Source organism: Artibeus jamaicensis, unplaced genomic scaffold (genome assembly GCF_021234435.1).
Source record: "Artibeus jamaicensis isolate MK-2021 breed Jamaican fruit bat unplaced genomic scaffold, CSHL_Jam_final contig_467, whole genome shotgun sequence".
Taxonomy (NCBI): Eukaryota; Metazoa; Chordata; class Mammalia; order Chiroptera; family Phyllostomidae; genus Artibeus; species Artibeus jamaicensis.
This window is the reverse complement of record NW_026521845.1, coordinates 1,595,756-1,717,651: the sequence shown is the minus strand read 5'-3', so window position 1 is coordinate 1,717,651 and position 121,896 is coordinate 1,595,756. Positions and strand designations below refer to the sequence as shown.

At 49.0% G+C, this 121,896-nt stretch overlaps 3 protein-coding genes and 1 long non-coding RNA gene across 18 annotated transcripts; 2 read left to right on the top strand and 2 right to left on the bottom strand.

Annotated features, from left to right (window-relative positions):
* Positions 1-2,592: 2,592 nt before the first annotated feature.
* Positions 2,593-63,664, bottom strand: TTC13 (tetratricopeptide repeat domain 13). Of its 6 annotated transcripts, none has more exons than XM_037136732.2 (23): positions 63,357-63,664; positions 49,569-49,663; positions 46,304-46,379; positions 43,090-43,160; positions 34,774-34,839; positions 33,180-33,272; positions 30,516-30,632; positions 29,452-29,562; positions 23,908-23,990; positions 22,340-22,481; positions 21,924-22,098; positions 20,402-20,558; positions 16,087-16,217; positions 14,825-14,957; positions 14,211-14,303; positions 11,843-11,926; positions 10,992-11,076; positions 8,721-8,830; positions 8,159-8,294; positions 7,195-7,274; positions 5,212-5,290; positions 4,981-5,060; positions 2,593-3,491 (listed from the first exon to the last, which is right to left on the bottom strand). In XM_037136732.2, the coding sequence occupies exons 1-23, from the start codon at positions 63,634-63,636 to the stop codon at positions 3,377-3,379; spliced, it is 2,592 nt and encodes an 863-aa protein (XP_036992627.1). In that variant the 5' UTR covers positions 63,637-63,664; the 3' UTR covers positions 2,593-3,376. The 6 variants fall into 6 exon arrangements, with proteins under 6 accessions (XP_036992627.1, XP_036992628.1, XP_036992629.1 ...); XM_037136733.2 differs by having other exon boundaries at positions 8,721-8,827; XM_037136734.2 differs by lacking the exon at positions 33,180-33,272.
* Positions 63,665-63,885: 221 nt separating this feature from the next.
* On the top strand, positions 63,886-77,963 carry ARV1 (ARV1 homolog, fatty acid homeostasis modulator). 7 transcript variants are annotated; one of them, XM_037136766.2, is made up of 6 exons: positions 63,886-64,112; positions 65,553-65,672; positions 69,169-69,322; positions 70,701-70,925; positions 71,692-71,874; positions 77,590-77,963. In XM_037136766.2, the coding sequence occupies exons 1-5, from the start codon at positions 63,900-63,902 to the stop codon at positions 71,832-71,834; spliced, it is 855 nt and encodes a 284-aa protein (XP_036992661.2). In that variant the 5' UTR covers positions 63,886-63,899; the 3' UTR covers positions 71,835-71,874; positions 77,590-77,963. The 7 variants fall into 7 exon arrangements, with proteins under 7 accessions (XP_036992661.2, XP_053523275.1, XP_053523274.1 ...); XM_053667300.1 differs by lacking the exon at positions 77,590-77,963 and adding an exon at positions 73,172-74,209; XM_053667299.1 differs by lacking the exon at positions 77,590-77,963 and adding an exon at positions 73,118-74,209.
* Positions 77,964-81,836: 3,873 nt separating this feature from the next.
* Positions 81,837-98,302, bottom strand: FAM89A (family with sequence similarity 89 member A). Of its 2 annotated transcripts, none has more exons than XM_053667303.1 (2): positions 97,949-98,302; positions 81,837-82,933 (listed from the first exon to the last, which is right to left on the bottom strand). In XM_053667303.1, exons 1-2 carry the CDS (start codon positions 98,300-98,302, stop codon positions 82,670-82,672), a joined length of 618 nt encoding a protein of 205 aa, XP_053523278.1. In that variant the 3' UTR covers positions 81,837-82,669. The 2 variants fall into 2 exon arrangements, with proteins under 2 accessions (XP_053523278.1, XP_036992649.1); XM_037136754.2 differs by lacking the exon at positions 97,949-98,302 and adding an exon at positions 97,427-97,770.
* Positions 96,764-104,435, top strand: LOC119042932 (uncharacterized). 3 transcript variants are annotated; one of them, XR_008392062.1, is made up of 5 exons: positions 98,385-99,125; positions 99,254-99,491; positions 99,646-100,370; positions 103,550-103,670; positions 103,757-104,435. It is a non-coding gene; the product is annotated as an uncharacterized LOC119042932 (long non-coding RNA). The 3 variants fall into 3 exon arrangements; XR_008392063.1 differs by lacking the exons at positions 103,550-103,670; positions 103,757-104,435 and adding an exon at positions 96,764-96,943 and having other exon boundaries at positions 98,950-99,125; positions 99,646-100,647; XR_005081327.2 differs by lacking the exons at positions 103,550-103,670; positions 103,757-104,435 and having other exon boundaries at positions 99,646-100,647.
* Positions 104,436-121,896: the final 17,461 nt, after the last annotated feature.

The following is a 121,896-nucleotide window of genomic DNA, read 5'->3' as shown; positions in this document are numbered from 1 at the left end:
AGAGAAATGCCAACAAGTGTTCAAAATCTGTTTGCTCCAAAAGGGCAGCGCTCCCCGGGAAGGATGGCGGCAGGCCTGGCAGAGAGGAGCAGGGGTGTCTGGCGGGCAGCCATGGGCCCTGGAGCACAGAGGGCCCAGTGGGCAGGAAAGGGCCAGCAGCATGGGCAGTGTGCGTGCTGTCGAGCAGCGCCCCCACCAGGAGAGGAGCCTGGCTGCTACTGGTACATGCAGCAAGGATAGCAACCCGGGCACCGTAGGGGGTAGCGACCAGCACCCAGGGCTGCAGGAAGCTGAGAGACCGGGCTCAGGGCATCAGGCCGTCCCCTACAGGCGAAGGGGGCCTGTGTGACCAGGGAGTGAAGGCTGTTCAAAACTGGAAATGCCTGGATCATGGTGACCTGGCACAGGAAATATTCTCTTACCAGTAGAAATTGGAGCTTGTAAACTGAGTCGTATTCAATCACAGCAATATTGTTCACTTCAGATACATGTGCCTACCCGACTTACATGGACCATCATAACTCATAACCCAGATGTCTCCCCTGGGCCGCCCTCCAAAACCTGGACTCTGCCTTTAGACCCCAGGACTCCCACTGTGACTTCTGTCCGATATGGAGGTGCGTGGGGGCTGTCTGTGTGCAGCTCCGCCCCACAGCACATCCTGCCCTGGTGGGAAGGCTCCGTATCTGCCGTCAGCGGGGAGGCCACCGGGCACAGGTGGGCACCTAGAACATGGCAAGTGGCCCCCAAAACAAGCATTTGTTTGTTTTTTTGCACTCAAGTTTAACTAATTTACATTTAAATACCTTGGGATGGGGGTTGACAGCAATGGTGGGGAGACATGAGCCCACCTGGGGCCCTGTAGAGGCAGTGCGGACCCCATCTCACGAGGAACTGGGTGGGAGCGGTCTGGAGACTAGGGGAGTGCAGACTCGAACCCGACCCGGGGCGCTGGCCCGAGCTGCTGGGCAGAGGGTGCCGTTTCTGAGATGGGGAAGAGGTGGGGACGCACGGACCCTGGGGCAAGGAAATAGCAGCAGGAAAATAGCAGCTCCGCTGTGGACACCTGCGGGCACGTCGCGCCTACGGCCCCCTTTCCTGGTCCGCACGCCCTGGGTTTCTCCAGGTGAGTCCGCTGGTCTCTGTTCTGGCCCGTCCGAATCTTACTTCCAAATGTTGGGAGGTAAGCTTCCTTGAGTTGGAGGCTGGTTTCCTGCCCTTCACACACTTTCCACATAACAAGTTCCTACTTTACTAGCAAGTTTTATGCTAGAGGGTCCTAGCATAAACTTAGCTGCTCTGACAAGCCCGTAACATGAAGTTCGTGATACTAATGAGCAGCAGAACATGATTTGGGATCATTTCCATGGAAACACTTACTCCAAAGCCTACTCAGGAACTCTCCAGGCTGTGCTGTCCCCTATAATAGCCGCTAACTTCAAGTGGCTGTCTACATTTAATGAATTCAAACTAAATCAAAAACTCAGTTCCCCACTCACACTAGCCCTGTTTCCAGTGGTCAGGAGCCACCTGTGGCAGGTGGTGGCTACCACACTGGAAAGGTGGACATAGCACAGTCCCGTCACCACAGAAAGTTGTAGTAGGTGCCGCCAAGTTGGCTGTACGGTTCCCATGGGAAGTTGAGAGTATGGAGGAGGAGCGTGTGGCCAGGGAATGTACATGAGAGGAAGGTGGTGGGAGGGGAGGCTGGAGAAGCCGAGGCCACGTCGGGTGGGCAGTGAGAGGCCGTGGGGGTTTGAGCAGAGCAGCTGCCTTCAGACAAGTTAGGGACAACGGTGGCCGTGGTCCCGGGGAGGTGACAGCGGACTTGGGGTGGGGACATCGGGGGAGCGGAGGAAAGAGAAGTGACGGTGGGGCTTTGCAGGAGGGAAGGGAAGAGCTGGCTGATGGCACCCAGCCTGTCTTGCGTGTCATCCTGAGGAGCACGTGGGACGCAGCCCCCTGCATGTCGGGGTCTCCAGGTGGACGGACCAGTTGGGTCAGGACTTCAGAGTGCAGAGAAATGCAGCAGACACAGGGAGGCCCGCGTGGCACAGGCTACTTTTTCTAAGTCTGGAGAAGATCCTGAGAATGGAATCTTTGGTCCCTCCAAACTATGGGGGTCAGGGCAGGCCCCGGGGTCCGAGAGGACCAGCTGGAACCCTAGCATCAGGCTTCAACAGTGGGTGACCCTGGAGAGTCATGAACTTCCCAGAGCCTGGGCGCCCTCGCCTACAGCGCTCGTCTCGGACAACACTGACCGTGGACGGAGTCTGTGAGATGAGGCATGCTGGATGGCGTAATCATTCTCCCCTCGCCTTCACTGGCTGTCAGCAGAGAGTGGAGCACGAGCCACATCTCCAGGGCTGTCGGGAAGCCCAGGCCAGTGCCCAGAGCGACATCTGTCCGAATGGCGAGTCCCACCTGATCAATCGCCACGCAACCCACTAACACCTCCAGGCATTAACTCCCGGAGCAGACACCCTGAGGTATCATCACGCATCTCTGTGCGAGACTCCACCACACAAACTAAATATCAGAGAGCAGTGAATAGTTCGACTGTTAAAAAAAAAAAATCAAAGAAAAACGAAACCGGTTTGAAAATGGCAGTAGTTTAATGACCCCACTTCACTCACGGTCATTTACCCTGTCTGACAGGAACAGTCAGTCTTCCTCTGAATGTTCTCAGACGTGACAGTGAACTTGTTCACAAAACGAAAACATCCGTAATCCAGTGTCAAAACCTGGTGATTTAGAGACATCACCCGTTTACTTTTCCCAACAAAAAGAAAAAAAAACCATGGTTCAGTAACTCAGTGTCTGGGTCACCGGCAAACACCGTCTGCACCACTGGCCATGGTGCCCCTGGCGGTGAGCCCCACAGCCCGCGTGGACGGCGCACGGGCCTTCCACGGGTCGAAGACGGCGCAGAACCCACACACGGAGGTCGTGCGAGTTGAAAACCAGACGTCCGGCACCGTGTGCATGAAACAAAAATCTTGGGGAAAAATGCAGATCTTGAATGAAAATACTGCTGTTGTTGGTTTTGTCCCTTTTAATGAGTAATTTTTGGTTTCTGAAGTCAACCTGTTTGCTGTAAGGAAGGAGCTGTATGACTTTGAAAGTGGAAACCAACAGGCCACGGACTAATGAACACGTCTTTGCTCCCAGACGTTGCAGCCTTTGCCCCAAAACCCTCTTTCATGATCGCTGTTGTGGTTCAGAAAGTAAAGACAATGATTTCAAGTATTCAGTTCCTATCAAAAGTTGGTATCAAAAGTAATAAAGGACCTAGTATCTTTGTAATTCCATGTTTTAAAAATAACTTAAGAAGCAAGAGGTCTGGCCGTTTCCCTGTATAAATACCGCCGCGTGACTAGAGTTTCTTAAGACAGCGTGGCGAGGAGTGGGTGTTCAGCACCTCGATCATGGACCGGAGTGTCGGGAACGTCTCCGAGACTGACGGGAGGGTCTTGTACGAAGGCGAGATACTGAAAGAGAAAAATACGAAGACAGGGTGTGAACGGTAATGCAACTCGACAAAAAGGGCAAAGCTCATGTTAGATTGATTCCTATTACAATATTCACTTTCCAACACCCCGTAAATGATGTCAGACAATTATTACAAAGAGGAGGGAGGACCTGTGAATGGAACAGATCCTTCTGCGCCACGGACTGAGGCATCAGAAGGCTCACGTGTGAGCTGCTTGGAACCTCAACCAGAGTCTCCAGGGGAAAAATTAAGCTCTGATCTCCACGTGACTGTTACGCACACATGTCGTGGTGGCGTGCTCGCTGCACCGGAATCAGGAGACACGGGTTTCAGGGCATTTCACGCTCCTCACTAGCTGCAGTCATTTCCCTGTGGTCGCTCCCTCCCTGACCTGGGGCAGGGACAGTGCCAGCGCACAGAGTAGCTGCGACTATGGGCCGAGACAACGCAGTTGAAGGGCGAGGGAAAGTGGTCACTGCACAAGGTCAGTTGCTGATGTTACTCTTTCCTTTAAAAACTGTTGAAAGACTAACACTGTAAAATGGGGTAAGAAACAGAGGGTGAGCTTGGACCTCAGGGTCATTCTACTAAACCTCACGTAGAGTAGAAACCCTGAAACAAGAATATACTGGGAAAAAACGTAACCGTTAGGAATTTTTATTACAATGCTAATGGAATGTTACATATTGAAGAGGAGTGTCCCACAGACATGAACTTCTCTGTTTTAAACAGCACAAATTGCCCAGCAATTTTTACGGTGGCTGCTGCACCAGTCGGACCGATAGGGAAGGCCACATTGGTGGTGGTTACAAAGGAGAAACCATGGAGAAGGAGCAGGCTCAACCAGGCAGAACAGTGAGACGTGCTTCTCCTTTGTCAGCTTCTGAAGCGTCTGTGCGCTTCTTCCCTCCGCCTCTTCCCAGGTGCTTCCAGGCGGCTGAGCCAGGGAGACCAGAGTCGCCGGCCATGTGGCTGGCCCGGCAGTGTCGGGGTAATTTCTGGTTCGGATTCCCTGACTCACACGCACCCATCTCCTGAATCAGAATAAAGTGCCACCTTCTCCGACTTGAGACGGCAGTGAAGGTGCAGCTGGAAAGGCAGGGCACCGCCCCTGGGAGGGAAGAGCCTGGGAGGGCTCAGCCCCGTTTTCAGGTCCACTGGTCAATGCCGACCCTCAGCCTTCGGGACACAGGGTGAGCCAGCCAGGAGAGACAAGTGTCTGACCACAGCTCTAAGTCACCTGTGACTTTCTGTCGTCAACTAAAGAGTGTCTGTTTTTTATTCATTATTCATTTTCCTCTACACACTCACCCTTTGGGGGATCACACACGACGGCCAAACCTTTTCACCTTTAAATTCACTGTATACTAGGAACTCATGGAAAAGAGCACTGTCCCGGTTTCCACCGTGGCCCCCAAAGTAACAGGGGGTCCCTTTTCTCCCTCTCAGTTGCAGTATCTTTTTGTAGACCCTCATCAAATGCTGACCTTTTCAAGTTCATCCAGCTTTTGGCTATTTTGCTGAAGGCCTCTGAACCAGGGGCTGTCATAGCTTCAAAGTCAACTAACTGAAAAAGAGAGACATTGAGGAGCGTGAGCAAATGGGGAGGAGAAAGGCTCCCGCTGGCATCTGTTCAACTCTCGGATCTTCGCATGAAACCCACAGACTGGGGTTTACACACAGCCGGGCACCCCCCACCCCCTGCCCGGCCAACCTACCTTCCCTTTAGGAATTTTCCCCGCCACTTCTTTTCCACTTGCCATCAACGCTCCCACGATCACCGAATAGGCTATCACACTGCCAACACAGAAGGGTCACCCGTCAGGTGCCTACAAAGGGCTGCTGAGCCCGCCGCGGATTTCCCCTCATAGCAGGAAATTTTCTTTCTCTTAAGAATCTTTGGACATTAAACATAACACTACTTTCATTTGGTTTAAAAAGTATTTACTATCTTACTACTAAATATATATATGCATGTATACACACTTATATAAACATGCTTATTTAAGAATAAATGTGACCAAATGTATCCTTTTTATAAGGGAAAAAAGTGCTTATTTTAATTAGAACATTTCTTTCCATTCAGTGTTTAAATTCTTGTGAAATAACGCATTAGAAAATGTGTTTATATTTTTAACAATTCTTGAAGCTTGCTTGGTTTTAAAATGCATACCCACAGTATACTTCGTAAATACAGATTAATCTTATCATTTAAGCCTTAAAACCCTCTGGCCCTCGAAGCTGCAGAGCGCACAGGCTCCCCCAGGCACCGACAGACGGCCTGAAAGCCGATCTGCGGTGTCGGTCTCCCTCCTGGCACGGACAGACCTGCTCCGATTGTGACAGCTGCACCACACACCCGGCAGAGGCCCTGGGCAAGGCGCCCCAGGACCAGGTACCCAGGACGAGGCTCCGCCTCCGACAGGGAAGGACCGCCCACGGAGGCTGGGGCAGGGCAAAGGAGGCAGAGGAGCAGGTGGGCCGCAGGCTGGCACGGAGGGAAAAGCAGAGTGGGGACATGAACACGCGAGGAAAGGCAGGGAGGGATGCTGGGGAGAGGACCTCAGGAGTTCTACGGGGCAGGGAAGGGAGGGAGGGATGGAGCCAGCGTGAACGAGGGCCCAGGCGTGATGCCACCGTGTTTGCACTGGGGCCGACAGGCGTGCAGAACGGGGGGCACAGAGCGGGGAAGCAGCGAGACGAGTGAGCAAGGCTGTGTCGGGAGATAACAAGGGTCTGCATTGTGGCTGTGGCTGTGGGAATAAGGGAGAGAGAACTGGGGGTCCGGAGGCAGAACCAGCAGCATTTGGGGACTGAACATAAGTGGGGACAGATGGTGACTAGAGCTCCACTTCCTTCACACGTGGTCACACAGGAGGCCCCAGGTGCCGAGGACAGGGACCGCTGCTGGGTGTGTGCACAGGGCAGGCCTGGAGGTGGCGCTGCAGACTCATGGGCAGCTCTGCTCAGAGGACCCTGCCAGTCACAGTTGGCTGATACTGCAATATTTACGCTCCTATTTTCTTTCGATGCCTCTCCAATATTATAATGAAATTTACTACCACATTTAGAAGAGCTTTAAAGTATTAATAAAGATGGGCAAGTAATTACTGTAGCGAAAACATTTTAAATTTAAGTGTGTGCTAGCAACAGCCGCTGAAGTGACTTGCTGCGCACGGCGTTGGGTGAAGAACAGAAAGCCCTGCAGACGCCTGCCCCGTGTTAACAGCATCCGACCCACTCCAGGCGGGTTCGTAAGAAGCCAGAATTTATTCGCAGTAGTAAAAACACCATAGGGTGGTTGGTGATGCAAAAGTGTACAACAGTAGGGCTGAAAGCCAATGAATGACCAGACCCTGTGGGGGGGGGGAGACGGCAGGGTGACAGCCGGGGGGGGGGGGGAAGCACCGACACTGAGGCGCAGGGAGCACGGCGCCCACGCACAGCAGCCTTCAGTGATCTTAGTGGGATGAGTGAGCCCGCCCCCGTGGAACTCGGGCACGCAGCACAGGAACCCTTTCGTTCTCCTTCTCCTGGTCTGCTAGGTCGGGGAAGTAGGTTGGGGTGGAGTTTGGAAAAAACCAAAGGGGGCTTCTTGTCACTGCTTGGGGCACATTTGCACACGCACCCACAGCAGGAAGTGTGAGCAAAGAAGAACACGTTTCTCCATGTAACCTTTTGAGTTATAGGACATCACTCACCTGGATCCTCGTGAGAGTGGCATTAAATTATAAAAGTAATAAACTAAGGATAAGATTAAGTTGCAAACAGCATCAGCCTCCTAGAAAAAGAAGACACATGCTCGTGAGCTGAAAACAGACTACAAACCCCCCCAGGTGTTTATCAGGGGGCAGGACACGGAGCTGCCAGTTCGCGAGGAATGAAGAGGATTATTCCACTCCTCCCCCACTGCTGACTGCCCGATACTCTTTTGCAGTTTTGCTAGTAAAAGGGCACATGCGGTACAGTTCAGAGCCGTAGCCTCTCAGCTGTTCCTAAAACTGCAGACTTTTCTGATAAACACAGACATCTCGGTCTCCTTCAGTGTTACTTGCGATGTCAAAACATATATGGAGATTAAAATAAAACAAAGTACTTATTGATACCAGTTATACAAGCATCCCTACCTCAAGAGTCTGGTATGTGTTCCTCTGCACACAGACTTAGGTGATGAATATGCTTAATTCTGTATAAAAACTTAGGTGCTTAATTATATTAATTAACTGATTAAATGCAAGAGATTGAAGGTGCCTTCCTGGGGCTATGGACACCTATTCCAGAATGTGGATGCAGTCACAGACTTTGGGCACAGTGACGGCTGCAGCCACAAAGGTGACATGTCAGATCTGCCACCAAGGAGGCCCCCCTTGAGTTGGGCAATACAGGCCAGGAAAGGTCATTTCCATTATGGACCAATTTTTTCATTTAAGTTATGACAAAGCCCACATTTATGATAATACAGTAAGTAATAGATTTATTTCTCCCTCCCCAATTGCTGTAGCTACTAAATATGGGAACCGTTGCAGTAAGAATAACAAAAAGTATTTACAGGTCCATTAAAGCTGATTCCGAACTTAAAGTGTATAATCTCAATGAGAGGGTAGAGGCTTTACGAAGTTCACCAGCACTCACAGGACGCAAGGTGACAGAAAAACACACACCTACCCCAAATTCTGACGAAAGGATGAGAACTTTTCCCTTTGCTGTGAGGTCTTTGTAGAGTGCATCTATCTCGGCGTGGTACAACTGTGTCCTTTCTTCTGTGGTTTGAGTCTCCACAGAAAAGAGTATGTTGCCAATCCTAAAAGGACAGGTATACTCTAAGTTTTCTACGCTAAGACTGCACTACTCTTGAAATAATTAAAACCTGCATTTAAAAACGAAGAAGTTGGCCTTGAACCTGCCCGTTTCTCATGTGTTTTGGCTTTATTAGTAAAAGCCTTCCCCGAATGAACTCCAAGAACCCAGAAGAATGTTTTCCAGCAGCCCCATCAGAAGTCACACCGAGAGCCTAGAAAGCGGACAGATTCAGCACTGGCAGGAGAGGCTGACCACCAGTGTAATGCTGTAGATGTGACGGGAAGAAGTGGTAATAGCTACACTCGGGGCCTTGGCTTCATTTCAGCAGAAAGCGAAAGCCGCGTGGGCGGACCGGCCCTGCCAGTCAGCGCATGCGCACTTCCCGACCCCCACCCGCCTGCCCTCCGCACTCAGACCACGTACGTACTTGTCGCCGGTAATTGTGACTGTGAACCCATCATACTCCTTCCCTTGATCTTTGAGGCTGGGGACTTTCGTGTTCACCGTGAACCCATCCTTCGTTTTAGTATTAAACTGCTTTCAGGGAAAAAGAAAATTCACGTTACTAGTGTGAAATTCATCGTACACCCCCAACTGCCACTGTGCGGTGCTGAGTCAGATTTCCATGTTTTCAGGGAGGGTCGCAGAGGTTCCTCATGCAAGAGACCCAGTGAGCAGTGACGGAGGAGGCCGCCTCTGCCGGGCCCCAGGCCCCAGCGCCGACTCTCCGCCCAGCCCACACCCTGCTCAGGGCCCCTGCTGAGGCTGCAGGGAACCTTGGCACAGCAGGCTCAGGGCCCCTTCTGGAACCCCGCTCTGGGGTTCTTCTCGCCCTCAGTCTTGATCAGCAGCAACCCTGACTCTTAGCAGGGGCTGCACCCAACCTCCTGCAACTCAAGGAAATTCTGCTGTGCTCCTTCCTAGCAGAGTCCGAGGTCTCTGACGAGTGCTCAGAATTATTTTGATTTGCCAGCTGGGAATTTCAGAGACACTCTGACTCTGCAGACACAGACAGGCAAGCGACAGGAATCACACCAAGCTAAGAGCGCCCCTCCAGGTGACAGTGTGAAGGCAGCTTCAGGTGTGCGACCTCTCCGCTGCACTGGTAACTGTAGCCCCTCGCAGGTTCCTTTTAAACAGAGACGCGTGAAAAATACCCAAATCTCCCTAAATGATTGTGTGTTGGGCCCAATTTAGTACATTTAAATGCCTAAAATGCCCACAGGAAAGCTGAAGATGAAAAACTGCGACGCCTGCCCCAGCAGCCCTCCCTGAGTCCCCTCTGCCCCCTGGGGGTCATCGGGGAACTCGAGGGAGAGTCTGGCCGGTGGGAGCCACGAGTACTGCACGCCCCTCCCTGCGGGCTTCCCATGCCCCTCAGACTTTCACGTAGACGAAGAACCTGTCTGCAACTTAATTACCTGGGCCTGCAACTCCTGTTACACTCAGACACTAAACATGTGTCACAGTTTTAATGCACAGGGAATTTTCCAGGAATGCACGTGGCGTGTAAATGGAGAAAAGAGTGTATGATGTCCTGCTGGGAACTTCACTGAGTGTGGTTTACCACTTCAGGATGCTGTCTCACCAGTGACATCGTAGCTTATGACACCCGAGTCACCAAACAACACGCAGGTATGGGGCTGCACTTGCAGCCAACTGTCACCAGGAGTTGACACACAGGTGCAGGCAACCGGCTGCCTCTCAGGGAGACGTGCCCGAACCCGACACGCTGCACTGCACGCCAGTCCAATACACGCTCCTTACATTTCAGAACTCCTTCACGGCTCTGTGCTCACCTCGAAGACCTTCTGAGTAAGTGGGGTGTATTGTGGAGTCCATCTTACTGCACCTGCCCATGTTTGCCGAGTTAACACGGGGGCTGAGAAGACAGAGGACCACTCCTCGGTCCATCAGATGGGGGGTGAGAACACCCAAGGTGGGCCCACAGAGTCGCCATTCCTCAGCAGCCGGGGCCTCGCACCCAGCCCAGACACAGGCTCGCCCACACCTGGCGAGGCAGCATGGGCCTGTATATGGCCTGAGGCCTCCTGGTTACTCCTTAGAGGTGGACGAGCTTTGGTCATTCACAGAAATTCCTTAACTTCTATTTGCTATAAATCAGCCTTATCTACTATAGCTGCAAGGAGGACACTTATCCTGCCGAGTTCATCCACTTCAGCAGATGCAACCCCAGCCTCCGCCTCCTCAGCTCCATGAGATGCTGCTTGGGCTGCAGGCACCTGCCCAGTGGTCTGGTGAATAACCCCGGCAGAGAGCTGGGGTGCGCATGCGCTCACCCCACATGCTCCCCTTCTCTCAAGAATCTCTGTCTTGTGACCGTCTAAGACCTGAAAGCAGCTGCCCTGTGTTTTGTCCAGTTGCATACTCGTCACAGTGTGGAAGGGCGGCCGCGTGCCAGTTACTCCGTCGGGACCAGAAACAGAATTCAGCTGTCTGTATTCTTATTTCCTCTCTTTCCTGTACCTACTCCTTCCTCACAAGTTTGCTTTTATCTTTGAGTCCAATGTCTGTGTTCTATTTTATTTTGGTTACTATTCAGTGCGATTATGGCATTGTTTTCAGGTAGCATGTGCTTCATAAACTTTAAATCATTTATGGTATAAAATTCACTCAAAAAAGTGCTACGGTTTAACTTTTTTCCTAAAACGTACAGCGGTTTTGATAGTAGACTTACCTTCATGATGGGAAGTAGGTCTTCTACTTTGTGCACCTTTTCCAGAGCTTCCCTAACTTCCAACAAGCCTTTAGGGTTATTAGCGCTTAAAAAGAGAAAAAGTTGGGACTAAAATTAATACAGAAATGTAACAATTATGCCATTACCTCTAATTTAAATACATCACCCTCAATTACGATAACTCAGTATTCAAAATGGTGGGCGGCTACTGAAGTTTCTAAATAATGGGGTGGTTTGATCTAGTGAATTCTGGGCTACAGGTGAGAATCCGGGACACAGGCAGCAGCCCCGCTAGAAGGCGGAACAGGGAAAAGCAGAAGGGACAGGCCCGCTGTTGGTCGGGAGAGCTGAGTCCCCTCTGCGGACTCTGAAATCAGATACGACTGTTTCTTTTCTCTGAAGCTGCTCACACGGACGTGCCCTGCGAGGTGTTCACGTCGATGTGACGTTTACTTGGTGATAACTCACCACTCGGAATTCTTTCATTCTCCAGGGTTCTGTTCACTGGTGTATCTATACCTTTCTATGTCCCTGTGTTTCAGGCGAGGAAGAATGAGTATCCAGGGGGCAACCCCTTATAAAAAATGTCAGAGAAACATCCTGCCTTTTAAATGAAAGACTGGCAAAGTCACAACATTGCATGTAAGATTAAACGTGTTTAGTTGAGTCCGTGCATTTGAAGTTATTAAAAAGAAGGCCGATAAGTCACTCTAAGAGGTTGTGATTCTAAACACAATGTGAAAATTTGAAACAGTTTATTTAGTCTGTCAATGGGCTTAGTTTTCAAGTTTCATAACTATGAGAAATACATAAAGTCAATCCATTATTATGAAAAGAATTTAAAGGATTACCCATGATAAATAAGAATTCTATCTTTAATAAAATGAAGAATTTTCTCAAAATATTCCAGGTATCTCATGTTAATCACCTGACCCCTGTAAGAAAAAAATTAAGCATTTTTAGAAAGGAATATATTTCAAACACCATCTAATTGCTAAGTTAATTCAAAAGAACAACACAGAACTATGAGACTAATGTAGCAAAACAGATGGGGAAATTCACTTATTTGCAACTGATGAATGGAAAAGCAAAGAACTATCTTAGCAAGCCTGGTCATCAGCTCGTGGGGTTTATTCTGGTGAGAAAGGCGCCAAACTCAGCCCCGGAGAGGCCAAAATGGGGAGAAAAACCCTCCTGTACTCAGTGACGCTCAGACTCTTACGCCAGTTTCTTCCCGCGGATCCGTTCAGTTTCTCGGCAGCGCAAGCCTTCTCTCCCTGGGCTCCCCCGACCACAGTACCTGCTGGGGCTCCTACCTGTCATCTGGAGGAAACTAGTAGTTTCTCCACAGCCCCCCTGAGTCAGACTTTCCTCACGTTTCTATGCCCACCCCCCTTTTAAAACTCCTTCAGAACTCCTTGTACAGTCAACATGCTGATGTACACGTGTGCAACATAATGTACACACCCGACTGATGTGCACACGCACAAGAAAATGCACAGCTTACTTGTGTACAACATGTACACGTCTGCCTGCTCCCCAGACACCCCCCGAACCTCAAGTTCATTAGACTCAAGCGGGAATCCCCTCTTCCACACTCTCCCAGATCTACCAGCCCAAACTCGTTGGCCTGCTTTCCGCCCTGCTGCTGCCTGGCCGACTGGGACGCCCAGGAACCTGAGCCAGAGAGGAGACCCCCTGTGGTCCCACACCGTCCTGTGTCAGACCTGCTGCCAGTGCTCGGGCCCCTGTTTCAACGCCGTCCTTCCAGTTCTCTTCCACGCGGCCCTCCGGACCTCGGCACTTGTCAGTCACGCTGCCACACGACTCTCTACCCACTCCTGTGTCCCCCAGGTCACTGTGTCTCTAACCTATTCTGCCACCTGCAGCTGAAGTGATCACCTGATTGGCCAAATATGCTCACGCCACTTCTCTGCTTACAACCTCCGAATAGCTCGGCATCATTTTCGGGGAGAAAACACCTTCCGTGGAGCAGAAAGTTGTTTACACTTTGGGGGAAAGTTTTTTGCGTTTTGGCCTCTGCCTGTCTCTCAGGCCTTTGATGGCTGGTCCTCCCTCCGTGGCGAACTAGCCCCTGCCCCCGCCACAACGAGTCAGCGTCCCTTCCTGGCCCTGCCCCAGCCTCTCTGGGCCCAGGCCTGCCCCCCTCGCTGCTTTCCCTCGTTCCAAACAGCCGGGAGGCTAGTCTCAGTGCCCTGCTCTGGGTCCCCTGGCGTCCTGCACGCGTGACCACCACAGCGTGACACTGCGTGCAGCTGTTTGCGTCCGCCGTCTGTGCTCAGCTCGGAGCTTTCTGAAGGCGGGACCCGTCGCACCTCCTCATCGCCACCACGCAGCACCGCATGCTGACGGTGGAAAGTGTGGTAACGTCAGTTGACTTTAGTCTACAAATGCCACTAACTAGTCCATGAGAAACAGAAACCCAGGTGTCACCAGGGAAAAGTTATTTTTTAGAAATTAGAGACAAATAAATGTCTAAATGACATTTCCGTTAAACTTAATGTCAAAGGTGTACAGAGTATTATTTTCTTGACTCAAACTTCTGGAACTAGAAGCATTTTAGATGGGACATAACTACCGTATTTACTTGCAAATTCTATCTACAATTAAATTCAGCAGATCCCTTCAAAGCTGCTACTCTTTACAATTTGCTCATCATTTGTTGGGAAGGTGGCAAAGGACATGAAGGGAGAGGCGAGGAGCCCGGCACTTCACCTGAGTCCCTAACTTGCTGAGCTCTGGGCACAGAAAAGCCCTCCCAGGCAGGTGGCTCAGCCAGCAGATGGCGTTATTGCTCCAAACCCTTTGTGTGTTGGTGGCGGGAGGGGGAGCCTTTCCCACAACAGCCACACCGTGTTATCAGGGTATTATGATAAATGCGATGTCCTCCACCTAAATGCTTTCTGTCGTGGTTTAGGACAGGAAGATGGACATCCCAGGAGAGAGCCTGGCAGCCTACTCTGCCTGGAGTTCTGCCTCAGACACGGAGCCTGAGGCAGGCCCAGGGCAGGCGCTGCCTTTCCTTCTGCAGCCGGACCAGCTGATGGGACGCAGGCGGGACTCCGCAGGGGCGGAGCAAGTCTGCGCTGGCCCCTGTCAAGGTCACCAGGAAGGGAGCAGTGGGTCCCTCATGGCCTCCAGACCCACCTGCTCAGAATAAACCCCTGTGAAAACGAAAGAGGCACAGAAGGGCCGTACCTGATTAAATTGATGTGGTTGTTAAAACCTCTGCTGAGACTGCGGGCTGGCATTTGATCCAACCACAGCACTGGCTGGTCTGGGTCAGCAATCCTACGAAACAGAACTTGTTAGAGATGAAGACCTTTCCCAACCTAGAAAGGTTCAAAGGCACTAGAAATAAAACATCAGAGTCTTTGCAAAGGAGCGGAGGAAGCGACCGCTCAGACCCTTACATCTACAAACTCGGAACACAAACTGGCAAGTTCCAAAAAGATGCCCGACCGGCAGAGCGAGAAGTCAGTACCAGCTTCTACTAGAGCCGCCTTTTCTCATGCAAATGAGATCGTCCTGACACACACCTCAACGCAGACGGAAGGAAGTGCACAGCAGTCGACTCCACGGTACCACAGGTAAGGAAACTGCTTTCACAGAGGCTTTTTCTAAAATACTCCTTTTAAAAACATGCTTGGAGACATGATAATCCCTATTCTGTGCCTGTTCCTTGAGTGTATTTCCAAGAACGATGATGCCGGCAATTTCTGACAAACCTCAGGAGCACGGAACGTGCAAGGCCTATTGTCGGTCAGTAAACAGCCCGCCAGGCCCCACGCCTCCGGGGGGGCCACACGTACCGTCTCCACCTGACGGCGACGTCGAACATGTCCCTCCACTGCATTGGCCGCGTCTTCCCATTCATCCGGACCTTGGAGTTCATCCACGTGCGCTGCACGGCCTGCATGACTTCCAGCGCCGCCAAACCCATGGCTGCGGGAGAGAAATGCGGAGCGTCCGGGGCCTGTCGGCACGCGGCCCGGGCCCGATCTTCCCCGGGCCTCAGGGGCAGCTCCTGAGTTGTCACACGGGGCCCTCGGACAACATGCAACTCAGGGGCCCGGGCAGCCCGTGCAGGCGGAAATCTACGTACAGCTCTGGTCCCCCCAGATTAACTGCCAATTGCCTGCTGACTGAAGGCCTTACTGGTTGCATAAGTAATCCATTACAGGTAATTTTGTATGTGATGTGTACTATGTCCTGTGTTCTCAGAGTGGAGTAAGCTTGAGAAGTTGAAACCGTGCGGAAGAGTAAGTACCTTCACAGTTCTGTGCTGTGTTTCTCAGTGCCATAAGTTTACCTCATCAGTTTATCAGACAAATTGTCAGCACCTACAATAATATTGTCTTACGTGGTTTACTGTAGATGGTCTATGTGTTCCTAACACTAGACACCAAAAATGAAAAGCTCATGTGAAAAATAACTGTATTTAGTTGCAGGTGTAACGATTCAGGTGCTGAGAAGGAGGGGCCAGCATGGGACTGCTTTGTGGTAGCCTGTGTGACCCATGCGACTGCTGCACAGCACAAAGGAAATCTCTGTGACATTGCCTAGTATATTTACTGGGAAACACCCACGCATGCGGGGCCCATGCTGTTCAGACCCGTGTTGTTTGAGGGTCACTGCAGGAAGTCACGAGTACTGGCAACTTCACAGGACTGGCACACATCACAATCATGACAGCCCTACTAAAGCTATCGGAGAAAACCAGAGACACCCCCAAAGTTGTCCCCTCCCAGCTCTGCTCCCTCCTGAGGCTCCTGGAGGTCCGCAGGTTGCACCAGGCTGACAGCAAGGACGTGGCGTCCGTGGGTGGCCTCCGACCTGCAGCGAAGTGTCCAGGCCAGCAGCCTGTGCTTGTGTCTACGCGGCACAGCCCGCAGCCAAGGCAGGACGCAGCCTTCTCCCGGGGCTCCGACGAACGGAGCCCGTTTCCGTCATGATCGAGTGCGGATTTCGCATGGGCACAACACGTGATCTTTTGAAAATCACAGCGTGGTTGAGCAATCCTTGCTCTTTTGTCAGAAGTGTTTCCACTTTCGGAGAGTTAGTTGCAACATACCTCTGTGTATCCTCTTGTTGGGCAGGAAGCCGGGCGTCTCATATTGCATCAGCGACCCCAAACGATCGGCCACGCAGATCAGCTCTTGTACTTCAGGCTTGTAACTCTCAAAATTCTGATGTAACACGTCTCTGGAAGAAACATGACAGATACGATAAGGACTTTTACAACAGACATTGGGTAATCAGATTTCACCCGAAGAGCAGTCACTTCTGCCCCTGGAAAACTAACTAAGAAACCTAGGACCACATAGTTTTTACTCCACCCACTGCTTTGCACCCAAGCGTACACAAAGCGACAGAAAGAATCCCCAGGAGTACGTACAGAATGACTCTGACATGCTTGTCAGCAACATTGGAGGCTGGTTTGCAATTCAGACCATTACTTGCTTTGTAAACTGCTCTAGAGACAACTGCATGGAGGGCCTTCGGCCACAGGGACCAGCCCCATGCTCTGTCCACCGCCCTCCTCGGGACGGCAGCAGGTACACTTGGGACGGTATATGTGACCACTGCTGTGTAGCTGTCGGCCTGCTAGAAGCTTTCGTAACAAACATTGCAGTTCTAAGCATAAGTTGTGCTGAGGTCCCCAAGGCCACCCTGAGGTCCAGCTGTCCACTGGGAGGACTGATAGGACTCAGTGCCATCATGTATCACAGCACAGGACATAAGCACAGACATCAAAGGGGAAAGGCGCACTGGGCCAAGTCTGGAGGTGATCGGGCCAAGCTTCTGAGGGTCTTCTCCCAGGGGACACACAGGACGAATTCCCCGAGGGCAGTGCTGCCCACCAGGGAAGCTCATCAGACACTCAGGGCCCAGGGTTTCTACTGGGGGCGGTCATGTCAGCCACCCAGCTTGATCAGGAGGGAAAGCAGGTGTTCAGTGTAAACCGCAGGTACTGCCTGTGCAGACAGTCTGGGCCCAGGGAGCCACTGCCTTCCGTTCTGGGCATGGTGGACACCCTGAAGTCCAAGTTCCCAGACGTCAGCCAAGGGCCAACCTTGTGAGCAGGCCTTTCCCAGGACAGCGGCTCAGGCCTGCCAGGTTAACCCCTTCCTGCACAGAGGTATTTCCCCAAAAAGGGATGGCAGGAAACACAGATAACCTCTTTAAGCTGCCTATTTCCTTTTTATATTTTTGGCTATGTAATAATTGACACGTACAAAACCATACCCCCTCAGTACCCGACCTAAGAACTGGAACAACTCTGTAGCTGTATCCGCTTGTCTGCTTCTTTCGCAGCCCATCCTCCTGGCCCTCGGCAAAAGGCAATTTGTCTTCAATTTTGTGTCTGTGACTCCCTTACCTTTTTCCTTTTAAAAAACAGGTGCATTATGCATACCCCTCAACAACACAGTCTATAGTTTTCCTTATGAGCTTCATGGGAAAGCTTTGTGCCCCAGCAGGCTCCCGCCTTGCTGTTTTCACTGGGCGTGGCACCGGAAGTCTAACCCACGCCGTCACACGGGCCGCTGAACCACATCCCCACGTGTGATGGGCTGCATTTGCCCACTCTTCCATTCATGGACCCCTGGGAGGCTTCCCCGGTTTTGGTGAGAACAAACACCCGTGCAGGGTTCCCCTCTGAGCGCACACAGCAGCGTGGCCAGGCTGCAGGGCGTGTGAGCGGTCAGCTCTACGAGACACAGACGAACTGCAGGCCAGCGTGGCTGCAGCGATTTAAACTCTCTGATCCCCACTTGCTGGTCACTATTACTAGTATCAGGCATTGTAGGATTTGCTCATCTAGTTTAGGTTCATTTTTTCACTCTTCATAGTGTCTTTTACTGAACAGAAATTCTTAGTTTCAACGTAGTCTGATTCATCAGTCCTTTTGTCTAAGGTCTATACTGTGTGTCATTGCACTGAAAATTCTTGTCTACCTGAAAATCATACAAGCCTTCGCTTACATTTTCTCTGAAAGTTTAAAAAATGCTGCTGCTCACACTTAAGATTTTATTCATCTAAAACCAGATCTCTGTCTACGCCATCTCAAAAGCCAGTTCTACATTATTCACGTAACAACCTAATTGCGACCCTGCCACTTACTGGTCAGTCCCACCCTCACCCGCAGCGCCATTCCTCGTGGCTCTCTGATGGAGGGTCTCTGATGGAGGGTCTCTGTGATGGAGGCTCCTCTGGCCCGCCCGTCTGTCCGGGCCCCAGTGCCTTGGACTCCGCTCCCGAGTTACGTTTGCTATCTGGCAGGATGAGAACCTTCTCCGCTGAGCTTGGCCACCACCTTCTTCACCTTGATGACTCTTGGTTCTTTGCTTTTCCCCACAATTTCCAGGATTAGCTCATTGAATTTCTCAAAAAGCTTTGCTTCAGGTTTTGAATGGCATTTAATCGCATTTATAATGAATTTGCAGAGAAGCGAAGTACTGACCTCATTGAACTCATGAACTATTTACGAACACAGTATTTCTCTCCCTGTATCTCTTTTCTCATAATAACTTTCAATCAAGTTTTATAATGAATTCCATATAGATTCTGTTTATCTTTTCTAAGATATATTCTTTTTTTTTAATTTATTTATTTTTCGAGAGAGGGGAAGGGAAGGAGAAAGAGTCGGAGAGAAATATCAATGTATGGTTGCCTCTTATGCATCCCCTGCTGGGAACTGGCCTGCAACCCAGGCACGTGCCCTGACTGGGAATCGAACCATGATCCTTTGGTTCACAGAGCTCAGTGCTCAATCCACTGAGCTACACCAGTGAGGGCTTTTCCTAAGAGATATTTTTATGTACTTATTGCTATTATAAATGGTATTTTTGTTTCTTGCTGGTATATAGAAGTGCAAATGATTCTTGTATATTGATTATAAATGACCACCTTGCTAACTCTTAGCGGTTCTTGTAATTTGTAAGTTTTCTGGGTTTTTAAATTTTTTATTTATTTACTTTCAGAGAGAGGGGGAGGGAAGGAGAAAGAAAGGGAGAGACACATCGTTGTGAGAGAGAACCATCGATTGGCTGCCTCTCACACACACCCCCACTGGAACGACATGACTTTCTATTTTTAAGATTTTCCTCCTTATCTTAGGTTTTCTCCAGTGTCTTTTCATTTACCCTTCTTAAAAAAAAATCTGTGGATTTATGTGTTTCCTCACTTCTGGGAAATTCTTAGCCATCGTGTTTTTTAAGTTGCCTCTCTCCTGTTTTCTCCCGAGATTTCAACCACACGCGCTGCACCTCCTCACGCCCTCCGCGTCTTCTGCCTCCTCCCGGTTTTCTGTCCCCGGGGCTCTCTGCACCACGCTCCGGATGCTCCCAGTGCTCTCTCTTCCAGCTCTGCCCCTTTCTCTCCGCTATGGCTCACCTGCTGTCTGGCCTCACCTGTAATGAGTGCTTATGATATTTTCTATTTCCAAAGCTCCCAATTATTTTTTTCAATCTGCCCAGTCATCTTTCATAATCTCCTCATTCATGTTCCTGATTTCTTCATAATTTCTTTAAGTACTTAATTGGGAGCTCTTTCAGAGGCTGCATTCAATAATTCCAAGATCTGAAGTCCTCGAGGGTCAGTCTGCGGTTCATGGTCTCAGTTGATTCTCACGGTAACAGTCTTACTCTGTGGGCAAACCTGGGGCCCGCATTCGCGTGGATTCCTTCCTGGGATGAATTTGCATTTGCTTCTGTTGAGACCCTGGGAAGGCGTCCAACGTGGCACCACTTTAGCCCTTTCAAGTTCAGCAGCCCCTGCCTGTGGCTCTGGGTATTTACCTCCGTGGCCGTCAGATGCACTCACTACCCCCACGCCCCAGGACACCTTCTTCCTTTTAAATGTGCTTCCTGTGCATCACCTGAGTTTGACTCCCCTCTTCTTTCTTTTTAGAGAGTGAAAGGGTTCATCTGGAAGGAGCCAGATCAGCCTCTTCATTTTGAAGGCACTGCAGACTCCCAGGAATCAATATCTATTGTAGGTCTGTTTTGTAATGGGACAGCCCTTCAGTGTCTGCTTTGCCATACACAGCAGGAGCTGGCCAATAGTGTAACTTCCAGTATGTTCAGTAATTTGTTCTTAAAGCAACAAAGCACAGAATAATGAATATCAAAGACTGCCAGTAGGTACAAGTACATCCGCAGTTTGACGTTGCCCAAAATTAGCAGGGAGGAACAGGCTAGAAGGAATGATATCCAGAGGTAAGTTTCGTGGCGCTTTAGAAACTGAAAAAAATATTTGCAGACATGTCGAATCACAAAATAAATCGATCAGAAACATGAAGAGACGGCCACGCATGGATGGAAAGAAAGCGTGACGGGCTCAGGGTTCAGTGTTGCAAAGGAAAAGGGACCGCGGAGCGCACTCACTTGATGTGGGGCTGCAGCCCCGGCTGCTCCTCGTAGTCCTCGATGAGAAAGGGCAGGCTCTTCGCCCAGTGGTCCTTGAAGCTGCCCGGCAGGTCCGCGTCCACGCTGTACTCCGTGAGGGGCGTGTCCAGGTGTGCGTGCAGGTACCGAGAATACTCTGCACACAGGGAACGAGACCTGACACACCCACACACTGCTGAAGAGGCGCTTTTGGTAGCTGCTGCCATGCGAATACTTTCTCAGAGAGTGTTATGTAGTTATAAGAATTCTAAATGGAGAGTCCAAATTTTATGAAGTCACAAGTATTATATGACAGCTAGAGTGACCTGCCACTGACTGCGTCACCAGAGTGCACACCAGCCACTCGGGGAACCTTTCCAGGAAACACACCAAAGATCTTACTTTTTAATTCCAGAGTCACACCAGAAAAAAGAGGGGGCTGTGATTCAGAGTCCAGAGCTACGCCGCCAGGCAGGGAGGCCCCGGCCGCCCAGCTCCTGAGCACTGAAAGTGTGGTCAGAGTGACCAAAAAAGCACACCTTACAATTTTATTTCATTTGAATTAATTTAAACTTAAAAACATACTCAACTTGATTATTAGAATACTTCAGTATGCGTGGAACAACTTGCATATACAAATCTACTTTTTCAACTTTACATTTTATGATGTCCACATTCAGATCAAATATTTCCCATGACAACTGAGATGCATCACACGTGTACGCTGTACAGCAGATTTTGGAGACTCAGGACAAAAAAGGTAAAATATTGAGGGAACAGTGTTTTCACTAATATTGTGGATAAACTGAATTCAATAAAATGCATCGTTAAAATTCATCCCAGCTCTTTGCTTCCAGTTTTTTAATGTGGCCACTAGAGATTTGAAACGACACATGCAGTCCACATTTTTTTTGGGGCAGACAGCACTGGTATAGGAGGCTGCTGGTAACAAAGGAAAGAGAGGAGATGGAAGCAGAGGTCTGGGGTTTCTACAAAAACAAAACTACCTTTATGCACGGCGGCGAAAAGGAGAGCAAGGCCATGACCGACAGAACGGGAACTCAAAGACTTGCTTTCTTCCTCATCCCCATTAAATTTCTCCAACCTGTGTGAGGATTCTGACGTGGATGGACTCTGATCAAGGACAGCACCTTTGCATTTAACAGTAAAGCCCCACGAAAGGTCACTTTCCTGTCATTCCTACATCTTTGGATAAGGTGCAATGAGACGTGAACATGCAGGTGACCATCACGGTGAGTTCAAACTATGTTTTCCTGACTTAGGTAAACTTTTTTTAACTTTAGAAAGAATATACATAGGAGGCAGCAGAAAAAGCACTGCACTGGTCTCCAGAAGGCACGGACTCCACCTCGTCCAGCTCCCACCACCAACCGAGGGTGGCTGTGGGCAGGTGACCTCGCACCTCTGACACTCAGCTGCCTCTGGTTCGTAAGAGCGACATGTGGTTCGATTTCCACAGCTTTGCACTGAACTTCGATGATTCTGCGATGTTCTGACTTACCTCGGAGATATTTCACTTTGAGGTACTCTGGGCTGGCCTTCTGGCCGGGCAGAGGGTCATTCAGCATGACTTTGGTCTGCGCCTTTATCCCTTCATAAAACTGCCCCATGGCGACGTGGCTGAGCCCCTTCATGTACTGGCACACCTCGTTGTACGGCTCCAGCTGCAGGCACCGCTGTTGGGGGAGGGGGGTGACACCCTGTTCGTATCAATACAGTTTAGGGAAACACTCAAGTGCTTTATTGTTTAATCTGAAATCCGAAGAGTGTTCCCTTTGCGTTGAGTCAGGCTAAGTACACGCTTGCGAGTTAGTCTACAGGGCAAGGCGGGGGGGGTTTCTTTCTTTTTCTTGAGGTCTAAACACTATTCTTGAGACCCCACCCATTCTTGACTAAGTCTCACCGAGGGAGGCTCACCTTGAAGTTCTTCAGGGCCTCCTGCAGGCTGCCGTGGTGGTACAGCATCATGCCCCGGAGCTGGAGGGTCTGCACGTGGTTCTGGTTGAGCAGCAGGGCCTTCTGGAAGCTCTCGGTGGCCGCTTCAAAATTGCCCAGTTCTCTAGGGATGGCGCGGTCATTAGGAATACCACGGTGCGGACACTTGGGCACATTCCGCTCAAAGTCTGGTCCACGGACCCCCCAATACCGTGGCGGCACAGGTGCGCCCATTGCAGTCTCACTGCTCACAGCCGCGCAGCCTCTTGCACACCTCACACCTCATTTACTTCTCCTGCATCTTACCAGGTCATAGAATAACCACAGGGCTCTTGAAACTCTTTGGGGAAAGTTAACTTGTAGCTTATTCAAATCCCTTTCCTTAATTCATGATGACCTCCCACCCTTACAAAATTGTGTATAAATTCTAGTGTTTGGGTAGAAACATATGTTTCTCCTTCAAACAAAAAAAAACAGGTGTGTAGGTTATAATCATATAAAGGTTTAGCAATCTGACTTGAATTCATAGGTTTAAAAATGGTTTATTTTTCTGTCACTAAAGTTACTTTACTTCGAGTCTAGTATATTGCTATGCAATTTAAAATTCTGAAAAAAGAAGTATAGCTTAGCATTGTGATCATTTCAGAGTGGAAATGTTTATTACTGACCAACCTTCTTTTATCTATTAAAATGGTTACAAATAATACTTTCAAAATATCCCATATGTCAATTTTCGATAAATAGGGAATATGTTAAAAATGCAACGGCTTACATTTACTCGGCACTTTACTGTTCTTAAGGTGCTTCCAATCTATTTTTAATTTATGTTCCCCCCACAGGACAGAAGAGTAAGAATCGTTCCTTAAATCCAAACAAGTCACTTTCTTCAACTCAGGATGCGACAGTTTCTCCAACCATCGCAGCGGATAAATAAGCTCCTGAATGTAATCTTTCCTGAGTACAGTATCCAGCAGAGTTTTGAAGGGGCTTTCTGTAACTGTCTTCCTTTCCTATCTTTTCTAGTACCTTTAATAAAGTCAGAGTGTACATTTTTTCAAAGCCGAGGTGGAATCGCTCCACCCCTCAGGGCCACGCGTGGAGCCAGGAACCCCGGGTCCGGACGCAGCCCCTCGTCCCCTGTCAGGGTGGCAGCTTCCCCTCCCGGGTCCCAGCAACCCTCAGACCCGTCACAGTGGCGTGGGCCCCGGCTTCAGCTGTGGCCTGAGCAGCAGCGGCATCGGAAACTCAACAGCCCATCGTGCCTGTACTCCAAACAACAGCCCGGGGGAGACCTGCATCTCCTAGACCAATATAAGTACAAACTGAAGTTGTTTAAAGAGATTAACTGGATGCACCACGCTATCCTCTGATACACGAGTTTTTCTATATTCCAGAGACGATCTCAAAAAGTACATAAAAGCCTATGCAATTTAGAATGACCATTTCTTTGGGTTAGGAAACGCGGCTTCGCTTTGATAGCTGTTGTGTGAGGTTCTCGTGCCTCCCACTCTGCACCCTCCCTCCGACCCCACTGTGATCACTGCACTTACCGGTAGGCCTGCCCCAGACTTTTATACGCATCAATGAAATCAACTTTCTGCTTCAACGCGTCCTTGAAGGATTCAATAGCTTCCTGTGAAAGTACATAGGAAGTTACTTCATTTGCCTGACTGCTAAAACTGAGTTTCACTTAAGCCACAAAAGGACTTACACATTGTACATGGCCCCTCAGTGACTGTGCATAATAGGGGGACTTTGAAAAGGGAGAGGCAGAAAGGACAGTGAACTGGGACTCTGGAGGGTGCAATCTCGGTCATAAACAAACGATTCACTATGAACACAGCAGAGCCTGAGGTCTGTCTTTCAAAACGGGAAAACAACTTCTCTCTCTTTTCCATCAGCATTTTCAGGCCAGGAACATCACCTTCTTATTGAGATCATTTCCTTCATTATTCAAAGCCCCGTGGAACAAACAAAAGCCTCCTAAGTCTGTGAAAAACTCAAAATGACCGTCACTCACGGCAATAAAATCGAGCCAACAAAACAGGGAGGGAAAGCAAGCCCAGGCTGCAGCTGTTTATAAAACAAGCAAAAAGGCCCCCAGACTGGCCACCTGAGAGAGTCACAGGATCTAAAAGGGAAAGAAACAGTCAAGCAAAATAAAATAGAAACCTTAGAGTTGGGCGTGTGAGGCCTGGCGCCTGCTGGGAGGCCCCCCAGGCACGTGCCGCGTGGGGGGAGGGGCCCTGAGAGACCCACGGCTCGGCTGCTGTGGGACTCTCACTACAAAAACCGTCAATAAAATTGTGCCATCTGGTTCAGAACCAATGTCCTAGGCTTATGTGTCTTCCATTATGACTTGATTATTTATTGTAATAAAAAATCATGAAGACAGCTCACACATTTCCCCAGGAAAAGACGTATCTCACTTATGTTAGTGGCTACGGAGTTTCATGGTCTCTAATACCCTTAGCGAGAAAGGCTTCCCAACTTCTGCGATAATCATGTCACACCCGACTGGGGAGTTCAGAGCAGAAAACTACTGAAGATGTCGCACGCCTTGCACATGGTAGGCACTCGATACATATTTAATGATTTGCTCGGCACACAAAATCACCGTGCAAAAGCAGTCAATCCCAATTGTTTCCAAGAAGTTATTCGCTCCCTGCTTCCTGGCTTTCCTGGAGGTGGGGAGGGGCAGCAGGGCAAGAGAGGCGGCTTTTTCAAACTCTTCGAAGGCAGCGCTGGGACAACCACCTGCTCTTCCAGGAATCCAACTGAACACTGCTTGGCAGAGAGACGAGAACGGGTACGTTTGGATAGTTAAGAAATGGTAAAGACCACTGTTAATCAGGCTTCCTGTCCCGGCATCTTGATTTCAAATTCGTTTCAACTATATTTTTAGCTCAGCAAACATGTACTGAGCGCCTACTATGTGCCGGGGTGGCGTGAGGCACAGGGGAGCCCAAGGGGAGCGATCACTATTGCTGTCCTCTACAACTCACAGCGCAGTTAGAAAGCTAATACCGAACCAGGGGGTTAGGACACGCACTAAGAGCTACAACAGAGGCATGGGGGAGAAGGACTCTGGGAGCAGAGAGTGAGACGAGCTGAGCCTGGGAATACAGAGCTGGCTTCACAGAGAAAGGGTCAGCTGAGCTGGGTCTCGCAGAAAGAGAAGGAACTCCGTAAAGACAGAGGCCTCGTGGGTGGGGCAGGCACGGGGTGCTCAGAATGGGGGCTGTGGGTGGGCAGGACTGCAGGGTGCACGGGGGGAGTGGTGGGGACGGAGGGGATGGGACCGGGCCAGTGTGCTCAGCCGGGGCCACGAAGGGAAGGGCCTCCGCCGGGCTCCGCAGTCTGGCCCGTCCCAGCAAACGAGGACAGGGTGGGAAGGGATGCGGGCAGGTGTGCAGCCGCAGAAAACGACCTCCCTCGGAGAGGATTACCGCTCTACCAACAGAGGAGACAGGCTGGGGAGGGGAGGGAGGGGAGGAGCCCCAGGAGGAGGCGGCTTTGGTGTCTGGGCAAGAGAAAATGAAAGCTCCAGTGGAGAGAGTGTCTCCGGGGAGAAAAGAAGGGTCCGATTCAGGAGACATGGGTGAAGGCAAACTCAGAGAACTGGGTGGCTGTGTGGGGGGACAGGGGGAGGGAGGGCAGGGAGCATTTTAGCAGAAGAGCCCGGGTGGGGTGGAGGGTGTTAACCACCGTGAGGAGGGGCCGGAGGGGGGAGGGAGGGGTCGTGAGTGCAGCTGGGGCGCGTCGAGTCTGCGTGTTTGTGGGCGTCTGGTGGAGATGCCCGGACATATGCTGCCCACTGCACTTACGGCATGCTCGGACGCCACAGTTCTTCAAAGTCTGATTTCTCTTCAGCTTTTAAGAGGCTTTGGTTTCGGGGATCCTGTCTAATCACTGCTCAGCTCTCTACCTCATTCTGCCAAAGAGGGGACATAGCAGAATCAAGATTTTAAGCCATTGGGAACAAAGCAACTTCGTTCGAATGCATCAATCTCTACGCACAGGAACTGGCTCTGAGCAGCCCGCCTGTGTGGCGGGCAGGACCGCTGCCGCCTGTGGGCTGTCCTCCTCCCTGGGGGCGGGCGGCCGTCACTCCGAGGCTGTTCTCTGTCGCCGAGAGAACAATCTCGGGCCACTCTCAGAGTGAAGCCTGATGGAAATATGTGCCAGAACATACACTTTTTGAAATATCCTTGAAACGCAGATAAAACAGGGAGAGTTCAATAGAAAAATGTTTGCTGTTTTTCCCCTAGGAAAACCCAAAATGTCCAATATGTCTACTGAATTGAATTGCTGTGAAGTCTGTCATGTAATGTCGCCTAATACATTTCTAATACCTATTACATTATAAGGTAAACATGGAATCACCCACTGAATTAAGTTCTAAATTGCTGCTGACCTGCAGAGACCCCTTCAGGATGTAAAGAGAGCTCTGACTCCTTGACCCATTCAGTCCCTACAGGCACCGAGGGAAAAGGCGTCTACACTAAGTTCATTAATTCAAGAAAGGCGTTTCACCGCTGGCTCAGGGTTCCAATCTGTGCGATTGGGGCGCCCTCTGCTCCTTCTGTACTTCGTGGGGGTGCCACTGGGGTGCATGAGACAATATGTAAGCGCTCTGACCTCCTCGGACGGCAGATCTATGAAAATGCAAAGAGAAAGGTCCCGACTAGTACACACGTCGATGCTGTACTTGCGAGCGCGGTGGTGGCAAGGGGAAGGACCATGCAAACCGCTTTGGTGCGGCTGGTTTACCCGGGGTGGGGGGGTGGGGGTCCCCCACCACTCAGAGTGAAGGCACTGTTTCTATGTTCTCGTCGTGGAGATTCAGAATAAAGCGAACTGAATTTCAGTCCTCTTCCAATCTGTAATTAGTGTCTCTGTTACAGCTCGTTTCTGAAACAGTCTCATTTCAAAATCCCACACAGGGCCCTGGCCACTTGGCTTTAGAGTTAAAAGTGAAATCCTTTGTTTGCATTTGTTTACTTTAAAAAATAACTTTCACTTCTTATACTAGTCGTTGGTATTTTCTTATACTCAAATCTTCTTCTCCTCCATGAGCTATATTTCAGAGATAGACTTTGACTACAGCATAGTAATTCTGAATTTTTTATTTACAGCGACTGAGGGAGAGGAAGGGAATAGAGGGCAGATACAAAATAACTGGAGAAGTCCACTGGCAGCTGCTGAAAGTGCAAGGGAAGTAACTGCTCTCAAAGCTGCAGCTGCCGGCCTGGCTCCTGAGGGGCGAGGGGACCCTTGCTAGGACCACCCTCCACGTACCTGCAAAAAGCGTCTGGGGTGCAGGAAATAGAGTTCGCAAGATTCTTTTTGGTTTGGTTTTTAGTGAATAGGAGTTCTTACTCTTTTTTTTTAGTCTGTGAAACATGGATCAAATTAAATTTTCACATGTAAAATAATCCACTAGAATGAATGCCTGATTCATGTTTACAGCTTATAAAGTACTTCTCACACATTATTTTATTTAATTCTCACAGTCACTTCAAGGGGCAGAGAATAGAACCGTCTCTACTTGACAGGTGTGGAAAGAGAGGCTGAAGGAGTTTAAGGACCTTGTCCTGTGGTGCAGTTAAAAAAGATTCAGAGCAAGAACTCCAACCAAGGCCTTCCCACTCCAAACTCAATGCTCTGCCCCTGAACTTCATTTATTCCACTAATACTTATTGAGCACTTACTATGTGACAGGCACTGTCTGGCCTTCTTAAGGCAAACCCTCTCCCCACACTGCAAATGTGTGTGCGTGTGTTTGTGTGTGCGCATGTGTGTGTGTGTGTGATCCTGAGGACTCTCTCCAGTAACAAAGTCGAGTTCTTTCTGCCTGAGCGCCCTGCCCGGCCACAGGCTACCGAAGTCATTCACAGCTTTCACCCTTCTTTGGGAAGCCTCTCTTCACCTCATGGTCAGAATGAAGCGTCTTGCACCTGCCCAGCCTGCCTGTGTTCAATCGCGTAGATCTGCTGTGTCCTGCACTAGAGCGCCCTCCTGTGCACCAGGCCCTGGGAGCTCTGCTCCCAGCTCCCAGCTCCCGGCCGTGTTCCCAGCCTGCTGGCTCCTGGCGTGGAGCCCGCTGCACACAGGTCCCCAGCTGGTGCCCTGATCATGCAGGCTCAAGGGCAGGGAGAAGGGATGGGCTGGAGGTGGCCTTTCTACCCCATACTTCCAGTCGGCTGAGCTGGCACCTTTGCAATTTCTCTCAGTGCCACCTCCCGGGAGCAGTCCTCAAAGACGGTGGTGGGACCTGTGAATCGCAGAGGCGCCCCAGCCTGCTCCTGGAGGGCTCCATCTCAGCACCTCCAACCTGGAATGCTGGCAATGTCTCAGTGCGAGTCCCTCTGTCCCCACCCTGTTGGGCCACTGTAGTGTCAGAATCCACTTCCTAGATGACAGATTTGGGCTCAGCTATAAGTTTTCCCCCAGATCTGGTTGCACACCTCCTCTGAGCCTACAGATTAAAGCCAAAATGTTTAGCATAGTGCTTGGACGCTCCCACCCCATCTCCCTTGCACACACCAACCGTCTGCCGCTGCACAGACTGGCTGTGTCCCCACCTGTCAGGTGGCCCTGTCACCCTCAGCTCTCCTCTCTGCCGGAAGAGCCCGTCTTCCTCCACCTACTCCAACTCCACCTTCAAAGTCCAGGACAAGGTCCACTTGTTCTCGGGAACTTCCTCTAACTCTAACTCTGGTTTCAACGACTCATTCTTAGCTCTGTGCGCAGAGCACCCTGTTTATATTCCTTTCTGTGGTGTATTCGCCACACGGTCAAGCATATGCGGGGAGGAACTTGGCGAGCCGTCTCCGTCACAGGTGTAAAGCATTACCTCTCCCCCGTACTAGCCTTTCCGCCCCCTACCCTTCTGTGTCCTCCTCCGAGGACCTACCAAATAGGAGGAGCTCAATAAATACGTTTACGCAAGCTGCCTCCTGAAACAAACCGGCCAGATACTAGCTGGCACACGCTTTCACAGCCTGCCAAACCCAACTCTGCCAACTTCTCCCCGCCCGCAGAATCGAGGCAGACCCACCGGACCGTGCACGCGGCGCACACACGTTCACCTTCAGAAGTCCTCGGTGAAAGAAAGTCAGCCCTTTGTACAGCATGGCCACGGGCTGGTTCCTGTTCAGCTCCAGGGACTGCTGGAAGTCCTCGTGGGCTGTGGCGTAGTCCTGTGGGGGCGGGCGGGGGGGGGGACGAGTGAGGCCGCACTCGCTAGGTACTCAGACGTTTCCTACTTTCCACCGGTGGAGGGAAAATGTCCCCATGTATCCTGTGCCCTTTTCAAATGCTTTAAAGAAAATATTTCATGACCACAAATTCTATAAGCTGAATTCTTATACTGCGTGTTGAAATCATTGATTTTCCTAGGGAACTCGTGGGAGAAACTCATAATGGTTTAACTTAAGCATCCTGTTTCAACCACAAAAAGAACATTATTTTAAATAATATTAAAGTCATAACCTGTTAGAGGAACTTTAAAAGTTATTTCCTGGTACTAATATTTTATTATACTGACTACTTCTGAAATTAAATAATCATGCTATAAATCAACCTGCAAATGTGTTATGCTGAGATTTTTTAAATACATTTTCTTTTGCATTAGAGAAGTAGTATAAAAATTACGTAAACCCAACAAGGGGACTGTGGCAACTGCAAACACCCCCGTGAAGAGAAAGGGTAATCCCGCCACGTCTGCGTCACCCGCACAGAGAAGATGCCACCTGGGGAGACTCACTAGCTCAGGTCATGGTTCTCGGGCTGCATGACCCGCAGGAATGCAATTGCTCCTCTAAATGTAAGACTCCCACTGATGGCAGGCATACCTGCTCCCCTACGCTGGCAATCACAAGACAGGTTGAAGTATTTCATCTATGAACCACATTTCTCTTCTGTTTTTCTCTTTTTCTTTTCCCCCCTAGTCCAGCATTAGTTACTGCTGACGGTTCAAGCAGGAAAATGTGCTCTCGGTACTTAGTATTTCTCTGCGGGTTCGACTGTCTTATGTCACCAACATAACGTTATACAGCCCAAAGCCCGAACCCGCAGCAGCTTTCTGAAGCAAACGGGGAAGTGAAATCCTTACTGTCACAAAAGGAAACGTTTCAAGGCACAAATCGCTCACCTCTGATATGAAGTGCAGGGTCCCCCGATGTCGGTACAAGCGTGCGGAGGGCTGGAGCTGGATAGCCTTAGTGAGATCGCTCACTGCCTCGTTAATTCGTCCCAGAGGGGACAGGATCTACAAACCCAAATGGGCGGTCAGGAAAGAAGACTCCCAAGCACCACCCCTGAAGCTGCCAATGGTTTTGACGTTTCAGTTACATGTGGGTAAACTCCGCTCTCAGCACTACTCTCTCCACAGACTAGGAGCCTTGATGCCACGTTCAGAGCAGTGAGGGTCAAGGCCAACAAGCTGAGAAGCCGCCCGTCTGTCCGGTCAAGGGGAGGCTGAAGAACTACGCAGCAACTGCCTTGTCGCTGTTTCACATTCTGGGTTATCACTGATGTTGCTTTTCCGGAAATGGGGCCATTTTTTCCCTTAACCTATCATTTCTCTTTCAGATCAAAATTCGGCAGGTCAAACTCAATCTGAAAGAAAACGTGGAACCACTAAGAGACAGACAGAGCCCTCCACGGTCCTTAGCTAAGCCCTCTGAGGTACTGGGGGCTACGCGACAACTTTTAAGATTCCGGGTGATTTCTAAGCCCTGCCGTGTTCATTATTAACGCATCAGTCCCGATGTGCAAAGCAAGGTGCGGGGGGGGGGGGGGGGGGGGAGTCTGACAGCCTGTCCGGGAAGCCGCTGTGGTCCAGCAACCAGCTGGGTTCCAGCAGCAGGACAACACAGAGCAGTTCAGGAGGCAAAAGCACCCCAAAAAGACACACGAAAACCCAGCGTGGGGAGTCAGTGTTCATGCGTCAAGCCTGAGCATTGGCTCCTGAACAAACGTTCTTAGATTAGGGTTGCTTTTCTTCTCACAGGTCATTTCAACCAAGTTTTACTAACTCGTGTCTTGTTCTGCAGGAACCTGGAACCAGCGAAAGGGGGAGGGATCAGGCAGGCACGTCGCCATGGGGAGGAGGATAGCTCAGGAAGAGGAAAGACACAAAATGTGTGCCTGAGAGTTCAAGAAGCACAGCGGTCGGGGGCTGCGGTTTGGCAGGGGAAACGGCCCTGCCTAGTGCGTTAACCCCAGGAACCTGAGTGAATCACCACAGGCCAGCACGACCAGCAGCAGGCAGAACGATGATCTGAGTGACTGAAACTGTTTAACTACATTCACCAAATCCAGACTATTTCAGAAAGCCAAAGGTTACTCACGAGTAATTTCTGATCTAGACAAATGACATGCTATAACTTAGCTGGAAAAATCACTGTGTAGTGACATCAGTGCCCAGTGACGCTGGGAAAAGGGGGATAGTACCATGTATTTTTAAGATCATTGAAAATTACTTTTCTAATTACCGGTATCAGTTTTGGATACACAATTAGCTTTTTATTAGACATATAAAATTTTTAAATCTGCTAAGTAAGTCCTTTTTCTTCTAAGGAAGCGCAGAAACTAAATTCATGCTTTGTTCATAGTGTTTTAACGCAACGCCAGAGTCAGGGACGGAGAGGCCAGCACCGCTCCCTGGGGCAGAGGGTCACAAATTCACCACCAAACCCCCACCCTAAACACCAGGGGCTCCCGGGCAGTAAGGAACCTCAGGGTCACAACCCAATACAGACCAGAGATAACAAACCATAGTGCCATTAACTGATAAAGGATTTTATTCAGAAAGCCAACTCCCCAATAAAACATAAAAGTCTCTTTAAGAAACTGAACTATAGTTTATGACACTATAATTTTAAGAACAAATAGTTTTATCACAAATAGTTTTAAGAACTATCACAAATAGTTTTCAATTATGAAAACAGGTAGTGTTTCCTTGCTAAGTTTTCTCTCCCCAAAGAGGAAAAAGAAGTATTTTTTTTTCCTTTAGTCCAACTACAGAATGCCACCTGGCCAAATGACTAAAAGTTAGGTCCTATCCAGGTTAAACACATTAAAATACACTCAGAAGCCTGGCTGACTGTGCAGGTGAGTAAATACAACACAAAACCCGGCCAGTTCAGGACACCCTCTCCCTCTTGGTCCCCAGGAAGTGTGTGGGCTCTGATTGGTCTCCAACCGCCTCCTCCTCAGTGAGGCCTCGTTTCATCTGTGACAGCCCCGCCCCTTGCCAACCTCAGGGAGAAATCAGAAATCGGGTGGGCCACAGGCCACACCTCCTCTCAGCCTCTGCTCTCACTGGGGTTGCCGGGAATTTCCACCATGTTACCTCCCTGTCTCCACCCCAAGTACCCCTTCAAAGTCTGGCTGTGGTCAGCCTCCCTGTGCATAGGTCTAGCCCGTAAGCACTATAGGGGAGCATTCACCTTCACACACACACACACACACACACACACACACACACACACACACTTCTAAACGCTGTTTCATTTCCACCACACTGTCATATTAAGCTTTGCTAAAATATGTCATATACACAATAAATATCCAGTGTAATATATACTTCCCAATGAACACTGACAGTTGCACAAAAGGGCATATTTCAATACTAAATATTACTATTACATGTTACATCAGGAGCATCACTCAGCCCATAGTTTCCCAGCAATTTCAACCATGTTCAAAGGCATTAAGTACGTAGGAGGGAGTAAGTAAGAAAACAATAAATAAAAAGTCTGAGATTCAACTAATCCCATAAGGACAGAAGGAAAAAGAAAACCACACTCACTTCTGCTCGCTGCTCAAATACCTCTGGGCGATCTGGTTCCAAGGAAACTACTCGGCTCAGTTCGAACAGAGCAAGCTCAGCGTTCTTAATGTCCTTGAAAAGGCATTAGCTTAGTATGAGATACACTGTTACTCAACACCAGGGGCAACAGATTTTCTGAAATAATATTTTAGTAGCCATGTAACTACTTATTTATAAGTAAGTATCAATTCTCTCCTGAGGATGTATCTGCCAAGTTAAGTAAGTTACATTACCATTATTTAACTCCCTCATGTCTACCTATTCATCAACAGCACCCTGGACCTGACCACCTATCACAAGTTCCACAGATGGCAGAATAGTAAACTGAACCCATTTAAACACTGACTCAGTGAATTTCAGGGGATGACGATGTGGCTGCCAGGCATAATGAGACCTCTGACCGGCAGCGATGCAGGAACAGAAGGGACCAAGCCAGCATCCATCAAATCCGTCAAACCCATCAAACCATCTGCACCATAAGAAATTAAGGAAAGTTCTCTAAAATTTGTGTGTTACTTTTGCAATAAAAATACATGGGCATATTACTTTTATATTAAAAGTGTGTTGACGATATGAGCAAACTTCATGTCAAGGTGTAACATGAAGAGATGAGAATTAGGGAGAAACAGCTTATGTCTGGCTTCACTAGAGAAACTCCACAGTCACTTACTGATGCTCTGAATGGAACACTGTCACCTTCCCAAACATGTGTCATTCCAAAATCTGCCTTCATTCTCTGTATCTCAGAGGTATGCAAATATCATATACAATGTACCCAATAGGCTGGCACCCAATTTGTACAACTTGTTTTATTTGGCAAAGATGCAAAAGTGACCTTTCTCCCTGAAAGCGTAATTTCATTTCAATTTATTTCATATAAAATAAGACAAAAAAGTGTACATATAATGCCCTAGACTGAAAATGTAGATCTGAATCTTGGATGATGTCATAATTTCTTATAATAATCTCAGGAAAGGCTTCATTTTTATACCATGATGCTCATGTTAAGCAAAATATACTTATTATGACCTCCTTTCTCCATTCCTCAGAGACGTGAGGGGGGTCAGGGTACAGAAAGACACCTGTCTGGGGAAGTATAATACGTGATAACACACAAATTTTACAGAAAAACTTGTGTTCTTTTAGTCAGCCTTTAAAAGTGGTGAAAGGAACTCAAATTCCGTGTACACTCCTGATGCCCAGTCTCTGCTTTTCCCAATGAGTGTTTCTTAGGAATTCGGCTAAGATCTCATGCTTCTCTTGGTCTGTGTCCAGTTCATCACAAAACAAAGTTTAGGCTGGCAAAGACCACCTAAAGTTTTTCTACCCCATTTCTTTTGGGGTAGGAAATATGGCAAAATTGACCTCAGAAGACCTGGGTGGAAATTCCCAGGTCGCCGCTTCCCGGCCACTTGATCTCAAGTGACTCCTCCACTGCCACTTTCTCATTGGTGACCTGGCACGGCAACTGCGTGTCCCCCCGGGGCTCGGCGAACAGGGAGCGGTTCTCTGCAACCCCGGCCCAAAGCGGGTCACGCGGGCACTAGGCAAGCGGCAGCTATTCCATACTCACATGCAGGCCCTTCTTTCCATAGGCTATCCCTCGGCCATAAATGGCACTAACCAGATCAGGCTCCTCCTAGTCAGACCAAAACAGAAACACGTGAAAAACTATAAACAAAAGGAAATGAAACAAAAGTCAGTTTCTGCTTAGAGCACGTTAATGTCACAAGTGACAGCTGTACTTGACACTGCCACACTCGGAAGTCCGCACGCAGCCCCCAACCAGGATCGTCTGTATGCTTGAAGCTCTCACACGCATGAGACGCACAATAAGAGTTTTGCATTAAAAAAAAAAACTGAAATAAAGACAGTCAACAATGCTGAGCTCTGTGCTAGTGTCTTTTGCTGTCATCTCATTAAAATGTGATCCTCTGGAGAACTCCAAGACCGGCAGCGCCAACAAACATGTCTTATGGAGAAATGGAGGCTCGGGTTAGCAGATACAAGTGAAGGACTGGGTAACGCCCCCTCCTAGTTTGTCTGCTCTGGTGCAGTCACAGAATAATCTGGGAGGGAAGGACCCTCAGTGCTAACCCAGTGAGGAATAAGACACGAGTCAGCTCCCCAGCATGTGGGGGACGAACACAGTCCTTCACACTGACGGTCAGTTCCTTTCTGCAACTTGCTCTCAGACGGACCGAATGGAACACCCCGCAGGCCCAAGGACAGAGCGTCTGCCGGCCAGGCCCTCGAGCCCCTACACACAGGCAGCAGGGTGACGGCCCCACGTGCTGCGTGCGGTGCCTCCACACACCTGCAGCCTCTGCTGTTTTGACCCCACCCCTGAACCCTGCCCTATAATTTGAGAAAGAAGAGTGATCAGCCCGTGCCTACACGGTCCTGGGGGAAACTGGACCCTGCTAAAGAATTTAACAGAACACTACTGGCACCTTACTGGCTAATCCACTGCTCGGGTCCAATCTGAGAAAGGGTGGGTCTGCCAGTACTGCAGAAAAAGGCCTCAACTTCGATGCTGAGTAAATAAAACATGAAGGGAAGATGTAGGGCAATGAAGGAAAACAAGGCTCCTTTAAACAGAGAGAGGTCCCTCCACATCACGGGGCAAGCTGGCGAGTCACTGGCTGCCCCAGGCCAGCGGACGAGCCTCGCACTGCACAGAAATCGGGAAACTTCGGGGAAACAATCACAGGTTCCCAGCTCCTCTTGGAAAATTCGAAGATTCAACAAAGTCGGCCCACGGGACGAAAGAAGAAAAACCAGAGTGAAGTACTGCTGTCTCGCGAGACGGGGGTGCGGATTCACCGGTTCAGCACAAGCCCACCCTCGGCCTCCACACTGCGTCGGCACGCTCGCTCACCTAGGTCCCCTCCCACCTGTCACAGAGCCTGGGGTTTGTGATTTATACCTCAGTAAAGGTAACTGGTGTGAAGGGCTGTCCACGCTATTTGATAGATGGAAAAAAGAACAAGTTCCACATAAAGGAATGGCCATTACTACTACTTCTTCTTCTTTAAAATCTTTTAAAAAGATTTTATTTGTTTCTTTTTAAAGAGAGGGGAAGAGAGGTAGAAAGAGGAGAGAAACTTCAATTGTGGGTGCCTCTCCAGCGCCCCCTGCTGGGGACCTGGCCCAAAACCCAGGCCTGTGTCCTGACTGGGAATCCGACTGACAACCCTTTGGTTTGCAGGCTGGCGCTCAGCCCACTGAGCTGCACCAGCCAGGGCTGGCCACTACATCCTGTAAGGAACGCTGATACGTGACGTATGGGTCAGTATGGGCACTGAGGAAAGCTCTCTGAGTATTCACAGTCACTCTCAGGGCAGGGGAGGGTGGGATTACTAGATAGGTTTCCATTCTATTCAATACACTGCTGACTCTTTTTCATTGTCTAAAGCAAACACGTATACATGTAAACAAAAAATGTTTTAAGTACTATGTTACTAGAGAAAATAGAGCTATAAATAAAAAGTCAATTAAAAATAAATAGTAAATAGCAAATGTCACGTAAATTACAGAATATTTAGAGAATAAAGACAGGAAAGGGCACCCTATCTATCACCCTGCCACCCAGAGGTCACCCTGGGGACACTTAAAGAGCCTCCTGGCAGAGCAGTGGCTTGGCCAGGGAGGGTCACAGGTACAGAGGGAGAGGGGCAGCAGGAGAAAGCCAGCCACTGAGGGATCCGGGTCACCCTGCCTTCATGTTTTTCCACTGCAATAGCCCCTACCAGAGGGTAACACCACCCAAGAACAGGGCCTCACCGGGCTGGGAGGGGAGGCAGGGAGCCCGCACCGCTGTCCTACGTGATTCTCCAGGAAGGGAAACCCTACTCAGACTGTGGTGCCTCAAAATGACACTACTCGAGGCGTTTTTCTCCTACAACTGAGAATATTTTTATGCCAGATGCTCATTCGGTGAATCGGAAAAAGGAGTATTTAAATAAATAGTTGTTCTACTGACGTGACTGTCATCTCTGTACATCCTGTGGCTGGACCAGCCACGCTGGGAGTCACCCTCATCTCCCTGCCTGATGCACCTACTCACCAAATCCTGGAAGATTCAGCTGCTGAGTGTCTCTGCTGTCTCCTTCCCAGCCCCCCTGGCACCAGACTGCCCTGGTCAAGCCTCCCGCCCTGGCCCTGGCTGCTGCGACCGCCTGGCCTTCCCCATCTCCTCCCTCTCCACCCTCCCACCAAGAGGTCCCCTTCGAACACATACAGCTGCCATGTCACCCCCACTGAGACTGCTCATGGGCTCCCAACACCTGCAACAGTGAGCGACGTCCTTTTTACTCCACAGGGACAAGTACCTGTTACGATGCAACCCAGCACACACACACACACACACACACACACACACACATACGTTCACACGCGTGTATCAGAAACACGAAAATTTCATTATGTCACACCCAGCCTTCCATACACCACATGATCTGACATTTTCTAGTCTAATATATTTCATTTTTTAAAAAGGGCTGGTCTTGGTGTGCCAATTAATTTCAGGTCCCTCTCAAATAAAGGGCAACTGGCGACTTGAAAAATAAAGAGGTGATATCCCAATGCCTTTGCAGAAAATGCTGATGACTCTCTGCCCTCCTGTCCAGCCTCGTCTCCTTCCACTCCCCCACTGCACGCTCTGGAAGTCAGCACTAGGGAACAGGTCCCTGCACCTGAAACACGCCCCCAGCTCAGTGCACCTGCAAGCACTGCCCCGCCCACCTGAAAGGCTCACCCACCACCTCCGTGCCCGTGGAAGTCCTTCCACCCCTTCGGCTGCCCTCCAACACTCCCTCTCCTCTGACTGCTCCCAGCCCCCCGGACAACAAATGTGCTCCTTCCTCTTGGTTCCTACTGTACGTGGAAGGGACATCGGCCATTTGTGCATTCAACAGGGCCTACTCCCAGCCAGGTCCGAGTCCCGTGCTAGAAATGCCATGGGAAGCAGAAATCAACAGGAAGGCACGCATTCTTGTGTTCTCAGAGCAGAGGCAAAGAACCCCAAGTATAAACGTGGTTAAAGCTCAATACGTGTGTGCTAGCGAGTGAATGGTGCTTTTAGGAAATGCATGAAGACCGAGACAAGGTTAGGAGAGATTCTCTCCCGAGGAGGCACCTGGGCTGCGATGTGCAGGGGCGGGGAATCCCACGGTGGCTGCTGCACCAGGCAGAGGGGCCGCCGCCACGTCCCGAGGGAAAGAGGAAGCGTGGCCCAAGGCGAGGATGGAGCGCCAGGTAAGAGACCTTACTGAGGACTGTTATCCTTAACCTAAAAGCACCAGCAAAGTACTTGTGTGTTTACAGTACTCGTGTACATACGGCAGGCGTGTGTGGGGGTGTGTGGAGGGTATGAGAGAAGCCAGGAGGTGACGGCCGCATCAGTCATCTGGTGGGTGACAGTGACTTGGACATGGCTTGAGCAGGGCCGGGAGAGCAGAGGGACCGAGGAGAGTCTGCAAGAGGAGGCACAGGGGTGGGGCTGGGGTGCGGAGCGGCGCACTCATGTAACCCATGGAGGGGCTGTTCCCGGAGTGGGCACCGCGGGCCACCACCAGGGGCTCCTTCTCGGTGCAGACAAGGCACAGGGAGGGGTCAGGGAGGAGCCTGCAGCCAGTCGAGTTAGGACCTTTGAGTTAAATGCATTTCAGACATCCAAGTGGATATAATTCCTTTAGAATAATTCCCTTATTACATCCCTATTTTCCATCTGGAGAAAAATAGTAAGAAAAAAAAAGAGTGAACTGAATGCTTCTATTCAATTAGGGTTCTGTCTGGAATTTTTTTCCCAACAGCACAGTGACAGTCTGTATTACACTACAAAAATACCCTAAAGAGAAGGACAAATTGAATGGCTTTATTCAATTTATACTTTCTTCTTAGATTTTTTTTCCAACAGCACAGAAGGATGTGTGATTCTTGTGGTTGTTCATCATAGTTATTGTCTAGTATTAAGGGTCCCTAAATTAAATAATAGCTTTTATTAGCTTTATTGATTGATACAACTTTTTAATTTTATCTACCAATGGTTTTGGGTGTTAACAATAAGTCAAAACTCTACGAAATATCATAATGAATTACAATTTTCAAGTAAAACCAAGGTTTATTGAGCTCAGAATACCAATATTTCAAAGTTTTTTTGAGAATACAAGGTGTGAAATCCACTTAGATGTTTCAATTCTCAAAAAATTATTTTTTCATATCCACAAAGATCTAATTTACTATCCTCATCATATTACTTACACAGTGCCTTTAAACTTTACAAATATTTACTTTTCCACCACAAGGTTGGTGGTTTCCTTATGAAAACTTGAAAGTCACTGGGTCAAAGACAAGTCAAAAGACTCCCTGACGACACAGCAATGTGACAAGGACTAAGGTCTGGCTGAGCTGTGGACACCCGGACATATTTACGCACGCGACGTCTATAAGATCATAGCAGAGAAGTGTTTTAAGTGTCTGCTAATGCAATATAAGAAACGAAGGTGTTTTATGAGTCCAGGCCCAGTAGAGCCAGATCAGGGTCGGCTGAGCTCAAGGCCACACAACCAACAGCGAAGGCCACCTGCCTCGTAAAGCTGCCCCAGCCCTGCACGGGGGGCCACAGAGGCGCAGGAAGGCGCCCCGCTTCTGAAGAACACAATCGGGGAGGCGCTGGCACGCGTGGCAGGGACACGGCATGTGGATGGGGCGACGGCCTCCACTCATGGGCGTACAAAACCGGGGTTTCCTGTGAAGACTGGCAGGCCTCCTGAGCCCTGGGGACTGTGCTTGGTCACAAGCCCTCTTGCTCAGGAACATTTTTTCCTTTGCAGATGTGCCAAACATCTGGATAAATGCTCAAAGGAACACTTTGAAACAACACAGATTACAGATATATCTCACCAGCTGGTCCCTGAGGGTGCAGCTAAGACAACAGGAAGGTTGAAAAGCTTTACATCAGAAGACCATCTGGCATGGAAGTAGCCCGCGTGCACGGGTCCGAAGTCACACCAAATGGCCTATGGAACGCTGACTCTCAGAAGATCCCAGCCCCTGGGGCCTCATTTGTTCTCAGCTTTCTAGTAACGGACGCTTCACACTGGAGCTCACGGGCTCTCCAGAAAAGTCTGTCAAGAGTCAATGAACTGTATAAACCCCCCAAAGTCTGTGTGTGAACAGTTATTTCTGCAGATTTGTGAAAGGACATTTACTGCCTTGAAAATCAGAGCACTTGCCAATGCGGAAGGTCCCCTGAGGACCAGGTGGACACGAACAGCATGCAGGGACCACAATTCTCAGGGACAGTTAGGTCGGCCCCAGCTCAGAGGCACCCACACCCTGGGAGACAGGCCTCCCCACCGCTCTGAGCACTGGACACGAGGAGGCGTTGTTGGGATAAAAACAATGTCCCTTCTGCCAGACGTAAACCACTGCATTTGCCGATGAAAGAAAGGGAAGAGCACTTAGATTTAAAGAACAATCACACTTTTAAAACACCACCTGAAGGGACAGCTTTACGCCAACTCTCACCGTGAGAAGAGGATCTGAAGTCGATCGGAAGTGAAGCAATAACTACTCTCTGCACACTGGCTACCACCTGCATGTGCAGGCTCCTGATAAGATGGGTCATCAAGTATTTGAAGAAACCCATAAAAAAAACCCTCTTACTTTCAAACATCAGCCCAATATGGAAAAATCCATGTCCAGAAAAGCAGAAACAAGTTTCTTATTAAAATAGCAAAAAGAGTTTTAGCATTTAACATCAAATCTTTGTATTTTGATGTTGTCATAGTCATATAATACAAAAGTAATGTGACAAATGTCACCAACCCTACATGAAATCTAGCTTTGCTCCCGTTTGCTCCGGCGCACCATGCAGACGGGATTTCCCACACACGTCTTTATGGGGGAGGGCTGGGGGGTGCCAGAATGAAGGGGAGGAAGAGACAGGCCACCAAGCGGAGCCGCGGCAGGACTCCCGGGGGCACTGTGGCTCCACCTGCTAACGCTGCGACCGACCACCCCTGTCTTTCTTCTCTCGCCCCCAGCATCTGAACTTAATCGCTACTCCCTCAGTCCCCACTCCTGCCCAGTGATGGCCCAAATCACCAGAAAAGCAGTCCACACTTTCACAAGGAAAAACTCCCCAGTTGAAAGCAACCCACCGTCTCATGGGTTGATGAAAATGCTCTATTAAATTTGAGAATATTAGAATCTTTTTTCAGCACAAAGAGAGATTTACTTTCTGAACACAAGTGGAAGAGAAATATGTTTTGCAGCAACAGATAGACAATACAAAAGCATGTTATAGAGCCATTTCAATCACGCAAGTGCAGAGAAATACTGAAAACCTTTTACTTATAGCTACAACTAAGCAAAAACATAATACGAAACAGTACATGTGATCAGATTATAAAATATAGATGCATACTTTGAAAAGGTCATAAATAAAAAGCTTTAATGGGAGAGTAACAAAATTTTTAAAAATTTACTGAAGTTTCTTTCTTTAACACTGTTATTCTGCCTTCAACCACAATGGTAATAATATTTTAAAAGCCGAATGAACTGATAATATACCTGCAAGCCTGTACTGTTTTCTGCTGTTGGCCACCATAATTAATTGACATTTGCTCCTATAAATGTATCAAACCTCCCCTTTCACATCAGGGTCAAGTATTAACTGCAAAAGTGCTTGCTCACCTTTTAAAATACTGCATTGTTAAACAGAAAGGTAATTTTAAAAACTACTTATACTCTATGCTTTGTACTTGCAACTCCACTGGAGAATATCATTCCACACAACCACTCCAACACACGGCTCCTTGAGGACTTTAAAGTAATAACTAAAAGAAATCTCATGACCTTTTTTCCAGGCAAAGGTAGAATTATCAATATAACTAAACTTACACTTAAAAAAAGAAAGGAAAAGCATTGCAAAAACTTTGAAAGTAGTATCTTGAAATTAAGTCTACCTGCTGGATGGTACACCGTCGCTGGCCTTTGCTCTGTGAAGCTGAAATTTACTGAGCACTTACTATGTGCCAGACTGGATACCACACATTTTACAGGATAGTTGACTTAAACCTAACAAGAATGCTTTTGGAGGTAGTTACTATTATCCCCATAATCCAGGAGGCTAAGGAACTTGCCCGTGAGCAGCTGAGTGGATTGGAACCTGGGCCTTCCCACCGCTCCAGCCCACGTTTTCTTCACTCTTCTCTAGGGACAGACACAGGGACAGCCGACAATGAAATGGTCAAGCGGCCAGGAAAACACAGCTAGGTAATGGCAGGACACAGGAGGCCAATGATGTTGGGCTCCATGGAGTGTCCCCTCTGCGTCTCCGTATTATACATGGGTATTTAAGCGTTTTTCCTTAACCAGATTTTAACGCAGCTATCAATCACCAAAGGCCCAGTACTTCCACTGAAGAGTCTCATAATTGTATTTTCAAGCAGGAAACAAATCCATGAGTGGAACTTAAGTTAACCACAGAGAGCAATTCCTGCATAGAAAGGAGACATCTGGAATTCCAAGAATTACCAGTGTCCACAACTCCTGGGAGATACTTCGGCTGAGAGAAAATAATGATTGTCTTCTTAAACTTGCACCTGGACCCTCGCAGGCTGCCCCGTGATGGCAGGGACATATCAGCAAAGGGCCTGACTCCAAACCTCATTCCCCTCAGTCAGAGGAAGACCGCAAAGGCTGGAGGAGGGCACGGTCCAAGGCCAGCATCAAGGAAGTGCTTGCTCGGGGCTGATTCACTCTACTCCCCTGTATGACTTTCGGCCAGACGGCTTATTGCAGCCCTTACACTACGCCTCAGTCCCTATCTTTACCATGGCTATAAACCTGACGTCACATAACAAAGAAGGAAAGTTACCTGAAGCATTGTTGAGAAGTGTCTTATCGCTTCGTCATAGAGACCACTGCCAATCAACACGTAAGCGATAGCTATGAAAGAAAACGCAAAAATATTAAAGGGCAGAATAAAGGATTGCAGACTAGAATTGGTAACCTCACTCTTTACTGAAACTTAAAAGGCAGCGCCAAGGACTAGAAGCAGTTAAAGAAAACCTAGAAGTTAATAAGACGTAATTGAATTCCTCTACCACTGATTAGCACTTGCTAATCAGTCTTCTAGTTCCGTCCAGATTTCAATTATTAAAGCCATCTATAACACATCTGCTTACAAGAAGCAATAATCATTTTCCAAGGCCATCACTCACTTTCAAATACCAAATAACCTCTATGATGTTCCCTGTCTATCTATCAAAAGAGCTAGTAACAAGCTGGATAATATCCAGATAAAATGGCAATGTGATTTACTGTGGACACTACGAGAAATACCCAAATAGCATCACAAATCTCAATTCCTGGGGGTGCTAAATTTATACCAATTACCCAATAAGAATAAAAACAGAGGCTCAAATTAATACATATTAATACTTAATCATAAATACTTCATACCACTGCAGTGAAATGGTAGCCTTTTTTCTACCTCTCTGATTCAAAATATAGTCAAACACCACTCAAAACATACAGTAATGATGAATAGTTTTCATCAAATTGTTTAGGTAAGTGATATTTTGAAATCAGAGACATGATAATCTTTTAAAATACAATAAAATTTTGAATAAACTTTTTGGCCTGTCATAAAAACATTAAATTTTATTGTTATAGATTACATTTCCAGATAATATTTGTCCTAGCTCTTGTACATCCTCAAATATACCTGGAAAAAAGATATTCCTCATTCCGTACAATACTATGTTGATCACATTTCTTCGAAAAAAAGCTGTATTATGACTAATTCTGGGACCTAATAGGTGTTTAAGAAGATGGTCAACTAATATGCTCACTGTCATTAAGAGCTTAAATTTCCCAACAGTTAAAAGTAGCAAGAAATAAATAAATAAATGCAGTAGAAACATTAAATGCAGAAAGAGATTTAGATTATCTTTATAACTGAATTAAAAAAAGTAAAAGTTCCAAGACCTCGAGCATCATAATAACACAAGAGCTTTTAAAGACATTCTTCAAAATAAAAAATGGACTGTTTTGATTCTAATTTCTTTGAAAAGATCTAATGAGGTCAAATTCATTTTTAGAATAATAGTGAATGCTATTCGGACAGTTTTATCAGATTACAAGAAAACCAAAAACTCCTTTGGTTGGGGCCCATCCTATTGGAAGCAAAAAGAATCAATCAGTAACAAGTTACATGTACGGCACTCTACCAGGTGCTCTACTCACAAGGTGCAGCTCCGAGCACCGCGTGTAGTAACGCATTTACTCCTTACACACAAGGAGACGGGCTCGGCTACTGCCCCCGCCTGCAGACAAGCATACAGTAGTCAAACTGTCTTGCATGGACAGGGACTGAAGCATAAACCTGTACTTCTGGAACATAGGAAGGTGATGGTGCATTCAAAAGCAAAGATGTGGGCTCAGATCCTGGCCCCACCACTCACCCGCCGTGGGACCAGGGTTGGGGGCAGGGGAACCTCAGTTACTTATCATTGCTAGCTGGGTCTTGCTTAATAAGAGTGTACAAAACTTTTTAAGATTCCTTTCACATCGAAATTTTTGGAATCTCCTATCTAGCTTTCCATGATCAGTAAATACCTGCTGAATGAACAATGAGTAAGTGACCCATAAAAAGAAATAGTTTTACGGAATAAACACTGTACTTAGCGACACGTTTAAGTGTCTATGTCTAGGTGTTGAATTCCACTCGAATAAAAACAAATGAAGCTCTCAGATCTTTCCATCTAAAAGTGAACGCATTTGGGAAAACAAACCCAAAAGTATCCATTAAAAAAATAATCCAAATCTTACACAAATATTAGAAGTTTTAGAATTAACATTAACTTAATATTAGATTCTAAGTTTGATTCTACATTAATATTAGATTATCTAATATTTAGAACCTGAGAGTCAATATCAGAATCTAAGTTTTGTTATGGAGTCCAAAGGAGACGTAAAGAAAAAAACCGGGGATGCCCGGAATTCTCACAGAAACTGTTACTAACCAGCAATTCCAGGTGTCCCGGCAACAAGCATGTTGACAGAAGTCATTTCTCCAAGGAAAACGATACTGTGGTACAAAAGCTCCTAGGCCGGCTCAGGGCCTCAACTGTGCCAGGGCTAGTCTTGGAGCACAGAGCAGGCCTACCACACACGAGGCCATTGTCCATTACGGAATAAATAGATACGAGGCTGAACAGAATCCGAGGGCTTCAGAGAGGGCCACATCTAACACCTTAGGGGGCTTAACTATCGAAGCCTGCTCGAAGAATATCACCAGAAGTGATTCATACTTTCAGAGCAGTGAACTCTCCATTATCTGCACTGACGGAGGAAAGGGGCTAAGACAAGAAGTGCCCAGTCCTAACATCAAATGCGTGTGGCCGTGGAAAAGGATAAATGATTACGTGTCATGATTAGGAAAACTTTTCTGTAGGCATCTGGAGCAAGCGCGTGCCCCTGTGAAGTCTGTCCAGCCACAGTCTTTAGTCCTGTACGCAATTTTGTTCCCACTCCTTTAAGTGCGAGCTGACTGGGCGATGAGGAGACACACCCAAGGGTGTATCAGACACAGGAGAGACCAGCCTGTTTTAAAGCATGAACGAGCCACACCGCATGACCCACCTGTAGGTCTGAATAAACTCCACTTTTCTACACCCTGGTTCTTAGACCCCAGTGACGGTCCTCACGAGTAAAATCAACCTAAACCCAGCTATTTTATTACACAAAGGATGAAAGTCGGCGTAATTCTCTCCTGCTTTCACTTCATTGTTTGTATTTGATGGCAGCACACAACCTTTTAGTGAACAGGAGCTCGTAAGAACTCATTACCTTACTTACTGATTTCCCTGGAAACACAGAGCTGGAACAGTCCTTCCCGAACGTTCCACCCAAACCTTTTGTTTTATGACACGATCCACAAGCCCACACAAGATGAACCCACTCACACAAGCACAGCCTGTCTCTGCCGGTCTCTGGGCTCTCTCTACCTCCCCAACCCACCTGCCTGCTCCAAATGGAATTGCAAATGCGAGGCAGGAACTCCCCCCCCCCCACTCCAGCCTCACCTAGCTCCTCATTGGTGCTGTCATTATCAGTGGCAAACGGAAATCTCTTCTGTTCTGCAATAGTCTTGGCTTGGCTCTGAAATTTAAAAAAAAAAAAAAAAGACGCACATATTTTAGCTTATCAGAAATGAAGAAAAAAACACAACACAAACCTCTCTTTTGAAAAATTAAAGCCACATTTAATTTTTATGGAAGCAATACAATTTCACTTTATATCATACCAGTTTCATATCACTGTCTGTGTGTAACTCATATGCTTCCTCCCCAATCGTTGGTGGCCCCATTTCCAGGAACCAGCACCCTTCCCCTCCACAGGGGTTCACCTTGCTGGTGGCTTCAAAGCTCCCTCCACATGTTCACGGATTATTTAATGACCTCAACTGCATTGTAGAACATCACATTCTAGTGATCAGACCTTCAATGCACCTTGATAACAGAACACTGCTTTTAAACCCTAGCCATACTTTAGAAGCAAGATGACACCATAAAAGGACCAACAAAATGTGACCAAGAAACAAGACATTCATTGAATGACACCCAGCAAGTGATGAACCCAGCCCCCTCCCCACCCACACTCAGGAGATCCACCCCTGAAGAGCCCAGGCAGACACACGTGTGCGTGGTAGGAGAACTAAAGCAGAAGTGGGGCCCCGGGAAGCCACGCTGTGTTCTAGAGAAGTCAGCTCAGGAACTGGAATGATTTCACCCGCAGGATTCGTCCACCACACAAAGCAGGGGCACTACCCTGTTTTAGAGACAAATCGTGTCTGATAGACAGCCACCGGCTCTCCAGAAGATTTGGCTGTCGATGCTAAGCTGGGATACGCTTAGTCCTCAGGGTTCACGTTAACCCAACTTCATACCAGATTCACCTAAGACGTGATTAGAAGTCGTGCACACACACAGGCAGGAAAGGCTGAGACAATGGGGCACTTCTGCAAAGCTCTGGGACTGGAACCTAGTGACATCACAGTCATTTGACCTCTTCTTTTAAACGCATACTCCACACATGACAACCAAAGAATTACGCCTCGATCCTCTTCTGGCTCAGGCAAGTGGTACGTAGCCAACGACTGGGAGGCATCAGCCACGACGAGCCGTGCTCTCAGGCTTCACTGACTCCAAACACAAGGCAGCAAGGTGTGCCCACCTGCATTCCCTGTCTGTCGCCCTGGACGCTCGGACACACGGCAGTGTCTGGCCTGCCCAGGGAACAGATCCAGCACGAGCCACCTCTGGTTGTGACAAGTAAAAAAGGTCAGAGCATTGCTGCTCAGGAGTCCCAGCTGTCACTTCGCCTCAGGACCCTGGACAGAAAAAAACACCTGAGAAATCCACCACTAGGGGAAGGTTTCATGCTTCACTTCCTCCAGTAAAACCTTGATGAGTAGAGAGAAACTCAACGAGTTCTCTCGTTTTGCTCTTTAGCTGGGAGCTTCTGCACGTGGGAACCACGTAAGGCTTCAAGCAGCAGCACATTTAACACGATAAGACAGAATCACGGTGCCATGTCTGTGTCCATGTGTGGCCAGACGTGAGTCCTTCCTCTTTGTCAGATGAAAGCCCAGCACACGGATGCAAAAGATATTTCTGCTTAATAAATTGCCGAGAGCCAAGAAAAGGAGGCTATAAATAATTATTTTAACACTTAATAAGCCTTATTAATTTCACCCAGCATTCAGTGAGAATTTACCATTTGTCAAGGTTTTCTGGACAAAGATATGGGGAGAGAACAGAAATGAAACCCCATTAAGGGAAGAAATCACTTACCAAGCACCATCAAGAAGACACTGTGGAGCAATTCTGATTTGAAACTGTTTATTACATTAGAAGTAAAACCTGCAGCAGAAGCGGGCAGGGCAAGTGCAATATGGACACACTGTCTCCTGATCAAAAGGTTTCCTTTCCCCTGTCCAGCACCACACCTGCAGGGGCTCCTGTGGACAGACGTGAGGGGCCATGACCAGGACCCACGTCACTGGTGGACTAACTCCCATCAGCCTCCAGGTCCCAGCTGATACTTCAGCTCCTGAAAGCTGGTTCTCCTGATCCCTGTTCTGAGAGTATGTCGATCCTTTGCTTTTCCTTCGTGTGAATCGCACAACTGTACTCTCATGGTAATTTGTACAATTACTTGGTTAGTGACCGCAAGAGTCGCAAGTACAGACCCCAAGGCTCACTGCTATATTTCCAGTATTTGCTTAGCACGATGCCTGCCACAGAATAGATGCAAAATAAATATCCAAAGAATGAAGGAAGGAATGAATCATCTAACGTCCATGTTTTTAATTTAGGGAAGGAAAATGAAAGGCCAAAATCGGTGGGCTTTCTCCCTGGGTTACTAGCTAGTGCCGTCTTAAACTGGAAATGCACTTGGTAGAAATACTTGAACTGCTCCCAGTCAGAAGCTCCCTCATAACTCTGAGAACCTGATCGCTGGTCCAAGGTGGGGATTAGCTAATCCCTACTGATTGTTTGCCATGGTGGCCAGCTTGCTACTTTATAAGATAAAGTAGTAGCCCAGTCTAGTCTTGGACAAGTGCAATTCCAAAGTCGTTCCCTATGTCGATTTGGCTGCTACTCAGTGAGTTAGGCAAACTCTAGTCTGCAACTCCCACCTATTTTTCGGAGTTCTTACAGGAAAAGGCAAGGCTTTGCTTGGAAAAGAAAGGGTATCTTGAAGTGGAACTTTACATGAAAGAAGAACACAATTATCCAGGTGGATGTTGAAGGGAAAGGCCCAGAGAAAAACAGGCTGACCTGGACACTGCGTGACTCAGCTTCGTAGCCCTGCGTGTGAATGACAAGCAGAGCCTGTCCCTCTCGGCAGCGAGGCCGGAGGCGCACGCGTGCTAGTGTGGAAGGACGCACGCAGACAGGGCCAGTGCCAGGTACGCGCCCCGAGTGGAGCGGTCCCCTGCCACTTTGCCTGGCACTGACACAACATACGGACATGTAAGATATTCGCACAGCCGGGGGGTGGAAAAACAATGTTACACTGTACTTTCAAGTACACAAGGCTCCTGGAAATAAGGCTCATGCCCCCCCTCTATTCCTAGAACTTAACAGTGACATGTCCCAGGTCTGGCATGACCGACCACACGATTCAGAATCAAAATGAGTCAGTGTGATCAAACACCAAGTGATCCATCTTTATCCTACGCACGTAGAACCACTGGGCTCAACTGCTAGTTGATCAGCGGGGTGGCCTCCACCCGTTGGGACCAGCATCACAAACCAGAGGGCGTGGATGGCGACTGCATACCAGGATCTTCTCGGTGTTGAGGGACAGCAGCGAGTCGCAGGGCGGCGATCCTCGGGGCTCACAGTCTGAGTCGTGGAAGCTCAGGAAAGACGACTCTGAAAAGCAAACGTTCCTTGTTACTCACCTCAGATTTACGGCTCACGGGTGCTCAACTACGAACTGGAATCCTAAGAGTCCTCGAAACCAAAATCAGGACAAGCGTGCATATTCCACCTGATAACTACCACACACACTGCTCAGGATGGCCCTCCCAGCCGCTCTGGGAGTGATCGAACCTCGTGAGACTTCCCAGAGGCCGGAATGAGGTTAGACCGGCTGGAACTGGTGTAAGGGCCACAGGGCAAAAACAGCACTGGTCCAACGCTGGTCTCACTGCACAGGCGCCACCAGTACAGCTGCGGAGAACCCTTCATCAGCCCTCTCTATCTGCAGTATTTATTATGGGTTTAAAAAAAGTCACAAACAGGAGAACGAAGCCGGCCCAGGGAACCTAATGTCAGAAGATACGCATTAAGGGTCTAGTATCACAATATACAAAAAACTCCTAAAATTCAACAACAAAAAAGACAACCCAACTAAGAAATGGTCAAAGGACTTGAACAGGCAGTTTTCCAAATATATAAAAAAAAGCTACTACATTCATGAAAAGATGCTCTACCATCATTATCAATCAGGGAATGCAAATCAAACAAGGAGGGACCATTTCACACCCACTAGGATGGCTATAATTTTGGGGGGGGATGAAAAATCTCAATTGTTGGCAAGGATTAGACAAATCAGAACCCTTGTGCATTGCTGAAGGGGATGAGCAATGGTACGTACGGCCACGGTGGAAAACAGTCTGATAGTTCTGCAAAAACTGAAACGCAGAATGAGGACATGAGCCCATCATCCGAGTCCTAGGTAAACACCTAAAAGAACGGCAACAGAACTCAAACAAGAACGTGTTCATCCGCGTTCACAGCAGCACTGATCACGGCAGCCAAAACGAGGACGCAGCCCAAATGTCTGCCAATAGGCAACACATGAACAAACTGCCTATGTAGTGTGGGATACATACACACACTGGAATACCATTTAGCCTTAAAAAAAGAATGAAGTACTGAAGCACAGGACAACAGGGGAGGACCTGCAGACAGAAACCAAGTGGAAGAGTCAGACAGAAGAGGCCCAATACAGTGTGAGTCCATGAATATGCAAAATACGGGGCGGGCAGATCCACAGAGACTGTCACACCATTGGCTGGAGGAGGAAATAAAGGGAATCTGCTTCGTGGATAGGGGGTTTGCTTTGGGGTGATGAGAACGTTTTGGGGTTACTGCACATCACGGTGAATGTACTAAATGCCACTAAACCGTTCACTTAAAAACAATTAATTTTATGTTAGGTGAATGTTGCCTCAATAAACTGTTTGAAAACAGGCTCTAACTCACTGGTCATAACTGAGCATCACATATGCTCGAGGAACCACGTGGACCAGTTCAGCTGAATTCTCACGTGTGTGCGTCTTAATGACAGGAATGAGGGCAGGACCACGTGTCGAAAAACCCCTGACTGGTGAGCTGTCGCTGCAGCTGGAATGTTCGATTCACACAGACCAGCAGGGCTGGGGGGGGGGGGGGGGGGCAAAGGTCAGACTGGGCTGTAGAGCAGGAACGGACGTGCCGGGTGGAACGAGTGAAGTGCATGCAAGTACAACAGCGAGAAAGCGCGGAGGGGCCGTGAGTGACAACCCTGGCTGCGGGCGGCAGCTGGTGCTGGGAGGTGAGCAGTCAGCCTGAGAAAGCCCCGGTCACAAGAGAGACGCTTCGGTCTGGCAGGAATGAAACATCATGGCTGTTAGCAGGTGTCGAAGGGTAGTGTCTTGAGTGAGACATCTCGGAAGTACATTAATGTATGACCGGTTTCTCCTACCCTGGAAAAAAGCTGATATCTGAGACCCCCCCATATACAAGCCCAGTGCTAAGCATTGAATTTATAGTGCCTTATTCTATTCCAGTAACCCCTCTGCTTTGTGGAATTCATTCTGGTTTCAGTAAATAAATGATTTTTAGAATTTTAAGGGGCTGCATGGCATTCCGCTGCATGGAACTTAACCACATTCCTATCACCGGAAAATTAAGATGCTTTCATTTTTCCTTAATGTAAGGGTTTCAATGAGCATCCTTAACCTACACTGTTGCAACGTATTCAATCAGACAATGGGATTAAATTCTAACAGATGCAGTGTCTGAAACAAATGGTCTGAACAAAGTTTATTTGGTAGGTGCTGATCCTTTGCCTGCTGGGATGTGGCAGTAATTCCAGCCCCAGCGGCAATGTCTGAGGGTCTACTTCCCTGTAGGAGGGAGCTGGCTCTTCTGCATCTTCCCAGTCTTAAAATAGCACTAGTAAGAGCAAACTGCTGGTATGTTGGCCGTTTGTATCTCCCCTTTTGTAAATCGTTTAAATCCTTAGCTCATTTTTAAATCCTCTGAATCGATTCCCCCATAAGATGTAGAGAATTCCTTAATTATTTCCCAACTAGCCGGTTATCCCAGGACACTTATCAAATGATCACTTTGACTGCCAGCTTTACAATAGAGTCACTGGGGTGCATTCCTGGACTCTTTTTTAAGGACTGCGATTATATCCAACTTCTGCGACAGCTGAGAAATGACTGTCCATCTCTACCTGAACATTTACTTTTAAATGTTACAGTAATTCATGTTCGGTGTAGAAAACAGAGAAAAACCCAAAACATAAATAACAGTATTTAGAATGCCTACATGCTTTGAGACCCATGGTGAAAGTTTTGGCGTCTAATTGAGACACCAAATTATGGTGATAATTCTGAAATCAGACAGCCTCGGTCTGAATTCCTTTTCTCTGCACTCCTTATTAGCTCATGGCCACTGACTCAGCCTCTCAAATCTTCAGTTTATTGGCAAAGCAGAACCAATGGTAGTATCCACCTCACCAGTGGGGTGTGAGATTTAAATAAGGAAACGTATGTCTATTACTCTTATCAGCAGCTTGTGAGAACGGAGACACATTGTTTTGTAACCTGCCCTTTTGACTTAACAATATAATGTAAATGTTTTGACAGATGACTACATTTTCTTCTACAGGATTTAAAATGGTGAGATTATACATCATTTTTAATATTTTTTAATAAAATTTCAATTCTCTACAAAAAAAACCCCACACATTATTGCTGTCTCTAGACCTTCCGGCTCCTTCCATGATGTTTATTCTGGCTTTCACCCTGACTTTGGCATCACATTATTTCAATTACTGTGACCTTACAGTAATTGCACACTCATACATCAAATGTAAAGCAAAGCCTCTTCAATTTTTTTCAAAAATTTCTTGTATATTTGGATAAACATTCTTCCTTCAGGTAAACTTTAGCCATTTTGTTAAGGTTCCAAAACAAAAACCGTATCCCTCTGACTTTTATTGGAAAATATATTAAAATTACAGATGAAGAGGAATATTTGACTTCTTTACAAAACTGAATCTATCTATTCAAGTCTTTTATGAACCCATTTGAAACTTTGTAACTTTTATACAGATTATACAGGATGTAAAGATTCCAGTTTTTTTGTGATTTTAGAAATCGCTCAATCATCACTGAATTGATACATATCTGTTGAGCACATATTCTGTTCTCGTCACTGCTTGAGCCTCAGTGACTGTTGAACCCAGAAACGCCCCTGTCCTTGTATGCAGGGATTACAGTTTGGTGCAGGGGAGATGATAGTCATCGGAGTCACACAAAGGATGTAACATCACAGCAGCGTAAGAGCTATGAGTCAGAGCACACTCCAAAGTGGCCTGTGTGGTGGGGCAGATGGGGGGGTTCCTGAGGACAGTAACATCAACTAACATGGATACAGGTGCACCTTGTATAGACAGGCACCATTCTTCTGATTCCTATTTTAAAGTCAAGGAGAATGAGGCAGAGAGACAAAGTCACTCGCCAAGGTTCCACTCGGCAGAGCAGTGGAGGTGGGACTTGAGCCCAGGCAGTCTGGTTCTGGAGTCTGTGCCAAGAACTGGTGGCAGGAGCTCCGGGCACAGTTAAGGATGTACCAGGTGAAGGCCTGAGGGAGGCCAGAGGGACTGGGAGAGTGGTCCAGGCAGGGATAAGCACCCGTACACCTTGCGTCTTCTTAACCGACTGGAGCTGAATATTTTATCTACCCACATCACTGGACTCAACCACTCTATTAATGGCTCCATTTACTCAGTGAGTAATTATATCATCTACATGCAATTATACAAGGTATTTTAAATATTTATACTCATTTGGCATCTTATTGTACTGGATAAGACCTCCAAAAATGTGCTCAATGATTCTAGTGACAAAAGGCATTCTTGCAGAACCCTGACAGTCACATTTTATTTAATGGCCTGTAATTTCCTCAGCTTTTGATGATAAGACTTTTTCACTTCACATTTATATAAACGTCCAGTGGGAAGCTTCTATATGTGGATTTGGGTCAAGTTTGGTGTGTTTTACCACAGAAAAGATTCTCCTATCCTTTGTTTTACTAAAAGCTTCAAATCAGGGAAGCTGGCGAACTTTATCAAGTGCTTTTGGATGGATATTTGTTTAAGATAGTCACATGATTTTTCTCCTTGGACCTATCAAGGTGACTAATTCAACTTTTCAAAAAGTTGAACCGTCTTTACACTTCTAGAATAAACTGATTGACCAAAGCAAATGATTCTTTTAATTGCTTGCTGGCTTCAGTTTACAGATACTTTATGTAGGATTTTTGTAACTACATCAAAGCTTTCTCTTACCCCCGCCAAGTGTATTAAGTTCTGGCATCAGTGTTTTTCTCTGTCATTTAAAAACAAGTTTGTAAGAATTGTAATTAAAGTTGCCTGGAACAGGAGATTAAATTCGTTCTTCAATATAAAAATATCTAACTCGCCGTGGTTTGCATTGTGCGACAATAACAACCCAACGAGCTGTATTTAAATGGGGCAGCTCTTCCACGAAATTCAGAGAAGCCTCAGCTTCCCCTCTTGTTCAGGTCATACAAGCAAAATGTAACAGTGATCACCGCAGAACTGGCCTCAGAACACATTACAGAGTCTCACCCTTTTTGTCGGCATCATCTCCCTGGACACCTCTGCCCTGCCTCCGATTTGAGCTGCACCGGTAGAGCTGTCTGCACAGTTCGCTCCTGTCCTGAGGGCCTCCGCTGTGCATGGTCCCGTCACACACCGCATGCGTCTGCATCTGCTCCCTTGTACGCGTTGGCCTTAGCAGGCCTATCTATTTTGTTCTTCTTAAAGAACCAGCTCTTGGATCTCTCTACTAATCCTACTGTTGACCTGCTTCTCCTTCATTTATTCTGCGTTGGTTCTATTTAATCCTTCCCACCTCCCTGATTCCTCGTCTTGTTTCTCCAGCTGAGTATCCAGTTTGTTTTGCCCCTTTCTGCTTGACTACGCAGAAGCCGTAGCGGGCTTCAGCAGGATCACTGGCAGCTGCGTGAGGAGGGGACGGGGACCAGAGCAGGGAGGCCAGGTGGGCAGCCGTGGTGAGTTAAAAAATGGGCAGAGTCCAAATGAAGGCAGAGGCCACTCGGCTGAAATGGAGGGTCACAGTCTAAAGAGATAGGTGAAGTAAAAACGATGGGGCTTTAGGAAAAATTGGGCTTGGCAAGTGGGAAAAGGTACCGGCTTCTGGTTTGTGCAGCCAGGAAAGGACTGGGGCCACCAACTGGACTGGAAGCTTGAGAGGCAGAACGGGTTCCAGGGAAGAGCTGCCTGTGAGATTAAGCCAAGCGCTCGTGAGCTGAACTGGAAGCTGCCGCTCACGCTGTTAGGAAATCCCAGGCAGAGACAAGAGCTGTCGATATGAATCTGATCATCAGAACCTTAGGCTCAACAGACACCTGGGGAAACAAGTTCAACATTAACAGACATGTTCAAGGGCATCAACGAATCAACAGTGAGGCCGAGACCTGCCACCTCTGCACCTGGGGACGCCACATCAGTAAAGGTCCAGGGTGCACTTGCCACCACTACCTCTGCCAATGACGGGCGCTGGTAATAAACTTGGCAGAGCAATGCCACCCAGCCTCTTTCCTCCACACCACACAGCTGACTTGAAGAAGAGCAGTGTGGCTGTAGGCACAACAAACAGAAGACTCAGGAAGTTTCCCTTCACCCCTCCCTGAGCTGCCCAGAAGAATTTCAATAGAGGGCCTGCCGCAGCAGGGGGAGAGCCATTATCAGAGATGGGGACAGAGAGTATGAGCCAGGAGCCGTGAACTGAGGAGAAACTTAGCAAGACCTGTGAGTCCCCTCTGTGTCCCTTTGCCTCTGCACGGCACGGCAAACACTGGTTTACCAAACATCTGTTCCTACCACCTCCCTGTGGACTGCCTGCCTTCCCTCTGGAGCCCCAGACCCTGCCCCCGTTCTCCTTAGCTGAGGACGGCATATGAGCCCCCATTGCCAGACGGCCCGTGAGCTTCTATTTGCATGGGGCTCCCACAGGAACAAAATCAAATTGTGTTTTTCTCCTGTTCATCTGCCCTGCGTCAATGTAATTCTTAGATGGGCCAGGAGAACCTGGAAGGGTAGAGGAGAAATGTTTCCTCCCAGAAGAATTTCCGGCTGACGGGGGAAGGTTCCAGAGAGCCCTGGAGACATGGAGGTGGAGCTTATGCACATCTCAGCTGCAACAGGAAGCAGAGGCATGAGGCAGTGGCTGGAAAGACACTGGCCCTGTCTTCACTGCTGGTTTCTTCGAGATGGGGGCCATGATGACCACATGGATGCTGACGGGAGACAAGAGGGAGTGATACCCCACGCACAAGGAGAGGGTACCGAAGGTAAAAGCTGTAGGCCGGCTGATGCCAGGGCGGTGGGGAAGCGTGGAAGTTCTTTCTAATGGCTCCTTCTCAATCAAACCAGAGGAAGCATCACCTTCTAGTGAGACGAGAAGGTGACATTGGAAGCAGCCTTTGTCACACAGTCATGCCCACAAATGGAACCGACTGAAAGCTAGCAAACAGCAAATCCATGGCCAGCCCCTGAAGGAAAACATTTTATAAGAATCCAACAGCCACTAGGCTGTGCTCATCCCTCGGCCACCTCACTTTCACTGTAACAGACCATGTGCCGAGTTCACTGAAAACAAGGGTGACTGCGCTTTTCCTGTGGACAGACCAGGACTTGGAAGTCAGATGCAGATATTTCTCGCCAATGCTAGTCCTAGGTGTAGAATAACCTGGGAGGCGCAGACAGCATTGTTCTGGCTGGAGGAGCTACCTGTAGGCCCACCAGCTGCCAGGTAGCATCGGCCTGCAGTGCCTTTTGCTTTTTATCAATTTCTGCATTTGTAAGACAGCCACTGAACATGACATTGCCCCACAGTCCCAGTGGTCAATTTCCTTTAGAATGTAACAAAAGGAAAAGTCTCCTCTGAAGAACTTATATGCTCCTTTTATCCTAATAAAATATTATTTGGCACCTGGGATGTGTAAGTTATCAAAAACCAACCTGAAGATAGAGGCTGGCTACTGAGAATTAGACCATAAAATCAACACTAATCCATCAGAACAAGATCTGCAAAGCCACCTTAAAGAGACAGAATGGCATTTCAACAAAGCATGAATGTAATCTGATCAAAGCTGCATGAACCCACAGAAAAGTATTCACATATGTAAAGAACGTATAAAACAAAAGAAAAGGAGTTGGCCAGCTGCACAGAAGGGAAGAGGTAGGAGAGCAAAGTAAGGAGCTCCAGTGCAAGAACAGAACGGGGTGGCGGGAGCCGTGGCCCACAAACTGGGCAGCTGGTCAGTGAGCCCACGAGGCTGAGCCTGGGGTTCTACACCCGATGCACGACGTAACAGGTGCTCAAAGGGGCACGCACCTTCAAGAGTCGAAGACATTCTCATGAACCCATACTGTCCAATGACTACTGGGAAAGCAGACGCCGAGTTAGGCAGTGATGTGAAAGCATTAATGACAAGGGAACGCAGACACTCAGAATGTCCCGACACGGGAGGAAAGTCATGGGAGACATCTTTTGTGCAGAGGAGGTGCCAAGCAGAGGCAGGACCAGGGACACGGGACCCCCGCGTGTCTCAGTGGAGCACGCCAGCCCTCAGCAGCGTTGAGCCCACTGCACGTGCTGGTTCCTGAGCCAGAAATAAAGGCACAGCGAGTCTTTGAAATGAACTCGAGTCCCACAAACGGTATTAGCGGACTCGAGAGCAGATGTCACTCACTGACTTGGGTTTATTTTTTCCAGTTACACGAGTTGTTCAGTGTGCGAAGATTCAGGCAGCTTTGTACTTGTGTTACATGTATTTTTCTGCATATATGTCCTATTTCAATAAACAGTAAAAATAAAAAGAAAACAGAAAGAAAATGAGAGGATTAATCCAAAAGGAAAAGTACTAAAATTCTACTACTTCGATAAACTTTGTGTATATTCGACGTGCAAGAAAACAAGGACAAACATAAAAGATGATCTCCTTAAAACGTCACCCTGTGGAAAGGGGAAGCTTTAAAAGTCAGCCGAGTATGAATGCGATGAAACCAAGCCACACCTACACAGCGCACGCAAGACTTCCTGAAAAGTTTTCATACAGAGAGGGTTCGGCCACTTCCGGTGGTCCTGTGCCACGTCGGGCAGATGCTAAAGCCCAGGCCACGTGTCCCTTGCCTTCACCCAGGGGAAAGAAGGCTAACCCTCATCACCCAAAGCTGAACATGTCTCCCAGTGTACAGACCTGTTTAAAGGGAAATGTAATTCTTAATGATAAGAGACCTATATAAAAAAGCGGATGAGTGTGCAAATACCATGGACTAGCATCTTCTCAGGCTCACGCTACAGAAATCAACTCCCCAACCACAGGACTTGCTCCGAGATGCTGTTCAGTGAGCAAAGAAAGGCAGACGCCCTCAGGCCAGAGCTGGACAAGAAGACACTACCCCAACCTCTGCATCACCCTGTGTCTGGGCCTCTGCCAGCTGCCGTACACAGGCAAACCTGCTCATGTGCGACTTTAAAGAGATAAGAAGAGAATCTGTCACAAAAGTACATGTGGTAACAAACAGAAAATCAGGGCCAGAGCAAAAAAGGATTGAGAAAATAATACTAAGAGTAAGGGTTACCACAGTTGCCATGAATGAGCGTAAAACTTGGTTAACTTCCTGTTCCTGTAGCCAGAACAAAAAAGGAAACAGCTCTCATTATAAAAGTTCCCCTTTACGGGTTCCTTATCACCTCTAAGGCACAGCAGTGATTTAAATGATGTGAGCAATCAGACCGATTTCATTGACCATATTTTGCTGTGTAAAATGCGCACCCGCGTTTTTGGCCTAAACTTTCAGGAAAGAAAAATCTTTTGTTTTAATTTTTTTTAATTTTATACTACCTATGTATGATACACATCCTTATTTTTCCCTCAAAAATTTGGGCCAAAAAGTGCACATTATACATGGTAAAATATGGTATTTAAATGCCTGACTCCTCAATTAAGATAGCAAATATTGATAATCTTTAAAGTCTTAATGACCGTCAAAAACAGAGCTAGCCCTGGCTGGTGTAGCTCAGTGGATTGAGCATGGGCCTGTGAAGCAGAGGGTCGCTGGTTTGATTCCCGGTCGGGGCGCGTGCCTGGGTTGCAGGCCAGGTCCCCAATGGAGGACACATGAGAGGCAACTACACATTGACGTTTCTCTCCCACTCTTTCTCCTTCCCTTCCCTCTCTCTAAAAATAAATAGAATATTAAAAAAAAAAAAAAAAACAGAGCTAGATTGCTAGTTACTTCCTTATTTTTCTAGAGTTAACTCCCCAATTAGGCAGAGAGACATTAATGTTCTTTCCCCTACGAAGAACTATGGGGAAACAAACTCAAATCTGGGGTTATTAATTTTAACGAACTACAGAAAATGACTTCAGGTTGTAAATTACTGAACTTGACTGAGGCCTTATGCATGAAGAACTAGTTAGAAGATGGTTATTTGAAAACTACAGCAAAGTATAAGATTACCTCACAGGAAGAGACCAAAAAAGTCTCAAGGAGGCAGTGAAAGGAAAAAATAATCACAAAAATTCACTGTTCTTGAGAATACTTTTCAAAGAAAACAGAAGTTTTTCATTGTTGTTGTTGAAACAATTCGACATTAATGTACCAGCTCTGTAACATCAGCGTGTCAAGTTCAGACTCCGCTAAGACCTCTCCGAATCTCACTCTCGCCAAGTCCCTAACCATGTCACCCCACCACCACTGTCCCTGGCCGCCTCTCAATGCAGGGTCCCCGCTGTGCTTTATTCTGCAGGGCACTTATCGCCAGGCCTGGATGCGCTGCCTTCTCCCCAGACCGGGGCACAGGCCACACTGCAGGGCCTCAGCCAGCTGTGCTGTGTCCCCAAGGCCTCAGAACACTGGGTGGCATCTCGTGGCACAAGACAGCTTTTCAGGGACAGAACAGGTCCAGTCTACTACCTCCAGAGGCTAAAACAGCAGGGTCAGTGAAGCAGTCTTTCATGTGTGTAAATATGAAATTCTAGGAGTTATTTAAGAATATAACCTTCAACAAACAAGGCGTCAGGGTGTAGGACTTTATCACTAAAGTTAATAAGAAATGTTACTAATATGCAAATATTACTATGGAGATAAAGAACAGTCGGGAGGCCAGGTTCAAATCCTGGCTCTACTCCACCATGGAACCTCTCCTAATTTCCCTTTGTCTCAATTTCCCCGAGGACAAAACGGGGATAAAAACATACCTACTTCCGAGCTGTAAGGATTAAATAAGAATGTACACAGTGTTTACCAGTCGAAAATTTCTGCTCATTATTTCTTCTCACAGTTCCAAACTAATAACAGGGCAAAGGTAACAAGGAAAAATGATTTTTATTTGGAAAACATGTACATTACAGTGTTCCTTTATTTCTTTTAAGAGTAAAGTTATTTTTCACCAAAGGAAAACAGGGAGACAATCAGAAGTCCATGGTTATACGTGTTTTTCAAATGAAAAACGCAGTGTTAAAATGTGCCGGAGGACACCAAGCAGGGGGCCTGGGGAGCAGCCAGACCACGGCCCGGGGGCCACCCATACGCACTGTCTCTGTAGCTGGACCTCGGTGGGGCTCAGCCCAGTGATGTCCAGCTGCCCCCGGGCTTGGGCTCTACCTGGTGGTGGTCCACACAGCGTGGCCATGGCCAGTGCGCTACTCAGATGGGCTCCCATCAGCCGTTGTCTCTGTCCCCACAATTACTGAGGCTCTGTCTTCAGACAAGATGTAGACAGCCCAGCAGCAGTGCTCAAGTTTAGACCTGAGCAGGCATCACCTCCCCCCACCAAATCCAAAGCTGTGGGAAGGCTCCTGACAGTGGCTGTGCTACCGTGTCTGCCCTCCGGACAGGGACCGGTGGACAGAGGCAGGCTTGTGGGTGTGTGGGCTGGCAAGTGCCAATGGCGTGATAGTGGTTGTGAGGTTGGTTCTGTCTGATGCTGAAGAACTGAGTAGTTCTGGATCCTGGCACTAACCTGGACCCTTCTGTTGATCACAGGTGGGTGGGTAGTTGTAAATCCTAAATTTGTTCCCACCTCTGTTCTTAGGACAGAGAAGGGCTGGGGCTGATGTCAGGGGTCCAGCTTCTACCTCCTTGTCCAGGACAAGGAGGGAAAAACGAGACATTCCAGGAGTCTCCAGCATATGTTCACACACTACAGCCAGTAATGCCAAGGAAAACAGTCAGAGGTCCAAGTAACACGAGCAGGTGGCTCTAGAAACTATTTACTGAGACTGATGACAACAGTGGCAAAGCCACTTTAGCACCTGGCAGTGGCTACCGGCCATCCATGTCAGCCAGTCTGAAAGACTCAGGCCACTCATTGCAACAGCACATTTAAAATTCCAAGCTAAGAAAAGAAGTACTACATGGGAGAGATAAAAAGAAAACGGAAGCACTAAAATAAATTATGCTTAAAGCCTCACAGTACAGTGTTCTCCCTCTGAAGCAGAGACCTCTTCATATGCGAGGGGACTGGAGAACGGGCAGGATACTTTCTCCCAATGCCCAGTCTATGAAAACTGACATCTGTCTTCATTTGGAGGGAAACCGTAACACAGGTTAGAGTTGGCACAACACCAGCATAAGCCTGATGCCACAGAGTGGAATGAGCCACCTGGGCTGATATTATCAATTGCTTTCAGAATGTAAATTGATTTGTGTCTTCCATTGTCTAGCATCTGGGTCTCTTGCAGCCAGTGAGCATCACATGAATACAGGAGAGAAGGGGAAACAAAGACTTTGTACAACACATACCATTTGCCAGTAAATACTACAGATGTGCTTTCCTAGCTACAACCACGTAGCATTTAAACAGAGTTTCGTCTGGAGCCTAACCACCTGGGCTTCTCCTTTCACGGGGGTAGGACCTCAGCAAAGTGATGACTTCACTGGACCAGGATTTGATCTGAGACAAGGAGCTACCATTGAATGAGGTAGTTATGGGTGTTCTATAGACTAAGACAGAAGCTAATCGACCTCAAGCTCTTAATGACAGCATGGGGCACACAGCACACACTCAATCTGTGTTAGCTACTTCTCATTTTCCTCACAGAACTCTTGGGAAGAAAAGAGAAGCCTGTAATTAGTTAATAGCGTCTTCAATTTACAGAAGAGGCACTTTTGCAAAGACAGGCAATTAACTTATTCAGAGACACTGAAAGTGACCAAAGTGAAAGCCATTCTTTTTCCACTATACAATGCTGGCCCTGCTACACAATAAGTCACATACCTCTCTGTGAGTGAGACTTCCTCAAGGAAGTCAGATTGTGCTAAAAGGAAATCAGACAAAGTGTGCTAATCCTGACATCTCATCTCAACTAAAAAATACTATTCTATTCCACGTGCATAAGGCTAAAGAACACTGCTGTGGGAGGCCATAAAAAGAACTTTATAAAAGTGAGTTAGGTGGACGGAGACCTTTCAAAAGCAAAGCGAGTGGGTGAAAATGCCCACTACAGAACTTCAAAACAGAAATATACACACGTATTTTGCCCCTGATGCATTTGTCGTGACTTACTGAACTGAGGCCAACAGCGCCCACTCTGAGTGAATGAGCTGGCCAGTTCCACTACGCACACAACTCTGGCATGTACTCGAGGCTCAAGGCCTGGGGGGCCCTTTTTACCTTTTGGGAAACACCTGACAGGTCGCAGGTCTATCTTAAACAACCGGAAACAAGGATATCAAAGAGCAGATAAAATGGGCTTGCTCTTTCATTCCCTTCTTTCTTCCAGAAATGGAATTTTCAGAGACTGTATTTAATAGAAGCAATCAATCAGCCCGGGAAGCCAGGAAACCGGATTTCCAGGCTTAGCAGGGGCCAAGTATCCCTGCTCCGGGCGCATCCTCCGCTGTCCCTCAGTGCCTCCGTGGTTCCCACGGCAGCCGCGGGGGCCTGAATGGAACGGGGTCTGCCCCAGCCACCTGCCATCTCCTCCACCACCCTTTCAACAGTTGTTAGAACTCCGGAGAGGCCACCCTGGCCCCGAGAGCATGCTGCCAGCTCTTTACTCACTGCCTTCCCCAAGGCGGCTATCGGAAGAGGGCGCGCAGCGGCGAGGGTGCGAGCGGCGGGGCACCTCGCGGAGCCGGCTCTCGCAGGAGCACACGCCGCAGCCGGGGTTGGAGGAGCCCGGGCAGTCCGCAGGTCGGCCCCAGGGTCCACAGCCCCCACGGCCCCACCAGCCCGGCGGCGACCCGGACTCCCGCCCGCCGCCGCCACCGCCCACTCACCACCACACTCGGCCGAGTACTGGTCCCCCCAGTCCCCAGAATGTGGGCTGCAGCCGCCGCCCGTCGGGGCCTCCTGCTGCTGCCGGTGCTGCAGCTCCTGCTTGAGCAAGGACAGCGGAGTGTAGTGCTCGGTGGCCAGGGCGCCCAGGCGCGGCCCCGAGGGCAGGACCCCCAGCAGCAGCAGCACCAGGACGCGCCGAGCTGCGCCCGCGGCGGCCACAGCGCCGCCCCAACAGCAGCAGCAACAGTAGCAGCTGCAACAGCAGCCGGCAGGTGCCATCTTTCCTTAAAGCGCATGTGCAACGGCCCTAGCCACGCGCAGCAGCCTCCCAGACTAAACCCCCGGCTGACAGGTGGGCCGTGGAAAAGGGGCGGAGAGAGAAAAACAGCATTGCCTCTTGGGAGTTGTAGTCCTGACTGACCCAGCCTCGGGGCCCTTTTTGGTATTGGGACTACGAGTTCCAGCAAGCATCGTGCGGCGCAGACTTTCCGGTCTGGCGTCTGACGTCTCCTCCCACACTGAATCGGAAGTTCCACAGTTGCATGAAAATGGACACTGGTGGGCGGGGTCGGCTACGGCCCCGCAAGGGGACTGTGCAGACGGTGAATGCGGGAAAGGGGAACACCGAAGAGGTGTCAGCGACTCCTGCTGCCGCTTCCTCGTCCACCTGTCCGTACCGGTGTATTGAATGCAACCAAGAGGCCAAGGAGTTGTACCGAGACTATAACCACGGCGTGCTGAAGATAACCATCTGCGTGAGTTGTCAGATGTGGGGTGTCCTTGGAAAGAAAATGGCGCGGCGAGATTTGGGGACCAATTTATCCCAGCTTTTTAGGATGATAAAAATCGAGTTTCAGGGTCTTCTTGTCCAGTCTTCAAATGGATGCTTGGCAGACGAGTGCTAGGTCTGTCAGACCTTCGCATGAACACCTGTAGTGATAGAGAACGCACTACCCTACACTGCCTTTCTCCTGTCCATCATGTTCGCTGGTGAGACCTAACTAACCCGGTGAACGGATCCGCGGCTGGGGATGGATGTGGGTGTTGTGCAGAGAAATTGAAACATCGGATTAGGCTGATATTTGGGTTCACACCAAAGCTAGTTTATTTTTAGATATTCTCCCCTTGGCGGACAAATGTTACCATTCTTACACGCCTAATCCATATTAAATTCTCATAAAATACTGTTTTTTCAGGTATCGTCCATTGTGGTTATTGAATGTACAGTGTTGTGTCCGAAGTGCAATGTAGACAGTGGAATACAAAACCCCAAAATAAGTAAAAATTCTGCTCTCAAGGTGTTTGTAGTCTAATTATGGAGAGTAACCTCATGTTTAAAAAGTCACAAAACTGGAGGCATTAGCAAAGAACCTGTCCCATAATAGGTGGTCACTATGTTCTTGTCCTGTTTCTGATTTCCTGGTGATTAGGGTGAAAACAGCCTTGTAGTTATATAGAAGAGAGTTAGAGGAAGTGGGAATGTGTCCCTGTTTATTGTCAGGTGGTATAGTCACTCAGGTACATGCATCCTCAATTCGTTCCTCTCACAAATGGTTTCCCCTGGCTTGGAAAAATGTCAGCCCTGGTTAAATGTATCCACAATACACACGTTTGATAGGAGTTGCTGAGAGCCCAGGAAGCCTTGATTGGATAACCTAGGACCAGGGCACAATCCAGCTCTGTGCAGAGCCCAGCGTTCTCCAGTGTGTCTCCTGTAGCAGAGAGGTATTTTCAATGTTCTCGGAGGAAAACAGGCTTCGGCTGTCTGCCATCCTAGCGTTGTTGGCACTGTGCCACAGTCTTTACCCACTTTGTAGCTCTCAGAAGCTCTGGGTGCAGGGTTACTTTTCTGAGCCCTTTTCTCCAAATCATGTTTCAAGAAACACAAAGCTGGGGGCCTTCTGGCCAACGGGCAGCAATTTATCAATGAAAGTACAGTTTTTCTGGGATACTTTTCTGCTAAAATCCGTCTTTAATCCAATATCTTTTTAGTTTATATGAGATTAAAAGATTAATACTTCTAGTCTAGAAGATTATATTCTGAATCCAAGTCTTGAATAGATGAACAGTTTGTATCTGAATAGAAGGTTAAATAAAATACTATATGAGCCCAAAAGAGACTGCTGTTTTGAAATTCTTTAAGATTTCAGAATGTATGAGTTTGCTTGTTCTAATGTTATTTTGCATTGTTTCAGAAATCCTGCCAGAAACCTGTGGACAAATATATTGAGTATGACCCCGTTATAATTTTGATTAATGCTGTTTTATGCAAAGCGCAGGCCTACAGGCATATTCTTTTCAACACTAAAATCAATGTAAGTTGTGATAATTTTGTTCGTTTCTAATTTTATCCGATGATACTTTTGCATTTTAAAAGAATAATAGTCATTTTAAACATAATTAAAAAACATTTTACTAAAAAAGAAATCCTAAGAGGGTGGGTTTTTATTTGACAATGTGTAGAAATTTCTAGAAATAAGCATTGATTTTTTTAAAAAGTATACTGGGTTTGGCCCTGGCTAGTGTAGCTCAGTGGATTGAGCTCGGGCCTGCAAACCAGACAATCGCGGTTCAATTCCCAGTCGGGGCACATGCCTGGGTTGCAGGCCGGTTCCCTGCAGGCCAGTTCCCAGCAGGGGATACACAAAGGGCAACCATACATTAATGTTTCTCTCCCTTTCTCCTTCCCTTCCCCTCTAAAGATAAATAAATAAATTTTAAAAAATAAAAATAAAAATAAATAAAAGTATACTGTGTTTACAGACTGTTTAAGAATGTGGTCTTTGGCAAACTGACAAACCGTAATCTGAATTGCCTTCTCATAGGTTACCTTTTGAAATAGACACCAATTATTTTTAACAATAAAGTTAAATTTGTCCAGGTAGGGAGAGAATTACCCCTGTAAGAAATAATCAAACATTAAAAGAAAAAAATTTTAAATATAACTTATTGCATTTTATACTCTACTCTTGGAGGAATGCATGAGGTGAGTAGTGACATTGAACTTAATCAGAGAAGTCCCAATTTATAAAGTTGGATTTATCAAAATATATATTTAGTGTATTGAATTGTGAAATCTTTAAAAGTTTGGGTTGGACTGACATGAAATATAGGACACCCGATTAAAACTGTAAATCAGATAAACAAGTAATTTTTAGTATATGTCCCATATATTGCATGGACCATACATATTAAAAAATTGGTTGTTTATCGGAAACTCACAATTGGGTGTTCTGTTTTTTACTTGCCAAATCTGGCCACCCTAAGTCCGGGCGGTCATGTCCAACGCTAACCATGTCGTCTGACAAAGTGACAGCATGGGGACTACGACTTCACAGAAGCGTGTTCCGGCCAGGTGGACGTGGCATAAGTGGATATATGGTGTTGATTCTGTTCTTGCTGTCTCTTGGTATTCTGACATTTACTTTTCTGATAATTTGGAATCTCCTAGAAATGATGGCCATTCTCAGAGCTGATCAACAACTAGGTCAGACAGAGAACAATGTCACCTTGACCTTTCCCCAAAATAATACCCTCTCTGGGGGCCCAGAGGAGGAAAGGCCCACAATGTCCAGTGAGTCCAAGGGGAAGAATATTTCCTTCCCTGACCCAGTTAAGCAGATGCAGGACAAGTTAATACTAGGTGGCAGGGAGCCAGAATTACCCAGAGCGCTCCCCCAAGTTAATCCCCTCTAATGAAATAGCCCCTGAATGTCTAAAAGTTGTTGGAGTAACAGCTTCTCCTTTACCTTGAATAAGAATATATATATCAATTAGACAGGCATAGAAATAAAAAAAAAAGCTGGCTAGTTATTACAAACTAAACACGTAGAAACAGTTACTAAAGAGTCAGAGTTTATAGTACACAGAGAAAACTTTTTTTAAAAAATATTTTATGTATTTATTTTTCAAGAGAGGGGAAGGGAAGGAGAAAGAGTGGGAGAGAAATATCAATGTATGGTTGCCTCTCATGCGTCCCCTGCTGGGAACTGGCCTGCAACCCAGGCATGTGCCCTGACTGGGAATCGAACTGCGATACTCTGGTTCGCAGGCCTGCGCTCAATCCACTGAGCTATGCCAGCCAGGGCTCACAGAGAAAACTTTTAGACAGAGAAAATAGATAGTTAAGTTAGACATCACAAAGGCCTTATAATAAATTTCCTAACCTCTGCTCGGTCTAGTGTATCTTTTGCCCCATACCAAATTCTAAGACCTTTAATAAACAATAAGACATTCAAACTCTGTACATAGAGCTATTTCAAATTGTCTGATTAATGGCTCTCCTGGTCAAAACAACTTTTGTTTAATACAACTGAAACTATGGAAATTCTTGTACTTTTCCTGGTTACCTTTGTATTGATTTTTTCTGCTTAACTGATCATGCTATACACCTGCAAATATTATTCACTACTTAAAGTGAAAATATAAAAACCTGCTTATACCTTCAATAAATGGAACAGAGCTTCACTGTCCTTTGAGGCGTGTTGTCGTCTATTACCCATCGCCGATGCCTTACCCACCTTTGGGAATCCCTGGACCTTGCTGCGGCTGGACTGTGGCACCGGGCAACCCTAACATGGACAGAACCAGTGAAACTTATTCATGCCTGTGGTCCTCCCCAAATTAAGTGATCAGGGCACCTTTTAAACTACTAGAGCATTGATTTTTGAACTTCGCTACACATTGGAATGACTGGAAGGGAGGGAGGGGGCCGTGGTTAATCCTCCCAAGTCAGAGCCTCAACCCAATGAAATCAGAGTCTTTGGGGATGGGGTCCTGGTATCCGTATTCAGCCCAGCTCCCAGGTGGTTCCACAGTGCAGCCGGCAGAGCGAGTGTGCCAGCCAGAGCCCCAGTCCCGGGCTGCGTGGGCTTGCACACACCGGTTCCACTCTGTCGTGATAAAGTTCAACGCAGAGAGGGAAAAAAATAATAATTCTTGTTGTATAGTGGTTTCTGTTTTGCTAAAATTTTATGCCCTTTAGAATTTCCAGCTGATTTGCACCTTTTACTTGCTGCCTTCCAATATGTTAATTTAGAGTCATCCGGCCTAGGGGCGTTTTTAAAAATCCATGTTCCGACTAACAGTTTCTTATACAGTATCATGGAGTCTTCAGATTAAATCTTTTCTCTTTCGCTACTTCCACCTACCCACAAGTCACATAAATTCCATGCTTGATTCTGTCTATAAGATAAGTGCAGAAAATTTAACGAACGCTGAACTTCCATTTAAAGCTGTGATTCTTCCCTAGGGGTGCACATTGAAATCCCCCCTCCCTCCAGAACTGTTTCGAAGTACGCATGTCTAGAATGTACTTCCAAAGACTCTGAGTCAGGACTGGGGCCCAGACATTAGTATTTGGAAAAAATCTCCACATGTGATTCTGATGAAGACATTGCTAATTAAGAACCACTGGCTTACAGACTGAACACAAGTACACACTTAAATGGGCATTTCAGAATTTGAAAAACTACTAGGTAGGACATTTTTCTTTTCAAGATTGTATTTGTTTATTTTTTTAGAGAGGAGAAGGGAGGGAGAAAGAGAGGGAGAGAAACATCAGTGTGTGGTTGCCTCTCACGTAACCCCTACTGGGTATCTGGCCCACAACCCAGGCATGTGCCCTGACTGGGAAGCGAACCAGTGACCCTTTGATTTGCAGGTGAGCACTCAAGCACTGAGCCACACCAGCCAGGGCTAGATAGGACATTCTTCAAAACCACAAATACTGTACATACTGTATCTTCACAATATAATTCAGTACAATTAATTCTTTACCTAATTGAATGGCACTGTCTTTTCGACTACCAGATGCATGGAAAACTCTGCATATTTTGTTTGCTTTGTGAAGCCTACCTGAGGTGGTGGCAGCTTCAAGATTCAAGCCAGAACACGGATCCTGATGACTTTATCAGATATGCTAAGGAGTGGGATTTCTACAGAATGTTTGCAATTGCTTCTCTAGGTAGGATCGGGCCTTGCTTTCTGTTCTTAGTTAACTGGTACTTGTTCTTGTGATTACAAGTAAGGCGCACGGAAAAGGGAGCTAGTTAGTATACGACTTGAGACTTAATTTCCAGTTCTGCCACTAACCTACTTAGTGAGTTTGTTCAAATTGTCTGCCTTCTGACTTTATTTGTTTCCACGCCTGTGGTATGGAAAATACCATCAGAGGAAATGGTCTTTATCCGTCAGATGGATAGTATCAGTTTAAAGAGTCTCATAAAATACTATGAGACATAATATTGTTGATAAAATCCTTACATTTAGGTATACTTCCCCAATTTGAAAATGACCTGGGCCCCATCTCTGTCAAAACAGATTGACAGGCATTACCCAGTGTCATGTGCTAAGGCAACGTAAGGAAGAGTCGTACGTTCAGGAATTGCTGTGCTTCGGAGTTTGAATGTGTGACTCAGGTCAGACTTGTGTTGTATTAATTTCTGTGACTGTTTTATTACTTACTGGTGTCCATGCCCCGCTGCTGCTAAAATTCTTCGATTAGGGAACGTCGTCATCCAGCCCAATGTCATCTTCCTGGACCACGCGTCCTCTTTTGTCCTCTTTTCTCTGCTGTTACTCCCTGGTCCTCTCGTCCAGCCCCGAGGTTTTAAAACTCATCTATATGCTGAGAATTCCCAAACGTACACAGTAGTACTAAAAATACCCTTAAACATATCATAGCCAGGAACTGGAACCTAATATAATTTTAAGCTTTCAAGCAAAGCTTCTTAAAATTTCTAAAGGTACACTGCTTTATGACCTCTGGTGTGACTACTCCTGGAAGGATAAGGAATTGCAGTCAAAGTTGGTGAAAATCACGAAGGGAAGCTTTTATAGTGGAGGAGCACTCAGTACCCTGTGGACATCAGGCGCTCCGTGCACAGTGGCGGAATGAACAGGAAGATGTCTGCCTTCGAAATTCCGAGGATGGGCCCATCTTTCAGATTTAAAACCCTCACTCCTCTGTTTATTCTTCCTGTGGGGGACGAGCACTTCTGCAGGATGGTCCAACCGAATCCTACTTCCAGAAGGAACTTCAGAAAATTGATGATTACAGTCCAGGCAGAGTTACCTTTTCTTCAGTGGATGGTGAAATATTTCATGAAGGAATAGTTGAAATATATGCCTGAAATTATACTAGAAGGATTTGATGCAAAAGGCAAAAAAAAAAAAGAGAGAAGGGAGGGAAAAGATTTGACCTCGATAAAGCGTTTCTTAATGAAGTCAGCTGACATATTGCATCGTGGGTTGTAGTTTATTTGTTTTGATGGGGATTTGTTTGGATAGGGACATTCTTATTTTCCTAACATTCTTATTTTTATTTCCCATTTCCTCCTTAGAACAAGCGGCCTTTTTCATTGGCATTTTTACTTTCCTGTGGATAGAACGATCTATCACAACCCAAAAAAAGCCCAACTCTGTCCTGCTGCTGAAAGCCTTACTGTTATCGAGCTACGGAAAGCTCTTGCTGATCCCAGCCGTCATCTGGGAGCACGAGTACACGCTGCTGTGCCTGAGGTTCATTAAAGTCTTCGTCCTCACCTCGAACTTCCAGGCGATCAGAGGTGCGTCCGCGCTGTGTTCTGTCCTCCTGGCTCTCCACACCCGTGAGAGCTGCAGCCTGCCTTCTAGATCACAGTTTTTATATATCCAGTTAACCACGTGCGTTCTCTGCAGAACAATGACAATGCCTAACATTTCTGCGGTGCTTTATACATAGCACACTTCGTATTTGTTCAGTTTAACCACATGCTGCTACGTCAGATGTTTCCCTGTGCATCGTCTCTGTCCCGTGGAGTTAGCAGGACAGCCATTGTCACCTCCATTTCATCTGCGATCCGTCCAAATTCTCATGGTCGGTGTTGCCGAGCCAGGGCGAGTGCCGCTACACCAGGGGAGAGAGAGGCCCCTGTGCGTCTGTGTTTTCCCACGCCTTGGGAGAAGTGCTACTTTAAATGAGCTGTTAGCTGATACTGTCTATCGTAATGCTGTTGTCTAGTCAGCTGTAAAAGTAGGAGTACCGGTTTTTTCTGCTGTTCTTTTTAGGACCTTAGCGTCTCTATTTTATCTTTCCTTTTTATAATAATGGGAATTTGCCTTGATTCCAGGATTGTCTGTATTACAGGCAGACACTTTGGTTCCCTCCAAAGGTGTGCAGTTGGGAAGGTGGGAGGAGGTCGCGGCACAGATAGATAAGGACAAATAGAGACTTTCTAAAAACAGCTGTACAGAGCAGTCCCGTTCCTACCACCTAATTTGCATGTCACTTAACCATGTCAGTGCCCCAGACTTAAGCTCTGAGGATCTCACCGGCCGCCTCTTCCCCTCCAGTGACACTGAACAGCACCCGCAAGCTGGCCCTCTGCGCCATCCTGTGCGGCTTACTGGTGGAGAGCACCGTGGTCTACTTCTTCAGGAGGATGGAGTGGGACCTCGGGAGCGACTGCGCCATCTACAAGGCGCAGGACTTCTGAAGAGGGACCGGAGCACCCGAGTGTGCGAGCATTCAGACAGGTACCCTCAAGTGAGACCGATGTCATTGTAGATAACTAGGGCCCTTCCACCAGCACCCCTGGCCTCCAGGATGATAGTACACGTCTCACAGGGCCCTTCGCATTTGTCATCCTCAGTGACACCCACATCTGTGTCTTTCCTGCACCCAGAGCCCATCCTCACGACTCCTCTAACACCTCCACCCCAACTCACTGCCCCGGGGGTCTCAGCTCCGGAGTCGGTCCCACTGTTCTGCCCTTCCCAGCCGTCTGCTCCCTCCCTGCCAGCGTCCCTGCTGTGTGACGTCCAGTCCTGCGACCCTAGCTTCTCCTGACTTTTTCTCCCTCTATCCACACTGCAAACCTAGAGGCAGCTGCTGAGCCCCTTGAAGTCCACCAGCTTCTTGCCCTTCTGTCAGACTCATGATTTGTTAGAGCCACTTGGTGAGTCTCTCCTCTGTTTTCTCTGTAAATCACGGTGACTGTCACTTGCTCAGGCCATGCCTGCATAGGCAGAGACCCTCTGTTGGACCTCCGCCTTGTGGTCCCCTCTAGTGAACCTCCCAGCAAATGGCCTGAAATCTCCCCCTCATGCCTTATTTGTGGGCCTGCGTCACTTTCCTGAGAACGGAGGCCATTACTAACTCCCCGAGCTTCCTTCTTCACAGCAGAACTTCTCTCACGGGGCGTCTTCCCTGCCCCTGCCCTCCCTCCGGTCTCGGAGCTGCACTCAGCGTCCTCTCTGGGGCTCCCCCGTCCTGTGCTTGTCCCCCTCCCTGAGGGCCCGGGCAGACTCCTGGATCACTGCAGTGAGTCGGATGTAGGACCCGCGAGGACAGGCTGAGGCAGCTCTCCGCCGCCCCTCCCTCACCTGTCACGTGGTCCTCGCGGATGCGGCCCCAGGCTGTCCTCAGCTCCGTGCGGTTCCCTCCACGCAGAACCCTCTCCCGACAGCCCTTCTCTGGCAGCGTCCCTGGTCCTCTATCACTCAGATGCCAACTCATCCCTCGTCATCTCCTGCTTAAAAGTTCACGACAGCCTCCTCACTGGGCCTCGGCCCTTCCTGGTGCCACGTCCGTCTCCGCAGAGCACCCCTCTGCTGTCCCCCCACACTTCTCACCATGTCTGGGGCCAACACAGGAGCTGCTCTTCTCTACCCGAGCAACTGTAGTTCGGTCCGAGCTTTCATGTGGCCTCCTTCATCTGGTCCTGAGCTCTCCTCCGCAGACCCGTCCCTGCCCTCCATCACAGTCCCCTCCTCTCAGGTACATGCTGCGCGCTCCCCAGGGCCTGGCGCGGCCTCTTCTCCACCCACCCAGACGCAGTCTGTCGTCTTGGCTCCTCCGTGGAAGGAAGACTTTCCCCAAACCCCCTCGTTGCCACACACCCAGGCCACCCTCCTCAGCAGTCGCGGGTCCTGGATCTTCTGAGACTCCGGGCGCAGACGATTTGCCCCCATCACGATTTCTGGTTAGGAACCCAAGGTCACCGTCGGTAATAGCCACTTGGAAGCCGTTGTCCTTCGCTACGTCAGCCCCGTTGTGTCAGACGCTGTTCATGTCCCTGTGTTTGTGCCTGACGTCCCCCGACTCCCCCAGGTCTGGTGCCGAGAGAAACCGTGGCTCAGGCCACCCTGTGTCCCCATCATGCAGGGCCTGGCCCAGTGAGTGTGCGGCGGTTGGTTTCAGCAGACTGGGCTGTTCCACAGACCCCTGTCGTCACCCACAGCGTGTTCTTCACTGTCCGAGGCGTGACCAGCTGCGTCTGAAGGAGAGAAAGCAGATACAAGCAAGCTCCTCGTTCCTGTCGAGTGAAATTTTGGATGTGCTTCCTGAAAAAGGCAGCGATGCTAATGGCGTCTGACACCCCAACCGACAGCCCCTCCCCCCTGCGCGCAGGAAACAGCCTGAGCACATCCAGATCCTCCCAGACACACACCCCCTCACACAGACACAGGGGATGTGCGCCCCAAGTGAGGACTCGTGCATTACAGATCACTGCAGGTGAGCACTTAAATGAAGAGCGGAACACGCATTCGTGATTCACAGTAAAAATCTGTGTTTCAGCCCTGGCCGGGGAGCTCCGCTGGTTAGAGCATTGCCGAGGTTGCGGGTTCGACCCCAGTCAGGGTGCATAGGAGACTCAACCAGTGAAGGCATGAATGAGTGGAACAATTCAAATCAGGATTTCTTTCTCTTTTTCTTTGCCTACCCCATCCTCGCTCTCTCTAAAAACTTTTAAAAAAATGTGCATCATGCCTATGGCATTTTTTAATATCTTTTAATTTAAATGTGAAGTTACTGACTTTAAATAACATTTAAAATAATATTTTGTATTCTTATAACAATAGAACTTTGAATAAAGTCAGAATAAACTAACTTTAAAACAATTTTTCAATTCAGTGTCTTCCTCTGTAACTGTGTTACCTTTCAAATTGGCTGATCCAGAAATAACTAGCTAAAAATAACTCAACTGTATACTCTACAAGGGTAAATTATATCTCAACGAAGCTGTTTTTACGTAAATCAATATTACCCTCCCCCTTTTCTCTTGCCCTGTTTCACTCATTAGTTCCTTTACTCATTATTTATCTATGCATTAGACAGAAACTACTGAGCACCTACTATATGGGTGTCAGACACTGTGAATACAGTGGTGGGTAAGACACGTAATCAGAAATATGAGCAGCTAATTGCAGCCAGTGCGATAACTGGAGGGTCCTGGGGAAATACAGAGTAGGAACACCTGCTTCAGTTTTGGAAGCTGAGAAGGGCTTCCAAGAAGCAGAGGAAAGGAAAGGAACCTCCCCATGTCCCTGGTAGTGTGCGCAGAGTCCCAGGGGGCGGAGCCCAGAGGGCAGAGTGTCGAGTGTGTGCAGGGAACCGAGCGTCGATAGCACGACCGGGAGGTGTGGGCAGCGGGAGTCCTTGAAAAGAAGGATACTGGGAGTTCGTGTCAAAGTCAGATGATGAAGGGCCTCATGAGCAGTCATTTATCCCCAGGACAAAGAGAAAAGAGCATGATCAGTTGGGGTGACACTCCAAAACAGCACGGGGTGTTGACCGCCAGATGGGGCCCATGCCTGATACAGCCCATACAAGCAGGTAGCTGTTTCGAAGGCATTCGACCAAAAGGAAACGCCAATTAAAAAACGAGGAGTTGACAAAATGACATAAAATGCACTGCACAGATCATAACTTTCAAACCTTTGATCTTCAACTCAGACCAGTGAAGAGAAACCTCGCCCATGTATAAATGCACACTCCTTGCATCCCCAGTCTTTCCCGATCACCATAAAGGCATTTGTTCCCTATTTTTCAAATCGAGTGTTAGATACTTCTCTCCCTGGTGCAGCGAGGTGCCCGTGAGCAGCAGTGAGATCGTCTGGCCCGGCTCTGATCTTCGACTCCATTCAGCGTGTGCTCTACACCCGCACTCCTGGGAGCGAGAGCAGGAAGGGTGAGAGCAGGGGGAAGGCAGTCCGTGGAGAAAGTGGCCCCTTCCCCCACTGCCCACCTGCCCGCCCACCCACGCAGTTCCTCCTCTGTGCTGGGGGAGGCCCTGCGTTCTCAATACAGATGAAACACATCAGGTACAAACGTTGAAAGCGTTGTACAGGGAAAACACGTAGCCACTACCTACATTGTATAGTCCTTAAGTTTTGCCCTTTTCAAACAAGTCTGTTTCTGAGACTGCAGAACTGCTCCGTTACCCTGGAAGTTATAAGGTAGGTAGTGGCGGTGCTGACACTTAGAACGATGTCTGTCTTCCAAGCCACCCCTCTGCCCCTAAACTGAGATGTCGTCTAACAATGACAAGAAAAAAAGGTGTTTATATGAAAATCCACTTGAAGGTATAGCAATTAAATCCCTTTCGACGCCCCCACTTCTCCTGAAAGGCACATGCCGTCCAGCCATCAGTCGGTCACACAGGGGCCGCGCTGACAGCCCGTGCTGGAGTGGAGCCCAGACCCAGAGGGACCGGCTTCTGAGAGCACCGCGTGGGCGTGGACATGAACGAGGCACAGGAGGGACAAGCGGCCTTTTGTCAAAGACTTTCCCATCAGAGCCTCTGAAGCCCTTTGAGCTAAACTTGGAGGAAAACATCATGGTGTATATGTGAGCCCAAAAAAGAATACTTTTAGATATTTAAAATAAGACCAGAAATGACTGAAATTTTTTTTAAAGTATCTCAAGTCAGTCCGAAATGAAGAAACTGAAGCTTAGAATCAAGGGATTTGCTGAAGGTCACAGGAGCACAGAGGGACAGAATTGGGACTAGAGTCCTGGCCACTGCTCCTGGTCTCATGGGGGAGGGCGGTCCTTGGGTCTGTTTTCCTGTGTTAAGAAAGGGGATCATTTACTGTTCTTCAGATGCAGTTAGGAATAAAGAACAAGAGAGCTTTAAATAAATAGGGAACTTATGGACTAAAACCAGGTTCAAATATTTGTCCTTTGTCTCCAAGGGATCGAGCTGCAGAAGAACACGGGCAGTGGATTCCGTTCTCCCCTCAGCGGAAAGCTGTGACCCTTCAGAGTTGCATTGTGTCTTTCTGATACTTCACACAACATCCAACCGTGTCCTTTTGTTACGAAACTAGAGACACAGTCTAATGGGAAATGTTCTTAACCCAAGACTGAATTTAACATGGTCTCTGGATCCTGATGAGCCCCGTGAGAAAAAGCGTCACAAAAGCAAGACCCTCGGTATCCCAAACAGGATTCGATTCACTTATTCCTATTTAACAAATATTTCTATACACTGTACCTCTGTGCCAGGCCCTGGTTTAAGGGCATTATCATTATTAACTCATTAACTCCTAGAAGGTTCCTGTGGACTAACGTCGACCCGAAGCACCATCAGGACGCGTACCCCGAGGACTGGGTGCCAAAAGGGCCGGTGCATTCAGCCAGCAGGTTGATCGATGAAGTCCTGTCGTGGCACAGATACAGAGCTAAGGGGAAGGACACAAAGGCACCCAGAAATCTGTATTAGTTTCCCGTAGATGCTGTAACAAATAACCACAAGCTTCGTGGTTTAAAACAACAAATTTATTCTCTCCCAGTTCTGGAGGACAGAAGTCCAGTCATTTTCCCTAGGCCAAAGTCAAGGTGTCTGCAGAGCCACACACCCTTCCGAGGTGCAGGTGGAGTCCGTCCCGTGCCCCTTCCAGCTTCTGTGGCGGCTGCTGTTCCTTGGCTCGTGGCCACACCGGTCTCTTGTCCATCTTCCCAGCACCGCCTCATGGACATCCGTGACGGCGTTTAGGGCCCAGCGGGATAACCCAGGATAATCTGGTGATCTTGAGATTCCTAACATAATCACAACTGTACAGGTCTTTTTTTCAAAATAAGGTAACATTTACAAGTTCCAGAGATTATATCCTTGTCCCAGATATCTTGGCAGGGGCGGGGGGGGGGGATGCATTTCTCAACCTACCCCAAAGTCACCTGGCTAACAGCAGCCCCTTGACACTCACACAAACACACAGCCTCCCAAGTTTGAGCAGGACGCGCCTGTGAAAAGTCACGGGGAGGCAGGCTCCAGGGCCGTACAAAGAGCTCTCTGAAAAGTCCCTTGCAACACAGCCACCTGCCCTGGGGGCTGTTGGAGCACACGCTGTGACTGGGTGTGCGTGACCGAGGTCTGCATCAGCTGGGAGCGGATCCCGTGTAACCCTTCACATTTCCTTGCAACCTGTAAAGAATGCTGTTCTGACTCTTCCCATGTTTTCCAGGAACCACCTTGCTGGGACACCGTGGGCAGGGAAATGCCAAGGCCAACACCTGCTCTAGAACTCGGCATTCACCACCTACCTCTGGCCTTCATTTGACTTCAAGGTCAGAAAGCCCCGTTCATATTCTGCAAACCAACAGGACTTGTTCCTCTCCCAGCAGGTGCTTCTTGGGCCGATTTTGCACCCGGCTTCCTCTTACCTGTCCTGCCCTTGTGTTCCCTTTGTGCTGATTTCTAAACCCACTTTTAAAAACGACTGCAACTTGCTGCCTTGTGTGAATTTTTACAAAGCAGCCTTAAATAGTTTTTGGAACAAAGAGGATATGTTAAGTCCCATCGACCCATTTAAAGGAAGTGACTGCACAAGCAGGCCCACTGAAGTGCCCCCCCGGGGGGCGCGCTTCCGTTCTTCCATCAGCAGCAGGGGCTGCTGGGTCAGCTTCCAGGGCTCCTGCTGGGTCTCCTCCAACTGAGGTCTCAGCACAGTGGAAATGCTGTGGTCTGTGCATCGAGCCTGTACAGGTTCATGGTCAATGACAGTCATTAGGGTGTGTCTGATAGAAACTCCTCGAGAAAAGTCATGTAGGGCAGATGACTGCAGGTGCATTGAGAGGAACTTGTCTTCCCTGGTATTTCTGCCAGAAAGGCCAATGAGGACCAGCCCACAGAGGTCCAGTGCCCCATGGGGGTTGCTGGCGCCCTGTGCTGGTGAGAAACAGTAACTGCAAGCTGAGCCGGTGGGAAGCAGCCTCCTCACCCCCGACCTCCTCACCTGATTGCTGAGGCACCTGCTTCCGGTGGGCTCCGTCAGCAGCGTGCCCCTTGACCTCAGGTCCCTGCGCCTATCCTGCCACGGTGCTGCACTTGGGAACTCGCTGGAGCTTCCGCGTCTCTATCCCTGATGATAGTCTAGAAACCACCTTACTGGTCACTTTCACTCCTCCTCCCCCAGCCCCACTCTGACATCTGATCCTGACAGGAGGAGAAAGGAAGGGACTGAAGGGTGCGGTGCTCCCCCCAATGTTCCGGGACAGAGCTGCTCCCTCGCAAGGGAATTGGGACATCTTCTCAGGCTCTGTGGTGACTGTGGCTTCAACCATGTCTATTTCTTTCATCCTCACCAGAGGATATGTTTAGATTTTAAAGAGACGGAAAGAGAGAAACATGGATCAGTTGCCTCCCGTACCCACTCCCCTGACTGCGGATCAAACCAGCAACTTTTTGGTGCACAGGACGACGCTCCAACCAGCGGAGCCACCCGGCCTGGGCCACCCATGTCTGTGTCTAACGCAAGTGCCCCTCCCGCCAGAATCGAAGGTCCCAGTAATAGTGGTTCCCAAGTTCCTGGGGCCCCGTTCCCACCCATCACGTACTTTCACGAAAGCTTCTTCGTCTCGGAGATAAAGTGGGAAGCAGGGAGAGGGGTCCTGCTGCCTGGGGTTGGCCAAAGTCATTATCCTGTTGGTACTGCCCTTCTAGGGCTATAGTTCTGCCCCACAATTGCCTCATGCTTTAATTTCCCTAATATTGCTTTGTTCATGCATTTAATAAAGGTTTTGCTCTGCATTCTATAGGCACTCGCCTTGCTTGTGCTAGTCCCTCAGGGGGTCAGGAGAACCAGACAGGAAACTGGGGGTCTAGGGACCTGTCCTCAGCTGATCGGCAGTCAGAGAAGTGAAGAGAGAGGCCGTGCACGCTCACATTTGGCTGGAACAGAGGCAAAAGGCAGGCCGTCGACACTTTCTCCACAGCCCACACTAGGGGGTCCTGCGGCCCACACACTTCCTAGCGTTTTCACCCAGGAAACTGATCTGGCAGGTAGGTGTCAGCTGTCCTTCAGGTGTAACGCCCATGTCACCTTCCGACATAAGCCCTACCGCCTGCCTTTAGAACGGGCTCAGATGCAAACCGCTGAGCCAAGAGTACAATCTTTCAGGAGGACAAGGAGACTGGGCGTGCTTGGGCTTTGCGACGAGTAAAGAAGACCCGAACTTTTCTTCGGGCTTTCGACGCTGAGCACGAACCGCATGGAGACTCCAGCTCTGCTGTCCTTCAGCCACGACCCTCGGCAGAGCACTTGACCTGTGTTTCGTTACAGAAATGAAAACGGTTTAGGAAAGCGCACCGCACTGCACACAGAAGCCTCTGGAGACTTTGTGTCTGGCAGGCCGTCTGCCTCACGGAGACCTTCCCCTTCAAGCCAGCCCGGAGGCTGCCTCCGCCGGCACCCCCAAGGATCTACTGGGTCTTCCAGGAGGCGTTCCTCCCTGCAGCCCTGGTTCCTCCCAGGTGGCAATAGTGACCTCACCTACTAGGTGTTTGGGGACCTGTCCCATCTCCCTGTGCTCTTCATGTGATTTGTCCTGTGTTCTCCATGCCTGGTTCAAAGGGACCCAGAAAAGAGGAAAATGAATGTTATTTGAATGAATGGCATCCCTCTGGATTAGGGATGAATGCAAGGAGTCGGGCTGGCGAAGTGACTGCTGGAAAGCTAACGGAGCTTTTCTAAAACTACCTTGTATGTTGCTGGACAGAGTAGAGCACCGTTTATTGTTTCTCCAGCCTTCACCAGCTAACACTGGCCACCTTATGGTCTACCGCACCCTGCTGGCCACTGAGGAGCAAGACAGCCCCACTGTGAACCGACAGGTAACGATTTCTGCCAGGTAGCAGTAAGGGACACCAGCTGAATTTTTTTCTCTAAGTCATCTGTGGGGCCTTGGCAAGGAGTGTGGGTCAGAAAACATTTTATGATCTGGTAAGCTCCAATATTCCTTGACAAGCGGTATTTACAACAGTACATTACATCTGGGGTAAGAAAGTTTGGGGTGATTTTTGTACAGGGTCCAGCAGAAGCCTGCTTGCGTGTGTTTGGTAGGACACATGGGTGTCTCGCACCAGGTGGACAGCAATTCAAACATTTCACCTAAAATGTCACACAGTGAGCTCGAGTGGGATATTGTTATGTTATAGAATGACATGTGTTTGATTTCGTAATAAAAACGGGGGGCGTTACTTGTGCTGGGCCCTGTGTACTGTCCCAAGTGGAGCACTGAACCCGCAGTGGTTCTCCCCTGGAGAAGGCCCGTGTTTGCCCTCCCCAACAGGAGGGGCAAGGCCCCTCGCACGCCTTCATCCCTGCGCTCCTGACTCTGACAGAATATCCCGCAGTAGCGGGAGGAGGCGCGCTCTCTGAATCACGGCAGTTCCAGATGAGCCAGAGGCGGCAGATGGGGGGAGCCACACTCTGAACCAGAGGGGCCCGCACGCAGCCTGAGCCAGCAGCAAGCTCACACCCGGCCACGGTGAGCCCGTTCTCAGAGGCCTGGCTCTCGTGGCTGTGCTGGGGGGCCGGGGGCCAGGGGCCGGCCGGGCAGTTCTGTTCTGCTGGGAGACACTGCAGTAGCGGAGTTGATATTGGACTGACATACAGCTGTGCTTCCTGAACTTGGTGCACAGCTCTCATCAGTGCGTCTTGTTAAGACCAGGCCTGATCCGGCAGCCTGGGGGGGCGGAAGACGGTGCCTCTCTACCACGTTTCCAGGGCTGCGTGCTCCATGGACCACGTCTGGAACACAGGTCTCGACCAGATCTGAAACCGCACACATGCCCAGGCCCCACTCCTTCCCATGGAAATCAGAATGAGGCTCAGTACTTTCCTAAAGGACCCCAAAGTGATTCTACCATGGTCAGGGTTAAGCACAGCTGCCCTCAAGTTCATTCAACTCAGAGTTAAGCAGGGGCTCAGCCTCAAAGGAACAGACTTCCCCTCGCGCCTGACAGTTTCAACTGCTCTTCCGCTCTGAAGAGCATGTCACACGCTGAAGCCATCCCTCACTCAGCTACTACTTTCGACACAGGAAATACGTAGGGATGAGCTTCCTTCTCTGTACCTCACCCCAGTTCCTGGCACGGGGTCGTGTCCACAACAGGCTGTCCACAAGCCCGTTCATGAGGACGAGTTTTACTTGCTCTCCGTCACCCCACAGAGGCGCTAATAAGCAATTATCGCACCAAAAATAAGAGGAGGAGTGAGGAGTACTCAAAGGCCGGACAGCCCGAGACCTCCCGGGAACTGGTGCACTGCAGATCCAGCTCTTCCAAGAAGCCGGCAGAGGAATGAAGCTTCTTTCAAATTCCTCACATGCCATATGTAACTTTCTTTCTGTCTTGGATTAGACTCCATGCATTCGAGCCATGAAAGTGGATGATTCTGAGTTCAGACCAAAAGAAACACAACCACAGACAGAGAGTTCAACATTTTATCCTCGTTTGTAGCCTGCAAAGTGGAAAGTGTTCATAAAGGATTTTAATAAATACATTAAGGCTTAAGGTGATCGCTGTTCTGAGTGAAGAAGGGGGTTCCCTCTCTACTCCCTCCAGGTAACATTCAGAATGTTTTAAATGAGAAGCGCTGGCCACCCGACAGGGGGCACGAAACAGGAGCCTGACCTGTCCCCCGTCCGACACACCTTCGTACTCCCTCCTTCCCCTAAAGCTGATGGGCAAGAGTGATACAAATTTTGACAAGTTAAGAGAATGCAGTTGATTGGCGTGACCTGATAGGTTTACTTTTTCAGTAAAAAGCTTCCACTGAGCCACCGGGACAGTTTAGTAGTGCAGCTTAGAAATAAATAAAGCTCAACCAAGACGCTCGAAAGCCTCACGAAACAGCAGAAAAGGCTGCTGCGCACGGTACTGAGGCAGGGTGCGTGAAATGTTAAGTGTCGATACACAGTGAACTGGAGGCAAACCCCCAGTGGAGGGTGCGGACCGTTTGCTGCCTGTTGGGAAGGGTCCGGCTAGAAGTCGTCTGGCAGGAAACGCCGTGAGGACCTTCTCTGGGATCCCCGGGTCTCGTCCTGAGTCTCGGCAGCAGAGCCTCGGGGCCAGGGAGTCCAGGGTACTGCAGAACCTCGGCCATGAAAGCGCACTGCCGCCGGAGCCTGCGGAGGGCTCCCTGCCACCGCACTGGTCCCACAGGCCTGGGGACGGCCCGAGAGAGGGGCAAGAGAAGCAAATGCTCACAGTGCATCTGGGAGCCAGTCACCTCCCTCCAGAGACCTTCTAGAATCTAGAGTCTAGATGGACTCCAGAATCCAGTCCCCGCTGGAGAGGGCGGAGGTGGGCAGCGACAGGTCCCTGGGGGGGCCTCGTTCCCGGCCCCCTCGGGGCGGGTTCTGCTCTTGGAAATCCTCTTCTTCCTCCTCGAAGAAGCCGTTCTCCAGGGCGTAGCTGCCCTCGGCACTGGCCGCCGCCTGGCACGCCCCCTTGTACTCCTGGATGGACTCGTGGAGGCTGTACAGCTGGCAGAGCAGAGACATGTCCAGCTGTCGGAGGCCCACCTTGAGGGAGGGGCGGGGAGGGAAAAAGAGGAAGTCAGCAGGGAGTGTCGGTTCTGTGGGACACCGGGCCGGCCTGCTGGAGCGGGCACCCCCTTCCGCACGGCCCACAGCGGTCCTGCGGGCAGGCACTCTGCGCTGCCAGCGCCGACACAGCCTCGACTGTGCCACGCCCATGCCTCAGACACGACTCGAGTGTCGGCGAAGGGTCACACCTGCGGGACCTCCCCGGCACGCCCTGGGGTATGACAGCGTTGCAATCTGGGGGCCCCAGCTGGTTGCACTTCGGATGCTGAGACACAGGGAGTCCTGTCCTCGTGCTGTGGTCAGGCTCAGCGAAGACTCCCCTGTGACAGTCGCTGTCAGCCCCCTGGGGCCACACAGTCCCCTGGCCCGTGACAACAGCTCAGTGGTCCGTGCCACGCACCACCCCCAGGAGCCTCCATGCTCTGACCAGCCTGGCCTCCAGGACCGACCCCGGGGCAAGCGTCTGACTAAGCCCAGCAGGACTGGGCCTCTACGAGTGTCCTGGGAACTATTCTCACAACAAGCGGTGACGGAACAAAGAACATTTGAAAGTCACAGAGTTGATGACCCGCAAGCTCCTCCCTTCCCCACAGCCCACCCCACAGAAGAGCACGGTTTCCACCCACCCCCAAGGGAAGGGTTAAAATTCCCATGGAAGCGTAGCTCTGAGCAGCCCAGCTGACACGTCCCCCTGTGTGAGGATCACCTGGGGATCCTGGAGACCCACGCAGATGCGAGTTCAGTAAGTCTGGGGCCCCTGGTGACAGTGACCCTGAGCAACGCTGCCAGGGAGAAACTCTAAACAATAGGCCAGGAGGCCCGTCTTCCCACCGTGGCCTTTGGGCAAGCTGGGTACCCTCTCTGGGCCTTGCTGATGACGAAACAGGAAAGTAACTTCTCTTTCTGGCCTACCGGGAGGGTTAACAGAGCGGCGATTCACTGTAACAAGCAGTCCTGACACGCCTCCCGTGCCCCCAGGACGCACTAAAGAGGAGGGAGTGCAGACACGGGAAGGCAGCGTGGCGGTGCCCCCAGTCCTCACGGCTCCGGTTCCTGATCAGAGTGTGAGGGCTGCGAAAGTGGGTCGGAAACATTTGTGAGTAAAAATCACCCAGACGATTCTGATGTCCAGTCCAATGAAGAACCAGCGTGCACATCGGTACCTTTCCTGGGCCACTCACATTTACTCCCCTGGAGGCGCTGAGTTTCAGGCCAAGCAGGCAGAGGAGCATGAAGAATGCAGGCTCTGGGGTCTGCCTGCCCGAGTTCAAAGGCTGGCTCTGCCACCCGCTCCTCCGGACCCAGACCCGGCCCCCAGCCAGATCGTTCAGCCCCTAAGAGTTGGTGCAACAGCTGCTGCTGTCCTGGGTGTTGCTTTTTGTTATTTGTTCCTTTGTTATTCCCTTCCACTTGCACAGCCTGCGGACTCAGAAGGAGACCTTCCAAACCAGCTCGTTCACCTTCAAACAGCTGTAACCATTCTTTACACAAAGTCCCAATGGCCCACCTGTAGGCTCTGCAGAGACCTGACACCAGGTGTAACCGCCACACACGCAAAGGTAATTTCTCTTTCTTTTCTCGAAGATAATTTCCGTCCTGTCTCTCTGCCCCCTGAGAAAACCATCTGGCTTCTCCAGCTAATATCCTCGGGTCCTTCTGCTGCTTGTGAGGACGTTCTGGTCCATTAGCCATCTAGATTTTTCTTCTGGACTCACTCCAATTTTCCAAGACTCCTCTACGGTATCTGGGTTTGAAAACAATAACCAAGCCACGAGATTCTGACTCAGCCCATCTTTTCTAGGACTTAATACGAGGAATATAAGCTTTAATAACATAAGTCACACCCTCCCAGAGTCTCACCAGTAGTTGCTCCAAAAGTAGTGAAAGATTCACCTGGAATCCCAGGGACCCTCCTCCTGAGTCACTCTCGCGCCCAAGGACTGCCCGGGTGACCGGGACTGTCTCCCATCCTGGGGCCGCATGATGGACGAGAGAGAACTGGCAGTGAGCAACATGCCTTTGGACCTGATCTGACCTTCACCTCCCTGGGGCCTGGGCTCCACCACCTGGCCGGGTTCTGGAGGCTCTGGCTGTCCTGTGACACAGCACTGCCCCAAGACCCGCAGCCCCAAGACTCTACTCCTCAGCAGGTGCCAGTTCCGAGGGGCCCAGGCCTAGCAGGACACCCACCAGGCCAGGAGTGGGGAGCTGTCCTGAACCCTCTGCTCCGCGGCGGCCGATGACTCACAAAGCCGCCTTGTCATCGGGCGGAACGCTGGCCTAGAAACAGAGGTCTGACCCGCCCGCCCAGGAACACGGTTGGTCTGGACACACCTCTTACCCAACGCAGCAGACGCCGAGCACTTAGACCGACTGAACAGGGCTCTGAACACACTCACGCGCGCGTGCATGCCTACACACAACCCGGCTCTCTGCTTTCTTCAGGCACCATGCTTCTTGAGTTTACCAGAAACCCTCCAAACGAGCTGGAAGGACGTGAGGCGAGTAACGACAGGAACAAACCCAGCTTCCGTGCCAGGACACCTCTGCCTCAGCTGGGATGTTTAAACCCTCGCCCTTGAATTTTCTGGAGGGAGGCTGGAAATCCATAGGTGGCACTCGGTAACCCGGTCTCTCCTCCCTGCACCCCACACAGTGGGTCCGGTAGAGGCGCCCTCACCCAGCCTGTCCCCGACCTGTCCCCGCTGCACCTGTCAAAGCCTCCGTGCTCCCCTGGCCCAACGCCGGCCACCCCTCCACTCTGTAGACTCTGAATGGCTCAGCCACAAACATTCCTCACTTCTCCCTCACCTTCTCTGCCTGCCCCGGGGCACTCTGCTTTACACCACAGTTCACACAGAGGTGAGTCTTCTCTCCCCTAATCGTGGACACACCTGTAATGCGGAGACACGACTCCACTTCGGTCCCCCGGCACCCAGCGCAGGGCCTGGCGGAGCGGACACGCAAGGGAAGCACCTGGGTAGAGAAACCCAAGCCGCCCTTCCCGCGGAACCTCTGGCTGCAGAAGCAGCTAGCAGTGGGGTCAAGCTGGATCAGCAGGCCCTGCGCCACCTCCCACAGACGGGCTCAGAGGCAGCCCTTTGTGCCCACAGCACCCCAAGGTGCCCAAGGAAAGCCTCGGACTACACGGTTTCAACCACATCATTGAAAAAACACATCTTGCCTGATGGGAGCAGAAGACACAAAACCGAGTTTCCTCCCCAGGTGCTGGGAGAGACTCGAGATGGCCAGGCCCTGAAGTCAGTGTCGCCACCAACCCCGAGGCACGAGGGTCCGGGGATGTGGGCAGCACAGAAGGAGCACCCAAGAGAACTGAACCGCAGTTATGTTTCAGGACATGATTAAATCCCCCATGAAAAAGGACTTCTCGTCCTTTCAGAAAAAAGTTGGGGGGTCACCCACTAACTTCCCCACCGTCTCCAACCCACCGGCACAGGGAGCCCGTGGTCTCCATGATGGGTCCTCCCGTGCCCGAAGGACGGCCAATCTCCTAATTCACAGCTGGATTCAGGAAAGACGGCCTTTTTTAAAGCACACCCTAAAAGAAAAATCCAGGTGGGCTCATTTAAGAAAAATCCAGAATGCTGAGACCCTGGGGGTTGTAGCCTTTCACTTGAGACCTCCGGACAGGAACCACATGCTCATTTCCGCGGCTTTACTGCCAGCGCCATTCCTGCCTCCCTCTGTCCAGGCTTCCTGCTTCCTTCCTGAGCTCTTTCTTGTCTGTTCCCGCAGGCCCCGCTGCACCGCCTGCTGCATCGCCTGCTGCACCGCCTGAGCCTGCAGCACCGAGGTGCTCGCGAACCCACAACATCGACAATCCCGAACCGCCCACGAAATGGTTTCAGAAGTTCACAATAGGCTGGCAGCTGCAGAAACACATCTCTGGCAGGGCGGTGGCTCCCCACACTGGAGTTTCAGGTCATTCACTCTTTGGCAGAGGTGGGGGTGGGGGAGGGGAAATTTCTTCCTAACTTTTAAAATATTGTAATAGAAACGTTACCATTAGGAAACAAGCCTTAGAGGATGAAAAGAATCTTTAAAGGGAAACTTTTTGTTGATTCAAAACGAAGTATCATGAAAAGCTTTTGGCTATTTTTTTTTTAGAAATGAAAAAATTGTATTAAAGAAAACATCTGTTTTACTTAAGAAAGGAAAAGTAAAAGTTGGGGGTAATTCACTAGTACGTTTAAGAGACATAAACAAACACAACGTCTTCCCAAATAGAGCAAGGAGTAGAAAAGAAAACATCCAAGAACCGGTCTCCTTTGTGCCTGGCTGGGAGCTGAGCAGGTTCTGGGGGAGGTGGCGGGGAAGCAGGTGCGGGAGCTGGGATGGGGGAGCCTCAGGAACTCACACTGGGGCGGACTCAGGAGTGAAACCCCAGCCCCCCAGCCCCCCACCGCCAGCCCACCATCTCCTGTCCCTAGGATTCCTCAGCCTGAGATGAAAAGCACCCCATCTCTCACGGGGCAGGGGGATTTAAGCTGTAGAATCAGAAACTATAGTATGGAGTCCTGAACTAGAGGGACAGACGCAGTGAAAGCTTCTTATCTGAACGTTCAGGTGCAAACATAATGGGTGATGGGGGCTGGGGAATTATGGTAGCGGCGCAGGGTAAATACTAGGCAGTCATTTAAAAGAGCGAGCAGTTCTGTGTGTGTCTGAGTAGAGCAGAAACCTAGGTCTACTGTTCAACTCACAGAACAGTATGTGTAGTAGGAACCCGCTTTGTACGCTTATGCACACACGTCTGCAAGCTTTTGACTGGGAGAGGAAATGCTGGTTTGCAGAACTTACTTCTGGAAGGTGCAATTGGGTATTTACAGCCTTTTATACTGCTTAATTGTTTTTTTTTCCCAACAAGCATAATACTCTTACCTTTAAAAATTAGTCATAATAGCCCTGGCTGCTGTGGCTCAGAGGACTGAGAGCCAGCCTGTGAACCAAAGGGCACATGCTGGTTTGATTCCTACTCAGGGCACATGCCTAGGTTTCAGGACAGGTCCCCAGTAGGGGGCGTACGTGAGGCAACCACACATTGATGTTTCTCTCCCTTTCTCCTTCCCTTCCCCCTCTCTAATAAGTAAGTAAATAAATAATAAAATCTTAAAAAATAAAAATTAGTTATAATAAAAAGAAGGTATAATAAATGGACATACACTACTAGTTAGACTGCATACTTGGAAAACCTTTGTGCAGGACTGATTGTCAATATCTGTCAAAAGCCTTTAAATGCTGCATAGCTTTTAATCAGTAACTAGCTCACCCTAGGCACTGACTGTAGAGATGACCGTCGGAACCGTACACAAGCATGCAACTGACCCCCACCCTGGGTCTGGGGGGTAGGCGTCTGTTCTGTCAAGGTGAGGAAATGAAGCACTGAAAGGGAGCAGAGCAGGGCGCTGGGCCGGGTCTGCAGGACACCGCCGTGGTGCTCTGACCACTGGGCAGCACCGCCTGCAGCCCGCACTGGAAGGAAGGCGCCACACTGCCACCCCAGCAGAGCAAGCGGCTGAGTTCACCAGTGATTTTTAGTTTTGGCTTTTCTGAATTTTCTACATTTTCTGCTATGAAAATGTGTTCACATAAAGATGAGAGAACTTTTAAAGTTACCCTTTTTAAAAATGTGACGGCTGAACAATCACATACAGACACTTGTAAGTATATCTCAGACCAGACTTGGTAAATGCCCCAGAGCTAATCAGGGTGTCTACCTTGTATCCGCAGGACTGGAATGTAATAAAGAAAGCAGCCACCTCATGGATTGTAACCTGATTTCTGAATAAAGGATGTGTTGACAGCAGGCTGCTGACCTGCATACTGTTTAGAAAAGGAAAAGCACAGAGAACACTCCTCGTGGGGAAAGGGCTACGAGCTCTGCTAACTCGGCTCCCAAGCTTGACATGCGGGCCCCTGCAGCACCTCTGAGCTCCCCCACGGGATGTGCCTCTGTCTCCTGTGAACCTTCTCCTCTCCTGGGCGGAAGCGCATTCTGCTATTTGACCAGCTGCATCTCCTGTGAATGACTGACCCATTGATTGGTTTCCTCGCCAGAAGATATTTTTTCACTGCTTTGAGAGAGAGGTAACAGAGAAACATCAAGTGCTTGCCTCTCACAGGCTCACCAATCGGGGACCAAACCCGCAGCCTGTTAGAATAGGAGATGACACTCCAACCAAACGAGCCACACCAATCCGGCCGCCTGCAGATGCTCCCGAGTCACCAGGCTGAGGACTGGACTCTGAAGAGGCAGAAAACAGACCGCTGAAGCCGGACCCGTGGCTCACCCCACCCCCACTGCTCCTCCCAGAAATCCCTCCGCCAGGTAAGGCCGTCCAAGCTGAGTTTTCCCTGTACATCAATGGAGTCCCCACAGAGAGCCCATCCCGCAACTGAACAGTTCCCATATGGACATCCTTGTTTATTTCCAACCTAAATGAGCGTTTGCACCAATTCAGCCCATTTCCTCTTGTTCTGTCCCAGGCACAGATGAAGAAAAGCAATCGACCATTTTCTTCGAGAAACGTCTTTGCAAATTACTTCACCTTTTTGCCGATTATATTAATGAAACATTCAAATATATTAAAAATTCAATGGTTTGTAATTCTGTGAACCAGTCTTCCACAATTCCATGTTCTACAGCAGCAATCTTCGAATGTCTTATCTTGGGACTTATTTTTACTCTTAAAAATTATTGAGGATCCCAGAGCTCTTAACTATTAATATCTATCTTATGAGAAGTTTAAACTGAGAGATTTGATTATTAATCCACTTAAAAACAATACACCTGGCCCCAGCTGGCATAGCTCAGTGGATTGAGCACAGGCCTGTGAACCAAAGAATCATGGTTTGATTCCCCGTCAGGGCACATGCCTGGGTTGCAGGCCAGTTCCCAGCAGGGGACGCACAAGAGGCAACCATACATTGATATTTCTCTCCCTCTCTCCTTCCCTTCCCTTCTAAAGATAAATAATTTTTTTTTAAAAATTGAAAAATTTCTTCTACCCATCCCATGTTCATGTAATAAACATTTTTTGTGAACTATGACATTTTGTAAATCTTTTTTCATGTTTGGCTTATCTGCTTCTGCATTTGATCTTTTGTGGCATGTTGTTTTGGCTGAAGAAAATCTGGCCTCACAGAGACGTCACTGGGAAAGAAAAGAGCACTTTATCAGCCCTTCGATAATTGTGGTTATTCCCTGACCCCCCCTTTACTTGGCTGCAGTGTGGAACTACGAAATTTTCACACTCTCACATCAAAACCCACCAGTCTTGCGTTTTGCGTGGACTTTTCCATCAAGCAGGACTGCACTATCAAGCATTAGTGATAAGAGACGAGTGGAAAACTGATGCACTGAATTATGCAGCTCTTCCAAAGGTTGATACATTTCCTGCTGAATATTTTACAAGTTACATTTGTCAACGCGACCACCACATAATTATGGGCCCCAAAAGGATCCGTCTGAAGGTTAGCTTGTATTCCGTTACGTTCTTGAACGACGTCCCTTTCATCAAAATCCCCTTGCTATAAGAGGTGGTGCGGTGAAGAAAGAAAATCTGAAGCTGAAATCAGAAAACTAACTTCATGAACAATATACAGAAAACTTCACATCAGCACCTAGTGTTTTTCAGAGAACTGACCGAAAAAGCTAAAGAAAGTGGCTGGTGTCCACTCTGTTTCATGGTGTTTATTTCCCCAAAGCCTCACCTCCTTTGTGATCATTTGTTTAAATCTCTGCTGGTCTTCTCGGTCAAACATGATACCTTATTGTTTTGATTTGCATATCTGTGGTATTAAGGGATATTAAACAGCTTGTCATTTCTCTCTGTGTGGAACTTGGCTATTTTATCTCCAATTCTAAGTACAGTCAACAACCTCATAAAGCAGCCTCACTTCGCATTCCTTATCTCCACGTGTGTTTTGGTGATCCTCTGCAGCCTCTCCAGGCTGGGGCCCTGCAGTGGGCAGGGGCCACCCCTCCCGTGAAGAGCAATGGCCGGAGGACTGAGGCCCTCCCATCTCCAACCCCCACTCCCAGTCAAGGACAGCACCTCCCTCCCCACTCCTTAAAGACAGGATTCTCTTGCCTGCAAAACTAGGCCAGCTGAGGGCTCTGAGGGCCAGTCAAGGAATCACACAGAAAGTGCTCATAAAAACTGAAAAGGCCCTCAAGTCTTTACAAATGTCTGTAGAACCCTACAGGAGGCCAAGGGCTTTCCTGTCTCCCAAGTTCTCAGCAAAGAATAAACATGTGTTAATTGTCTATGAAGGAACGACCCACAGGAGAGAAGGAGCAACCCAGCGAGCTCTGCCGACTTATCACTTGGAAACATCTGGAACATGTGGGCAAGGAATGGGGTGACTAGGAGGCCAAGGCTCCGGAGAAGGAACTTGGGCAAGAGGGGCGACATCTGACCCAGCCAGTCTCCAGGCTGGCTTCCTGTTCACGGAGGCTGTGGTCGGTCTGCAGGCCTTCCTGCACGGTGCCCTGAAAATCCGTGCTGTTCGAGCTGGGGCCCTGGTGTGTGTGTCTGTGGAGTTAGGTGGGCCTTCCAGAAGCAAAACCGCAAAGCTTCCAGCTGCTGCTTGGTGGGAGTAAAGTGCGCCAGGGCCCCAGCCCTCCTCTCGAGCCCACCCAGGGCATCCTTGCCCACCTGGCCTCTAAGATCTGCAGCAACGCAGGGCCAGGGCCCGAGCCAGGTGGGCACTGATGCCTTCCAGATGCAAACATGTCCAGCTACCGGCTCGTTTGAGACTCCCTGTAAGTGAAGAGGTGCCCAATGTGCCAACAACCAGGCATTTGACACTCACATTTAATACACAAACATCTCTAACCAAAGGTTGTGGGGTGGGGAGTGCTGTTTGTAAGGTGCTTCTGAGTTAAGAGCAACATTAATATATGCTTTCTGCAAAGGATACAGAAATGGTCAGGTAAATATTAAGTGGTATGAAAAAACACCGTTCAGTTTTTTATACGTTTAAATCTTGGTAGTATAAGCAGAACCTCACTGAGAGAGAACATCAAATGTGCATAGAAACACACTAGTGACCCCACCACCGGCCTTACTGCCCAGCCCACCCCACAGATACACACGGGTTCTCACAGGCACAAACTATCAAAGATACTTACTTAGTTTTTTTCTTTTTGGCAAGGATTCTTGGATGGGGACAAGTACTGTATGGGGTAATTATGGCCTAAAAAAATATTTTTAATGGGTGCAACTTTTTTTAAGGTTTTTATTTTATTTATTTTTAGAAAGAGGGGAAGGGAGGGAAAAAGAGAGGGAGAGAAACATCAGCGTGTGGTTGCCTCCCACGTGGCCCCCACTGGGGACCTGGCTTACAACCCAGGCATGTGCCCTGACTGGGAATTGAACCGGTGAACCTTAGGTTCACAGCCCATACTCTATCCATTGAGCTATACCAGCCAGGGCCCTGGCCTAAAAACTTTAAGAACTATCACAGCATAACTGTTGGTGAGCGGGGTCCAACAGCAAACTTGCACCACTGCCTGGTCTGCTCCCAGTTCTTTGCATGAAGTGGGTTGACGACCACGTACGGCTGCGCACATGGCCTCGGGGACACCATAGTTTCATAACAAAATTCAAGCTTTTGATGCCTGGTTCCTAAGCTTTAGGAAGACTCTTAAAGGGCCCCGAAGAAATACAGATTCTGATCCTGTAGGGATAAGAAGGAGCGCAGGAATCTGCATTTAAGCAAGCAGCCTGGGGCATGCCCAGGCTGGAGGGCCATCCTCTGGGCAACACGACGATGAACAATTCGGGTGGAAGGCAGGACAAAAGGCCATCGGACAGCCCAAGGCTGCTCCGCTCCATGCCCATCAGGAAGGGGAGCTAAGGCCCTCACGCCGGATGGCATTCCACAGGCGACGAGGCCGGACCTTTACCTTGGCCCTTTGGAAGACCGCGGCCTCCTGGCCAAGACCCTGGTTCCACATGTAGGACAAGAGCTGGGCCCTGCTGGGATGCGCACTGTCCAAGCTGACGCCCGGCCCCGGGAAGAGAGGTCACTGTGCCAGGCCGCCTGGCCTTTGGTTACCGACTAAAATGCGAGGAAGGTCAGTGAGGCTGGTCTCAGGCATCACACGTTTTCCCTGAGACTAAATTCTTCGCCCAAACCACTGCAGTTCGAACTCAAAAGGTCCCTGCGGATGACTTCCCACTTGTGCGCAGGTAGGTGACCGAACTCTTCTGGGTGCGTAAGCTCGATGTACTAACCTCACAGAGTGGCGGGGGCCCAGTAGACATCTGTGTGAAGAAGGGTGTGGGCTGGGCACCTGACTGACAGAGTCCAGGGTCCCCTTCAGCCCCGTGCAGGGATTTGAACCACCAACCAAGAGCCTGGCAGCTTAGCAGGTCAGAATCTTTCCAACTCTGTGGTCTTGCGGACACAGGATTTTTACATAGAAAGAGGTCTGTGGTAGATATCTAATATTTGGCTGCCCAGCAGGCCCCTCCCCCATTTCTGCAAACTGTCCCTTCTCCCACGCGATCCTGACCTCAGGCATGACAAGCTGGCCCAGGCTGGCCAGGCCACCGGAGCTGGGCACACTGGCATCCTTCGTCACCGTAGGTACAAACTGGAACTAAGATGTGTGACCAAAACTGACAGTGGTGATGACACTGTTAGAAGCCATATTCCAAAATGTAGCAAAAATGAAATGGCAGGCCCTCGCCGATGTAGCTCGGTTGGTTGGAGTAGAGTCCAGTAAATGAAAAGGTCACAGGTTTGGTCCCAGTTACGGCAGTAGGAGAGGCAACCAATCAGTGTTGCTCTCTCACTGGGATGTTTCTCTCCATCGCTCACTCTCCCTCCCTCCCCCTCGCTCTAAGTGTGTTCCCAGGTGAGGATCGGAACGACGGAAGGGAGGAAGGAATGGGGGGAAGGAGGGAACAGCACCAGACCTCCTGGGTTCCCCAGCAGCCCCATTCTAGTCCGTCTCTGTATACACCCAGCCCTGCACCGAGACCCTCCTTTTGCAAGAGCTAGTGCATTTCTACGACCAGTGCGGAGTTTGTGGTCAGAAACTGAGACGTGGTCTAAGCTACAGCAACCCTATCGCTGCAGAGGTGGCCACATCTGTCTACCAGACGGGCTATACTCCTCAGCGTCCAGATGGTTCCTAGTCCTCTCGGTGTCCTCCACAGCCCTTTACACCTGCCACACACTCAGTAAGCATCTGCTGAGTGTGATCTAAAAATAGTCTCTGATGTTTAAACAAACCCGACCAACTCAGCTGCTTGTTTTAACAGACTGTTTCTGGTCTCTAGCAAAATAACGACCTGAGTGACCATCACGGCTGTGTACATGGGCCCACTGGGGAGCGGAGAGGGACTCAGGACCGTAAAGAATTTCAGAGGAGGGGTCCCTGGGACAGGAAGTGCTGGAAGTTGGAGTGGAAACCACGACTTTCAGAGAAGAGCAGGGCGTCACCGATCATGGGACAGGACTCTGCCCACGCAGGCTCCCCTGCCCTCACAGCCCTGGACACCAGCTTCCCCCGGTTCCCACTCACCATCCTGCGATCTATTTTTTCCAAACCTAAATACCTCCTCCAGCCTCCAGCTCCACATGCTCAAGTGTTTCAAATACTCACCCACTGATATCACAGCAAACTACCTCCCCCTGAAAGCAGCCACTCCGCCTGAGTCCCCTACTGCTGTGACGAACCCCACCTTCCCCATGACAGATTATCAAGGTTATCACTGCTATATAATGGGATCCACGCAGTGACTGAAGACAGTATGTTGACCTGGAAAATGTTTGCAGGCTCTGCTCCCAAAAAGCAAACCAGAATGTATAGCGTGACCCACGTGTGTGGACACACTCATGCAGGCAGCATAACGCCATGTTACACAGGCCTGGGAGCTGGACACAGCTGGCTGAATTTATGCCCACAGGGGCAGCACCTAACTTTTGAGTGACTTTTTAAAATAATATAAAATCGACTTTGAGGGTCTATCTCATGGAGAAATTACAAGACGATGTACAAGTACAGACGGCATTGACCTTGTGCTTGCTCACACAGGACGTATCCCCAAAATGCTAACAGTGATTATCTCTAGGTTCGAGGACTGCAATTTTAAATTGTTTTGCTTTGCTGAACTTTCCTCACACTCTAGTACTTAACCAGCAATTCCTGCAGATTCTGCTTCAGAGATGCATCTCCTCGTATGAGGTTCTTGTTCCACATTTGCAGGAATGTCCCCACCCCGCAGGAGGCTCTCGCCTCCTCCCTGCACTCCTGTAGCATCTCACACTCCCTCCTGCAACCTCCCATCCAATTCATTCCCCAGACACCAACCCTCCACGACATTCTCCTGCTCCAACCCTTGCCTGGCTACCTGAGGCTTTCTGCCACCCTCGGTCCGTGGTCCCAGCCCCTGGAGAGCACAGTGTTATCTCACCTCCCCACTCGGTTCCCAGGGCAGCACTCAGTTCCTGGTTGCTGCCCTATGGCCTTTCCCTTGTTAAAACCCCATGGCCTTCTGAGGCCGACGTGTGCCCGCTGCTGGAAGCCAGCCCCCTCTCTGTGTTCACAGAAAACAGGGATTAACCACATTCTGCCAAGAATTCTAGTCGCATCCTTCGACACAGGTTTGACCTCAGGCCTTCCAATTACATAGATCAACACGTGCCATTCTGCAAATAAGTCAGGAATGAACTCCCAGCTCTAATCTCGCAAGGCCCCTCAATGGGGGCCTCAGCTTAACTCCACTCAGACCTCAGACCTCACAGCCCCAACTTAGTAAATCTCTTCCAAGACCACAGTACTTTCAGTGACCTTGTGACACTTCTCTAAAGGGACTTGTCAAGGCCTGCAGCCCTGTCTTTATCTTAGCTGAATATAAAGCAGACGCATCCTGGCTGTTTATTTTCCTTGGGCTTCCGATAGGCTAGGCCAGGGAGAGCTCTGGCCCAAGGCACAATGGTCAGGTCAGGGCTGCACTTGAGTCAGAGGGACCTGGAAAATTACCCTCGGGCACGGCAGGCTGACTCCCAGGCCACCCCAGAGCATGTTTATAAACAGGAGTGCATGACAGCAGGAGTGGCCCCAAGGTTTTCCTGTGTCTGTTCCAGTATGAAACTTTAGGGGCCGGGAGGGGTCCTCTTCCCATTTCACCCCCACACCCTACAGCCAAGTCCGGTCTGTCACTATACCAGGCATAAGTTTACCTAATTCAAGTGCAGCCTATGAATGTTTCTTAATAAATAAAAACTGTTGCTTGGAATTTAAGTCGTCTTATAAGAAGCTTAAAGCATCTTCTCGGAGAAAGCTGAAATCACTTCGATGCCAGATGCAGAGTGAGAAGACAATATCTGATTGATTTAAAAGTGTTAAGCCTGCTTTTCTAGATTCAAGTCTCCGTTTTCAGAACAGTTTAGATGCTCCTCTAAAAAAAGTATGTGTACATTGAATTTTTCTAAGCAATATCTAGATGCATATTTAAAGGATGCATATTAAATATTTTGGCAAACTAATTCATGTGGGGGGGCACTTTCCTAACTAAAGAATGCCTTTATTTACCTATACTAGGACGGGGGAAGGACCCACACTAGGGGAGAGAAGTGGGCAGATTCTAAGAGAGGGGGGCAGCCAGGAGGAGGTGACTGTGGCCCGCAAGAGGGTTAGAAAGGGGTGGCTTTTCAGTTCGCGGCCGGCCTGGCCGAAACCGGGAGGAGAAAGCTGGGGAAAGGCTCAGTGACACCTCAATCCAAGCCCCTGCCCCGCTGTGGGCGTCACCCTAAGTCGCGTCCCGGTCCACAAACAGCCCCAGACTTCTCAAGGACTGAGGAAAACTGCGCCCCATTGTCCGCAGCCCAGACACAAGCCGAAGGGCCGCGGGGCTTCCCCAGACGAGAGGACACAGTTGCCCGGCGCGGAGAGCGGTTAGGGGCGCCTCCGCCTGCAGCACCATCTGCGGCGCCCCCCTCGCGGTAATCGGATTCTGCTGGCGCCGCCCGGGGTGCGGGGGAGGGGAGAGGGCTGTCGCAAGCTGCTGTCTACACCCGCTCGGACAAAGCTGTCCTCCCCAGGGCAGGAAAACACGACCGCACACGGCTCTCCACCCCGCGGGCGCAGCCGCAGCCCTTCCCCGACGCGGGAAGTCGGCTGCCCTGGGCGAGGGGTGACAAAGGCGCCTCCCGCCACCGGAGTTTCCGAGCCAGCGGGACAGCGGCGGCGGGTCTCCGAAAGCTGCCCTCTGAGAGTGGGGGCCCTCCCTGGGCGGTGGTCCGATTGCGGGCACAGAGAGAGCAAGTAAAAGGGGAAGAGGACAGTGCCCGTCTTCCGCGCCGACTCGCGAGGCAAAACAAACGGAGAGGGGCGGGTGGGCGCGCGGACTTCCGGAGCAGGGACGGGTCCCGCGAACTCGCCCGAGCGGGAAGGCGCCCCCCACGCGGCCCGCGGAGCCCTCTTACCATCTCCTTGCGGAGCAGGGCCAGCGCGGCGTCCAGGTTGGGCGGCTTGGTGGGCAGCGCCGAGCTCCGGGCGCCGCCGCCGCCGCCCCCCGCGCCGCCGCGGCTCAGCTCGTCCTGGATGCGCGACTTCTGGGCGTACAGCCGCTCCAGGTGCCGCCAGCCCCCGGCCGCGCCGCCGCCGGACGCCGAGTGCAGCAGCCCGCTCAGGCTCTTGGGCAGCGGGGGCAGCCCGTCCACCCGCAGCCCCCGCGCCGCGCCCGCCGCCTCCGGCGCAGCTCCGGCCGCGCTCATCCCGCCGGCCCGCCACGCGCCCGCCCGCAGCGGCCCCGGCGGAGCTCCCGCGGCCCCGCCCCCTTCCCGCCGGCGCCCCGCCCACTTCCCCGCCCCCGCCCACTCGCCCCGCCCCGCCCCCACAAGTTTTCTCCCGCGCGCTGGGCTCGGGTCCGGACCCTCGGCCACACCCCCGCCCCAACGCCCGCCCCCGTGCGCCGTCGCCTCCGTGCTGATTCCGCCCTCGCTCACCTTTAGCCTCTCGGGGTGGGGGGTGCCCCCCACACCTGCCCGCGCACCTCCGGGACCCACCCTGCCGCGCCTGCCCCACTGCCGGCCGGGCGGGTTCCCGAACAGCCTCCAGAGCTGCTCGCAGTGACCGCGGGGGGGCCCTATTTCGAATGCGCCGGATGAGGCTGGCTGGTGCTGGGGAGGGGGGCGGCTGGTGCAGAGTCTCCGGCTCGAGGCCGGCAGGACGCGGGGAGAAAGCCGGGCAGTGCTGGCGATCCCGCCCGCGGTCGCCGTCCCCGGGGCCAGGACCCACCGGGCGGGGCCCGGGGATCGAAGTCTTGGCGGCAGGACCCCGCCTCCGCGCCAGGGCGGCATCCAGACTCGCCCCCGGGAGGACTGGCACAGCCAGACCCCGGCGAGTCGCGGGTTCGCTTAGGCGTGCGGTCCTCCTCCGTCGGTGGCACGTCCAGGGACAGCAGCCAAGACGAGCGCCAGGTCCACTTTGGGCCTTCGAAACAAACCTGTCTTTCAGCCTGGCCGCGAACGCACGAGTACTTCTAAATGGAAATGTTAGGAAAGCAGAGAAAAGGATTAAATCTCCGAAAGTATCCATCCACTCAGGCAAAAATAACGCTCATGACTCACCCCTCAAAGGGAGCGAACAGAAGTGGAAACGCTTCCCCCCTTCTAGGAAAAATACAAATGACAGTGACAACCAGGCTACACAGAGGTCAAGGAAGGGGTCCAGGAAGTAAGCAGCGATTTGCAGACACAGCCCCACTGCAGATGAGACACCAGTACACAGAGTGGTCAACTGCCCGCTGCCTATGAGTTTTCAGTATTAAACAAATTCAATGGTTCTGAATATATGCAACAGGATCATACATTACGCAGTGTTCTGAGTGCTTCAGGCAGCCGATGCAAAAAGCCTTGCATTTTGGGGGACTTTCCCCCTTTAATGTACAGCCCCTCAGAGTCCACCTCAGAGGCCACCCCAGAGCCCATGTTTTTAACATTGGCAGGTGTCCCTGATGTCCCCTTGGAACTGGGTGAGACTGACAACGAAAGGCCCCAGCTCAGGCAGTTGCGGGCGGAGGGCATCTGGGAGGCTTTGCACCCCACCCACCGCCCTGGGTTCTCCACATCATCGCTGCGCCTCGCCTTCCACTAATCACCGAGTCACATTTCTGGATTTCAGGTACTCATTCTTTCACCTATTTAAGCAGTGGGTGTCTCGGGAGAGTGACATATTTGATGGTGTGGGAGTAAGGGAGAGGAGGGGACGGAAGCATTCTGATCTCTCGTTCACACCCTGGCACGAATTAGTGTAATTGCTGCTGACTGTCCTGTGGAGACTGCGGGAAATTAGGCGATTGCAGGCCTGGTTATCTGGTGCAATGAGGAAAGACATCATTTCAAAGGATCAAGACGCTGAAATCATTTTAAAGCTCGCACTTGAGAGGAATATGGATGGCGTAAAGGAAAGACAGTGAGGAACAGTTTAAATGATGCCAACCGCACGATGGTAAAGGCAGGCTCTGCATTCTGGGAGATAATCAATGAGGTGAACACACTTAAATAGTCCCCTTTATATCAACAAATGACAACCCAGTGTGAATGGAAATTTCTACAGAATTTCTGTGGTGCCGGCTAAGACTCTAATTATATAAACCCAAAACATAATTATGCAAAAGTCTAACAAATGTTGTAACCCACAGGGAGTGTCAGCGCCTGCTTATTGAAAGGTCAACCTAAGGTGTCTCTGAGGCTCCCGCTGGCAACAGGAGTGAAGTAATACGTAACTTGAAAATATGTGTTTTGCTTTCGTTCAGTTGTGAAATAACAATATTATGATCTCAAGCCAGAAGGAGACCCAGCTATTTCCTATGCAGCTAAGTCATTTTTTCTTATCTCTTTGGTTTTGTTTTGTTGTTCACAGGCTCTTGGAAGTCAGAAAATACAGACTTCTAATTCAGTGCTCTGTTCATTAACTCACACCTCTTCTTAAGACTTTGTAGATCAAGGTTGGGAACCTGAACCTGGACCACAGAGCTCAAAGTCTCCGACATCTGATGACATCGGTGGATCTAAAGCAATCCTTTTTTTTTTTTTCTTAAGAAAATGTACTTATTTATTTTTTAGACAGAAGGGAAGCGAGGGAGAAAGAGGGAGAGAAACATCAGTGTGTGGTTGTCCCTCACACGCCCCCTACTGGGGACCTGGCCTGCAACCCAGGCACGTGCCCTAAATGAGAATCAAACTGGCGACCCTTGGGTTCGCAGGCCGGTTCTCAACCCACTGAGCCACACCAGCCAGTGCTAAAGCAATGTTTTCATGGCCGTGAACTAATGACCTTTCAAGGACTCATGGAGAGGTGTTCTCATCTTCATCCTTCCACTGGTCCAGCCACATCTTCATCCCACCCCTCATCCCTACCCACTTGGTATGTGCTTGTAGAACATTGAGAAAACCTAGAAAATGCAGTAAATAAATAAAAACATTTGAGAAGAATCTGCCACAAGCTTTATTTCCTTAAGAGCAAAAAGAGGCACCTAGCTGAGGAGTCTTGATGAGACCAGTGTCCTTCGGGAGAGGAGAAGGAACGTAAGGGTTTCAGCAATAAATCGGGTGGAAGCAGAGATGGGGAAGTGGGGTAGAGAATTTCAGAAGTCTTTGTGGGGAAAAAAATGTCATGAAGAGATGGAAATTCATGGGCAAGCTGGTAGGAGGGAAAATAGTTTTAAGAGGAGGGAAAATGCTTGGATTATTATCACTCATTCACATCTTCCTCCCTCCCTTCTTTTCTTCCTACCCATTTAATCTATTTTATGCCAGGCAATGAGCCAGGTTTAAAGATATAAATAAGTTACTTTGAGCTAATGAAGGAAATACTTTTAAGAACATGCTAATTATTTTCTTAATGAGGTACCAGCTTCTCCTGCCACATCTGAAATAATTGGAGGGTCACACTTGGTACATACAACCTGCCATTCAAATTTTAGAACTTTCTAATTTTTAGAAATAATTGTCTGCCATGGTGGCTTCTAATTTTAAAAAGCCCTTTTCCATGTGTTCTCTCATTTATCTCCACATCAGTCTTTCGCTAGTTAAAAGTCCTTTTCAGTTAAAAAAAAAATGCCTCTTTTAGAAAGCATTTTTAACTGCCAGGACCTTGGTTAAACACTGTTCTCCAAAGTCATGTGAATGTTCTTCCTCCCCAAGAAACAGCTGTGGTGTTGCCTGATACCGTCCTTCTTCCGGTTCCGCATCTGCAGGCCCGACTGCTAATCTTCTGTGGGGCCGTGGTTTGAGTGGCTCTGCCCCTCGTCTCTCTCCTCCAGACACATACTGCCCATCAGTGCTTTTCTTTAAAGGTAGTGCTCACGAGGAAGCGAAAGATTCCAGATGTCTTTGACAGGTTCTCCGTAGCCTTGGCCTGTTTCCTCCACCTTACTGTTTTCCTCCTTCTTTCTGAAGCTTAAAATCAAGTTTAAAGTTGGGAGTTGACACAGCATACCTCTGAATAATATTGAACTTTAATACTCCAAGTGTAGTTTGAACCCTTTTCAAGGGAGTTGCACAAGAGAATAACAGGCTATCCCCATAAATGTTAAGATGAAACAAATATGTGTTTGTTTAGGCCCAGGACACTTCTGGAAAGATGTGTGAGAAAGTGGGGAAAGGAGAGGGAGGATGTTAACCTTGTACTTTATACCCTTTTGTACTATTTGCATTTTGCTTTAAATACGAAATGAAATGTATGATTGCAATTTTATCCCTAACTACATTTAGTCAATGAATAATTAAATCCCTTTATTTATGTGCCACAGTTAAGCTGAAAGCTTATTTTTGTGTAGCTGCATTTTTTAAACCTAAACGTGATACTTTACTTTGACTTATATCCGTCAAATTTCATCTTGTTTTATTCATCCTGTTGGATCCTATCTGGGAAAAAGGTTTTGAGCTTGATTCTTGAACTTAATACCTATCTTTCTCAGAATTATCTCATCTGCTAAATTAATAAATACACCATTTAGGGTGATAATAGTTGTTATCAAACCTAATGTTTTTAAGGGTCTAATATACCTGTGTATGGTATAGGCAGTATCTCATTTACTCTTCAGAACATTCCTTAAGGTTGGTGCAATCTCCATTTCTGGGTGATGAAACCAGAATTCAGAGAAGAAAGTTTACTTGCTCACATCCACACATGTCATATCAGTAGAGCTGAGATCTGAAATTAAAGTCTCTCTGACTCAGAGCAAATAATTTTTTTAATTGTGAGAAAAGCATAACATGCAATGCCCCCCTCTTCACAAACGTTTAGGTGCACATTACAGTATGATGAACAATGTACACCTTGCAGAGCGGTGCTCTTAACCACAGCAGGACCCAAGCCATCAATGAACAATGATGAACAGCACAGGGTCAAGGGCAGGAACTTGTGGCAGAGACCCTCCTCCAGTGTGGCCACAATTTGTCGACTCGCGTTCCTTGTGTACATTTCTACTGTCGCTCAGCTGTGTGGGATTTCAAGGGCTAAGAGTGCTTAAAAGTGAGCTGTCCAGTGCGATAGCCACTAGTCCTACAGACCTACTAAGCGCTTGACGTGTGGCCAGTTCAAACTGAGATGTACTGTAGGTATAAAATACACATGGGATCCCAAATAGCGTGAAATGAAGAATTGAGATATCTCATTAGCAATTGTTTATGTTGATTGTATGTTAAAACAATAATATTTTGGATATATTTGGTTAAATAAAATAGATTGTTAAAATTAATTTTACCTCTTTATTTTTCAGAAGACTACTAGAAAATGTGTAATTACATGAGGCTTGCATTGGTGGCTCCCATTATACTTGTATTGGACAGCACTGAACCTCAGGGTTGGGGGTTCATTGGACCTCAGGGACTTACAACTCAGATATACATATGCAAAAGAGTTAAAAACAGTGAAAACCATTGTTAAATAATAGAAGTACTTACACAGACTCCAGGGATTCACAATGGGAACCATCAATAGAGAAAGGCCTTGGACAGGGGGTTGGACTTCTATGGGTCTTTAAGGAGTTAAAGAGACAGGCTTTCTAGGCCAAGGTGAGTGACACCTTGGAATTAAGGAAGGAATGAGGAAGAATGAGGATGACAACCAGAGTAGGGCAGGTAATGGACGCTGAGGAAGCCACAGACTCCAGGAGGGGCGGACCACTAGTCAGCAAGTCCAGACCTGCGCTCTTGGACTGGCTCTTCACTGTAGAGGAAGCATAGCTATTTTTGGAGCTTGAATGGTGAAATCCATGGAGTTCTTTTTTCCATCAAAAGTTCTCATATATTTATTACTGAACCATCCTACTATTGCAGAAGCACAGAAACAGAGCAAAAACCCACTTTCCCAAGAAAACATATCCAGCTGTTCAAATGGGGGTGACATCTTCCACCTGGTGTTCTGAGATACCAGTGACCTAGTACGGCATCAATGTGTGTGCTGTCTCCCTTGAGATTCCTTACAGAGCCAGCTTGGCCCTTCCCTAGTTCCTCCTCTTAGAGTCGGACCTGATTTTCTTACCAGTTTTTATGGGACTTCATTGGATTGGGATGATTCTGCTTTCGTTTCTCGTCCAGGAATCACATGATCCTCAGGGTCTCGTGAGACAACGTGGTGAGGACAGAGCCGAGTGCACTTGCCAGTGTCAGAGAAAGGGAGAGAGGGAAATCTGTGTTGTAGAGCATTCACGTGGCCGAGGTACCGAATGGGTGGAATGGGGGAGGGGAGGAGCTGACACACTGGAAAAAGGAAACAATTAAAAAGCTGAGTTTTCATTCATGCAGGAGACGAAGCTGGCCGTAGACCAAGGGTGTGACTGTGAGTACGAAGAGGAGGTATAAGAGACATTAAAAAAAAAACACAGTGCTTGATGACGCGTTGTGAATAGAGAGATCTGAGAATTATCCTCAGAGCCTGTCTCTGCATGCTTTCGTTTTTATCCTGAATAAATGAGAGTTGAGAGTATGACTATCGTGGTCACTGGGACTGTCGCACACAATAAAAGCCTCTCAGCTGACCAGACTCGAGTTGAAACAAGCCATTCAGGAGCCCCCTAATAACCGCCAGCATCTCCAACGTCTCCAAGAATCCTCTGCTTGGGATGCTCTTTGCAAATAACAACACAGCGGAAACTAGAATCATGGATTCCCCCACTGGGCACTGCTCACTGTCTAAATGAATGTCAACTAATGGGGTTAAAATGTGTGGGGCGGAAAGTGGAGGGAGGCTGAAAGCTCTCAGCACACACATTTGCCGGAATCCACACAAAGAGCGACGGGAATTGGAATGGAAATAGAACCGGGAGCACCAGACAGAACTAATTCAAAGTCATCAGTGTTCCCGGCAGGCGTCCAGTGAAAGGGAAAGGTACCCTATTCAGCTCCACAAGTTTGCCAAACTGAAGGGCCTAGAGTGGTGTGGGCCGGCAAATAGGTGACTCCCTTTTATTCTTCGGGTGGGAAGTTGGGCACCAAAGTTTAAATAGATTTATGAACTCACTTTATGCAAATTTTTCAACAATAAATTGAAAATAACTTTAAAGTAATGGCTTAATTGTCCTCTTTCCTGGATACCCTGAGAGCTACCATACTCATTTATTGTTTCCCTTTATTGGTTCATTCATTTTTTTTTAATTTACTGTTTTTTAAACATCTGTGGGCCAGCCACTGTGTTATATGATAGGAATACAGTTTCTGCCCCCAAGAAGCAGAGGAGGCCAGTGCATAAGCTCAGACGTCATGTAAATAATTGGTCTCCTGACTGAAGTGCAGGTCGCGGGCGGGGGGTGGGTGGGGGGTGGCCACGCCCAGTCCCCTGACAGCTCAGACAGGAGAGCAGTGGGATCAGCTCTCACAGTCCGTTCTCAATACTCACGGGTTCAGTATTTGCAGATTCTGGATCAGTGAATTTGCCTACTCACTAAAATTTATTAGTAACTTCAAAATCAGTACTGTGGCACTTCCGTGTCATCCGTGGGCGTGTAGAGAGGTGAGCATTTGAGTGCTCTGCCCCCGCTCCCCACACGTGCATGTTCCCTTTGGTGCCTTTGCTCTCTGCCTGCCTCCTGCCTGGCTGTTGGGACGCCTCCTGGCCTTGGGCAAAGAGCTCCCTGTTTGGTGTCAGTCCTGTGGAACCCACTAGCCAGGTCAGTTCTGAGGCTTGTTGGAGGAGGATGGCAGAGACCCTGTGCCTCCAGATGTCAGTTTATCCTGCAAGCTGATGCTCTTGGGGAAAACAAGTGGGCTTGGGGAGTTGAGCGTATGACTTGTTTTCACACTCGCTTTGTCTCCTCTACCCCCTTTAAGCTGTGTGATGGCAGAGCCTGGGTTTGGCTCGACATCAAATCACGCTCAGCATCTCGCACCCTGCAAAGCGCAAAATAGGTCTTCAGGAAAGTTTTGTAGAGTCAGTCTGAGAAGTGGGACCTTAAGGCTGGTGCAGTGGGAAGAGGACGCCTGGGTGAGAAGCAGGGCTGTTCTCTAACCCTTAAATTGTACCCTCTAGGCCACTGCGGTTCCCGTCATGGAGCTGGGACCTGGATGCTTCGCTCTCTACCGCGTCCCCAGGGCTGGACTGAAACCTGGTGCATAGAAGCCACTCAATAATTACTCACTGACTAAATCATCCTTGACTTGGCTCCGTCATGGCGCCAGGTTTGCAGAGAGATACGAAGGGGGTTATGCGTCTCCCCATACTGACCACATTTCCGATCCCCAAGATGAGCAACCGCGCGGAGGAGGCGAAGGCTGTAACTTCAGAAATTCGCCTGATTTCTGACTCCGGCCATGTGGGGTCGCGGGTACCAGGGCTGCTCTCCTGCCTTAACCAACTGGAAGACTGAACAAAATCTAGGAACATCTGTTTTCAGATATTAGACCACGGGCCTCTAGGGGCCGTGGGCCCTGAGAGACAGATCTGGAAGCACTTTGCAGAGCTCAGACAGGAAAGGGAGGGCTCGCTGCAGAAAGGACTGGGAGTGAAATTTAGGGAGGCAGAGGCAGCTGGAACTTCTTGGGCGGAACGTGGGAGAGGAGAGGGAAGAGCTACTATGCCAAGATGCCCAGAAATCTGTGTGGGGCTTACCTTCAAGTCTTGGCTGCACGCCTACCTAGCTGCGCATGCGCGGAGTGCAGCGCCGAAGAACCACTGCTAAGCAGCTGTCACTGGAGCGTCCACGGGGCTGGGGGTCACCAAGTTCCGACCCCCCACAGGAGAAAGCTCAGGGGAATACCCACCTCAGTCAGTGGAGAAACCAAAGAGGCACTTCCTAGTAGTAGGACTGTATTTGCATTGAAAGTAATCAATTTCCCAAGAAGGCATTTATTTCTAAGAACTACGAAAAGTTCTGTTTCTTTCTTTATGTCCAAACAAACAGCTTAACTATTTTCTGCATGCTCAGATCTCCCAGAGGCACCTTGACACCATCGGTTTGAGACTTTAAATAAATAAATAAATAAATAAATAAATAAATATGTATATACACACACATATATATATATATCTTTTTTTATTGATTTGACAGAGAGAGAGAAAGAGAGAGGCATCGGTTTGTTGCTTCACTCATCTGTGTATTCATTGGTTGATTCTTGCATGTGCCCTGACCAAGGATCAAACCCACAACCTTGGTGCCTGGGGACAATGGTCTAACCAACTGAGCGACTCCTCCAGGGTTGTTTGAGACTTAATTTATGCATTTCGTTAGGAAAATTGATAGAAGTAGAGCATCACATCAAAAGAAGAATTGCGATAACTTCTATTTGTGCAAATCAATGACTTCTAAAATAAAATATAAATAACTATATTTTATTTATAAAATGTGAAAAATAAAACCACGGAAATAAAATTATTTTTAAAGTATAAACTATAGATAACACAAAGAAGAAAGTAAAGTTAACCATTCTTTGCACTGTTCCCTTCTGAAGAGCATTTTCCCACATATAATCTCCCACCCTCCTCGCATCCACTGCAGACCAGTACAGATTATTACCCACATTTTACAGACGAGATTAGGTGCCTCTCCTGGGGACACACAGCTTAATGTCCTGGAAAGCAGACCCGGGCTCAGATGCTATCAACTGTAGGCACTTTGAGGCTCTGGGAGCTGCAGTTCCCAAGAAACCATTCCCCACACAGTTTTTGCTCAGATTTTCCAGTAAGGTAAAAAAGAGGTCAAGAAAACAGTTCAAGTGTAACTAGTAATAAATACGCTTTGGGGGCTTGAACAGTTAAGAGAAACATTTCAGGAAGGTAAAGAAAAATAAATCCATTCAGAAGCAGTCATCCTTCCCTGAGTCCAAAAAGGGGCCGGGCTTTTTTGTGCTTCCAGCAGGAGATGCTGTAGATTTTGTGGGCCACATATGGACCAAGGAGAGCTCCATCTGGTGAGAGAGCAAGGTGGCCCAGAAAAAGAATGACATGTGACTCTCCAGTGTCTCTCTGAATTTGGGAAATACATCTCCTATTTGAAACAAAGAAGCAAAGCAATCTCACAGCCAAGTAATTTGTAACTCAGAAAGGAAGTCCTTTAGAAATATTTTACGTATTTATTTTTAGAGAGAGGGAAAGGGAAAGAGAAAGAGAGGGAGAGAAACATCCATGTGTGGGTGCCTCTGTCACGCCCTGGACTGGGGACCTGGCCCGCATGTGCCCTGACTGGGAATCGAACCCACAGCCCTTTGGTTTGCAATCTGGCACTCTATCCACTGTGCCACACCAGCCAGGGCTCAGAAAGGAAGTCTTAATAAAAATGATGAACATTTTAGAACTGAACGGTAATGGAAGCATGGTATGTCAAGAATTGTGAAGCTGTCTGCACAAAGAAACAGCTAAATCTAAATACACTTATTAGGAATCAAGATTTAAGATAAATAGACCGAGGGCCCTGGCCTTCCCGATACACCAGGGTTGCGGGTTCGATCCCCAGTCAGGGCACATACAAGAATCAACTAATGAATGCATAAACAAGTGGAGCAACCAGTCCATGCCCCCCTCCATCTCTCCTCCTTCTCTCGCTCTAAAAATCACTAAATAAAATAAATAGACTGAGGGTTTACCTCAGAAGTTGAAAATAGAATAATGGAGCAAACCAAAAATAAGTTGAATAAAAAGGGAATAATAAAGGTAAGAACTGAAAACTAATAAAATAAAATCAGAAAGGAACACTGAAATGAAAAGTGGCTATTTGAAAAAACAGAAACTCTAGGAAGTCTGGTAAAAATAATATAATATTATAACAATAATGCTATCATTATACAATCAAGCAAACAGAACTCCAAATGCAGTATAGTTATGGGGAGAGAACTTCTGGGAGCTATTTAACAAAAAAAGATGTGTTTGCTCCTTTGGATTGGCTGTGGGCAACAGCCCAGAAGGTTCACGCATGAGTAAGACGCCAGGATGCCTGTTGGTCTCCTGGTCTGTTGCTCAGCTGTTCTCTCTAGGTGATGCTGGTTACCTGGAAGTTAATTCCAAATTTCAGCAGACACTCAGGAATGTGAGCAATCTTTGGTCGGTTTTGGCCCGCAGGCGTTAGCCGACTGACCTCTCTAGTCTCTTCCTCCCGCCCTAAAGGCTGCTGTAATTCAATGTAGGACAACTCAGAGTTTTTGGTCAAAGTCCTGAATGCATCTGTAGCTTTGCCCATTGATGAGTTTTTTTCCATTAGGCTCTTTTTGTTTGGTTTTTATTTCGTTTGTTTGGGGTTGTTTTTTTTTTTTTGGTCAGGGGTAAAGTCTGATGAAGCATTAGTGTTTGAGTTAGGGCTGGGTTTATGATTAGGGTTAGAGATTAGCTTTTGGGTTTTAATGATTGTTTGGTTCAAGTTAGGGTAAGAGCTATGCTAAGAGTTACGCCAAGGGCTAGGGTTAGGGTTACTCGGGGTTTTCTGGCTTTTTTTTTTTTAAACTAAATTTATTGTGGATTGGGCTTTTAAAGATTAGTTTAGTTCTTTTTCAGCATCTGGTTTAGCAGGATATGATAGAGTTTTTGGATAGAGATTTAAAGAAATCAATTTGGACCTTAATTATTTTCACTCCCAAATCCTGCCTGTGCCCAAGAATTTTTGGCATTTCCTGGATATCTCCAATTTGGGCTGGATTGAGATACTAGGAGAACAGTCAACCAGCGTCTCAAATTACCTATGAACTCATCTCAAACGGGGGAGTTTCAGGGACTTCAGGGAAGAAACCTTTGGGAAAACACTTACCTGGCATTTTTTTATCTGCGCAGCAAACCCCTTCTTGTGAATCAGTGCTGCTGAGACTCGAGGGGACGAAGCTGTGACCTGGGTGAAGGTCTAGGAATTAAGACCTTTGCTGGGAATGGGTGAGGATTAAGAAAGACGGCCACCATCTGACTAGTTTGTTCCCTCTGAAACAGTAGCGGAGTTTAAAGTCTATATGTAGCACCTGGATGAATGAAAAATGCACAAGGTTGTCCTTTTAGTATTTAGAGAGTCCTGGCCAGGCGGCTCAGGTGGTTGGAGCATTGTCTCATCCACCAAAAGGCTTCGGGTCCGACCTCCCTTCGGGCCGTGTCAGGGGGGCCACGGATCAGTGTTTTCCTTCTCACATCAATGTCTTTCTCTCCGAGTCTCCATCCTTTCCTCTCTCTCTAAAATCAATAAACAAGTGAGGATTAAAGTTCATTTTTAATATTTAGAGAAATTTCTCCTTTTGAGTTTAAAGGTAAACCAGAAAATTACGTGCTTAGCTCTTTTACTGATCACTCTATTTTTCCCTCTTTAGTGTCTTAGTTAATGCAGAACAATTTGACTTTCTAATGTGCTTTCTACAAGTATCTTTGCCCAGAGATTGTTTCTTTGGGGGTTAATGAGGCAAGAAGTGTGTGTGGGGGGGGAGGATCGATCTTATTGGTAACAGCAGGAGCCAGCCAACTTTCTCTGCAAGGGGAGGGGGCGGGGCAGATAGTCAACATTTTAGAGGGTGCAGGCCTTAACATCTCTGTTGTAATTATTTAACTGTGCAGTTGTGAAAGCACCAGGGACAGGTGAACGAATGAGGATGGCTGTATTCCAACACACTTGCCTATGCAAACAGGCGGAGGGTCAGGTTTGGTAGTTACAGGAACTTTTGTAAGCTTGCGAATTTATTCTGGGCCCTATTTTGTCTTTCAAAGTACTCGGTGAGGAGCTGGAGGTCCGGCAGTGCGGCCCTTTTCCATTCTGGCTTTTGCTTTTCTAGTAAACTCCCCATTTCTGGGTGGAGGGGATTTACACAGAGCGAGGAGAGAGCTGGGCCACATCTGCTGAAGGATGTACCTTTGGATGCTGTCCAGAGACATGAAAAGCCTGCTCCTGAAACCTCCAATGGGCTCGTTCTTTCTTTGCCTGCAGAACTGAATCAGAGCCCACTCCGTTTTCACAGGAAAGATCTAGGGATAGCTTCCAGAAATCTGCGCGACACCTACATACAGATTTGCTAAATCCCTCTGGTCTCCTCTGCCATTTTCACTCACCCCCAGGTTTTCCTCTTGGGCATTTCCAGCCGCTTTTGCAGCTGAGGCTTCTGCTAACGTATGAACGAATTGGTGGAGATCTGTGGGTCGTGGATTAGATGTCGGAGACCCTTCTAACCTGCTCTGTAACTTTCACCCCACCCTGCTAATTTCTCCCAAGGCTTCAGAAAGGTTTGACAATGGATCTCAGCTCAGAGCAAGAACAGGGCTTAACCTTACCCGGAAGGGGTTTTCTCTGTTCGGAGGAGGGTTTAATTGGAAAAAGGATAATTGAGTCTTGAAGTTTCTGGATGTTCAGGAGGAATAGGGGTAGATCAGGGGAGAGAGTGGGGCAGAGGGAGGCGGAGGAACCCAGAATGATTAAAGGAATATTAAGAATCAAGGCTATTAGGCTTGAGTTAAAATTAAGGGCTTAAAAAAAAAGACAGTTTATGTTTTTTATATTTTTCTTTGCCTCGGCCAAGGAGCCTCTTTAAAAAAGCAGTTTGAGCCTCTGAATTTCTTACAGACAGCTTCTCATACCAATCCAAAAAAAATGCAGCATGTTGGAGGTTTGGAAATGTTTTCCTTTTTGTTCTAAGGCATTTCTCAAGTAAACAAGTTTGTTCCTATGAAGAGTTTCCTGAAATAGCTAATGTAAAGCTGAATAGCCTTTGATAAGATTACATCATTGAGGAAAGTGAGCACCCAAATTTGACTCTAGGCATAAATGCAGATGAGGAATGTGGGAATAAATGTAGGAACGTGGCCTGGAGGAAGCGGGGTCTGGAAAAGTCTGTCTAAGGTGCCTCTGACTGTGAGTCACAGGCCCCCAGGCCACTGGCTGAACTGTGAAACTACCAGCCCCAAGTACCTGCATTCCCAGTGGGGGCTAGATTTGCACAGATCTCTCCCAAACCAGACAGACCTTCACGGAGAAAACAAGGGAGGACTGAGGAAAGTTCTCATAAGGATTTTAAAAAACCCCACAACTTTATTGAGATATAGATTCTATGTTACAAAATTCATCTACCTTAAGTATAAATTCCATAGCTTGCAGTAAGTGGCAGAGTCTCACAACCAACCGGGCAACCCAACTTTAGCACATTGTGTCACTGAAAAGTAACTTCTGGCCCCTCGCAGTCAATTTCTGTCCCCACGCCCAAGCCCGGTGGCCACTAATTTACTTTCATCTCTGTGCCTCTGCTTATTGTAGACATTTTATATACATGGGATCACACAGTGTACGACTATGATCTTTTGTGTCTGACTTCTTTTACTTAGCGCAGTGTTTTCAGGTTCATTTCATAAGGTGTTGATGAGTGGCCCCGGATGAAGTTGGTCTGAGGGACACTGGTCTGAGAAGAAACCTTCTGAACCTCTTAGTGCTTCCTCACGGCCAGCTTGAGGAATGGACTTCACTGGGGCCTGTCCTGGCTTCATCTCCGTGAACTTTCTCACAGGTGTGAAGGACAGAAGCAGAGAGCAGCACTGCAGGAATTAAGGCAGATTTCTGTTATGGTGAATGCTGTTTGCAAATCCGATGAGACAACCAAAAGACTTAGGAAAAGGGGTTTTGACTCTTAGGAAGCTAAGCGAACTCCGCATTAGTGGAGCTTAACAAAAAGAATTCGGAGTCAGCATTACCCTGACACAGAATAAGTGCTAAAGAGGCGTTGGCAGTTCCCATTCATTCATTCAGCATATATGGAATGCCTACAATATACAAAGCTCAGTCCTGGGAAGGGAGCGGAGGAAGCCCGGCTCATTCGGGAAACCTCAGAGTTCAGCGTGGCAGTGGGGCGAAGGTCGGGCGAGGGGGGTTGAGATGGGGTCGCAGAGGAAATGGGGTTGGCTTTGTGTGCCCTGCCGAGGAAATTGAGGGTCATTGAAACATTGTAATCAGAACAAGGAAATGATCAGCTCTGTGATTTCTATACCCCAGACACTGTTCTAAGGACAATGTTACGTCATTGAAGTGTCTCAACTTTACAGATGAGAATACCCAGCCTTGTGGAGATGACGTACCTTGCCCAAAGTGACACAGTAATGAAGGGGCAGAACTGGAATGTGAGTGCAGATCTTTACAGCCCAAACCGTGCTGTGGGTTCTCGTCAGGCTATTCACCATGCTGTTAACAGTGATGTTGTCCTGCACCAGTCTGCTGTTCACTGCCCGTGGGAGAACACTTGAGGACGGAGTCTGGGGCAGCAGCAATGAGGAAAGAGAGAGAGACTGGAGAGTGGTCAAGAAGTCCCGAGGAGTTAGAGCCTGCAGGAACTGGCAAATCGAAGGGGAGGGCAGCTAGACCGATGATGGAGCCATTTAACCAACCGGGGGGTGTGCAGGAGGAATGGCAGGCTGGACACTGGAGCACAGTTTCTATGGGGCTCCTGCTGAGGTCGGGTTTCCTGCGGGGAAACGATGTGGGAAGGGATAGTACTCAGAAGCGCCCAGGGTCTGAGTTCAGAAGAGAGATAGCGGCGGGGGGATTCGGTGTGGGAGGTGTAAGCTTGGATGCGGTAGGCGAAGCCAGCTGGGGTGGGTAAAGCAGGAAGGGAAAGCTGGGGAGGAGCGCTGCCCCGTCCTCAAGGCTGCAGCATTTTGGGCTATTGATTCCCTAGGCAGTGGCTTAAAGAACTGATCTTCCATCAGCACGTGCGGAGGTGAGATACATGTCTCTCCTTCAGTAAGGGCAGGATTTCTTCACAGAGCAGGCCACGCCAGACAGTCTTATATATTAATGAATAATCATAATGCTACCTTATATGACCCTAACTTGGAGCCTTTGTTTTTAAAGATTTTATTTATTTGCATTTAGGGCGAGGAAGAGAGGAATAAAAAGAGGGAGGGAAACACCCATGTTTTCCTTCTCTGACCCCCCTCCCCCATGTACATTCTTATAAACCTAAATAGCATGGTCTCATCCAGAAAGGGAAAGTTCCGCAGCCCTTGCCATGGGAGCATTGCAGCTGGAAGACACTCCACCCGTATTCCTAAGGGACGACTTCTGAGTGCAGGAACCCATTAAACGGCCTGCTCCAGGCACGTCTATTAACAGAAGTCTTGAGTGCTTAAGGGATCTGTTTGCCCGGCCTTCGTCACCTCTGGGCATCACTTCAGGAAGGCCTGTGAGGTCACTGGAGCGGGCACTAGATGAGACAGTGCCTCTCACGGTTTACCGTAACAGCGTCTCCCAGGATGCAGTGCTTAAACTAGCAAGTTCCCGCCCAACAGGCCAAAGAGTCCTCTGTGGGCGTGTGCAGAGGTGGTCAAGTGGTTTCTGTCTTCAGCCTTCTAGAGCGTTCTTTCCATAGGAAAGGACTACCGTTCAAACAAGAGTACAGTTTTTGCTGAACGTTATGGGCTGAATGGTATCCCACCCCCCCCATTCATATGCTGAAGTCTTAACCCCCAGTACCTCAGAACAGGGCTGTATTTGGAGAGAGGTCTTTAAAGAGGCCTTTAAGTTTTAATGAGGTCATTGGGGTGGGCCCTGATCCACTCTGAGCAGCGTCCCTATCAGAAGAGGGGATTTAGGCACAGACACACACACGGAGAAGAGCCTGGGACGCTCTGGAAGAAGATGGCCCAAGAGAAACCAAAGCTGCCAACACCTGGGCCCCGGACCTGCTGAGGAAATAAACTCGCGCTTTTTGTCGGCAGCCCCAGCACACGAATGCACCAAAACCCGGCGTTTTCTCTCTCTCTCTCTCTGCGCGACTCTCAGCCAACGAACGGCCGTGTGCAGGTGGACAGGGCGGGCCTGCGGTGTTTTCATGGTGTGAGCCCTAAAACGGAGGCCACCTTAGGAACTGCTGCTCTGATCTTTGTGCGATTACGGCAAACGCAGAGCTGCGATCCAGGAAAAAGACAAAGCTGCTTTCAGAGGAAGACGGGGAACAGTAACTTGACCTCCATCTGTGCGGGGCCACAAATAAAAGCAGATGTGTCTGCAGAGCATCTCGTGTGTCATGCCCTCTGCCTGTATTTGCTTTGGTCAAAACTCAATCATTTGGCACAATCTCAGCGTGCCATTTAGAAGCAATTGCTGGCGATAGGAAAGGCAGTCGTGCAAGGCATGGGGGCTGGAGGGCTGGGGGGCAGGGTGGGGGGTAAGGGCCCAGGCTGGTCACTGCCAGCTGTGTCCATAGGCCTTTGTTGGAAAAGATGCCATTTCTCTAATCAGTGTTTGCTGAAAGTGATCTCCGTTTATCGTCCACCCAGCTAAGATTAAGGCCCTTTCAAGAGTGAGCAGGAAGCAATTTTCAACTGCTTTCTCTTCTCTCTTTGAAATTATTTCCTGCAGGAAAATCTAGCAAGTTGATGTTGAAAAAGATGTATGCAGTTGTGACATATTTTCTCCTCTGTATGGTTGGTGGTTTTGAACAGCTTTCTTTCCCCCTTTTTCTTCTCTCTCCCCTTCCTCCCCCCGCCCCGCCCCCTTGCACAGAGCTGTCTTTAACATGCCTCCCAGGAGACACGGCTACATCCCAGCTCAGCAGTACCTTGCTGCATTGTCTGTCAGTCCCGGCCTTGCCCACAGACCGTCCAGAGGTGGCATCCCCTTTAAAGCAGGCTTGGACGGTTTTGTTGCCCTTGGCTCATCCCAAGTCACAGAAATCGTTCACCCACCAATTGGTGAAAAGCAAGGGAGTGGGGGGGGGACGTGGCTGCTAAGGAATATTTATTGAGTGTCCGCTTTCTCCTGCTTCGACCACCCTCTGTCCTGAGCACATCCTGGTCCAATCTGGGCTAATGTCCTTATCTGACTTCCGAGAGCCAGTTCTCCTGCTTGTGTCCGGGCACGTCTGTTTTTGCATCTTCCCTGTGGACCACCCTCAGGGAGGCTGGGGAGTCTCCGTTCCACTGATTGTCTGTCCTTCAGCAAAGGGCTGGCCGGGGAGGAAAAGCCCCAGGGACAGCCCCACCCCGCTCCCTGAGGGATCAGGCCTGCGAATGTGGCCCTTGTTACGTAAGGAAATTCCACAAGGGATGGGGAGGGGACCTAGGAGGAAAGGGTGTCTCCGCTGTTGTGCCTGAGAACAAAGGAAGCAGTGGCAGGGGGAGAGTGCTGCTGTCCCATCTCGGGGACCAGCCAGTGATTTCCCGGAGCAGCTGCACTCGAAAAGCAGCTCCTTAGAATCAGACCAACCGGGTGTCAGTCCTCATTCAGCCCCTCGCTAACAGGGTGACAGTGGAACTCTCACCTGAACTCGGGAGCCCTTTGCACTGGGTGGGGCCCTCAGCACCACGTCCCGTGCGTCTGAACCTCAGCGTGCAGGGTCAAAGTGGGGCCTGGCCCAGGGAGACCCACTGCCCCTCCTCCATTGCAGGGAAGTCCTCCTCACCCACCCGTGTGTGTACAACTGTGGGTGCACCCAACCCCACACACCCGGGACTGGAAGGTGGTGGTTTGAGTGCTTGTCAGGGGGAGCACCAGAGCAGCTAGTAGGCAAGTTAAGTTAGGAAGAGGCCCCCGCCTGGCCCAGAAGCAGACTTACTGACAAACCAAACCGGAGGATATTTGTGGTCTGCACGATCACCTGGTGGTCCTTTTGCACGGGGCGTGCTGGTAGGGGCGTGATGCGATCTGAAACCCAGAGAGACCTCTCTCTGCCCCCTCAGTGAGGCCGATGCTGTAACTAACTTTCACTGGTACCCTCACATCTGCTCCTTGTGGCTTAGGGGGCAGGAGGAGCCCAGTGATTACCTGGGAGCCCGAGGCCCCTCGATGGAGGAGTCATGTGCTTGAGCAGTGACTTTTAAACTGTGTTTGCAGGAGCCCCTCGGGGTCCAGGGCAGCCCCTCAAAGACATCCAAACAGAGGAAGAGAATTGCTGAGAAGCACCCTCTCTTCTGCTTCAACAGGGCAGCCATGGTGTCATCTCTTTCTATACACATTGGGCTCCGGGTGAGACTTTATTACAGGAAAGGCTTTAGTTAAGGTTCTCTGGTTGAAGCTATAGAAAGCATCCGGCCAATAAGCAAAGAGTGGATATCGGCAGCATGGGGAGGTTCCTAGGAGGAAGCAGCCTCCAGAGGCCTCTGAGAAAGACCGCCAGTCTCTCTGCAGCTGGACGGAGAGAGCTCAGACCTTTGCTCCATCATCACTTCAGCCCCTCAGAGTGTAAGGTTGTGGGGGTGACGGGGGGCCCTGGCAGGGCACCTCCAGGGGCCCCCGGCCTCTGAGGGAGAGAGCTGTGAGGCCACAGCCACCGGCACATGCCAGCAAGCGGGTTGAAAAGAACGGTCACGAAGCGAGCCCTCTGCCCACTCTGAGTTCTCCGACCCAACCCGGGAGGTGATAAGACAGCAGCGAATCACACTTCTGGGTGGGAGTGAGTCCTGCATCAGACAAGCAGGTGGTCGGAGGCCTTGTCTTAGGGACGGCCGGTTATTTCTGCCGTTATGTCGCCTTCCAAGTCCCCATCCTCCCTCCCTAATCCCACAAATCCCTCGTGAAGCCTTCCCAACACCAGATGGGAAAGGAAGGCGGGCCGGGGCACAGAGAAGATGGTGGAGGGGCATGATGATGGAAGAAAACACATCCTCACTCTCGCCCGCAGCAAGCGCCATTACAAAAGACAGAAGTGTTACTCTGGCTTCCCTGAGGTGTATCAGCACCCCGTCAAGGGCAAGGAGGACCTAGAACACCCAGGCGCATTGAATCCACACACTGGAGGACCACAGTGGGGTCAAATGCTGCCCAGAGATGAGCCTGGAAGGCTTTCAGCCGAATTTGCTTCCTTTAAGTGAAATAATAACTTTAAGGAAATAATAACAAAACTCAGCATCGCCCTACCCCCTCTGCTGCCGCTCTAGCCCTCTTGCTCTTGACTCCTGACTTTTGAGTCCAGCTGCACGCAGGAGACTCGTGGAGCCCTCCTTCACGGGGCGGGGGCTGGCGGGAGGGTGTTTCTGGGTCTCTGCGGTGACAGGAGGGACAGTCACAATGTCACATCAGGTGCCCTTTGATTTCTAGACTCACGTGGAACCTCCTGCAGGTCCCTTCAGGTTTGTTTAGCAATCTCAGGGGTAGCGATTATCGGCCCCTCTGGCCCCATTCGAGCCCGAGTTGAGAGGATTGTTACCAACCCTCCTGGGTTGGGGGCCCAGACTGAGGTGCCCAGGGTCTTTTGCACTCATAGAATGAGACTGAGTTTGCTAAAGCAGGGAAGAAACTTTATTCTTCGATCACAGAATGGAGAAGGGTGAATTCCTGCTCTAACGACACCTTCTCCCCGCCTGGGAGGGGCCGTCTCGGTGTTTGTGGGCTGCAGCGTAGTGGGGCCATGACACTCTCTGAGGCACGCGGACTCCCCGGAACCATGTCGGTTTTTGTGTCTGGCACCTTCATCTTCGTGGTGGGGAACCCTGTCGGTTCCTGTAAGCGAGCACAGCTCCTGACATGGTTTGGGTAGTGAGAAACATTGGGGGCTTTGGGATGACAGACTGGTGACAATGTGGCAAAGCGACGGAGGCACATACACACACAAACAACTCACTCTCAACTCGGGGTCGGAGAAACCACAGTCTAGGCCCTAAGTGACCTTCCACGGTGGGATCTGGAAACTCTGACCTGGAGGAGAATTCGGAAGGGGAATAGCATTTCTGGTGAGGCGATGCTTCGGCTCCCCCGGCGTTTGGGGCGCCAGTGCCTGCTGACCCCCGCACCCGGGGCAGGATCCACCACAGGGCTGCTCAGCGCTTCTCACACAAAATCGTCTCAGCTTGGGTTTATCTCCCAGGCCTGGGGCCCCTCGGAGGGGTCATTCTAGCTCATTTGCCTGGAAACCCAAGTGCTACAAAGCTAGACCAAGGGGTTTGATTGTGTCTTTCCTCCCGGGATCAGAGGAGGTCTTCTTTCAAAGCTTTTCTGAACCAGGAAAGGGGCAAACATTTAGGGGTTGCCTTCAGCCCCACTGAGAAAGTAGTCTGTGACTGCAAAGAAACAGATTTAAGGGCAAAGAGGTTATCGACTGCAATTGAACAACAATAAAATAATTGTCAAAGGAAAGATGTTATCAAACATCCTGGGGCCAGGCCACAGCTGCTTGCTACTTTTGCATGAAACAATATAAACTCAGTGTTACCAAGCAGGCTTCCTGGTGCAAATGAGCCTTCTTTTCCTCAGGGGTGGGCCGGCCCAGAGGCCTAATCCTCCACAGACTGCAGCACTTTAACCGTATATCCGTGTATTGCACATTTGAACTTGTACTTACTTCCTCAATTTCCACCCTGTTCCAGAGAGGACTTAAGCCAATGACTGAGAACTGGGTGGCAGGAAGGTGGTGGCAATAATCTGAGGCAGAGGGTTGGCAACTCAGATCACTGTGCGACCACTCACCCACTAGGTGACCCTCTATTTCCTCAGCTAGAAGGGGAGGAATTTGGGTTTCCAGCTCCAGAGGTCAGTGATCTGAGATCAGAAGCCAAAATGACCCGAGTAAAAACTGGGACATAATCTGAGAAATCTGTATGCCATTGCAAGGCCCCTTGGCATGCTGGAGCCTCAGAGCAGTTTTCAATTTTCCAAAGACGACAAATGCAACTCAAGTGGAGATGCAGGGTGTGGGGCTGTATCCCATCCCCCAATAAAAAAAAGATTCTGATTCCCACCAGATGTATACATACATCATCCGTTTGGGATGATGCAACCAGGGAGCGTCTCTGTGATTTATTCTGTTCCAGTGAGCCTTTTGGAAAGGAGAAAACAGCTGCTTCTTTTTAAAGACTATTTTATGCAAATCAGCCAATCAATAAGCTTTAAAAAGCCCAGAAGCCCTCTGAGTGTTGGAGACTTTATGTAGAGAAAGTGTCTTTAAGGAAGCAATCAAAGTTAAAATGGAGTGTCCTTAAAAGAAGAAATCAGGGCACAGACACCCAGAGGGAAGACCAGGCGAAAGGCATGGGGAGGAGGCCAGCTCCCTGCCAGCCCAGGAGAGGGGCCGGGAACCTCTGGAAGAACCAGCCCTGCCAACACCTTGATCTGGAACTTTCAGCCTCCAGAACTGCGAGAAAATTAATTTCTGTTGCTTACGCCACCCAGTCTGTGATACTTTGTTATGGCTGTCAGAGCAGACTAGTACACATAGTATTTATTTATTCATTCATTCATTCATTCATTCATTTAGAGAAAAGATGTAGACAGCACATATTGTGTCCAGCCTGAGCAAGATCTGGGAGCTACAGAACAATATCACTGTCTTCCAACGGCGCCATAGGTTAGTAAAGAGGATAGTTATACACACCTGTGTTATTATAGAGGAATGTTATTTGTTTGCACCTGCATTGTCCTAAAAATTATTTGAAAAGTATGAACAGAGTATTGTGGAAGCTGGGAGAGTTAACCTGGAGGGATTTAGAAGAGCTTCACAGAGACGAATCTGACAGATCAATGAGCCAGGGCCGAGTGACGACTTTCCCAGGGCCAGACACACAGCTTTGGTGGGCTCCTTCCTCCATTAAAGAAATCGTTACCATTATATTTTACTGACTGAACCGGTAAGAGAAAAATATGTAGCCCTGGCCACATGGCTCAGTTGGTTGGAGCATCGTTTCATGTACCAAAGTGTCGCCAGTCTGATTCCAGGTCACGGCACAGGCTTAGGTTGTAGGTTCGATCCTCAGTCACGGTGCGTACAGGAGGCAGCTGATTGAGGGTCCTCTCTCACATCAGTGTTTCTCTCTCACCGTCTCTCTCGCCTTTCCTCTCTCTCTCAAAATAAGTTGGAAACATGTCTTTGGGCGAGGATTAAAAATATATTGCATATTAAAGCACTTTTTGCCCTAAAAGTTTAGTTTTCTCTCTTAATTTTAAAAGAAACAAAAACATTTTCATGGGCCCCTAAGAGTCCCGTGAGCCCCAGGCGCAAGTGACTTCCGTGCCTGATGGCGAGGTCGGCCCTGGAGGTGAGGGAAGGTGTCATGTGTAAGAAACGAAGGCCAGGGAACCACATAGTAGGCCTGTAAAATGGCTCGTGTGCTGGGGCCGGCGCTACAGGGAAGCGGGGAGGAGGAGAGGCTGGAGAGGCAGGCCCGGGCCAGTTGCGAGAGGTCTGGGATGTTACACTAAGGCCGTGGTGTGCTGGAAAATGCTTATCAGCCAGCTTTTTGGGGGAAACAAACAAACAGAAAAACGCCCTGATTTGTAGCGCCTGCCAGTTTCATGGGTGTAAACACTCCCACCAAGGCTGGCTTCCTGCGGCCCCCAGCGGCACCTCGGGGTTGGGAAGGGATGCGTGAGCCGTCAGCTCTGGGCACCTGGACGGGCCTGTATGCATTCTGCTGTAGGAGGGGACGCTGCAAGGAGGGGACCTGTCTCCGGCCGTGGAGAGCCTTTAAGTAAGGGGCAATAATAGGACCAGATTTTCGTTCTAAATCACTCTCTGTCTCTGACAGAATTCGCCTGGCTGCAAGTAACAGAAGAGCCAGCTAAAATTAGCTTCAGCGATCAGAAAGTCTACTGACCCACGAAGTGAGAGGTGCAGAGGCAGCTGGCGTAGCTCTGAGGGCAGAAGCCGAGGATGCCCTCCACCGTGCTGGCTTCAGGTTAAAGCTGGGTCTCCCAGGGGTTGGAGAACAGCGGCCAAGACTAATGGGACCCGAACGCTTCCTCACTCACACCCGTGGGGGCTCCCCACAGCCCTCTAAGAATGAGAAGCCCTGTCCCAGAGGCTCCCCACATACCCTTCCTCCTGTCTCATGGAGCAGAATCAGTTACACGCCCCTCCCCAACCAATGGCTGGAGATGGGGCTGGGACGCCCCTCGCGTACACGGTCAGTTCCTGGGAGAACTGACCTGGGTCGGGGTCAGCTTCTCCTGCAGTACAGGGGCCGTGTGGGGAGAGGAGGATACCTGAATAAAAAGCAGGTTCTGAGAGGAAGAAAGAAGTGGGTGAGGTCACTGGGAAGGAGAAGGAAACTAGTGGATCTCGGGAAAGCGATCAACAGTTGTAGCGCACTCTCTTAGGCGTGTGGAGATGGGTCAGACCGGGGAGAGAGGGGAGGCCAGTCTGGACCCTCTTGTACTGGCAGGGCACGAGATGAGGACTGGCTGGGTCCCAGCAGTGCCCACAAGGAGGCTGGAGAGGAGGCAAATGTGACAGATGGCAGAGGGTAGAATTCACAGGATTCAGAACCTGACTGGAAGGAGGAGAAACATTAAAAGGCATCCTTATACAGAACTGTACGGTTGAAACCTGCACAATTTTATTAACCAATGTCACCCCGATAAATTAAATAATTTTTTAATAAAGCATCATGAGCAGCTTGTACTGACACTAACCAAGACAGAGAACATGGACAAACACAACTAAAGATGAAGATAATGTCTTCAGTTTTGTGCATTTTCAGTGCATATGGGACATCGGAGATATCCAGGATCAATTTAAAAAATAAGAGAAAACATCTCCTTGGAAAACACATAGATTGAGAAAAAAGGGAATGAGATGAGAAATGTGCTAAA

What these genes read in the sequence shown, in the direction of transcription:
- TTC13 (XM_037136732.2), bottom strand. Translation starts at nt 63,636, where the DNA reads ATGGCACCTGCCGGCTGCTGTTGCAGCTGCTACTGTTGCTGCTGCTGT. An exon ending in TTCACCGAGGACTTCTGAAG is followed by an intron (nt 23,991 to 29,451) that starts GTGAACGTGTGT and finishes GTACTTTCACAG; the next exon opens with GAAGCTATTGAATCCTTCAA. An exon ending in CAACAAGAGGATACACAGAG is followed by an intron (nt 14,958 to 16,086) that starts GTATGTTGCAAC and finishes TCTCTCCCGCAG; the next exon opens with CCATGGGTTTGGCGGCGCTG.
- FAM89A (XM_053667303.1), bottom strand. Translation starts at nt 98,302, where the DNA reads ATGCCGCCCTGGCGCGGAGGCGGGGTCCTGCCGCCAAGACTTCGATCC. An exon ending in CCCACCCCGAGAGGCTAAAG is followed by an intron (nt 82,934 to 97,948) that starts GTGAGCGAGGGC and finishes CCCTCCCTCAAG; the next exon opens with GTGGGCCTCCGACAGCTGGA.
- ARV1 (XM_037136766.2), top strand. Translation starts at nt 63,900, where the DNA reads ATGAAAATGGACACTGGTGGGCGGGGTCGGCTACGGCCCCGCAAGGGG. An exon ending in TTTTCAACACTAAAATCAAT is followed by an intron (nt 65,673 to 69,168) that starts GTAAGTTGTGAT and finishes TTCGACTACCAG; the next exon opens with ATGCATGGAAAACTCTGCAT. An exon ending in GTTTGCAATTGCTTCTCTAG is followed by an intron (nt 69,323 to 70,700) that starts GTAGGATCGGGC and finishes TTTCCTCCTTAG; the next exon opens with AACAAGCGGCCTTTTTCATT.